This window comes from Chlamydotis macqueenii, chromosome 23, assembly GCF_036417535.1.
Source record: "Chlamydotis macqueenii isolate bChlMac1 chromosome 23, bChlMac1.mat, whole genome shotgun sequence".
NCBI lineage: Eukaryota > Metazoa > Chordata > Aves > Otidiformes > Otididae > Chlamydotis > Chlamydotis macqueenii.
In genome coordinates, this window is record NC_141578.1 from 718985 (window position 1) to 856724 (window position 137740).

Below are 137740 nucleotides of genomic sequence, written 5' to 3' on the forward strand. Positions count from 1 at the left end.
TCCCAGCATTTTGGGCCGTTTGCACATTTCTGTGAGCAGCAGCCTTCCCACGGCAGGCAGGGATGCGAGGTCCCAGGAGGGGACACCCCCACGGCTTTGGGCCGTGCAGGGATGGAGAGCAAGGGCATTGCAAGGGCTGCCTGGCCCGGCTCTGCGGTACAAATTCTCCTCCGACCTTCCTCCCTGCTCTGGCTGGGGGCCAGGCAGGTAACATTAGCTGCCCTGCACCACAGCCCTGGACATGCGGCTGCGAGCTTGGGCTCCGGGCGCCTGGGCCCGTCCCGCGTCGGGCCGAGCAGCCTCCGTGGGCATGGAGGGGCGGCTGAGGGTGAGCTGGCCTCGTGCGCCGGCTCGGTGAAAATCCTGCTTTGAAAACAGCAAAAGCCCAGCCCAACAGCAGCTGGTGCCTGTGCCTCATTTTTGGGGACTCTGGGTGCACTCTGAACCCACGTGAATACTCCTGGGTGCTGCTGGCATTCAGCCCGCGTTGGAAGGAGCCTGGGTTTGATGCTGGGCGGCACGCCGGTGCTGCCGGCTGTCTGCGGGGGGTTTGCGACGAGCTCAGCCTGGGCTGCACGTAGGCCCCCGCCGCGTGCAGGACTCAGGGTTTCAGTCGCCTTCCCCATCTGGCTCCTGGAAAATCTCCTCTGCGTTGGTTTGCAGGTGGGTACCCCAGCGTGCGCACACCCAGACATGTCCACCACCACAGGATGTGCCTGGATTCTCTCTCTTATGTACGGGCGTGCAAATACATCCATTAAATCCCACTGAGCACTGGTTTCAGATCCCTTCCCCTCCTTCCCCTAGTTCAGCCTTAGTGATGATGCTGTCAGGGAAAACAGCCCATGGGTTTAGCTGAGGTGGTTCCCAGGTGGGACGGTGGCACCTTGGCCATGGTGCTCCAGAAAGAGAAGCAAAGACACCTTTGACCGCAGCGCAGGCATCGCTCTGGTGCGGTGCAGGATAAATGGGATGGCGCTGGGATGGCTGGAGGGAGGGGGTTTGCTTGGGTGCCTTCTCCCTGGCAGGGCTGGGGGACAGCTCGGTTTGGCCCTGCTGCACTCTGCGGCTCCTGCGAGCTCATCTTCTCCCTCCCCACCAGCATCAGCAGAACCGCCAGCTCAGCACAAAGCTGCAGCATCGTGGCTCGAGGATTAGACATTCATTTGCCATAAATAGAAAATTGGGGAAATGTGTTTCAGTGTATTAAATATACTCCGAGAGGCTGCTGATGTGCAGGAAGATGACTGTCCTATCGATCCCTGTCCTCATCCCACTCTCCACCTTCCTCCGGGAAGAGCTGTGACCCAGCTGCCCTGTGCTGAACCCAGGGCCTGACCCTGTGGCCAGGAGCTGAGGATTTGTCAACGTGGTGGTGCTCTTTGGGAGCAAAGAGCCCTGGAGCCAGGCTCCCCATCGGGCTGGTCCCCTGGGAGATGTCTCATGCCTACGGAGGCATCCCCAGCAGAACCTCTCCATTGGGTCTCAGTGTTGGGATCCCCATTACGGTCAGCGGAGAGAAACTCCTCCGCATGATTCATCCAGCTTAATTTAGCCATTTGCCTCCGGGCCAGAAGAGGCATGCCCTAAAAAAGCCCATTTTTCTACATTCATGGTGAAAGGAGCCAGGCAACCAAGCTCAGATGAACCGTAGATGCTCACTGTTGGTGCAAGGGATGCCACTTGGATTTCCAGGGCACTGATGCCTGAAAGACTCCTAGTAAAACCTAGCTGTGAGGAGCTGCGTGGGATGGGACGGCTTTGACACGTGCCCAGGCAGAACAAGTGGTGCTGAGATGTGGGGTTCGCGTGACTGTGACTGCTTCCCATCACCAGCTCCATCTCTGGATCCATATTTTCACAGTGAAGCCGTAAGGATATGCTCTCCACTCTCTCAGCTGGTGCCTTTCATGCCTACAGAGAAGAGAGAAGACCCTTCTGGATGCTCTTTTCCGGGCCATGTGCCTCTGGCATGCTGGGGATGTGCTTTCCTGGCTGCCCGTGCTCCTGCCTTCTGCTGCAGTGGCACAATGCCCACTCACGCCTTGGCCAAATGGTTTCCCAAGGCAAGCTCTTGCCAAGTGAAGACAGGTTGAATGGCCAGCAAGCACAATGCTGCAGGTGCCATGAGCCTTGGCGATGGCATGGGAGAAGGGGTTTTGGGGGCAGTAGGGTCCTCATGTGACTCTGCTGAGTGGCATCCCTTGTACCAACAGTGGGCATCTGTGATCCATCTGGGCTTGTTTCCCTGGCTCCTTTCACCTAAAGATAGATATCTAAATTAAGCCAGATGATTGACATGGAGAAGGGCCTATTTCTCTCTGCTGACCATGACAGCACTTTTGGCAACATGACCCCATGAAGTCCTCCTGGAGTTACGTCCATGTGTGTGAGAGATGAGGAGATTAATCAATGGGGCTCCAGGTTCCTGTTGGTGCTGTCTTTTACCACACCAAATGCGAGTCATCTTCTTGTATCCTTGAGTCATCACTGCTTATAACAGGGGTTTCTGGTGCCGCAAGAGGAACCCAGAGGAGCATCAAGGTCCCATGGCAATGCAATGGTTGGTAGGGCTTTGTGGCAGCTCAGCACTGTATATTTTCTGTGCTACTGAGCTGATTCAGCCCCAGGTGCACAGCTCAGAGTGCCTGTGGCTCCCAGTGCTGCCCCAGCACCCCTCTGCCACCACTCCATGCCCTGATCCTGCACTTTGTTTATGCCATTTTTATGCCTGGTGAGGCCGAGGCCTTACATTGACAGTTAATGGACCTTAAAATGCCTAGAGATCCTGGTCCTGCTTCTCTGGCTTCATCAAGGGTGAAATTTTACAGCAGGGGGCTGATGGTGAAGGTGTAGGTGCCCAAGTCCCATGGGACCAGGGAGGCTCATCCCTTCAGGTCCCATGGGAGAGCCCAGACTCTGCCTGGTGGTGAATATTTTGCATGTGTGTCTATGCAATAAGAGCTACAAGGTGTTCTTTGTAAGAACTACAAGATGTTCTTTGTTCTCTGTTCCTTGCTCTCTTAATACTGGGTGAAGGCTATGCCCCTGGGAACTGCCTCGTGGCTACACATTCCCAAGCCAAGCAGAGGTGTCCTCTCCACCAGTTCTGTCTACAAGAGGGTTTCCATGCCCAACAGAGGAGCAAAAGATACTGCAAGGATGAGGCATCCACAGGGAGATTGGGCTGAACCCAAGTGTCTTGGGAGTGAAGAATGTCCTTCTCAGCGTGTCCTGGTGATGTTTAAGCTCTGGAGCAAAGCCACTCCTTTTTAGTGACTTTCTGCTCATTTCCTAAAAGCATTTGGAAGGATGGGGAGATTTTCAGTAGCTCTGGGAGAGACAAGAAATCTCGTATGGTTCTTCTCTCTATTGATCAGACCCACCAGAGAAGACCTTCCTCGGAAAGCTATTGCCTCAGTTGTCCATTTTTCCTCCAAAATCCTCCTGCAATGATTGTAATTGGCTGCTGCCTTCAGCAGTTCAGCTCACGCTCGCATCTGCCATTCTTATAAATAAATGATGAGTGGATTGATTAGTCACTTCCCTCTGACTCCAGGCCTCTCACCCCCAACTGTTTGTTGGCTTAAATGGAAACTCCTCCAAACTCTTCTAGATGGTACCAGAGTGCAATTCCCCTTGGGATGAGGTAGGAGTATTTAAGGATCAGGAAAATCTCTCCTTCACCTTTTTTTCCCACCTTGCTTAGACATAGGGCTGGTTTTATCCTTGCTCGCCCACTTACCGATGGGGTCCATGCAGATCCCTAGAGCGGAGGTGTTGGTGGGGTGGATGTGCCCACTCTGGGGTCCTCATTGCTGGGACTTGGCCAAGGCGGGGGGTACATTAAGGCAGGATCATGCCCACAAGCCAGCCTGCCCCATGCTTCACAGGGAAGGATGCTCTGCCTCTTTTCTCCCTCCTACCAGGTCTTTGGCAAGTTCCTTTAGCACAAACCCTCAAAAAAAAAAAAAAAAAGGGCTTGGTGTCCTATGGGTGCTTTAAAAACAAAATATAATTGCCCATGGTTATGCCCAAGGTGGTTTTATCCTGGATGGGAGGGAGGATGTATTGGGGTGTCTCCCCCTGTCAACCCCTTGCCTGCTGCTAAATGTGCGTGCTGGGGAAGAAAGGGGCCAAGGGCAGTGCTGGGCAGTCCCCACCTCTGTCCCCTGTCCCTGCGCACCTGCTTTGTGCCCTCCTGCATGTGGTACACCGGCAGCTGCATCCTCCTATTTAGAGGAAATCTATAAACCACTTAGTACAGAGCGAACCCGCCAGCCTCCCAGCAGCCTCCTGCAGAAAATTGATCAGCCAAGGGTTTAATCTTGGCATTTTCTTTTTTTGCCCCCCTTTCTCTCTCTTCCTCTGTATTTCCAAAGCCACCTGGGGCACCTTCAGTGACAGCACCCGGCACCCAATGGGGTCCTTCCTGCTCCCACCTCTCATGCAGTAGTGCGAAGCCACGGGGTGGATGCCCCTGTGCCCAGTGGGCTCCTCCCATCAGCTCTGGGGTTTGGGGGAGAGTTGGAGCCCATCCAGTGGCCAAGGTCCCATGGAGTGGGTATCTGAGCTCCCTTTAGGCTCTGCCGCACTCAATGAGGTCCCTGGGCTGAAAGAGGGTGACATGCCCCTCTGGGGTGCTTCAATCCATATATATCAGTTAAAGTCTCTCTGGTGCATGGACATTTCCTTCTCTTTTCATTTCCAGAGGTGGGGAGAGCAACTCAGAGCTGGGAAACCATGCCCAGCCCACCTGCGCATTGGTGCTTAGCTCATCTGCATTCTCTCCTTGCCCTTTGCAGGCTTCGAAATCGCTGAGGATGGACAAACTAAACCAACCAGGCAAAGCCCACAGTGCCAAAAAAGTTGCAGATCTTGCTGTCAACCTCTGAGGAAGGAGTAAACCCTGCCCAGATAACCTGAACCTGCACCTGCACCCGGAAAACCCCCACATCTGGCCAGGACCCACCACAACTGCTTCAGCCGCAGGGGCGGGTGCAGAGATCAGAGCCGTTCCCGAGCAGGGACTTGGGGAAATATTTAATTTTTTTTTCAGAGAAAAGTGATGACTCATGGAATGATTGCCTTTTGTTGTTGTTGTTGTTGTGAGAAACATATTGTTTTGGTTAATATCTTGGCTTGGGAATGTAGATGAGGGAAAAGATTTGAAGTTTTCGAAGCATCCCATTGGGAAAACAGAATCTCTTTTGTTTCAAATGTTAAGTACATTGGGAAAAGGCTTTTAAAATGTTAAAAATGAGTGAAATGCTTGCTTCAAGCAACACTCACTCAGATTTTCAAACTGCAAATTTTTTCTTGTCCCAAACTCTTCATTTACTTTAATTCTAGGGAGGAAAGGCAACCAACCCCTCAAAGAGCCTCCAGAGCTGGGAAAACTCTTTCCAGCCCAGAAATTGCCTTTAAAAGAAGGATGGTATGGTCAGGCTCTGTGGAGTTACCTTGGACCTGGTTTTTGTTAGAGGGTGGCCCCAAAGCCACCGCAGTGATGGAGCTGGAGCATAGCGGGAGCGGGAGCTGCTGGTGCTGGCTGGTCCCCGCTCCCTGGCTGATGGCTCGGTGCTGGGACATCGCGTCGGGGTGTGGAGCAAGGGCTGGAGCCAGCAGCAAAACTCATCCTGGATTTTTTCTTTTTTTTTTTTTTTTTTCCTTTTCACTGGAGGATGGTGAAGGGATTTGCAACCAGTGTCTCACCGGAAGGAGGAGGACCGACAGTACCACGAGCATGTCTTCGGACGTGAAGGCTGGTGCAGGGAGAAATGCAAAAGCAACGGGCACTTGATGCATTTAAAACCACTCTTGCAAAGCTGGACAGTCCCCATCCTCGTGGAAACCTCTTGAATCTGCAGGAAGAAAATGCCCAGGGTTTCAGCAGCTGAGTGCATCCCCAGTGGAGACTCGAAGCAGAGCCCTGGGGAGAGGCAGGCTTGCCGTGCACCAGGGAAGATGACGTGGCCGGTGAGGGACACGTCAGCAGAGCACCCAGGAGCAGCGCGTCTCTGCGGCCACGGTGGTGATGATTGCTCCAAGCCATCACCTACGGGAAGAGATGCGAAATATGAAGTGATGCTGAAGCAGGAGGAGGCTCTCGGGCACACGGCAGCTTCCCAAGGATGTGCTGGATGTGCTATTCTGCATGCTGCAAATAAAACCAAAATAAAACCAGTGTCAGGATGGGGTTTGTTCCCAGAGGGGATCCCTAATTTCTACAATGAGCTCCCAAATATTCCCAAGCCACTAGGATTGGGTAAATATCCCCAGTAGCTGCCCCTCTTGTCCTGGCTGGATGCTGCACCAGGAGCTGGGACGTGGCACAGGGCCACGCACTATTTTAATGTCAGGTGTTATTTTCTTGTTTTCCAGGAGGAGAGCAGGGCTTAGGGAGCTACAGATCAGAGCAGAGGGGACTCGCTGATCATTTTTGTGGCAATCATAAATTGGGGTAAAATTCCACCGAGGTTTTGAGCTGGGGTAAAGCAGCAGAGGAGAGAGGAGGAGAGTACCAAAAGGTGAGCCATGGCATTTGGACATTCCTTTCAATAAAATGCTCACTGCTTTCCTACGATGGAAATACATCTCTTTCTGAAATGCCCTTTTTTTTTTTGGAAAAGTAGAAAGACTTGGACATTTGCTCCTGACTGAGATATAAATCAATTTTTTTTTCCCCCTGAGGCTCCCTTCTCCCTGCCCCAGTGTACACACAACCAAGAAAATGTCCCATCCCGTCCCCATGGCATCTCCCCATGTACCATCCCCCTCTCAGTGGGGCTGCCCCCCAAGCCAGAGGCTCTGCTTAGGTTCATCCTCCCCAAGACCTAGCTCTAGAAATCTTGGTGCTTTTTAAATATTTACAGCAGATAGTGGTAAAAAAGATTGAAACATGAATTATTCACAGCTTCGCTTTTATCGTGGCAAGGGCCGTTGTATCTAGCAGGGAGAATTCCTCCGGCGGAGGGTGGGCTGGTTTGGGCTGAGCAAAGTGCTCAAGAAAGCGGGGAGGGAGGGAGCGTCTCGGGGTTGTTGGGGGAAACCGCGTGGGCATGGATGGTGCATGGTGGGATGAACCTGGCACCAATGTGAGATGGATTTTTTTCCTCCTTGCACATCTCTGAGTGGCACAGGGCTGGTGCATCGGGAGGACGCGTTGGTACCCTGACGTGCCTAGGCACGTCCAAGGTCTCTGGGCGCAGGAGATGCCGCAATGCCTGCACCGCCCCACGTCTGGATGTAAGTCCCAGCTCCAGGCTTGTCCCTGGGCCTATGTGTCCCTGTGCCCCAGCAAGGGGCTGATTTCAAAAGGGTCTGGGTCCCACTGCCGTCGCTTTCGGCATCCCTGGCACCCAGCAGTCTGGTAGCCCAGCCTGTGTGGCTTGAAAGGGAGTGATTTCATGGAGGTGACGCTGTTCACGCAAGTGGTTTCCGGTGTCTGGGGAATGTGCTGCCCTTCCCTCAGTACTCCTGCTTGCCCCTGAGCAACTTACCCCAGGGATGCTCGCAGAAAGCGTGACTCAGCCCCCTGCAAGATAGAGTCAGTTTTTGGAGGGGAGGAGTGTGGGAGAAACACACTGGGAAAAAACCACCCACGACGCTGTGTCTCTTCTCCCTGGGATTAGGGCTGGAGGTGCTGGACCAGTCTCACCAGCATGGACACGCAGAAGAACTCAGGAGCGTGCTGCCAGCCCTGCTAAATGCCCAGCACAGAGGGAGGGAAGCCAGCACTGCTCCTGCCGCGCTGGCTGCGGCTCTGCGGTGGTTTACAGGGAGCAGGACATCCCTGCCCCTCCACTCCGCTCATTCCCGCTGCGGGAGGGTCTGGCCCTCTCCACCTTTCTAGTCTGTTGCATTTTCTTTGCCGGCAGTGGGAGGTGTGGAGTGAGGCTGTTTGATTTGCGTTTCCATTTCCTTCGCCATCCCCGGTGAGAACAGAATTAAAACGGGGGTTTAGAGCCCTTGCCTCCCCGTGGAGGCTGCAAATCCTCGATGAGGGGAGCGGGCAACCGAAGCGCAACGCATGGTGCTGCTCGGAGCAGGATCAGGCCCCGTGGGGCTGCCAGGGTGGAGGAGATCCCAGTCCCTGCTGCCAGCCTGGCCCATGCCAAGCACCAGAGGCTTTTCTGAAGGGGCATTTTCCCATTATTCAACCTAAAATCTCCCCTGCTAAGTCACCGCTGACATGGGGGCCAGCCTGGTTTGCTGGGGATGCCCCAAGGTCCTGGGGTATTTGGCCCCTCGACTCCATATCTGCAGTCCCGGGGAGGGTTGCACCCTTTTGGCCCTGGGTTCAGCTCCCACAGCCCTGCTGAACACCTGCACTGGCAGAACGATCCCTCTGTGCCTCAGTTTCCCCACGCCTGAAACAGCCACCGTACAAAACTCCGGGGGACTGGGTTTGGAACTGCTGGCAACATGGGATTTTTTAGCTTTTCCTGGGAGGATGTTTCCTTGTGTGCCCTCCCAGATGGAAATTAAAGGCTGGAGAAGGGAGAATTTGGATGCCCACACCCCAAAACCTGGGTGCTTGTGGAGCAGCAGCATTTTGCGTGCACAGCTGGCGACTCGGCGTCGTCAGCCAGCAAACAGAGGATGCCCCAGGTTTTTGCAGATGGGAAAAGCTGGGTTTCTCTGTTTGTGTGTGACTGGGCTTCCCTGAGAGGGTATTCAGCCATAACGAAAAAAAAAATTGTTAAATCATCCTGCGTAATTAATGCCCTGGAGGTATCCCAGTGAGGGCTGTGTCATGCTAGTGAGGTGGAGGAGAGGGATCGTTCCTGCTTAGTGGCTGGGGAAATTAGGTGTGAGGAGCTCATCCGAGGCAGAGGGACATCCAGGAGGTTACACCGAGGGTTGCCAGCCTCGTAATTAAGGGCTGTCCCTTCCCTGGGAAAGAGTCGTAATTATTTCCTTGCTCCCAGAGGAGAATTAGTCATTGCTGGCCCCCCAAAAAAGATATTTCTTATTTTTCTTTCTCGTTGCCAGCAAGGATGAGGGGTGCAGGTAATGTTAGGATGAAAAGCAGCAATTCCCCCTAATCCCAGCAAAGAAAGCCAGCGCTGGAGAGGGGACGATCCAGGGAGCTGTTTTCCGCTTGGGAATTGCTTTGGGAGGCTCCCCCGGGTTCAGCTCTCCAAGGCGTACAGCACAACCTGCAGTTTGATGGACACGAACAGGGGCTTGTCTGTCCCAGGACCTTCCCGGAGCGATCAACCCCAGCTGCCCGCGGAGGACAGGGATGGGGACAGTGTCTGCAGCCCTTTCCCACGTCCCATCTCCAGGGATGCGTGTCCTGGGGATCTGCCTGGTTCTGCGTGAATTTGCCCCTGCGTGTGGGAGGATGGGCCAACCCTCAGCTATGGTCCAGCATCTCCCAGTGATGATCCAGCACTCCTTTTCGCCTTCTTTGTAAAGGGGGAACGGGGAGGGAGGATGCTGCGACCAGCACTGGACCTGGGACCAAACACATTGCCCAGCATCATGGGCACTGGTCACCACCAAGGTCCTTCTCCTTCCTATTCCCTGCCCAATTCCTAGATTTCTCACCAGCCCAACCAGCACATTTGGTCCTGACCGGCAGGAAAACCCGCTCACCAGCATCACCAGGGGAGCCGCAGCCTTCCACAGCTGTGGGCTGGCTGGGCACCTGAGGAAGGAGGCTGAAAATCTGGTGAGCAGCTCCACCTGCCTGAGCTTCGAAAAGGGCTCTGGCAAAGGGAAACCAGTCTGGGACCACCCCTGGGGCTGCTGGGCTTACTGGCCTCGGCCAGGTACGTTCTGCTCTTGGGTTAAAGCGGGTGAGTGAGGCCGAGCGGAGTTTAGGGAGGAGCGAGGGGGGGGGGGTGTCTAGGTCATTAGACAGCAATAAAATGTGACTAATTGAGAGCGCCGGGGGTGTCGTGACAGCTTTCCGGCAGCTCCTGTTTGCCTCATCCTCCCCTGCGGGATCCGGGGAGGGGGAAGAGGGTTTCTTAACGGACCGGACGAGGAGAGGTGGGCTTCTGTGGGTTTTCTGTTTTACACCAGTGAATTTTGCTGACTGGTTTCGGGGTGCACGCCGTCGAAGCTGAGTGGGCGGCAGCAGGGCTGGGGGTGGGTGGAGTTACCTGGAGTTACAGCAAGCACCTGACTTTTTTTTTTTTTTTTTGTTAAATGCCTGCATTTAATATTTTGCCCCAGGAAGGCTGTGGGGTGCAAAGGCCATTGGGCTGATGGATATATCAGTCTCTAAGAGCTCCCAGTGAATCTATCGGGGTTTAAGAGGGTCTGTGTGTAACCTCTCTCTGCCCAAGGCACTGCGTGAAGGTGCTGAGTGGGTGAGCTTTTCCTCTTTTTTACCTCAAAATTTTGCAGAGGGCACTTGTACCCCTTTAACTTCCAGGAGCATCACTGCACCAAGGCAGGTTGACACCAGCTACGGACCCAAGGCAGCTTTTTAAACATTGCATTGGGGTGAAAAAGGGAGAGAAAGGACGAAGGAGGGCGAAGGGGCTCCCGTCTGCCGGGCTTTTCCCATCACTTTTGCTCGATTGTGGGGGGCTGCAGCTGGGGGGCTGGCGGAGCGGGATGTGACAGGTCAGCACACCGGTTTGCCAAGCTTTGGGGGTTCTCTGAAAAGTGGGTTTTGGGTTGCAAGAGCTGAGTTTGAGGGGAGAAAACAGCTTTTAGGGAGATTGTTGGAAAGCATTGTCTCCACCAAGACCACTCCTGAACCATAACATTGCCCTTTGCGTCAGCATCTCTGCCTCCATGGCAGGAGCGACATTTCCTGATCTAACGCTTAGCTGTCACCAAGACACGTGCCTACCTTCTCCCCAGCTCTGGCGAGAGCCCAGTTGAGCTCTAAACCAGCAGAAAAGTGAGTGTCCCTGCCCTGGGGAGTGGGGCTGAGAAAATACTTGTGGGACAAACCTGGCTTTTCATCCCAGGGTGAATGACGTTTAGAGGAACATAGAGAGACCTGAGGTGCAGCATGTGGAATAGCTGTGACCCAGCCTCTTACTGCAGCTCCCGAGAGCTGGTGCCCAAATTCCCGGGACAGTTTGATCCTAGATCCCTAAATCCAGTGGCTTTCGGTAGCAGAAGGGTCCCTCCCTGGATTTCTACTCTTGCCTTCCTCCCCAGAGCGAGGAGCCTGGTGCACACGTGGGGCCTGGCAGGCTCCCAGCTCTGCTTTCACCCCAATTCCTCAGCTTTTTAATTACAAACAAGAAATGACCCCGGCAGCCGGTGCCAGCCCCTCCGCGGCAGGCAGCTCTTGCCTTCGGGGTCGGCTAGTTGTGGCTTGGGGGTTAGGAATGTATGTTGAGACAGGGGAAACAGCTGGAGTGCCCGTTCCTATGTACTTATATTGACATTTGTGTGTCTGTGTTCTCTTTTGTCTCTATATGTGTGCAGATAGAGAGAAAAAATATATATATATCTACACACACACTTTAACTCCTTCCCTAGAGAGCAATGGCACCAGCCGAAGCAGCTTCCTCAACACCTTTCTAATCAGCCCAGTAAGGCCCATTTTCATTTGACATTGAAGTTTTCCCCCAAAAAGACAGATTCTTCTTGTCTCCGGGCTCAGCCTTCACTGCAATGCATCCCTGCTCCCCGCCAGCAGCCTGAGGCTGTGGGAGCTGGGACCTCCTGCACCCGGTGTCCCCTTGAGCATCGATTAGTGCCATGGCTTCGTTCGTGCCCACGGCTGGATGGGTTCTCATCGCTGGGAACAACCTTGACCCTGGTCATACCCTGCTGTGTATGTGGAAACGAGTGGTTTTCACAGTGAGGAGTGGAACCAGAGCCCTCAAAACCCGCCTCAGTTCGTGCGTGCCCGTAGGTAAAATAAACCCTGGATAAAACCTTGCACAACTGGCCTCTTCTGCCTGTCACAGGCGCTTGCCAAGACCTGCAGAACCCTTTTTTGGGGGTAGATTTGCCACATGCCATCCCTCCCAGCCGCAGAGAATGTGATCTGGGCAGCAGTGCATCCCTGGGTTTGGGCAGCGAGGGCTCTGGATGCAGCCACCGGCTCCTGGGGACTGCAGGGCGCTGCAGCGGGTTGCTCCCCATCCTGAAGAGATTTAAATAAATGTGGTGTGCTACCAAAATAATCTTGGATTAAGCTGCTATCTTTCCATCCCCCAGACAGGGGCACTGTTGGATTTAATTCCTGGTACAAGATATTTTGTTCATTTTTGGTTTACGGTCCACTAACGCTTCTCAGTGAGGGGCACAAATTCCCCTGCAAGGTGAATTTAAGATTACTGACAGTAACTTTAATTCTTTTGGTCATTTTTTTCAGATCCACCCTTAGCCAGCAAGACCTGATAAGCGCAGAGCAGACAGAAGCTGCTGCTTTGGAGACACGAGCAAGCGCTTTCTGACATTCCCAAGCTTTAGCTGCTGCAGGGACTCGGGCTGGAGGTTCGGACACGGTGACCTGGGCGGGCAGCGCTGCTCCCTCACGCTGCTGCCGCATTTTGAAGGAGGAATGGGGGGAGCAGACCTGCACCCCCCTCACCCCCCGCAAAGGGCTGGAGGGATGCTCCGGCAGCTCAGCTCTCTTGTGTGCTCTGTGCCTCAGTTTCCCTGTCTAGACCCTCGCCTTGGGCAGGGGTTTGAGATGATGGAGGAAAGCCGTGCTTGGTCATATGGCTCTGTAAAGCAGGAATATCCGCTCGGGATGGATGTTGCCTTATGCTTGCCTCCTGCACCCTGCGGGAGGGAGCTTTCCCCTCCAATGAGGCCGATTATGACCAGGGCTCCAGAGCCACCTCCTCACCTTCCTCCTGGCTGTCCCCAGCATGTGCAGCAAGAAGAAAGGACCTAGCAGGTCCTGATTTCAGACCTTCCCCCTTGCTCCTCCATCTTCCCTCGTTATCAGGGGCACCGAAGGAGAAGGGTTCCATCACCACCTGCTGCAGCCTTTTGTTTTCCATCTGTGTCTCTTTTCTTCTCTGAGTGAAAAGAAATTGTCTCCCTCTCCTTTGCTTCACTGCTCACCACAAAATGTGGCGCAGCCCCATCTACATCCCTGCACTGGTCCAGCGGCAGAGGCGAGGTGGACGGGTGCATCTCCCCCTCCCTTTACTGTCGATTCAAGGGAGGGGATTCACCCCCTCTGCTCTGGTGAGAACCCCCTGCAGCGCTGCGTCCAGCTCTGGAGCCCCCAGCATCAGAAGGCCGTGGAGCTGTTGGAGAGGGTCCAGAGGAGGCCACGCAGATGCTGAGAGGGCTGGAGCAGCTCTGCTGTGAGGCCGGGCTGGGAGAGCTGGGGCTGTTCAGCCTGGAGAAGAGGAGGCTCCGGGGAGACCTGAGAGCAGCTCCCAGTGCCTAAAGGGAGCTGCAGGAAAGGTGGGGAGAGACTCTTCAGCAGGGCCTGGTGTGACAGGACGAGGGGTGATGGTTTTAAAATAGAGGGAGGTAGATTTAGATTGGAAATTAGGAAAAAATATTTTACACTGAGGGTGGTACAACACTGTCCCAGGTTGCCCAGAGAGGCAGTCGATGCCCCATCCCTGGAAACATTCCAGGCCAGGTTGGCCGGGGCTGTGAGCAACCTGATCTGGTTGGAGATGTCCCTGCTTCTGGCAGGGGGGTTGGACTGGGTGGGCTTTAATGGTCCCTTCCCACCCAAACCATGCTATGATTCCTCATCCTTTGGCTGACAGAAAATGGACAAGCAATGGTGCCTTCATGGAGGACGCTGTTGTGGGGGTTAAACAAGGGCTGGAGATGGATGCTTTGATGTCATCCTTCATGGATGCTGGGGTGAGATGCTGCTCTCCCCAGAGAGGAAGCAGCAGTGTGAGCAGATATGTGCTCTGGTCAGAGGTGGTGGTGAGAGTTTCTTATTACTGATACAGAATAGCCCGATTTCAGTGACCAGGAGCTGCCATGACGTGGGTTGGGGTTATGCAAACACGCCGAGAAGGTGACAGCCGTGGAATAGGAGCCTGCCCGTTGATGGGGCAGCATCAAGTTGGTCAATGAAGACCCACGGGGTGGAACTTCATTGGGGTCAGCGTGGGGTCCGGGGTGATTAGTGACAGCGTTTATAGGCAGCCTGATGAGGGAGTGGGGATCACATTGCCCAACACCACCCCAGCGTGAGGGATAGCATAGCCCGGTGAAATCAGAGTGGGCAGAGAAAGTGATCAGAAAGATTAGAGAAGGGGGGAACACTGGGCAAACAGGGCCTTGGGACCTAGGGACAGCAATGGTGGGGTCATTGTCCTTCAGTTACAGAGCTGGTCCAGGGACCGGGATGCTGCTCCTGGCTCTGCCCAAAATGTTCTTCACGCCCTCTGTGTGTTGGGGACGGGGCTGTAGCGCAGACCTGCCGCTCAGAGCAACAGTGGAGGGTGAGCCTGTGTGAGCATCCCTTATTGTCCGTGCTCTGCCTGCTGACGGGAGCCAGCCCCAAAGCTCAGGGGTGGGCTCCGAGGTGCTTAATAAAACACCCTGCTGTGTCCCGTGGTGTTCGGAACAGGCTGAGCATGCTGAGCCGGCAGACGGGCTCCACCAGACCACGGCTGCCCCTGGAAGTGTTGCACGTGGGCTCCCAAACAGTGTTCAGAGCTCGCGGAGGAAGCGTCCGATGGGAAGGATCCCACTGCATGGTCCATCAGGCAGCTGCCAGAGTGCTGCCCGCAAACCAGATGGGAAACGGGGCTGGGGAGGGCGAGAGGGGAAATTGCTGCTCCTCCTGAAACACGAACGGGTGGCGGTCCCGGCCTGCCTGCGACCCATGCGGGTGCTCAAACCTGCTGCCGTGTTATCCCAGCCAGGGACGCACTGACGAGGTGGATCCGTGCCCTCCATGGGCCTTGCAGACCTGGGGACCAGTGGCCAAGTCATGCAGAGAACAGGGAGATCCCCAAACCTCCTTTCACCGAGTTAGTCTCAGCTTTCCCTTTTCCCAGTGTGGGTTTTTGGGGTGCTGGGGAACCCAACTCCCAACTGCAGGAGCAACCCCCCTTTTTCTCCCCCTGTACCTTTGCCCAGCCTTCCCCTCCCCTCCCTGCTTGCCAGGGACCCGCTGGAGCGTGGCCGGTGCAGAGCTGCTGGCGCTCGGCTGCCTGCGCCACCGGCTGCTCCGGGCCGGGCAGATGGCAGGCAGGACACGTCTCATGCCGCAAAGCACCCCGGCGAAAGCCACCGCGAGAAGCTTTTGTTGTGCTGCCTGGAGCTTCTCTTTCAGGTTTGGCGTTGGCAGGGCATGGAGGGGTGTCTGGGAGTGGGGCAGCCCTGGTGTGATGGGGAGGTGTCTGACCTTCCTCAGAGAGGTCTCGGGGCAGCTGGTGGGCCCCTGTCCTGCTCTGGATGGATGTGGGCAGCTGGTGGTCCCTCATCGTGCTCTGGATGGATGTGGGTGGCCAAGACCCTGGGGGGAGGTGGGGTCAGCACTATAGCTTTGAAGCTTTTCAGTGATGCGCAAATGCACCGAAGTCCCACAAAGAAGGAAAATAAAGGAGAAAGAGCCAAGTGGGACAGAAACCAGGGAGAAAGGAGGTGATGGAGACAGCAGGGTGCACTGAGGAGGGAGAAACTCGATCCTCCCAAGTGGGTACATAATTTATTTGTCCATTAGCTATTAATAAGCCGGCCTTTTGTATCAAGTCTCCCGACGTCCTTGTAACAACTTCAGGCCTTTCTGCGGAGCATCACCCTTTCTGGGTGTTCCTGTGCCACTTGCCATGCTAACATGATTCTTGATATGTCCCGTGCCTTCGTTACCACCATTCAGCTGAACGAGTAATTAATGAGATTCCCCATTACTGCAGTGTAACTGTAACCTCTGGGAAATACCCATAAGGCAGTACCATCTCCTAGGGACACTGGGCATGCATGGCCTTGGGTGGTGCTTAGAGGATGAGGTAAGTCTTTGGGGCTTCCTTGTGAGTTGGGTTAAAACAAAATGGCCAAGCTGATGACTTGGGTAAGCCATGGTCCTTTCCTTCCACCACCTGCTGTGCATGGTTACCCCAGGACTGAACGTGGTACCTGATACCAAGATGCGGATCAGCTCAACATGGCAAGGAGAGATGGAGAAGACCCATCCATCCTGGTCAACAAACTCATGGTTACCATGCAGCCTCCAGCATGTACCTTCCTCCCATCATCCTGACCAAGCACAAGACAGATGGGCTTAATCCATTGCATGTATTCTTGGGATAAAGATGACCAGGACACCATACCACAGGCTTGGAAGGACCCATCAGAGCAGCCAAAGGCTCCTACAGCTGGTTCTTGGTGGCTCAGGGAACGAGGCGGGTCTTTGCTAGTGGGAAGACCCTTCTGTGACCTTGGGGTACATCACCTCTTCCTTGGCATTGCCTGCTGCTGCTGCTCTGAGCTGAATGCAGGGCTGCTTTTTGAGTTTGCCCATAGTGCGGGATGCTCAGTGCCTCCTGGTAAACCTCTTGAAAGGCTCCCAGGGCCTACCTGGGACATGGAAGGGCTACAAGTCAACCAGTCCCCAAAGTATTGGCCTCATGTCCCTTAGGCATTGCACAGGGAAGAGTGGTGAGGCCAGGACCCAAGGTTGAAGCCACACAGCTCCCATTCAGGCAGCAACGTGCCCTGGAGGGACCAAGAGACTGGGCTACAGCCCGCGTCCAGGCACGTAAAAGCTGTTGAACTCTTTGGTGCCTTTTAGTCTTAAAATGTGAATGGTGCTTCTTGAAACAGGTGTTGCTGCCAGGTGGGAAGCTCTTAATGTCACAGGGAATCCCCACCCCATGTGTATGTTGCTCGTGGAGTGATGATGGGGACAAATCTGCTCCCACGTAATGAAGCTGTCACTTGGGGGGGTTCATCTCAGGAGCTGAGCTTTTTGGGGTGCAACCCTCTCTTGGGGCTGGCTGCCGAAGAGTTTGGGTTTGTCTGGGGCAGTTGTTACCCCCGCGTGTGAAGATGCCCCACAGCTCTGCTTGCAGCACCACGTTCCTTCCCCGTCTTTCCTTTAAAGCCAAGGACAGCAGGGCAAGGTAGGGTTTCACCAGGGTGTAGGATTTCCGAATCCGAGTCTTTCCTGAGACAAACTCTTTCGAATCCTTACCTGCGTGTCAGAGACGCGCAGGCACCGGCCACGTCTGTGACCACTCGGATGCTCCTATTGCTCCGGGAAGGGCTGTAATTTAGGCCGGTTGAACGGGGCTGCAGGTGAGTGACTGGTTTTAATTCTATTCACTGCGCTTATAGAATTCCGTATGGCTCTGATGATATCATGGAAATGTAACTCATCCCAGCACCCATGGGAAGTGCCCACCTATATTAAGCCACTCCTGTTATTATTGCTAGGATGTGGAAGAACTGCCTGGTTGAAAAGGTTTCCATTTATCTCCAGCTAAATTGGTGCTTGGCTCCTGGTTTTACACCGGGTTGTGCTGATGCAGGACTTTTGGACGCTCTTGGGTTTGTGCCTGAACCCAGACAGATACGCTCCACGCTTTGAGCGTTTACAGCCTTTGTTTCCCTTCCAAGACTTAAATAAAGCAGTTCCTCTTGGCTGCGGTCTCTCTAATGGCTCTGAGCGCGTTGCAAATCTGCCATTAGGAAATCATCGGCTGTTGCAATCTGCTTGATTGGAGCAGACGCAAGGAGTGTTGAAGATGTTGAACCACGGGCAAGGAAATATTAGTTGTCTTCAGCCTGCTCAGATTAAACCGTCAGGACGTGGGGTGAGATAATTCATCAGTCCTTCTGACAGGCTGCAACCGATGGCTGCCAAGTAGTCACTTAAAACCTGAAACTGCGGCGGGAGCGTCCGCTTTATCGGGATGAGTTCAATGGAGAGGGGATGAGACGCCGAAGCGGACAACATCAGACGCAGGCTGCAATAACAATAGTTAATGGGATCTTGCTTTTCAGGTTGGCTTGGGCTGGCCTGGCAACAAAAGAGATGATGTAGGTGATCCCGGGGGACTGAGCGTGAGAATCCCCACCGCACAAAGCTGCGCAGCACTTATGCCGGTGACGCGGAGCGGGATGTGAGGAGGGTTAATGGAAATACTGGGTCAAAATTGCTTCTGGTTCCAGTGGATTCGGTACAATTTGCATTTTGTGGTGAAGAGTAACATACGATTTTCAGAGTCTGATTTTAGACCGTATTCCCTGGTCTTATGGGTCCATGCAGGAGTGCAGACAGAGCTGATCCCAGCACTGGCTCAGTGCTCGCTGTGGCGCTCGCACGAACGAACACTTCCATTCTCCAAGCACTAATGAAAAAGCCCGTTGGAAACCAGTCACGGGGGTTCAGGCTGGGTGGAAAGACTCAGGAGGGGCCAGTACTTGGTTAGGACTGGGTTTGGGTTCAAGCAAGCATCACCCCAGAGTTATTCCATAAAAGTTGTTTTGTGTTTGATGTGTGATGGGTTTCACAGTCTCAGGGGGAGGCAATCTCTGTAGAGATTGTAGAAATTTCCATGCAAGGGAAGCCTCAACCAAATAAAGCCTAATTTTTAACGGGGAAATAATTATTGTCTTGCTGATTCCTGGAGCAATGCAATTTGTCTCCCTCAGCTGAGCCATTCCCTTTGCATCTCCCCCAACCCCAAAGTGGCTTAGAACCACAGCTTTTACCACCGAGCTCGTGTCCATGCCCCCAGTGCCTCCCGGGCTGAAATGCGCCTTACGGCATGCATTGGGAAAAGCACGGCTTTGCCGTGGCCGCTGAAGTGCTGCCCTGGACGTGGAGCGGGCACCAGGACACCCCACCTTGGGGCAGCTGTGCACCCCTTTGGGCTTGGCCGTATCCCTTTTCCAAGGTCATGGGAAGGAGATCGGGAAACTGCTCCGAGGCAAAATCAGCTCCAGCTTCTCACGAGGAGCCTGGGGCTGCCAGGGGAGGGTGACCCCGAGGGGCAGCTTTTTGCTTTGTCTGAGTTTTGAGATCTCCTGTTCCCCACAGCTGGGGGCAGATTTTCCAGACCTGATTTTCCAGGATGTTGTTTGCTTTTTATTTCTTTTTATTTCCTTGGGGTTTTTCTTGAGCAGCACCTCTGGAAGACCCCGGCTTTGCACACCCCGTGGCTGGGATGCTGCTGAAAAGGCTCCGTGCAGGCTGATCTGGATATTTTCCTTTCCCAGTTTAGCGACACAGCGTGGAAACCTGCCCCAGTTACACAGGCTGGAACAAAGCTTGAGGGAAAGGCTCAGCATGCCAAGCTGCTGGCAGGAGGATTCGGGATGCAGCCGAGGGCTGGGGACAGCTTTCGAAGGTCGGTCGGGAAATGCCCTGGATGGCACTCGCCCTGCTCCTGTGTGCTGGGTCCCTTTTGGGGTGATGCTCTTGTGTTTGCTTTTTCTTGTGAAATTTTGGGGCAGGGAAGGCAGGCAATGCTCGCTGCAGAGATTGGGGAAGGAAATGGAAAGGGGAAGAGCTGCAGTTCCATCGGATCCCGCTGGCAAAGCAGCCGGGGCTTGCAACAGCCGCGCAGACGCCTTCGCTGAAGGCAGTGGGTGATGCTCACGGCCCTGCCGGCTCCTTGGGCTGATGGAGGGGTTACGGCCACATCTGCAACCTCTGCTCTGCGCCCGCCTGGGCACCACAGCACGTCCAGGACCCTGCGTTGTATGGGCAAGGTGTGACCCCCCTCTGCCCCAAAGAGGTTCATGGAGGAATGGGCACCTTGGCTGTGTTAAAATGGGATGGAAAAGCACCTGGGGTGCCATTACTGCTCCCGAAGCTTTGGCAGTTAGGGAAGCTCCTCTCTGTGGCTAATGGCAATCGAGCTCCCGGGATAGGAGGATTTTCCCATGCGCCAGGACAAAGTCAGGCTCAGATGTCAGCAGCAGTTGAGGGGACCCACAACCAGAGGAGCCCTAGATGCCTGCACCCAGCCGGTACCTCAGCACGCAGCCACGCCGGTGGGAGCAGCGGAGGGTCCTGCTTCTCTGACTTCTTCATCTCGAGTGGGTGCAACAGAGTCCCTGGGAAATCAGCATCGTCCTGGCTGAACGTGCCAGAGCATCCCAGCGAGCAGCTCAGTGTGGAGGGGACAGAAAGGGCCACATCTGACCATCACCTCCTCTTCCTCCGCTCTGGGCAGCTCCTTCCTCACCCTCACTCGCAAAGCAGAGGCCGCGCACACATTTGCAGTGAGGAGTTGAGGCCCCAGATGCCGCTGCTACTGGCGGGCAGGACCCAGCGAGGGAGCAAAAACCCATTTGAGGAACAAGGAGAATGAGGACAAGGAATCCCACTGGGCTCACGTGGGCACTGGCATTGCCTCTCCGCTCGGCGTGGGAGAGGTACGAGCGTCCCTGCGCTGCCACGGCCATGCGCCTGCGAGAGGCGAAGGGGCAGCACCGCCCAGCAGCCCCTGGCCATCGGAGCTGAAGGAGAAAGAGGAGGATGGAGGCAGGGGGACCGGGCGCCCTGCGCGCTGGAGGAGGATGAGGATGATGCAAAAGGCAGGTTTGTTGCTCCCTTCTTTGACGCAGTCTTTGTGGCGAGGTGAAGTTGGGGGTGGAGGAGAGGGGAGTTTGACAGGTTGATTTGAGACAATTGGGTGTTGCACTCTTTTTTTTTTTTGGTGGGTATTTTTTGGGTGGTGGTGGCCAGGGGCAAAGTTTAGTTTGTCCTTGGAGGAAACATGAGGGTGAAGTGCTCCTGATTGTCCTGCATGTGCTGCGAGTAACCCCAGCTTTGCCGGGGGAGCCAGAGGGTCCCACTGCCATCATCTCAATTGATTTAGGTCTTAATTATTTCTTGCTGCTCCGTCCAAATTGTAACGTCCTCGCCTGGCCAGGGCCGTGAGGTGACGGGTCGCTGTGGTGCGCTCAGGGGAGCTGCGCTGATCTCCACAGCGGCTCTGGCTCAGCGTGCGATGCCGGACCCCCAGCCCTGCCACTGGCTCTATTTAGCTGCCGTTGTTGCAAGAATCAGGATCAATGCAGCTATCCATCTGACCCGATTAGCCGCTTCCTATTGCTTTCCATTTACACATCCATCCATTTTTGGCTCTGGCCAACAACCTCCTGGCCGGGATTGCTGCCGGTGCAGATTCTGGGAGGGGGACAAGGTCACTTATTTGTCCCTAGGAGCAGACTGAGGATACAGCGCTGAGCTCTGGACGTTGGGATGGGAGTGGAGTGGGGGTTCTGCCTTTATCCCAGCGCTTTGGGACAGACTGGGAAAGTTCCCCATCGATTCGGGATCGAGTTGTCTTTATTGCGTTACAGCTGCAGTAAGCAGGAGGGCGAGAGCTGCCTCCCCCGTCCCCATCCTGGCGCCGGGATGCTCCAGGGGAAAGAGGTCACTCCATGCACCCACACTCTCTTGCATTTCTTCTGGTGCAGGCTGATCACAGCACTTTAAAAGCACTTGGTGTCCGTCTGCCAGCCACTTCCTAAAGCTCGTCAGCCACTTTCAGTGGCAGTTGCATTGCAAATCCCAGCGGAGAGCAGACCACCAGCCCCCAAAAAGCCCATTCAGCATCCCCAAGAGCCACCACAGCACCCTCAGAGTCACAAAACCCATTTAAATCTTTCCCTGAAGCAGGGAAAGGCTGAAACCTGACCCCGAGCGAGGGGAGGATGAGGAGGGCTCAGCTGTGGCAAAGCCTGGCCCCGTCCCAGGCTATCGCCAGCTCCCTTCGGCGAGCAGCCCGCGTCGCCGCAGAGCGCGTTTCACCCCAGCTGGCTTTTCCTGCTACCTGCACTGGGCTGCGGCAGCTTTTATGGAGTACCTGGTGCGGGACTGCATTGGCTCCTTCCTAGCAGGGACTCGCCCTAGCTTGTTATTAAATTACATCCTGACCCGGTTAATCCGCAGCTGATTAATTTTGAACTGTACGGCTGGATATCAGAAAGGTTTCATCTGTCTCATGGCGTGTACTGTATGTACCGGGCTCTCTGTTAATCTGATTTTTTTTTTAATATATAAAAAATAGGAGTGGAAAAATCAGAATGAGGTATGAAAACTGGGGAGGATTAAAGGGGTCCGGCTGGGAACGGTTCTCTGCCTGCCACAAGGGTCAGTGGTGAGGGACCAGCACCAGGAATCCAGTTTGGGATCTTCCTGCTGCACATCTTTAACCACAGGGCTTCTGCTTGGCTCTACAGCTCTGGGGAAACTGAGGCACGGAGCTGGAAGCAGCCCGTAGGAGTTGGTGGCCACTTGTTCAGGCCAATTGTTTCTTTGCTGGTGCAATGTGGGGGTTACATGCTGGGGCTCACCTTGCCTCAGACCTGTTCTGACCTCTCCTTTTATAAGCACAGCTCTCGCGCAGCGGTCTCGGGCTGGGCTGCTGCTGAGCTCTGGGCTCCCTTGGTGCCTTGGGGCAGGAGGAACCCTGGGCTCGCTCTGAGCCACTGTGTTATTTCGAGAGATTTTGGCCCCTTTTCTATTTCTCCACTGTTCCCACACCAAGGACTTGAAAGAGGAGGCAGCTTTTGCCAGACCCCTATCATCCCTCAAAGGTTTGAATTATTTTTTCCTATTTTTTAATCATTCATAAACTGCCAGCATCTCCCCTTTTGCTTATTCCTTTGCAGCTGCACATATTTGCCTTGAATTTAAAGAGCTCGATTTGCAAATATGTCTCCTGAGGAGGGGCATGAGCCGCAAACTTTTGCAGGATCTTCCCTGGCAGCAAACCCAGGATTTCCAGGATTTCCTAGATTTCCTAGAATTTCCTCGGTCTTCTTCCAGGGTTTTCTCGGATTTCTTCCTGCCCCATTCCCAGCAGCAGCAGACACCCTGTCCACCTCACCAAGCCTCCAAGGATGCTCCCTGCCTGACCCAGAGCTCAAATACTCCCTGATTTATCCCCATCCCTTGTTCCATTGCCCTCCGTGCCGGGCAGCCCATCCCACTGGAACTGGTCCACAAACCCAGACCTAAATCGAGCGGGTTGAAGGGTTGGGGTTGTGCTCTACATATCACAACCCTTATGTGTCCCCCAAAATCCAGCCCTCCCTGATGCTGGGGGTGTTTGTTAATTTAAGGGCATTTCATGCAGCCCTGGGAAACCAGAAAAATTCCCCCCAGTATTTCCAAGAACTGCAGAGGTCCCATGGAGCCAACCCGGCTCCATCCAGGAGCTGCGCAGCTGAAATAGTAGCTAATTAGTTCTGCTAAGAAAACGGAAAATTAGCAGGGGGTCATTACTGCGGTAAATTGCTCTGCGGACTGAAGCACGTGCCTGGTGCGGAGTGGAGCCCGGCAGGCGCTGCTGTGCAGGAGTCTCGGCGGGCATGTCTTGGCTTGGGAATCAGGGAAAAATCCAATGAGGTGCCATTGCCTCGATGCACAGCAGCGGCGACGGGGTCTGCAGGGATCCCTCCTGCCTTCTCCATGTTCCCACCCTGCTCCAGTTCACCCCGTGTCAGATCACAGGGGAAGTGAGCGTGATGAGCTGGTCCATTCTCTGCCCCTTTCCCCACAGAGAAAATTAAGCTCCCTGTGTAAACATGGGTCTGTGCAGGAATTCAGAGACCTGCCAGGGAAAAAAAAAAACCAAAAAGCCTTTACCAACTAATCTCTCTTTGCAGCGGGGCAGGCTGCGGGTGTGCTCATCTCCACTCCCACGGCCGAGCTGTGCTTGCGGAGCTGCCGGGCAGCGATCCCGTACCAGCGCTTACTGGGTGCCCGTCCGTCCCAGACGTGGGGCACCCTCGAGGGCCGAATTTGTCCGTGGGATAAATCCTGGCAGAGGCGGCGATGCCAGGAGCGCGGAGCAGAGGATTAGAGGGAAAGACGTGCAGGAGGAGGACGGGGTGGCCGGGGCAGCTCGCTTAGGAGGGGATATTTAAATCCTTGGGGCCGAAGGGGTGTTGAAAGTCACCTTGGTTGAACACAAAGGCAGAACGGTCCTGAGAGTGTCCAGGAGCCAAAATCTCTGGAGACGAGTGAGTTGTATAACCGTCCTGTTTCTGGAAGGCAACGATGTTATTCCGGACATCTCCCCCTGCACCCGTCTCCCCTGCACCGTAACCCTGCTGCGATTTCAGGGATGTTCCTGTGAACAGCATGGTTTTGCTAGACCTGACTTCTCAGCCCCAGCCCAAGATCCTCGGCTCCCATGGATGTTTTTCACACTCTAGGTTCCCTCTGCCACAGATGCTCTTTGCCCAGGTGCAGGATGTGACCCTGGTGAGTGCCAGGAAGATTTTTTTTTTGGGAAAAAAAACCTAAAAGAGGTCAAATCTGTCCAACAAACCCCGTCACCCTGTGGTCAAAGGCCTCCTGAAGCTGGATTTGGAGGGGAGATGGGCGCAGGCTGAATTTTGCCGCCATGAATATCGATTTAATGACTTTCTGTTAGTACATCTCCAGCTGCCTCACTGAGGAGGGTGAATACAAGCACCGTAGTCTGTAGGGGTGCAGAGGCGGGTATGTAAAATGATATCCAACCCCGAAGGGCCTGATCAAAGGTCTGGATCATGTTGTGTCCCGTTTCTATCACAGACAGCCGGAGATGGGTGTAAGATGCTCCAAACCAGCAGGCTCCGGGCTCTCCTCCGGGACGGGGCCGTTTAATGCACTCATTAACGTCACGGAGGGGAGAAGTAGCTCAGAGGACAGAAAAGGATGCCAGAGAGAGGGAAATCGAGGTGAGCGGGGCCCTGAAGAGCAAAGGAGCGTCACCGTGGAGGAATTCAGGCTGCAGCACGTGGGTAGAAATGGGCCACCCCCTCCTCTGCTTTCCCCAAATGTGGGGTCTGGGGGGAGATGGAGGAGGAAGAGGAGGAGGAGGAGGGTGGGGAGGTCACATGGGTGAAGGTAGAGGTGGGACCCAGCCCTGTGTGAGGCCACCCGACAAGGATGAATCCACCCTGGAGCACCCATGGCGAGGATGCCTCTGAGTGTAGCGAGCTCTGGAAAGGAGAGAAAGAAAAAATGGGGAAAGAAAAAAAAAAGTATAAATAAATCCCTGTTACTTCAGAGAATTGTGCCAACCTGCCTGGTTCCATCCACTCGGGGCATTTATTTATTTATTTATCACTGGAAGTTATAAGCCCAGCAGTGCTGGAGCCGGAGCCAAAGGCCGGCCGGCGTGAGGAAGCAACACGTCCCCGCTCCCTCCTCCCCCGCTGATGCCGTCCGCAGGGCTATGCCGTACCGGCTGCTGCAGCCTGTCCCAGCCGCCCCGGGGAGGGGACGGAGATGTCCCACGTGGCGGTGGCACCGTGGCCGTCCCCTCCTGGAAGGGAGCCCGCTGTTCCTGCGGCCACGGGCACGAGGTAGGTGGGTGGCGGGAGATGCTCCAACCTCTGAGCTTTCCCTTCCCCTCCTCTTTTTAATACATTTATCATAAATTAATAACGAAACGAGCCCTGTCGCCTGCTGTAAACCTCTCTTGCGGTGTCAGTGGTGTGCGGGTCCCTGTCCCCCCTCTCCATCTCCCTCCTGGGGACCAGCTCAGACCCTGCCACGTCACAGACAAGACGTGTCCGTGCGGGAGCATCCGGAGCATTATTGGGGATTAAAGGTGGCATCCGCCAGAAGGACGCGTCCTCCTCTCCCGTCTCGCTCGCCATCGAGCGGGTGGGGACGGGAGGTGGGTGGCCAGGTCCCCCCTCCCCAGGCGCGCGGGGCATGGGGATAAGATGTCCTCTGCGCCACACCAGCCTCCTTCCCTGATGGATCCCCAGCTCGGTTTAGGGCTCCCAGGGCGATGGCAGGGCCGAGGCCCCGAACTGCGCCGGATCCTGCTGCTGCGCTGGGCTGCCAATTATACGGTGAACCAAATAGAGACGAGCCTTTTAAATGACATTGCCGGCATTATCCCAACGGGACCTTTCAAGGGTATGGCTGGACTTTTTTTTTTTTTTTTTGTTTCCTCCCCTCCGCTTCCCTCCACGTCCCTGTGTGTGTTCAATAACTCTCTTCCCAGATGCAGAGAGCGTTGGCACTTCCATGCCCTGTGCGGGTAAGTCCCCGTAGGTGACGGTGCCGGGGGGCTACGGGAGGAATCACCTCATCCCAGCACAGGGGCGGTGGGGATGAGGGGGAGAGAAGGGCTCAGCATCTCCAATTTTCTGGAAAAACCTTGGAAATGGCTGTTGTTCGCCCCAGGAGTGCGGGGGGTTGCTGGGGATGAAAACACGACCGGTGGGAAGCAGAAGGGAATCACAGGTGGGGAGGTCTCGATGGTTGCGGAGGGGCTGGTGGAACCCATGGCGCCGATTTACTGGGATGTGATGGGCAAAACGCAAACTCCCTCGCTAACAATGACCTTTCTCTTTTGCTGTCTCTCTCCCTCGCTTGTGATTTTATTTTATTATTTTCCCCTGCCAGGGATTTCAACCGAAGCGTATTAGTTAATCAGATTCTGAGAAGCAGATGTTAGGTGATTTAGGAAGAAAAAATGAGGCAACTTTCTGGTTCAAGCCTCCACTGGAGCCCGGACCGTGCGTGGCAGAGCCAGCGGCTCCCTTCTCACTTTGGGAGGATGCTGTGAGGCTTCAGGCAGCACCATGAATTTTAGTTTAAATTAAAAATGAGACAGATGGGGTGGTCCAGGGCTTTGGGGACAGATGGGGCCCCTACCTCTGGTGATGGGGACAGGCAAATATCAGCACATTTTGGGGCTTTGAAGGCAAGAAGAGGAAAGTTAGAGCCCTTCATCTCTTGAGCTGCTCTGAGGGCTTGAAACAGACCTTAAAAGCACCTTTCCATGTCCCAGTGGGGAGGATGAGCGCAACTTTCCACTCTGTCATGACCATGACGTGCAAATTGTCCCTTCCCAGCTCCGTGCCTCAGTTTCCCTATGAACGATGCTGCCGGAGTGGGATGGGGGCTCAGTTTGATGTGCACGGAGGCTCCAGAGCAAAGCCAGGTTTCAAGATATCCTGATCTCTTCTGGGACCAGAAGTCTCGGGCTGAAGCAGTCCTACCAAGGAAAAGCCAGGGGATGTTCTTGCCGGCGGTGCCAGCCTGCGGTATTAAGAGTTAAGCACACTTAATGCTTAAAATACCAAGATCATCTCACAGCGCTAACTTAGTATGCGATTTCCCTGTCAGCTTTAGCTGCTCTAACTCTGACTAGAGACATTCCCGACACGTGGTCCCCGTCGGGCTCTCCCACCACAGCCAGGTGTGCCGGGGCGTGCGGTGGGTCGGGTCAGCTCACCCATCCCTCTGACACATGGGCTATCTGCTGTTCTCAGCTGCCGTCTCCCCACGGAGGCTGTGTCACACTTCTGGCACCTGACATGGCTCCGGGTGACTTCTAGCTCTGCCTACAACAGCTCTTCAGCAGAGCCACCAAAACATCCAGCCCGAGCTGAATTCGCATGGAGAGCCTTGGGAATGCCCAAGCAGGACACGCGGCCGTAGCTGAGGCTGGAGGACTTGGCTTTGGAGTCACTGGGGCTCCTCAGCTTTGCAGCAGGTTGCTTTGAGGAGCAAAACCGAGCTGCTGCTGCTTCCTCTGGGCATCGTTTCTGCCCCGTTGCCCTGAGTGCTCCTCTCTGCATGTCCCCAGGTGGGAAAATGGGGGGGCCAGAAGCAGCTCTACAGAGATGGATGCCTAAGAAAAGCCACGCTGCATGGTTTTGTTTTGTTTGTTTGTTTTTAGGCAAAGAAACATGGTGTTTAAGTGTCTTTGCCTTGGTTTATGACACATTGTGGGATATGTCCCCAAAATCCAGACTCTCATGACGCTGCTGAGGATGAACACTCATCTGGGATATGGATGCTGGCTCCTGTATGGAGTTTTGCTTTCAGGGTTGTGATGCTGAGAGCAGAAAAGGGAGGATTTGTAGGATGGTAACACCTACTTCTGCAAAAGATTTGGGTTTCTAGCTCATCCTACCCAGCTTCACCAGCAGTGCATCAGCATGGATGGATGGATGAGTCTGCTCCTGGGAAACAGAGGAGGAAAAACTTCAGAGCCCCAAACGGCTTCCATTAAACAGAGATGGTGAGGCAGTGGGTGCCGCTCGGTCCCCGTGGACAGGATGGATCCCTTCCCAGTGCCTGGGAAGCAAAACCTGCGGTGGAGAGCGTCCCCATGGCAGGACCGGCCCCAGCACTGCTGCTGCTCCATGCGGACGTGGCCCAAATTGCGTTGCTATTCTTGGCAGCCAAAGGCATTGGGTTTTTTAGCTCCTTCTCTCTGAACTTCGCAGGCTGGGAAAGCCAGCGTGCCCTTGCTGATTAGCGGTCTCACGGAGCAGCTCTGTCTGTCCTTCTGTGGTTTCTCATGTCCAGAAAATAGATCTGTGGAGGAAAGAGCCAGAGGGGAAATAAATCAGGAGGTTGAATTTAGTTGGAAAGTGTATTTTTGGGCAAATCTCCCCAGAACCATTTCCCGCTAACATCTGGTTTCTGTTCGTGCCTGTCGCTGAAGGCAGGACAGGTAATTTCCCAGCTCTGTAACTTGGCCTGGTCCCTGGGCTCCTCTTTGACTTTGCCTCCAAGTTCAGTACAACAGCAGTGGAGTGTCAGGGAGGCATGCACCCAGGGGCATTTTGGGGACAGGACTTGCAGGACCCCATGGCCTGCAAGATGCGCTCCAGCCTCTCCAAGTGACCTGAGAGCTTAGCCCCACCTTCTTGCAGCTGGGAATATCAAGTCTACCATGAAGGAGGAGCTCTGGAGGACGTCACCTCGTCCGCTGCCCGCCCCAGTGTCTGGATCAAGAGCAAAGGGGTTCTCCAAGGCTGGTGGACAACTCCTCCTCCTCCTGATCTGCTTTCCTGCTGGGCTGCACTCCCCAAATCCCATTGTGGCCCCAGTTTGGGAATTCCCAAATGTTGGTGGACCCAGCTACAGCTGGAAATGTCTGAAATGACCCCTTGCTCTGCAGGGCTGGGATTGCTGGGGAAGGGCTGGGTGGGACACCTGGGTTTGCTCCCACCCTCTGCCACTGCCTGACCTTTTATCCTTGGGTGCTGTAAATGGTTTTGGGAGGTTTAATGATGATAATGAACCACACCGAAAGGGCTGTCAGGACCGGGAGATGAATGACTTACTGGAAGCACAAGGCTTTTGCCAGTCAATGAAATTAATGTTTGCATTAAAAAAACCCACCAAGTTTTCTGGCCTCAGGTTTGGTTTATTCCTTTGAGTCGAACCGAGTGATGCATGCACACAATTCAGCTCTCTCTCCCTGTCCATTCGCTTTCAGATCCTCATAGCGTGGGAAAGACGCAAGCTGCCGGCATCCGACCTGGGGATTTACGCTGCTAATCTGATTAGTGTATGATGGACGTGTCCAGTTGGAAGGAGATGGAGGTGGCACTGGTCAGTTTTGACAACGCTGATCAGATCGTGGAGGATCCCTGTTATTCAAACGACCTCAGCCCCGCCAGCCAGTCACGGAAAAGCCATTCCAGCTGCGCCAACCTTCTCTCCAACTTGAGAATCCTCATCAACAGCGAAAATGCCAACAATGAGACCATTTTCTCCAGGTTCTCTGCTGAGTTCAGTGAGCACCTGATGGGGGAGAGGGTGGGCTTGGATGAGGGGGACCAAAGAGTCATCATCAACATCGCTGGGCTGAGGTTTGAGACACGGCTCAAAACCCTTAACCAATTTCCCGAGACCTTGCTTGGGGACCCAGAAAAGAGGATGCGTTACTTTGACTCCATGAGGAATGAATATTTCTTTGATAGGAACCGGCCTAGTTTTGATGGGATCCTGTACTATTACCAGTCTGGTGGGAAAATACGGCGCCCAGCCAATGTCCCCATCGATGTCTTTGCTGATGAAATCACCTTCTACGAGCTGGGTGATGAAGCCATGGACCAGTTCAGGGAGGATGAAGGGTTCATCAAGGACCCTGAGACTCTCTTACCAACCAATGACTTTCATAGGCAATTCTGGCTGCTCTTCGAGTACCCTGAAAGCTCCAGTGCGGCCAGGGGTGTAGCTTTGGTCTCCGTCCTGGTCATTGTTATCTCCATCATCATCTTCTGCATGGAGACCTTGCCAGAGTTCAGGGAGGAAAGGGAGTTTAAATCCACCCAGGAGCTTTCTAAGAATCTGACAGACACCTTGCTGGGCCACAGCACCTTCACGGACCCTTTCTTCGTCATAGAGACTGCCTGCATCATCTGGTTCTCCTTTGAGCTGTTTGTCCGCTTCGTCGTGTGTCCCAGCAAGACTGAGTTCTTCAGGAACATCATGAACATTATCGACATTGTGTCCATCATTCCCTACTTTGTGACGCTCACCACTGAACTTATCCAGCAGAGTGAACTCAACGGGCAGCAGAACATGTCCTTGGCCATCCTGCGGATCATCCGGCTGGTCAGAGTCTTCCGCATCTTCAAGCTTTCCCGGCATTCCAAGGGGCTACAGATCCTGGGGCAGACCCTCAAGGCCAGCATGCGGGAGCTAGGGTTGCTCATCTTCTTCCTCTTCATAGGCGTCATCCTCTTCTCCAGCGCCGTCTACTTTGCAGAAGTGGATGAGCCGCAGTCCCATTTCTCCAGCATCCCCGATGGCTTCTGGTGGGCCGTGGTCACAATGACGACCGTTGGCTACGGAGACATGTGTCCCACCACCTTGGGTGGGAAGATTGTGGGGACTCTGTGTGCCATCGCAGGGGTGTTGACCATTGCGCTGCCTGTCCCCGTTATCGTCTCGAACTTCAACTATTTCTACCACAGGGAGACAGAGAACGAAGAGAAGCAGATTCTGCCCGGGGAGGTGGAGCGAATACTCACCAGCGTGGTGACGGGAAATGGCAGCATGGAGTCACTTAATAAGACCAATGGGGGTTACCCTCGAGACAAGGCCAAAAAATGATAGTCAAGGCCGTGACGGGACTGGGTACTGTCAGGTGGGACTCACTGGATAAGGTATCAAACATCTGCACGCTCTGATTGTTTTCAAACCAATATGCTGCTGCTTTTTTTTTTTTTCTAGACATTTTTCAATCTTTGATTTCCTGTGGCTGTTCAAATAAACACCATCTTTCTTATCTCTCTGCCCTGCCCATCAGTCTGGTTTTTATTATTTGATGCTCATCTGCTTGACATTTACCTTCCCTGTCCACAGCATCAGAACGGAGTTTCCTGTGTACAGAGATTTCCCCCATTTACCAAAGGGGAAAAAGGGTGAAATGAGAGGAAGTGCTTTCCTCGGTGGCACCCAGCGGCCTAGGGATGAGGATGGGTTCAGCTCCCTGCTTTTCTTAATGCATTTTAAATAATCCCACCTCACCTACCGCTCAGGATCTGAGGGTCTCAACAATTCCCAGATCTGGGACTGAAAAATAAGCTGGCAAAAAATGTAGAAGTTATGTTTTTAGCTGGATGAGCTCCCTGGTCTGCCTGCCTGAATAGTTTTGTGGGCACAGCAGGGTGGGTGATGCTGGGTGGGACCATGCCACCACCATGGGGGTTAGGAGGAGCGGGATGATGACCGGTCACAGTCACTGAGAAAGGTCCGGGGCACTGCGGCTCAACACCCACTGGGGTTTCTGGTGGAAAACTGAGCTCTGAGAGAGGGAAGGGCATTTCTCCCTCAACAAATGCTCCACTCGAGTTATGTGGTGTGCAGAGGCCCTTGGGGACCTCCGTGACCTTGTATTGTCCCTTATGTTGGTGCAGATGGGGCGCAGGGTAATGACGGCTGGTGTTTCCCAACAGCTGGCTTCACATGGTGAAGAGGAACTTCTATGTTTCTAAAACATTTACATTTCCATCGGCGCTTTCGATGGGAGAAAACAGCAACACATCACTTTGCCGCTCTCTCTAATGCCAGCAGGTTTTCTTCCGACTAAAACATTTTGTTCCAACTTCACTGTTTCACTTGCCTTTTTTTGATGTTTCTGCCTACATTAAATCACAGCTTCTCATGCAGTGTCTACACATTCGCTTTTATATCCCACATCTGCTGTACTCGATATCTCATCTCCTCAAGGTTCGACACGATCACCACACAACGTGCCAGAAGCTCTGGTTTGCCATTTTGTTCAGAAAGGAGTGGTGAAAGATGGATTTTAAATTTTTTTTTATCCCTGTTCTGATGGAAAACGGGAGTTTGGGCTTGCTGAGCTTTTCCCTGTGGCAGAAATCCTGCAGCCCTTGTCTGAGGGCATTGTTATTTTGATTTGAGTGGTTTTTTTTTTAGTGGACTGTCTTTCTGCACCCCAGGGAGATGGATCTGGGACATGACCAGCACAACTCCTTCAGGAGAGGTTTTTTCCCTCTGGGACAAATCCCCCTTTTTGCCTGCTCTCCATGTTTTTTCCCATCCCTCCGCCATCCTCTTCCTCACCCCGTCACTCGCAATGCCCAGACCATCATCCCAGACAGAAGGAGGAGCTGTGAGAGCTATTTAATCTCCTTCTCACCATGTTCAAGTTCTCATCATCTGTGGGAATGGCTGGAGGACTGGAGGAGGCACAGCTGGGCACAGCTGGAGAGCAGCACTCTGAGATGTCCCCAGCTGCTCTCCATTCACCCCTCAGTTCTCTCCAGCAGCTCTGCCACATCAGTATCTTTATTTCATAGCAGGTTCTTTCTCCTTCTCCTCTCGAAAGCTTGACCTGTTTACATTCTTTTATTTTTTTAGCGCTCCCCTCCCCAAACTTCATCCCCAGCCTGGCAAAACTGAAGCACTTCTGGTGTTTATTCCTTGGGAAGTCATCACAAGAAGCCCTGGTGGGAAAATCTGGTTGGGAAAGAGTCAACCTGCTGGCTATGAGCACATCTCCACTGCTCCTGCTCCCTCAGCAAACAGAGAGCTGGGATCCCTCACCAAAATGGTGCTGGGATGGATGGATGGATGGATGGATGAACAACCTGATTCTTATTAACTTGTAAACTTTATTCTCAAATAAAAGAATAGATGCTTCAAAGCGTGGCATGCAGAAAATACTGTTTCTTTGGACTCAACTTTTTGTTCTTGGCTTTGTGCTGCTCTGTGGGAACTGGTCCCCGCTGGGAATTGTGCGTGGGGGTTGAGACATGGGCCATTACAGACCTGAAATCTCCAGGTCTCTGAGCTGCGGACAGACTCTGCGGGGCTTTCCCCAGCAGCTCGCCTGACGCTGTTCATAGCGGGAGGCCGAGGCCAAGTGGATTCCCTGATTTATGCCATGAGGCTGGAGTCAGAGGCACCCAGCCTCTCCACACAATAGCTTATTTCCGATTTGTTCTAAAGGGAAGAGCAGGAAAAGCAGGCTATGAATAGCCAGTGTCAACACTCAGCTGGTGCTTGGTAAAAACCTGCCAGAAAACCCATTTTCCTGTACAATTTGCAGCTCAGTGCCTACCCAAACACAGGCCCACAGCTCAAATCCATGAACGGCTGTTATTAACTGTGCTGTTCTGGAGTCAGGCACTAACGAGCCAATTCATCATGTCCTCTGGCACACCGGCTGAATTCCCACTTGAAATTTTATCCTGCCACAGCAAATGCTAAAAAAGACGAGAAGAAACCTCTCTGCCGTATCAGAAAGATGGCCTGGCTGCTTTTTCTCCCTGGAACAAGTTGGAGTCTGTGGCCGCGTGTGAAATATCCGTCAAGTAGAAGCATCTCCTTCCTCCTCTGAGCTGAAATTTCCACGCAAGCCCTGGAGCGGGCGCAGGTATCAGCACCAGGCAGATGTTCCTGCGCTTCCCCTGTGCACAGGAGTGCGGTTTTGGCATCGCAGCCACGAGATGGCACTCCAGGATAGACATCTCCCTGGACATAGCCCCAACATGTGTGTCCCCCTCTCTGACCCATGTTTGGAAGCTCTTAGCTGGGTCGTTTCTCTGTTGCATGTGTGGGTGCGGATGTGGGATGCGATGCGTTGGCCGTGGGGATGCTCTCAGGGAGGAAGCCCCCTTGCAGGACGGTGTTTGCCAAGGACTCTTGGCTCCGGTGCAGAGCAGCCATGCCGGGAGGGTGTAGGAGCTGCCTCCTAGCACAGCATTTGGGGTGTTGGTCCTGCCCAGGACGAGGACACAGCGTCCCTCTCCCACCCCACTCACCCGGAGCACAGCCACGGCCCCTGGGTGCTCCCGCGGGGTCTGGTCCAGCCTGGCAGGGGCTGCTCCATGGGCTGCTGATCCCCAGAGCCGTGGCTCCTGCTGCATCAGGCTCATGTCTTATTGCTCAGTACAATGAGAAAATTCCTGTGGTGGAGCCAAGGTAAAGCCCCCGCTGCCCAAAATCCAGGCTCGGATCCACCTTGGGCACAGGGGGTTCCCACCTGCTGGGGCTGAGTGACCCCAGGCTGCGTGAGCGCGCGAGCTCGGCGCGATAAATTACAGTTACACCACCCCACAGCATAGGCTCCTCGCTCATCAGCGTGAAGAGAAGGCAATTTCTGCGTGGTGAGAGGAGAGAAAAATTAACTTCCAACCCTGATCGCCTGGATCTATCCCTCCGCATCCCTGTTCCCACCAGGTGAGCAATCTCCGGGGCCGTCGGCAATGGATCCCCATTTATCAATAACAGCCCCTTACCCCCCCAGTGCAGCGGAAATGCAGCAGCAGGGCCTCGCGGGTCTCGCCCAGCTGCCCGCTGAGTGTTGTCGCTGCAGCTGCTCGGGAGGAACCAGGCAGCCTCCATTTTTAACAGGATTTTATATGGATGGAGGTAATTTCCCTTTCAAAAATGGGAACTGCTACTTTAATGAAATGAAACAAAATTTGAGAAGGAACTGTCCTGACCATTGCAAGGCAAAATGATCCTAAAATATATATACATATACTGGGTTTTGGTGGGGTTTTGTACAGTAATAGACTGTAACTGAGGACTAACTGGTATTTCCAGGCGCTTGGTAACCATCTTGGTGCAAGCAGGGACTGTGAGGATGAAGAACCGCCCATTGTACTTGAAGAGCAGGTTCGGGATCATCTGAGGAACCTAAAGGTGCACAAGTCCATGGGACCTGATGAGATCCATCCGCAGGTCCTGAGGGAACTGGTGGATGAAGTTGCCAAGCCACTGGCTATCGTATTTGAGAAGTTGTGGCGGTCTGGTGAGGTCCCCGATGACTGGAAGAGAGGGAACATAACCCCAGTTTTTAAAAAGGGGAATAAGGAAGACCCGGGTAACTACAGGCCGGTCAGCCTCACCTCTGTGCCTGACAAGGTCATGGAGCAGATTCTCCTGGAAACCATGCTAAGGCACATGGAGAGCAAGGAGGTGGTTGGTGACAGCCAACATGGCTTCACCAAGGGCAGATCGTGCCTGACCAATTTGGTGGCCTTCTATGACGGGGTGACGGCATCGATGGACAAGGGACGAGCAACTGACATCATCTACCTGGACTTGTGCAAAGCTTTTGACACTGTCCCGCACAACGTCCTTCTCTCTAAACTAGAGAGACATGGGTTTGATGGACAGACCACTCGGTGGATAAGAAGTTGGCTGGATGGCCGCACTCAGAGAGTGGTGGTCAATGGCTCAATGTCCATGTGGAGACCGGTCACGAGTGGCGTCCCTCAGGGGTCCGTGCTGGGCCCGGCCCTGTTCAACATCTTTGTCAGCGACATGGACAGTGGGATAGAGTGCACCCTCAGCAAGTTCTCCAATGACACCAAGTTGTGTGGTGCCGTCGACATGCTGGAAGGGAGGGATGCCATCCAGAGGGACCTGGACAGGCTGGAGAGGTGGGCCCGTGCCAACCTCATGAAGTTCAACCAGGCCAAGTGCAAGGTCCTGCACCTGGGTCACGGCAATCCCAGGCACAAATACAGGCTGGGCGGGGAATGGATTGAGAGCAGCCCTGAGGAGAAGGACTTGGGAGTGCTGGTGGATGAGAAGCTTAACATGAGTGGGCAATGCGCCCTTGCAGCCCAGAAGGCCAACCGCATCCTGGGCTGCATCAAGAGGAGCGTGGCCAGCAGGTCGAGGGAGGTGATTGTCCCCCTCTACTCTGCCCTGGTGAGACCCCACCTGGAGTACTGTGTCCAGTTCTGGAGCCCCCAACACAAGAAGGACATGGACCAGTTGGAGAAGGTCCAGAGGAGGGCCACAAAGATGATCAGAGGGCTGGAGCACCTCTCCTGTGAGGACAGGCTGAGAGAGTTGGGGCTGTTCAGCCTGGAGAAGAGGAGGCTCCGGGGAGACCTGATAGCGGTCTTCCAGTACCTCAAGGGGGCCTACAAGAAAGATGGGGAGAGGCTGTTCAGCAGGGCCTGTTGCAATAGGACGAGGGGTAATGGTTTTAAAATAGAGGGGGGTAGATTTAGATTGGAAATTAGGAAAAATTTTTTTACGATGCGAGTTATAGAACACTGGAACAGGTTGCCCAGAAAGGTGGTGGAGGCCCCATCCCTGGAAACGTTCAAGGCCAGGCTGGATGAGGCTCTGAGCAACCTGATCTGGTTGGAGATGTCCCTGCTCCTTGCAGGGGGGTTGGACTAGATGACCTTTGAAGGTCCCTTCCAACTCTAACCATTCTATGATTCTATGATCTCACAGTATGGACTGGTTTGTTACTGGGAAAGGGACATTAAGTTCAGATTCTTTATGGGGAAACAACTAAGTGGATTGTGCTAACCTGTGGAAACTGAAATAAGACTTGACCTCTACACATGCGCAGCTGTGGATATGCTTCTGTTAAAGCATAAATGGGAGGGTGCGCATTGCACAAGGGTGGTCCAAGGGACATTTCCAGCCAAGCCACATACTTCTGTGGGACTCACTGCCCTGAGACGTCTTTGGGCTGCTGGACACCGTGCAGGGGACACGAGGGGAAAATCTTGAGCCAAGGGACAGGGAGCTACTGGGACAGCTCCTGGTGGGACCTGACTGTGGGTGTGCAGGGATCTGCTCTGGTATGGGCTGTGTCTGGGATGGTGAGTTAATCTTCCCTGGATGGAAATTTGGGGTTTCCAGAATCACCCACTTGCTGTAGTGCCAACACAAGAGCCAACCTTGACTTCCTAGAGACCCACCCCTCAGGCCTGCAGGCCATGACCGCAGCTCCCAAAGGCTCAAGTCTTGCTGCGTTGACCAAACGCTCCATAGCCACTACGAAGCAGCAAATGTATGACAGCTCTTTCCTAATTCCTGCCATTTTATGACAAATAGAAGTGCAGCCACCAACTCTGAACCATCAACATTTTATTTGTATTTGAGCAAGAGATTCCTCTTGCTATGCCAAAAAAACATGGTTGTGATCTGGTTGCGTGATGAAACCACAGCACCACTGGCATCACAGTGAATCTAAATAGCCTTGGCCAGTCCAACACGGTTGTTGGCCCGGTCAAAGATGCTGTAGTATACCCTGATGAAGACGTCTCCCAAGATCCAGAGGTCCCCAGCAGTGTCCTGGAAGTTGCTCCTGCAAGGTCCTAGGTCATTCTGCATTTGAACAAGAAAAGGCAAACAGGGGCAATGTGGGTTAATAGCTTTTCTTGCGTTCCTCTGGAGGATCATGGCCATCCATCCTCCATCTCCCTTGGGGATGGAAGAAGCCAAGGTGACCAGAGCGGTTGGAGGAAGTAGACCTTGACAGAAACTTCTGGAACCGGGACTACCTGGTGCCCCTTACCTGCTCAGTGTAAGCCGAGGCGGGGACAGGATACTGAACCCCGTTGATGACAAAGATGACATCAGGCATGGCAGAAATGGAGCTGCAGTTCACGTTGTACTGCAGGGGCAGAGGAAAGAGGCTCTTAGATGAGGAGGAACATGTTCACGGGGCGAGGAGGGAAGAGTTCTGATTTCACTGGGAAAACCCAGAGACTGCGAGTTCTCATGGTGATCTCTATTGGAGGTACCGGGGCTGCAGGGCTGGTTTGCCGTGAGCAGAGATGCAGTTTGCCCATGCGTGGAAGCAGGCTTGGTTGCCTCCAGGGCGAGCAGAGCAAGCCGTGGGTGTTCTTACCTCCCCATGCACATCCTGCCTGGCCCCGACTGCACTCTGGATGCCACCGATGCTGGAGGGTGGCCCAGCCACGAGGGAAGTGCCAGTGTCGATGACGGCTTGGCAGCCACCAATGCACGTGATCTCCTGGCAGTTCACAATGATGCTGGAGGGACAGATGAAGCACAGCGCCGTTAAATAACCTGCTGGCTCTTAGTGATCCTTTCAAACTTCTTTAACAAGAGCTAAAGCTGGGTAAGCCAACGTGCTGGTGCTTTCCTGCTCTTGAACCTTTTGTTTCTTGGGGTTTGTAACACTGACTGCTACCAGGGCCCCGTTGCCAAATGGAGACTGAGGCACTAAGCACAGCCCAGCAGCTGGAACCCAACTGAGCCCAACAAAAGTAGGTTTTGGACTGTAGTTTTGCTCTACTCATCAGCAGAGACATCCCCAAGAGCACAGGCTTTGTGGAAGAGAAGAACCAGGCTGTGTCCCAGGCCCAAAGAATCACCATTTTGGGTGGCATTTATCGAAGTACTATGGATTTTGGCCCCTGGACCCTCTGCCTCCCACAGCTATGGGGTATTAGGTGCCTGTGGAAGGCATTTGATTGATGCTGATGGGTCTCAGGTCTCTTCAGAAATGAGCATAGAACACCAGAGCTGTTCTGTTACCTGTCCATGGAGATCTGCCAGTAACCTTGGTGAGAGATGGAGACCCAGTTGATGGAGCCGGTGAAGTAAGATTCATCGATTCCCTCAAAGATGACCACACTCCCTGTTGTCTCACTGGATGATGCAGAAAAGAAAAACAATGGAGGGTTTGCCACATGGCTTCAGTGCAGGTAACTTCCAGCAGTGGGGCTGTGTGTCCCGTGGGGCGAGATGCTGCTTGTGATGCCACGGTCGCATCTGCTCTCCTCATTACAGAGCAGTGGAACAGCAGCAGCGTGTGCCAGGTCCTTTGGACCCAGAAAAAGGGAAAACAGGAACTATGGTGGAAGCATGTGGCTGGAAATTCCAGAGGTTTCCTCACAAGCCATAAGCTCCCCAGTGAGTCTGGTGGCCACCAGCTATGAGCCTCCCAGCCTTTGCATGTCATGGCACACAAACAACTGGGTAGCTATGGTGACAGTGGAGGACCTGGAGCCACCAGCAAATGCAACAATGTGCATGAGATGCATCTGCTACCTCCCCCAGCCCTTGGGACCCACGTGTCTTACCGGGACAGATAGACTGAAAACAGGTTCTCCTCCAGCAAGCTCTCATTCACCATTTTATCAAAGACCAGCGTGATCCCATCAGCAGCCAGATTTGGGTAGCCCAAGCCCAAGACCCCATCAAATGTGACATAGACAAAGAATTGGCCGAGCTCAGTGGTGCTCAAGCCGAAGAGCTGGTCGGTGTCCACCAGAGATGCAACCTAGGGATGAGGAAGATGCCGTAAGATTTGGACTAATGTTGATGTTAATCAAGCGGACAAGGCACAACAGACTCGCACTGGAAATGCCATCTTGACACTCACGGTGACGGTGTCGGAGCCCACGATGCCCTCCATGTTGCCAGTGCCATAAAAAATAGACAAGTTCCGCCCTGTGCTTTTGTAGGTGGAGGACTGCGACGGGTTAAACGTCTGGTGGTTCTCTAGAAGGTAAGTGGAAAAACCCGAAATGAAGACTTTCAGCAAGGCTGAGCTGAAAGGGAAGCGTGGGAGGAGGAACCCTGCTGAATTGCTCTTTAGACCTGCCATTAATTATCCTGCTTTCAGGGAACAATTGAGCTGTGAGTATTCGCTGTGCCTCCCTGCCCCTCCTCCAGCAATGAGGGATCTGCCATCACCCCTTCTGAAAAGACGGGGACACTGAGGCACCAAGCACTATCAGCATATCACGCTGTGGAGTACAGCACTGAGTAGGTCCTACACCCCAAATACTCACCTCTCCAGCGCATTGCACAGGCGTTATGGACCCAGCACCATGGGGGCTTTGTGTTGCACTGGCTAGGTGACCCCCCGGTCCCCGGGCAATACCACTCCAGTTTTGAGGCTTGGTCGCTGCTGGACCCAGCTCTTCCAAAATGGGGAGCCCTGCCCCACTGCTACTTACGGCAAGCCAGGCTGGTGCAGAAGACGGAGGGAACCCAGAGGTTGGAGGAGCCGGTGTCAAAGACCACAGTGAAGTCCTGTGGTGGAGTGCCGATGGAGATGATCCCGTAGTACTCCATCTGTGGGGCAGCAGGAGCAAGGGTTGCCTTTAAGGCATGAAACCAAACCTGGAGCTTCCAACCTTCGTGGTTCCCTTCTTTATGGGGACACCCTGCTTCTAGCAGAGCTGCCGGTGGTGGGCAGGGGAGGAATTTCAGTGTCCCGGCTCTGTCCAGGGCCACCAGCAAAGGATCTGAGCTGAAGGCTTCGGGGTGAAAGGATTTGGGTTTGGTCCATGCATGGCACAGACATGGGGATGGGTGTCCCACCCCAGGGCGGCATCGCCGGGGATCGAAGCCAACACTCACGTCCAGGGTGTTCAGCAGAGGCTCGGTGGCCACTTCGGTCCTGTTAGGAAAAGCATGCGGGAATTTGGTGCCGACGTCGTAGCGGTGCTGCTGGAGGAAGGCCTGCAGCAAACCCTTCTCCCTCAGGGCGTCTCTCAGCTTTCTCCCCCTTTCCAAGGGCAGCCTGGCACAACCACCAAGGAAAAAACCCATGAGACAGGATTTTGCTGCCTGCAGCTCCCGTAAGCGGTGGGTGACACCTTCGACAGCCACGCTGATCCAGCAGCAGCAGCACAGCGCATTCCCCCAAAACGCTGAGTCAGGGGGATTTCTGCAAAACCCCAAACCAGACCCCTCCCAGGCACCACTGTTACATGACATAAACGTTGAAAATTAAATATCAGTATGAGGTGATTCTTGCTAACTGTAGAACTGTAGTCACATAGGTTAAATTTTATACGAAATCTATTTGTCCTTAGAGGGAGTGGGACCCTAGAGATCTTATAATACGCATTTGTTAGAAGCTAGCCTAGCATATCTTTAATACAATGGTAAGTCCCAAACACCCCCAAACACCACCTGCAGAAATAGGCCCTGAGCCATCACTTTGGAGCCAGGAAAATCAAGCAGCACCGCGACCTGTTCTCAAGACCAGATATGGAGATTTCAAGGAGGAGTTTGACCAGCAAATTCGAGGAGGGGGCGTTTTGACGACCACCAAGACCACCAAAAGACCCTCGACTCAAAAGACTGGGCATGCGCGAGTGGGTAGGGAAATGATGTAATGGTTTCTCAGAAAATTTATGTTTATGCATATTATTTCTTGGAATTTAATGAATATGTATAATTAATGTGTATTTAACCCGTGCTGTTGATCAAATGGGTGCGCACGCTAGGTGGAGCGATCCCCCGTGTGCCCAGCGCTGCAGTAAAGAAGTGCCTGCTTCTTAACTTCTCATTGCTGTTAAGGAGTTTTATTCCGGATTTCGGTAACAGTTTTGGCGACCCAGGTGGGACCTTGCGAGTGAGACTGAACGAGATCGAGTGTTGATCGAACTCCAGCCGGCACCGAGGTATTCTCGTGGAGACCCATCGCTCTCGACTCACAAAGCTCCTCGCAACGTTCCCTGGAGAAAAGGGTAAGGCACTTCTTCTTTGAAATCTGTCTGCTCTGGATAGCCTGCCCGTAAGGCGCGGCGAAAGCTTCGCAGGGTTGGGGCTTAGAGGGTACCCGTTTGGTTTGGAAGCCTAGGCGTCTGCCCGTAAGTCATAAGCGAAAGCTATTGCTGGGTTGGACATTTGTGTATTTGGGACAATTGTCATTTGCATTTGTTTGGTTTTTGTATTTGGGACAATTGTCATTTGCATTTATCTGGTATTTGGCATTTAGTCTAAATTGTTTAAGAGTAAGAGTATGGGGAGTATTGGTAAGATTTGTACATAGCTTGGAAAGGGGCCCCAGGGTGTTTTAGAAGTGATTTACAAGCTGGTAATTGTTGCTTCAGTGCGTTTTGTTTTGTTTTGTTTTGTTTTGTTTTTAAGTCTGTATGCATGTGTTGCAGTGTACGGGACTTGAATGATATATAGTATTGCATTTGGGGTTTTAAACTTTTCTTGGTGACGGGATTGACTTTGTTTGTAGAACAGTGTTACTGTCTTTTTGGTACCAAAAACTCCTTTGTAAAATATGGGAAAACACATATCTTCTATGTCTACCTCAATGGTAGGGGAAATATTAATGAAGTCTCCACTGGGATGTGTTCTTAAACATTGGGAGGATATAAGGGGAGACCCAGTAACTAGAAAAAAAAATTGATCCAATATTTTACAGTTGATGTTATCTTGTAGAAGGGAAGGAAAGTGAGATGTGGTCCCCGATGTTGATTTGTTCTTTACTTTGGGAAATCATCCCAAGTGGCAGAAAGATTGCAGATACGTCCCCAAGGATCCGATGGTTTTGGCATTAAAAAAAAAAAAAAAAAAAAAAAAAAAAAGGAAAAAGGTTGAAAAGATCCTGGCTTGTAGTATAGAAAGTGATGTTTAAAATGTGGAACTGAAGAGGAAAACATAGAATTCATGTGTTAAATTTCTGTGTTAAATTTCTGTATTATCTTTATGTGTTGTCTGGAAGTGTTGATGCAGGTTTAACAAATGAAACAGTAGAAAAAGGGGCCAGAACACCGAACCCCTGGTGGGAGCTGTAGAGTGGGACAGTTGAATTATGAGGGTTTCACTCCTATTGCAGGGAGAACTGGAAGCCGACAAGACCAGATAGAACAAGGAGCGGCTCAAGCCTTGCCCCCCTACCACTTTGACAAGCAGTAGGGGAACAAACCGGGGATGAGATCGGGGTGTGGTAGAGGAATGGATAAAATAACTGCAGTAGGAGAGAGATTGGGAATATCAGTGTGCAAAGTGTGAAGCATGGTGGCACTGGAAAAATGAATGTCCTTATTCTGAAAAAGAAAAAAAAAAAAAAAAAAAACTGGCAGCACAGCAGATGCCTGTGTCAGAGGTGCAAAGAGGACTGGGGGAGAATTCCCCAGCAGAACCCCTGGTTACAATCCAGCTGGGGACCCAAACCATGGATTTTCTATTTTGATACTGGAGCTATTCATTTTAAGTACTGGTAGAAGAAAATTGAGTAAAAAGCATGTAGACAAAATTGGTGCCACAGGGAAAGCTGAAAATAAATTTTTCATTCAATCCTTAACTTTAAGGTGGGTAAAAATGGGGAACTGGCCAATTTTTATATATACCAGAGTGTCCTGTTGCCTTATTGGGGAGAGATTTATTGAGCAAATTGAAAGCACAAATTAATTTTTAAAACTGTGACATTCAATTAAATATACCCTAATCAAAAGCCAGAGAGGCAAGAATTTTTATGTTGCAGACAACTTCAGAGCCATATGAAATCCCTCAAGAAGTGGACAATGCAGTAACCCTTTGGTGTGGGCTGGCGAAGTTCCCGGACATTCAAAAGCAGCAGAACCGGTAAAGATTTTTCTAAAGGAGAGCACCAAACTGGTAAGACAAAACCAGTACCCTTTAAAATTAGAAGCTAGAAGAGGCCTTGAGAAAATGATTGAAAATTTTTTAAAAAAATATCGACTATTAGTCAAATGTGAATCAGAATTCAATACTCCCATTTTACCTGTGAAAAAGCCAGAAAGTGAGGAATATAGGTTAGTACAAGATTTTAATAGCAATAAATTTAATAGTTCAAGATATTCACCCCTTAGTGGCAAACCTGTATCCTTGTTGACAGCTTTAAAAGAAAATCACAAGTGGTTCACTGTATTGAACTTATAGGATGCCTTTTTCTGTATTCTTCTTGACAAAAATAGTCAGGCATATTTTGCCTTTGAACTGGAAAATCCCACAACTGGGCAGAAGACTCAGCTCACCTGGGCAGTGCTACCTCAAGGATTTAAAAATAGCCCAATGATCTTTGGAAATCAATTGGCTAAGGAATTAGAAACATGCAAAATAATTTATCCTGAAAGACTGGTGTTGCAATATGTAGATGATATTTTAATAGCCACAGAAACCAGAGAAGAATATTTCAACTTGACTACTAACCTGCTAAATTTCTTGGGCCAAAGTGATAACAGATTTTCCAAGAAGAAAGCACAGATTGGAAAAGAGACTGTCATGTATTTGGGATTTGAAATCACACAGGGACAAAGACAACTTGGAAATGAGAGAAAAGAGGCAATTTGCCAAATGCCGGAGCCAAAAGGAGCTAAGGAGCTGCAAACATTTCTGGGAATGGCTGGCTGGTGTCACCTGTGGATTAAAGGAATTGAAGGAGGGACCCCTTGTGTGAGAACCTGAAGCTCGAAAGGCATTCCAGAATGTAAAGGTAGTTCTGATGTTCACTCCTGCTCTAGGGTTGCCCGATTTAACCAAACCCTTTGAACTGTTTGTTCATGAAAGACAACATTCGGCCCTCAGAAGAATGCTTTCTCAGAAAAATGGAGAATGAAGAAGACCGGTTGGTTATTTCTCCAAACAATTGGACAATGTTAGCTAAGGATGACCAGGTTGTCTATGGGCTGTAGCAGCAACTGTCCTCCTGACTTAAGAAGCTTGTAAGCTGACAACGGGACACCCAAGAACAGCTTATGTACCGCATATGGTACTTTCTGTTCTGGAACAGAAAGGAGGACACTGGTTATCCCCAAGCAGGATGCTCAAACATCACATTGTCCTGTTGGAACAAGATGATGTCAAATCAAAAACAACTACAACAATAAATCCTGCCATCTTTTTAAGTTCAATAGAAGAAGAAGTTCTAAGTCATGACTGTCTACAGACCATCAAACAAGTTTATTCCAGCAGAAGTAACAGAAGAGTGAACATACCTGACCCAGAATTCGAGATATGTACTGATGGAAGCAGCCTCATGAGAAATGGAAGAAGATTGGCTGGATATGCAATAACAACAACAAACTCTGTTATTGACGCAAAGCCGCTCTCAGTGAACACCTCAGCACAAAAGGCGGAATTGATAACTAGCCCTCATAAAAGCCCTAAAATGGACAGAACATAAAAAGTGAATATATGGACTGATTTAAAGTATGCTTTTGGAGTAGTACATGCCCATGGAGCCACATGGAAAGAAAGAGGAATGCTGACAGCACAAGGAACATCCATTAAACACCAAGAAGAAATTCTGCAATTGCTCCAAGTGGTGCAGAAACACAAAGAAGTTGCAATAATGCACTGCAAAGCCCACCAATTTGGGAATTTCCCAGTGAATATTGGAAATAAATTAGTCAATAAAAAGGCAAAGAAGAGAGCAGAAAAAGGCATCATGACAATAATACTAGTTAAAGAAGTGAAATTTGAGCAACAAACCCCAAATTACAGTAAGGTTGATTTGGAATTAGCTAAATCAATTCAAATAAATATGAAAAATGATCATTAGTCCTAAAAATCAAGTTGTGGTCTCACCACAATCAAAGCTAAAAGCATAGAAAAATTCATTGGGAAACAGAGGCAATGATCAGTGATTTAAGAAGACAGGTGATTAGTGTTAGGATGATAAAGCTAATAAAATCAGTAACAAAAAGTGTGAAACTTGTTTAAAGAATAACCCGAGAAATATTAAATAACCACCCCCAGGAACCATATATATGGGAAACTTGCCTGAAAATTATTGGCAGATTGATTTTTCAGAATTGCCACAACAAAATGGATATAGATATCTATTGGTATTAGTAAATATGGCCAAAAGATTTTTTTCCTGTCGCACCAATAGGCAAGAGAAGTGGCTAAAAATATGTTAAAAGAAATAATATCATGGTTTGGAATCCCCAAAAGAATATAATCAAATAGAGGTCCTCATTTTGTGTCTGAAATTATTCAAATATTGAGGAAAATTCTGGGAATCAAATTGAATTTACACACTCCTTGAAGGCCACAATCTAATAGACAAGTAAAATTTGTCAGAAAATATCTTTAAAATGGCCTCATGCTCTTCCTTAAGCACTTCCGAGAATCAAGATTCAATCCAGATCTAGGACTAAAATTAGTCCATATGTTAATGTATGGAAAATCTTATCAGACTCTAACGCTTGTTCAAAATGTGACTGCTACTGGGGATAATGAAATGGAATTGTATTTGATATCCCTTGGAAGAACTCTGATATGGATATGGAACTGCCACAGAGCCTCTTTCTTTAGATTCCCCAGTTCATCATTTTAACCAGGAGATTATGTGTACCTGAAAATTTGGGAATCAGAAACTCTTCAATAAAAATGGAAAGAACCATATCAGGTGCTTCTAGCAATATATACAGCCCCTAAATTTGAAGATATTGATTCTTGGATTCATTATTTGAGAGTCAAGAAGCACAGCCTCCAAAACAGAAACAATGGATTTCTAAAGAAACATGTAATTTAAAATTAACAGTCTCTCATTTTTAATGAATTAGACAAAATCATATCAAAAATAATGAAATCTATCAAAGGAATTTTATTAGTAATGTTAATAATACTTTTTGGTTTACTGATTATGGAGATTAGTTATAAGTAAATGAGACTTATTGAAAAAAATTAAATAAGTCTCAAAGGGGGGAAATGTTACATGACATAAACGTTGAAAATTAAATATCAGTATGAGGTGATTCTTGCTAACTGTAGAACTGTAGTCACATAGGTTAAATTTTATACGAAATCTATTTGTCCTTAGAGGGAGTGGGACCCTAGAGATCTTATAATACGCATTTGTTAGAAGCTAGCCTAGCATATCTTTAATACAATGGTAAGTCCCAAACACCCCCAAACACCACCTGCAGAAATAGGCCCTGAGCCATCACTTTGGAGCCAGGAAAATCAAGCAGCACCGCGACCTGTTCTCAAGACCAGATATGGAGATTTCAAGGAGGAGTTTGACCAGCAAATTCGAGGAGGGGGCGTTTTGACGACCACCAAGACCACCAAAAGACCCTCGACTCAAAAGACTGGGCATGCGCGAGTGGGTAGGGAAATGATGTAATGGTTTCTCAGAAAATTTATGTTTATGCATATTATTTCTTGGAATTTAATGAATATGTATAATTAATGTGTATTTAACCCGTGCTGTTGATCAAATGGGTGCGCACGCTAGGTGGAGCGATCCCCCGTGTGCCCAGCGCTGCAGTAAAGAAGTGCCTGCTTCTTAACTTCTCATTGCTGTTAAGGAGTTTTATTCCGGATTTCGGTAACACCACCACCTCCTCCACCTCCCTGCAGCAGCTTTCCCATCTTTCCCATCGCCTCTGCTCCCCGAAGCCATTAACCGGCTCTGGGCGCTCATTTCCTGCCTCACCAAGCGATGCGGCGGTGACTCACCTGGTGACACCCTGGGAGAGGGCAGAGGCAGCACAGAGGAGCAGAAGGAACCGCATCGTGCCGGGCCTGCCAGGCCAAGCGCCCGGCCGGTTTATATAGCCCCCCGCACCCCACCGGCACAGCCAAGAGCGGCTGGGACCGCCGGCTGCCCGGCCCCCTCAGTGGGCACCCAGCCAATGCGGTGACACCCAGGGACCGAGGGACACGGCAAACATCAGCTAACGGCAATATGTCACCCAGCAAGGCGGGGGGGGGGACGATTGCACCATTCTGCCCATCACACCCTAACATGGACCTCATGCTCCCCCCAGTATCCCCCCACTCCAAACCCTCCATCCTTTTGCACCCCCAAATCCTCCCTCATGGCCAGGCACTGCTTCTCATTTCAGCTTGTCATTTTGGTGTCCAAAGCCATCGCAAGCAGCAGCGGGACCGCTCCGTTTATGGCAGTCTCTCCCCAGTTGGGATGGGGGAAGGGGCCCAGCCGGGTGCCGACGTGCGTGTACACCCCGGGGAGGTGGGCGCGTTGGGTATGCGCACGTTTTGACCCTCTGGTGCCCCCCGTTATCGGCAATAAAACCCAATTAGTAAAGCGGGACGCAAACAGGCTGCGCAAAAGGTGACCCTGCAGCAGGCTGACCCCTCTCCGTGCAGTTTGCCCAGCGATATGGGGACCATTAAAACCGGATTGAAACTCCTAATGAGTGTCTTGGTATCTCTGGCAGCGATAACGGCTCCGGGCATCTGCTTGCCTTTCATGGCGTGCAGAGAGGAGAGCGTGAGTGGCGGCTGGCGAAGGACACGGGGTGATGCTGAGCGGCACGGGATGAGGATGCTGGTACCCGCTTTCACTTGAGCAGTGTGTCCCAAAACACTACACCCCCCCCAGATCCCCTGAAATGCGGTGGCAGCTGCTGGTGTCTCAGCAGGAGACGGGTTTTCTCTGATGACAGTGTGGAAAAGCCAACGGGTCCTTTTTTTTGGTCTTTCTCGTTTGAATTTCCTATGGGCGTTGCCGTCAGTTAGAAAAGACACTGGGCAGAGCCACTCCATCCCCGTGCCGCTGGGACAGTCCCCTCGGCTGCGGGGGGAAAGTGGGTTTCTGGGATGTGACAGGCTCTTGTAATGGGGTAAAGCTGGAATTAACAACGATCTCTTCAGCAGAAGGAGGGGAACCAGCCGAAATTGTCTGGTTGATTTCTACTGGGGTGGGAAGGGGCCGGGGCTGGGCTGTGGTGGCCAGAAAGGCACCAAGGCACCAAGGTGCAGCCGTTTGATCTCAGACCATGAAAGCCATCGCGACGAAGCGCAGAAACCCCTTGAGACCAAAACCCTCTCTCCAAGTAAAAAAACCCATATACATATAAATACATATAAATAACAAAAGTAATAAAATAATAAAAATTAAGAATATTATATAGTAATATATAATAAAGATGATAGAATCACGGAACGGTTTGGGTGGGAAGGGACCTTTAAAGCCCACCCAGTCCAACCCCCCTGCCAGGAGCAGGGACATCTCCAACCAGATCAGGTTGCTCAGAGCCCCGGCCAACCTGGCCTGGGATGTTTCCAGGGATGGGGCACCTACAAGATTTAAGATATAGTAGTAATATTATTGTGATAATATTGGTCTAGTATTTATTATATATGATAGACGAGGTGTAGGATAACAACAAATAAAATAATGAAAATAAATATAAATTGTGTATTTTATATGTTAATGTAGATTATAAATATATGAAGCTCACAAAGTCTGGTCTTAGCCCTGCCATTATCTAAGCAGCTTTTCAAAGGCTGCTCTCTCTGTTCCGATGGGGGGGGGCAAGAGGTGCAAAAGCGGGGATGGGCTGACGCGTATTTTAGCGGGAGGCATTGCACGAGGCTACATGGAAACCATCGATGCCATCAGCTGGAGCATTGAATATTCAGCCCTGGGAGCATCACCGGGATGCGGCGCTGGGTTTGTGACACCTCAGCCGCGGCCCGGCCAGGTCCCAGCTGTGTCCCAGTTGGGTCCCAGCACATGCTGACTTCTGCAGCCGGGCACAGTTCACCTTGGAGCCAGAACATCAAACAGCGAGCAGTGAAACGCACGTGCGGGAAGACGAGGGGGCTCTTGGCACCGTGGCGTGGGGGCCACCGCTCACGGGAAGGAAACAGCCCCGATGCTCCTGATTATGAGGTGCTGTTGACTTTTCCCCGTCCTGCGGGAGGATGTGAGCTTTTGCTTTACTGCTTGTGCTTTTTCCATTGCTCGGAGGTTTCCACCTCTGGGGCGGGCAGGGGGAAGGAGATTTGCTGGGTTTTGCTCTGCTAAATGTACTTTGAAAGCAGCTTTAAAATGGTTTGTTTGGTTGGTTGGTTTTTTTTGCTAAACTGCAGGTGAAACCATGCAAGGACACATCCCTGGTGAGAGGGGAGCAGAGGCAGGGACCAGCTTGAGCTGCGCATCCCTCATCTGGACTACTGACTTTCTCAGTTTACAATTTTAAATCAAGACGGAGAGCCTGCTCTTGCAATCAGGGTGTCCCCTTATATAAGTTTATGCCAAAATCGAGTGATTTCCCACTAAATTTTCACCCCCTGCAGTTCAAAGCCACCAGGAAACACGTAATTCCCAGTGGCAGCGCTGCCCCGGGGTCTGGGGATTCCCCTGAGGATGGTAAGAAGCTGTTTGGTTGTTTTATTTCTTTTTGTTGTGGTTTTTTTTTTTTCTGCTGGGAGAAAATAAGCTGCAATATTTTTCACTAGGAGAGGTCTAAAAATTAACTAAAAAAAAAAAAAAAAATCATAAATCCCAGTCCTTTCTGCACATTTCCAAGTTTGTGGGAAGCAGCTAATAAAAAAGACTAAAACCACGAAACTATGTATTTTTTAACACTCTTATGAAATATTGTGCTTTTTTCCCAACTTTTTCCCCCTCTCTGTATTGCTATGGAACCCCTTTCTATGCTGCAGCCCTCGGTCTCCCCCGCGCCCCGCTGCCGCGGTCCCCAGTGCCCTGCACCTGCCCCGGGCAGATGCAGCATCCCCGCTGCAGGACTGCTCTTTTGAAATAAAAAGCAAAACTTCTCATGTGTAAAAAAAACCCAGCTAAATAAAATCAACCTAGTCATTGCAGTGTTTTATTTTATTTTCACCAAATTTACAATAATTTTAGGGAGGAGAAACAAGTGTGGGAAAGTTTTGACCAAGCATCAAACGCCAAATCTCCATTACTTTACTCTCCACGACAACACAGCGTCTGCCACAGCCGTACACATGGTGTCCTTTGGGGTCTTCAGAAATAGAAACCGTCGCTGCTACAGCACCAAAATCCACCAAAAGCACCAAACCCCCGGGCCCCACACGCTTCCCGGGAGCAGATCAGCATGTGTGTGCATTCAAACCCAGAATAAGCCTTGTGTTTAAGCACCGCTTCTGCGTGAAACGAAACCAATCAGGGTTTGGTTGTTTGATTTGGTTTTTTTTTTCTCCTATAAATAATGATTATTATTTTTTATTTCTTTTTTTTAAATTTATTTTTATTTATTATTGCCAGGAGTTGCAGTAGGAAGCAGGAGGAAAGCTCAAGTAACACAGGATTTTTCCATAATACATTTTTAAGAGGGGAACAGAAAGCACATGTCCAATAGAACGTTTAGCTCATTTAATTAACTTCAATGTCCCGTTCTCCTCTCAAATTCGACTAACACAAAGAAAGGCTCCCAAACTTCATATGCTGCCTGCACCTCAGGCAGATGCTGAGGCTGGAGAACATTTTCCTATGGCCCAAAGACCCACAGCTGGCACGACACGGCTTCAGCCAGCCCTGCTTTTCTTATCTTTGGGGAAATCCATTCCTTAATTCCCCACAGCTACTTGATATCAATTTATTTTAATTGAAGGCTAGATTAGATCATCCATCACCAGCTTGAAGGAAAACTACGCTGGTAAGACCCAATTGGACAGTATCACGATGGGAATTATCACTAACAGAAATGGTTTATCCAGTAGGAATTGCAGGGAAACCACTCAAACTCCCCACAAAAGGAAGTTTCTGCCCCTCTGATTTTTGCCTTTCCTAGTGCCCAACTGAAAAGCGTAAAAGTAATTAAAGTCAGATCTCCATCACCAGCTTCGTGTCCAGCACGCTCTCCTTCGACCCACCCCTCCCCCGCCACAGAGGAGGCTGGAGCCAGTCCTGCTCCGGGCTTGGGCAGAGCTTTGCAAAGCCGCACGTCAGAGCAGCTTGGCCTGAGCATGCCTCTGTTTCCCCATACAACATACAGCTTCTAACAACACTATCTACCTGGGAAAAGCGTTTTTAAGGATGCTTGGCACTATGTGGGCGCCTGGCAGCCATGGCAGAGGGCAAGAAATGGGTGCTGGGGGCTCATGGATGGAGCACCGGGAGCATCACCCTAAAAATCCATGTTCTTGAAGTCGATGGAGCAGCGGTAGCGGCCGTCGAGGAACCTGGAGCATATGAAGTTGGGCAAACATGGGCAGGTGTGGTGCTGGCGCTTCCCGAAAAAAGGGACCTGCAGAGAGACACAAGAGAGATGAGGGCATCAGGGCTCTGCCGCAACTGAAAAATTATCAAATGGGATCAAAGCCCTAAGGAAAATCTCGGGCTCTTCTCAGCGGTTTAATGGAGATACACCTGAAATTAATTTTTGATCCCTCTGAAGCCCTTCACTCCTTCCTGGTGCGAGCAGAAGGTGCAGCATCATTAAATCTTGCTCCCACTGTGCAAAATCAATACTGGAGCAGGGGGCGGGACGCTCGCCCCGAGGCCGGGATGCCGCTGGTAAATCCTCGCAGAAGAGGGATTGCAGCAGTGTCGCGCTCCGGGCTAATCCCAGCGTGCTGGGGTTTCTTACCAGACAGAGATCGCGGCGCTGGGGCGGCTCTGCGGCATTAACTCGGCTTCGCCTCGCTCGGCGCAGCGTTTCCGACTCAATTTGGAGCAGCGTGGCGCGCGCATGGGGCAGGCGGCTCGGTCTCAGCTCTGACTCGAGATCCGCAGCTCCCATGGGGTGTCCCGAGGATTGAGGATGGCAAGGACAGGCGAGGAAATTGGTCAAAATACTTTCGAGGCTGAAACCAGCCGCATTGCGCCAGCTTGGGGACCACCACGATGCTGCCTGGACCCTCATCCCAAATCCACCCCAGCCCCCAGACACCGACCCCCTTCTCCATCCAGGGCTCTAATGGAGCTCTTCTCCCACGCGAGGCGCTTACTGCCCTTTGTCCCCCCCCACCCCACCCCCTCTGGGCATCCCCAGGCTGGTACCTTGTGACTGAAGGGGTGGCACTCGTCCCCCTCCCGCCCCAGGGGGGTGCACATCCGCAGCCCCCGCAGCCAGAGGCTGACGGCGCAGCAGGTCCCGCTGCCGCACTGAGAGTCCCGCTCACAGGCCTGGGGAGAGGGAGGGCGGTGGGTTAGCGGGACCGAGCCCAGGAAGGAATCGCTATCCCTCTTCTGAGGGAGCCCATCAGAGAAATCGTCCCACGCCAAGCTGTCGGGTGCAACGCCTTCACAGGGATTTAGGGGAGAGGGGTTTGAGTTCCTCGCTCTCCCGTTTTGGGTTTAGCTGGGCAGGTTTTGGGGCAGAGCATGGGTTGGACTGGGGGTGATGGAGTTTGCAGGTCAAAGGGGGAAATCCCTGGGGCACGCAGCGAGGAGAGGGACAGAGGAAAAGTTTGCAGCTGCCCAACTGAAAAGCAGCATTGGTGCCAAGTTAGAGCAGCGGCGCTGGGGATAAACCCGCTGCCCGGATCCCCCAGCGCGTACATGCACCGCCGGTCGGAGCCTGTGAAACCTGATAAACAGTGCAAGTGCCCAGTGTTGTGGGTTTTGTTTTCTTGTTTTTTTTTTTTTTTTTTTTGTTAGTAGGGAGCAGAATAATGCCAACTCAGCCTTTTCGTGTAAAATGGAAAAGGGTCACTTCTCCCAGGACGGGGAAACCAAGGCACGGGTGCAGCTGCCGCCCCAGCTCACCAGCACCCTGGGAGCCCACGAGGATGCTGAGAAGAGGTGGACAAGGGCCCCTCTAGCACCAAGCCAGTCCCATTTTGTCCCCCCCAGGCTGTTGATCATCATTAGAACAGCTCATCACACCCCCGACCCCTTCCCCAACGTCGGTGGGTAGCACAGGCAGCACCCATCGGTCTCACCCAAACCCACCCTGGAGTCACCCCCGCTTAGGGCACCTCCAGGCATCCTACAAGCCGGGAGAAACCTAAACAAGGCCCTGTCCCTTTGGCCACCAGCATATTTAAAAGCCACCAAGTAAGGTTTTGAAGCACTGAGCCTGTCGTTGCCCAGTGCCAGTGGGGATGGAGAGGAAAAACGGAGCAAATTCCCCCCCTAGCCCAAGCGCTGAGCCTCAAGTCCCGCTCCCAGCACCTCCCAGCCACGAGCACGTCGCTGGTGCAGAGGAAGAGCTATGGGAATTGCAACTGGGGAAAAAACCACAAGGGTGATGGACACAGCAGGGTAATTTTGGGGTACAGCTCTCTTGCAGGGTGGGCAATAAGGGGATTTTGCAGAATTTTTCCCTTTTCTGAATGGAACCTGATTATCTCTGAACATCCAAGCACCTTGCAACACCCAGGTGCTCTTAAAAAATCAGATCTCAGGAGCGACGGACCCTCGCCTGCAAACTCAGGGGGGCTGAGGGGGGCTGCAGGGAACCGAGTGCACGCAGGGGTTGGGGAGATCCAGCCGAAGAAAAATCACAGCCTTGAAATAAATAGTTTTGACTATAAGGGGTGTCTGGGAAAGAGGAGCCAAGAGCTGGCTGAAGGCAATCGTAAAATTCGCATTGTTTGGGAAAAGCAGAGAAGCAGCCAGGATGCCAACGCTCCATCTTAGTTTTAAACAGATTTTTTGCTTCCAGCGGAAAAAGGTCGGGGGTCGGGGGTGGGGGGGTGTTCAGCCAAACCTGGCTGTGCTGAAACCAGCATCTGGACCCCTGAAGCACCACAGAAGTCTGGATTCTGTCCGCAAAACTTGCTGCTCCTCTTGCTTTTAGCATCACCGGCTCTTGCTCAGCAGCACCGAGCTCTCGCTGAGTCCCAGAAGCCCATGAATGCAGCAGGGTGAGCATCGTACCTCTCCTTTGCATCCCGACATTTCCCCCCTCTTTCAGTAATTTCTCTTCATTTGGGAGGGAGAAAGGCAATCTTGAGTGCTCCTGCCACTGTCCCAGGTAGGAACATGATCTGGAGGATGCCCATAAAGTGATATTATGTTTTTTCCCTGCTGGAAAACTTCCTAAAATCTCCCATTTCCCCACATGCCGGGTCTGACACAGTGCTGAGAAGAGAAGCAAAAGGAGCAGCTCACTGGAGTGGCTTTACACTCACGCGGGCTGGGGCTGGCTGCGGGAACAGCATCCACGCGTCAGAAAAATGAGTAATGAATTGGGAAAAAGCACCAAAGCAAACGGCAAAAGGCACTGGGCGAGCATGATTCCTGAAATAATAACAAGAAAATCTCCCAGGCTGGGGACGGGACTGGCACTTACCCCGGTGATGACGGCGCAGGGGCAGGGGGTGAGCAGCAGCAGCAGGCAGAGGGTTTGCAGGAGCCGGCCCATGGTGCCAGGGCAGAAGCCGTCTCCCCTGCGCCACTGCCTGTGGCAGCCCTGCACCTCGCGCCCTATATATCCCCTTCCAGCTCCGCCACCATCAGCTTTCCCCCCCCCCGATGATCTCAGAAGAAGCAGATGAGACCTGAATCTCCAATGGTAGAAAGGAATACTAGTAAACTATGGAGGAAGGGAGAAAACCCCACCTCTCCCACCCGCACCCAGGTCCCAGCGTTATTTTTCAGCTAAACAAACACAGCTGGATTTTCCAAGTATCCATATCCATATTTATCCCCGACGGGTGTACTTAAGAATCGAATTAAGAGACTGTGATTTTTTAGCTAAAAGAAAACAGGAATAAAGTTAGCCTGCTACTTCCTGGCCTGTAAGAGCACAGTGTAATAATGTGATCAATATCTGTAGAAACAGACACTCAGCTGCCTTTATTTGTGAGAATAAAGGAGGTGGAGAGGGAATAATATCTTTTTCAGTAATGAGGGTGTGTTTGTGTCTGAATACAATCTGTAAATATGTTGATTTATGGTTTGAAGTATATCCCCTATATCTCAAACTGCATTTGGTGCATCTCCTGGGAGCACAAGGGAATAAGATTGAAGATCGCTAACGTGGCTGAAAAGGTGGGAAAAGATGGAATTATTGGTTTCTTTTTAAATTTGTACATCCTGGGAGAGTGCAAGGGACAACACCCCAGCATGCTTGGGATGAGCTGAAAATACCCACCAGCCCCCACAATCACATCCATCAGGTGAGAGGAGCAAAAAAAAAATCTCTGCAGCCTCTGCGACACGCAGTCGCCACGGAGCTGGGGCATTCTTCACCCGCCGCCCCGTCCCATGGACCCTTTTGGAGTCCAGCAATTAAAAAAAAAAATAAATAAATTTAAAATTGGAATACTCTTCCATGGCCAATGCACAGTCCTGGGCTCCTATGGTCCAGTCTGGATTTGGCCGAGGACCCCAAGACCAAGCTCCCAGTACCCGCAGCCATGCTAGCCAGGGCCCTGCAAGCAGAGACTGTGGCTAAGATCCTCTGCACAAGGGCAGGAAATAAAACTTTTTTTTTTTTTCCCCAAATAAAGCCGAGTGTGCAATTCTGACGCAGCAAGATGGATTTTTCCAGCCCTGGACTCCTAGGCACCACCCCCATGGCATCACGGCTCCCCACCAGCATTATGAATTTAGTCCCTTCTGGCTTTTCCCACTGAGGAACAAACACTCCTGAGCCCAATTTTGGAGCTGCTCCCTGCCAGGAGGAGCTGCAGCCCCAGCCCTGCTGAGCAGACGGAGCATCCTCAGCAGATCTGGTCCATAGGGACAAATTAGGGACTGGGAGCAACCGGGGGGGGCTCAGCTCCAGGAGGAAACGTGGCTCAAAGTGATGGGCTGGGATTTGAAATATGGGTTTGGTCAGAGCCATGTGGTTTAATCAGGCTTTTCTGTTGAATTTCTTCTGTAGGGTATCAGCCCGGTGCTAAATTGTCTGTTTAATTAGTTAAAAATAGCCCAAGCATTTCCCGGCCTGGAGACCAGCACTTCTTCTGATGTGGCAGCTGTTCTGCTGCTTTGCTAAAGTCTCCTCCACCTGGGCTTGAATTAATTAATCCCAACTCTGCCCAAAAATCCTCCTCTCCAGAAATCTTGCAGCCAGGAATGGCTTGGGAGAGGTTGTTTCTGGGTTTCCATGAGAAGGTGCTGACAGGATGGGGAGGATGCAGCCCCCAGCCTCTGTAGGGTATATTTGTATTTTTGTCCTGCGTCGCTTCCTGGGGATGAGAAACAAAAAAAAGAAAACTCAGAAACAGGCAGTGGAAGTTCAAGCCATGCCAGAAGGGTGGGATGCAGTGAGGAGCCCCTGGCCAGGCGGGATCGGGGCGCTCGATGCTGCCCAAGAGAGCTCCAGCTCAACCAAGGGGAAAGAAAACAAAAATAAATAAATAAAATAAAATAAAAAAACCAACCCGCTGCACTTCACTTCCCCCATCAATAACATTTTAATTTTCCAACCTGACAAGCCAAGATCTATCACCAGGCGCAGCCGGGAACGGCTTCAGCCGCACCTCATTAGCGTCGCGGAGTGTCGCAATGCGCCCACCGTAGATCACGTCCTACTCTCTGCTGGCGGCGGGGCTCTCTTTTTTCGGGGGTGTGGGGGGGTCCTTGCAGGGCAGAAGGGCTCAGCATCGCCTTTAACACCTCCCTGCGCTGTGGGAACGGGTCAGGGGTCCCGACCACCCCGACACCGCACGCGCCAGCGTGGGCCGTCCTGCTGCACACACTGGGCTCCCAGCTGTGAGAGGATGCCCTGGCCGGAGCACCGCCATTAAAACACCGCTTGAATTTCATTTTGTCATGCAAATCCTGCGTCAAGGGAGGGAAACACACATAAATCACACTCAGGTGGAGAAAAGAGGGGGAAAAAAACCCCAAGATCTGCAACTGTGCCACCCGCTCTGCAGGAAAATGGTTGCCCAGGGTGGGCTGGTTTGGGGAGCAAGGGGGTGCAGGGCCTGGATTTAAAATTAGCCCCAAAACTTCGTCCATGTGAGAGTCTGCGACGGCTGCTGCATTGCACGGAGACCCGGGAAGCTCCCGGGGACGGAGAGCACGGGCAGAGGGGCGGGAAAGATTTGGGTCGCTCCCCGGGTTAGCCAGGCTTTCGCGCAGCGAGGCCTTTTGGCCCAGCGCAGCCGCCGTCCCCGCGCGTCACGTAGGCGACGCCGCTGCCAGGAGCGGCCGGTTAGGGCGGAAGTCGGGGGGAGGCGCGGCGCCTGGCGACATGGAGGGGACGCTGGAGCAGCACCTGGAGGACACGTAGGGGCCGGGGGGGGGGACACGGGGGACAGGGGCAGGGCTGGCCGTGCCCCGCCGGGGCCGTGGGGTGCGCGAGTAGGGGGGGAGTTGGGCCTAGGCCGGCCTGAGGCCTGGCGAGGGGGCGCGCGGGGCCGCCCCGGCGCTGACCGCCGCTGTTTCCCCCCCGCAGCATGAAGAGCCCGTCTGTGGTGGGCGTCCTCTGCACCGACTCGCAGGGTCTCAACCTGGGCTGTAAGTAACCGAGCACCGCGGGAGGGAAGCGGGGCCTGCCCCACCGTAGGCCCCGGGTCGGGGGGCACCGGGCCCAGCCCTGCTGGAGCCCTCCCCGTTTGGGTGCACCGGGCCCTGCCGTGCAGGGGCCTCCCCCACGCGGTGTTGAGGCACCAGGCCCTGCTCTGCTGCAGCTTTCCTGCCCTGCTCCGCTTCACTAGGGTCCCCAAGGTCCCTCGAGCACCCGCCTACACCATGGTACTGTGCTTCCCTCACACACGGGAGAACGGAGCCAGCTCTTCCAGCCACTGACGTTCAGGCTTTTCAGTGGTTTGAGGGCAACAATTTGGGGAGACGTGGCATCAGCCCACGCGGGAGGCAAATGGCCCCGGGGGGAGGCAGCTTCACACACAGCGCTCTCATGGCATGCGTGGCCTTAAGTAAAATCTCCCACGTCTCGCAGGCCGAGGAACCCTCTCGGATGAGCACGCCGGCGTCATCTCTGTCCTCGCCCAGCAAGCAGCCAAGCTCACCTCCGACCCCACCGATACGCCTGTGGTGTGCCTGGAATCGGACAGCGGGTGAGTGTCCGGCCTGGGGGTGCCACTTTTCCCCTCTGTTTACCTTCGTGGGCCCTCCCCAGAGTCAGATCCTTAGTGCAGCTCTCCTCATCCTGAGCTAAACTGGCAGATGTAGAGGAAGCTCCATCTCTGCAGCCATGGCGGGGAAGGCAGTCGCTGCCCTAGGCACGTAAATTCATTAGATTAATGGCCCCTCAAGGAGCAGGAACTGTAAAAGCAGTAAGAAACCTTCAGGAGGTGGTGGTTACTGCAGCTCTGTGCTTCTTCCACACTTGAGATCCCCATGGATAACGAAGCCCATGCTGTAGCCAGCCGCTGTGGTAGGCAAAGACCTCCAGCACCCTTCATGGGAGTGGGCAGCAGAGATAGGGCGACCAACAGGTCTGGCGCAGAGCTGGAAACTGCTACAGCCACTGAATGATACCCCTGCCCAGTGTCCCACCCACGTCAGCTCCTCCTCCTCACAGCTCAACTGCCTCAGCACTTTTCTGTTCTAGGACTATCATGATCCAGAAGCATGACAGCATCACCGTCGCAGTGCACAAGCTGGCATCCTGACCCCGGGGAACCTGCCAGCGCTCCACTCTCTCCTCTGGCTCAGCTCCTCCTCGCTGGACAACCACTCTCCTCCGCTGCTCCAGCACAGAACATGCTTGTAGTACCAAAACCTGGGCTGAAGGCTCTCCCCCTCCACTTAACAGCTCCTACGCAGCAATCGGGGTCTCCAGCTCACCTTTTAGCACTTGTGCTGCTGAGGATGAAATGTGGATCCCTCGCCAAGCTCCTGTAGGGATCAGATCCTACCGGGGGGGTGGGGGTGTGTGTGTGTGTGTGTGTGTGTGTGGCCTTATTGGAGAAATCAATAAATCACCTGCAAAAACCAGCCTTTGCTTCTCTTTGCTGCTGCTCTGAAAACTGTTGCCCATGGCTTTGCCTTGTTTCCCAGCCTCTCCCAGTCTCTTCTTCATTAGCGTTTTTCTAGGGCGGAGGAGCGCACAAAGACTTTAATTAACAGAGGCTCCTCCAGTGGAAAATGTACAGGCACTTTCCGAGGAATTTCTCCTAGGAAATGTTTAGCCTCCTTTAGTTAAACGTTCCGAGCGAGAGTTACTTGCTCACTGTGCCTTGGGCTGAAGTTCAGACCTCAGTGTCCTGGCGCTGCCCGGCCCCTGTGTGACCTGTACGTGGATGTGGACAAGACCCTCGCTGGTCCAGGCCTTCCTCCTCCTGACAGATCCAAGCACTTGGAATGGTGCAGAGAAACAGTCCTGCCTTGAACGTCTGCTGCACTCAAGTGTTTTGTGTGTGAGGGAGCGAAAAGGAGCGGGCGTGCAGCTGTCTGCGCATGAAGCGGAAGGGAAGCTTCCCAGCAGAGCGTGAGCTAACAAACTGGACTGGATCAGAGCTGAAACAACATTCACGCTGCTTTGGCTTTACTACAAGGAGCAGCTTTGCTTGTCAGCGACATTCACAGTCTCGCAGCCATCACGGTGTACGAAACGGGCGGCAGGGACGAGCCCGCCCTGCACGGCTGCGCTCCCTGCCCCCACTGAGGTCAGGGTTAATTCTGCGTAATGACCCAGCCTCGGCAGCAGCAGCTGGTGCATCTAGGTTCTGCAGCAGTGCTGACGCGTCCCTGTTCTCCCATCTCCCTGACGGCCCACGGAGCTGGGAGCAGCTCAAGCCGGAGCGTTTCCTCCGGGATATCCGACAGCTCCGAGTGCAGATGCTGCACCAGATGCTGCCGCTGCCGCCTTCTCCCCAGCACCCCACCTGCCAAGCCCTTAAACCATACTCATCACACAAACCATTCCACTTCAAGAAAAGCTTTATGCACATATTAAAAGTCCTGCTGTAGGGAAAGCCCCTCCATAGGCTCTGAAATATCCGGGGCTCTCCAGCAAGACAGAGCATTGCCTCCTCTGCCAAGGGAGGGGAGCAGAGATCAGTGTCACAATCCTGCAATTTTATCTGACCTCAGGAACGTCAATTGGAGCGACAGGTCAACCGAAACGGGGGGAGGAAGCGTGAGGGCTGTATTTACCCGGGAGTTTGTGCGTATTTACAATACAGGCACGGAGCCAACTCAAATCCTGCTGAACTACCAGCTCTGCTCCAGGGCTGCAGCAGCACAGCTGCTCTGCTCCAGCAGCCGAGCATCAAAGCTGGAAAACTTAAAGCTTTCCAGGCTTATCCCCTCCCAAACGACGCGGTTTCCTGGGCCAAGGGTCGTGCAGCAGAGGCAGGGCAGCTGCCAGCAGCCCCAGGCTTGGCTTCAGTCCACCATTGCCACCTACTGCGCTGCTCATCCGGCACGACCCGGGGCTTTGCCTCGAGCTACAGCCCTTGCAGGCTTCCCCTCCTCTCTCCTCCCAACAGGATTTCTGCTCCAAAAGGCCTGAGTTTCCTGCTCCCAGCTGGGGAAGGGGAGGGACTCCTGGCCTTGGGGCCCCGCAAGCCAGGCTCTGCCTCCGGAGAGGAGGAGGACGGGCTCCGTCCACGCAGCCCCAGCGCTTGCCGGGCTCCATGTCCCACTTCGGGGCTCAGCAGGAAGGACGGACACCGTCGTCCTCACCAGAGGTGAATGAAGGACCAGACTTGGGGATGCCAAGTCAGGAAGAGGGGATTTAGTCTCTGGAACAGATGAAGAGATGATTCCTCTTTGCAACCAACTGTATCGGGGACGATTTTCCAGCATGCAGCAGCAAGGCGGTAAGGAAACTTTTCAGGTTCATCAGCCCCAACTGCTCTAAGGTCCAGCTGCTCGCTCAAGGAGCAGCCTGCTGCTGCCAGAGGTGCAGGATGGGTGAGAGGATGGAAGGGAGATGAGCAGAGGAGGATGGGGGAGAGCTTCCCAGGAGAGCTCAAAGACGGATACAGCCAGATAGCGACCCCCCAGCTTCTGGCACAAACCAGAAAAGCAGCAGTAAGGATCTTGTCACTTAAAAAACCTTAAAGAATAAGTAGTGATGGTAATTTGGTGGGAAAGACAAAGGATATTAAACTGTTTGCAGGCAACTTCACATCCGTTGGCACAAAGCTTGGGAAAAGCTTCACCCGCCTTCAAAAGCTTTTACAAGCTGAACGCGAAACACTGCTGCCTCCCCCATTACCAGCAAAGCTAAAGGGTTCGAAGGCAGCTGGCGCTTCCACAGGAGCAGTTGTTGCAGGTAAACTGAAACAGCCATCGAGCAAGGTATCAATGCGTCCTGAAATTCTCATTTCCAGGGGAAGGGAAGGAGGAAGAGCCGGAGGCTCCGGCAGCCAGGAAGAGGCCAGGCGCTGAGGCTGCGGACGGAGGGTGGGCACTGGGAGTGGTGTTTCACTTCTTCCTGGTAAGCAGAGAACAATTCACCTAAACCCCCCTGGAGCTGGGGCAGAGAGAAAGCCTCGAGTCTCACTCACACAGGGCAGAGGACAGGGCAGGCTTATCCCACCGAGCCAAGGGCAAAAATCCGCGGTGCTTCGCCACACCGAGGGCCGTCCCCATTTCACTGCAGGCTGAGCAGACGCACACCTTCCCCTAGGAAACGCCCCCGAGAGCATCCCAGCTGAGTGAACGAAGGTGCCCAACCTGAAGCCCAGGGCCAAAAGGCAGCTTGCAACCATAAGATGACTTTTCCCTCCTCACACACACCATCGCTGGGGTGTCTGACCGCCAAGGCGTGCCTCGTACCTTCCGTAGGGGTGAGATCCCACCTTGGGGCTGCGGAGGATTGGATCCGAGATGGGTCCCAGGGACTGACTGCAGGAACAGCACGGGGCGCAGGCAGCACACACACACACTCGGCCGTGCTCTCCCAGCAGGACCGCGCATCTCCACACCACCTAAAGGCACCAATTCTCCCTGCTGCAGGCTTTAACACCACACACTATCTTCCCAGCATCGGTGAAGACAAATGCCATCCCCCAGCTGGGAAAGCTGGGAAGCCCAGGAAAGCTTTAACCACTTCCACTCCATCCAAAGTAGCCCACTGCCAATCATTAACCACCCGCTCCCGGGGAGGGGGGAGAGTTACAATTAAGGACGCAAACCGTCCTTTGCTTGCCTGGCAGGGCCAGCCTGGGAACCTGCGCTGGCTAACAGCCATCCCCACACCGCTCAACACCTCCTCTACTGCTGGTGACCTTCTAGAGTGCCGAGAGCCATTTAGATTTTTTTTTTTTTTAAAATAACTTAGAGAGCAAAAAAAAGCACTACAAGAGTCAGGCTCTACTGTTACTTTGTTCCTTTGCTTCAGAAAAGCCAGTTTGCACAGAAGATTTTTTTTTTTAGGGTCTGTTAATAAATTGCAGTGTGGCCACCACCAGTCCACCCCGCTGATATTCCCCAACACATGCTACACCAGTTAACATGGTCCAGTTTGTTTCTCCCCGAACACAACAAATTATCCAGGCAAGAAAAGCAGAAGGAAAAGCTTTCCCTCCCGCCCGACCCCTGTGGCATCTCACCTCCGACTGCTTCCAATTCAGGTCAACGTATTCGTGATCGGGATGCTCAAGACCTTTGGGATTTTCTTCGTGGCTTTCCAAGAGGAGGTGGGCGGCTCCTCCGAGCAAGTCAGCTGGATCGGCTCCATCATGTCCTCCCTGCGCTTCTTAGGAGGTGAGCCGGCATCTGCAGGGATGGGGGGCAGCGCTTCCAGCCCAAGCCTGTTTGCTTTGCTGCAGGGGCACCAAGGGTGCCCTGCAGATCCGATGTCCGTCACACTGCTGCAAGCCGGCCACAGCTGGTACCCACGCACGTCCTGGCAGGACAGTGCAAGGACAGGGATCGCGTGTGCCACGCCGCCTCGCCATAGCGGGTTTATTACATCCATTCCGAGCAAAGCCTCACCCCTAACACCAGTATTGATGCCTCTGAGCAAACCCGTTGCTGAATAATTCACGGCAACTGAGCGTGGTGTGCATCAGGAAGCAGGCTCAGGACATCTGAAAAGTCTGAGCTTTGGTTCCTTCCCCTGCCCTGTCCCCTGAGCTCCCAGCTGCTGTCCCAAATACAACCCCATCCCAAATTTCTTGTGTCCCTCTCCTCCCTCCCTGCGTGGCACACAGGCCGCTCACCGGGGCACCAGATGCAGACACCCCAGTAACAGTCCCCAAGCCCTGCCAAGCATCATTTATCATCTTCAGCCTGAGATTTCTCCATCTTTCCCTTCCAGCCCCGCTCGTGGCCGTGATCTGCAGGAGGCTGGGCGAGCGGCCGACCTCCGTCATCGGGGCCAGCTTGGTGGCAGGGGGCTGCCTTCTGAGCACGCAGGCCACCAGCGTCCCCTTCCTCTGCGTCTCCATGGGACTCCTCCTGGGTGAGCAGCCTGCGACTGGCAGTTGGGCAGAGATTCTGCTGCGCACGATGAGTAAAAGCAGCTCCTTCAACGTTAAACCAGGCAGTTCCTTGAATAGTACAGCATCCCCAGCTCCGTTCTGTGAGATGGTGTATGAAACCCCAAAGCTTCATGCTTACCAACACAGAATACCAGTTCCAACACGCTAGACCCAACTAACCTTGCTTTTTTCCAGACCTAACGTGAATCCTGGCCTTTTAAAGCCCTTACTAAAAGTGCACAGCCTCAAAAACCCCAGATACTAAACAGCACGCGTGACATCTTATTCTCCGCTGACCACAACAGTGGAAGTCCCCGGGCCTTCAGTCCATGAACCCTGCAGAGCAGCTCTACTATGGGGATGGCACGACTTGGAATCCCCAAAGCTCAGAGGAAGGAGTCACTTTTTGGGCACAGACACCTTCCTTCTCCCCTTCCTGTAGGCATGGGCTTCGCCTGCCTTTATCAGGCAGCTGCGGTGATGACGGCCAAGCGCTGCAGGACACGGCTGGCTTTCTCCAATGCCATCGCCCGCTCTGGGATGGGGCTGACATTTCTGATTGCGCCGTTCACTCAGCTTCTCATCGATTTTTACGGCTGGCAAGGTGAGCGCATCGCCCGTTTATCCAAATTCAGCAGCATTAAGAGGGCGTTTGAGGATATCCCAGAGGGATAAGAGGATCTTTTTAAGGATTAAAATTGCATGCATTGAGGAACAGCTCTGCCTCTTCTAGGATAGCTGGGGGACATCTTGTTAATGATTAAACACTTAATCAGTCATTACAGTCAAGTCAGAGTCAAAACAGATCTCAGAAACCAAAACTGAAATCTCACTTTCACTACACTGTTTCAGGCCATGGTGAAGGTCCGTCACGTGTAACGGACTTCTAATGAGGGAAAACCAAACAAACTCCCAAATCCCAGAGGCAGCTCTGGATTTGTTGTGTGCATTACAGCAAAAGGGACTTCCAGCTAGAAAAACAGGAATAAAAGCTGCTGTAAGATACCTCCTCCTTATGGCAGAGCTTTCTCCACGTTCAGTACAAACTAAACCCTGTTCTAGAAAGATCGTTTCCTCCTGCTCCTCCCTTCCCACGCCAAGAAAAAAGCATCTTCTCTCTTCCCTCAGGTACCCTCCTGATTTTTGGAGGCATCACGTTAAACCTCGTGCCTTCCAGCATGCTGCTGCGGCCCGTCAGCACCCAGCCACCTCGGCACTCCCCTGCTAAAAATCAAGACCGTGGGTCTATAACGGCACAGCAGGAGTCAGGAACCCCTGATGGACGCTTAGACAAAAACGCAGGCCGGGAAATACAGCTTCGCAGTGCACAGGACCTTCCCACCACGGAGGGAGACAGGATGGCCCGTGGCAGAGATGCCTCTGGCCCAGCTTTGGAAGGGCTTGAGAAACCCCCTTTGGACAGCTGCTCACCAGAAATAGCCACTGAGGCCAAGAGAAGCTACAAATCCCTTCCACCGACTGAAAAAGAAAATTCACAGCCTCTCCTCGACTTCTCCCCACTGAAGGATCCCGTCTTCTGCATTTTCACGTGGTCTTTTGTGTTCAGCCACTTGGCCTACTTCGTGCCCATCTTCCACCTGGTAACAAGAGCCCGGACGCTGGGGATAAGCAGCATGGATGCCTCTTACCTCATCTCGGTGGCTGGTAGGCAAAAGAATCTTTTAAACCCATTTAAAATCACAATGATACCGAGACAGGAAAGAAACACAACACAAATCTTGCCAAGAAATAGTCCCAAATATGTCCTAGAATAAATCTTCATGGAAGAGCTTGAGCTGGCAGCCCTCACCCCTTCCGTGTCCATAGCGTTGCCATCTGAACGTGCACAAAGTCACTCTCACATGGTGGGTGGTTCTCTCAGCCTAAGCTAGATGATCCCCCATCCTCACTGCACCGAACACACTCAAGTTTCCGGTTACGTAGGTGCTGTCTGTCCTCCTAAAGCCTTCCCACCACAGCCCCGGCTTTGCTTAAACCCATGAGCCACAGAAATCCAGAGTCACTCAGCATTCAAAGGCCTCCAGTTTGAACCAGGAGAGTGTCCAGAGAGAGAAAAATTCCATACTGGGGGGGGAAAAAAACAACCAACCCAACATTAACTTGGATCTAGCCATTTGGATTTGGCACAATCACCTCCAAGTGGGGGAAAAAAACAACCCACAACCCCCAAAAACCAAAACCACACTTGATTATACACAGGGATTAATACTGAAGTCGCATCGAGTTAAGAAAGCAGCTCCAACTTCAGTCATCATAAAATATTTTATTTCACAAAAATAAATTTTACTTCCACAGTGCTGTATAACATTTATAAATTACGTACCCTGTCAAGGAATCTAGAAGGAGAACGCAGCAATTAATCTGACATTTTCAATTAAGAGTAGGAGGGACACAGTGTCGGCAAGACATGAGCTGACAGCGAGCGCTCCTCTGATCTTTAGTTCATCAAAACATAATCAGAAATGTAAAAACCAAGTATCAAAAGTTCCCTGAGCCTTTAAGAAAACCTGGGCTTCTGCCCTCCTTTGCTTCTTTGTAAAAATTAAAATCTCAGAAGCATATTTCTTCTCAATATTCTGCTTTTTCTCTATCTTGAAAAAGAGTCAGAATAGCAAGCTTATCTTCCCAGTGTTTACTGAAGGGCACTTCAGAGTTTCCTGCTGAGTGCACAGCCCTTAATTGCATTTTTTACAGACCACTTTGGTGTGCCCACAGGCACTTGGCAATAGCAGGCACCAAGGTAAAAAAAAAAAAAAAAAAAAAAAAAAAGCATGAATTTTAGAACAGCTTAAAAACACCTTCCTGTAACTTCCCAGCATTTCAGCCCTTTGCGGTCACGTTTGTGCCGCGAGCAGCAGGTGGAACTGGGATGCGTTTCAGAGCAATGCAGTGCAAAATAGCAAAGAAAAAAAAAAAGAAAAGTCTTCTCTGAGGCTCCGGTGAACTCTTCTTCCCCCAGGCATCACGGAGATGGTCAGCCAGTTGCTCTCAGGCTGGGTTGCCGACCAGAACTGGACCAAGAAGTATCACTACCACGTGGCTTACCTCGTCCTCAGCGGCATCACCAACCTGCTCTGTCCTCTGGCCACCACCTTCCCGCTGCTCATGACCTACGCGGTGGCCTTCGCAATTTTCTGCGGTGGGTTCATGGCTCTGGTCCTCCCTGTGCTGGTGAGTAGGACATTTCATTTAAAAATGTTGTACGTGGCATTTCCAACAGTATTCCAAACCTATCTGAGAACCCTTCATAAAGCTGCATTACCCCAGGCTGTTGCAGAGCAGCATGAAACTGCTCTTCCCCTCCAGCCTTCCCAGTCTGAGCCACTGGAGAGCCCCAGATCTTCTCTCCCACTTACTGGTACCCACAGCCCAGATGCAACAGGAGCACTGGGAGTTTATTGCTGATTTTTAACGACTTTACCCTGCTAACTGCCTTCCACGTCCTCCTGTCTGAAGGAGAGACTGCTCCAAGCTCACAGGAATCAGGATGAATCCATCTGTTTCCTAATACTAAAACACTGCTCCCAATCCCAGAATTATCCATAACACGCACGGACCAGTTATGACAGGATCTAGACAGGGAGGCATCATCACAATTCGGCATTTCTTTCTGGGAAGGAATGAAGACTTTAACACACCTTCCTCAAAGTCTTAGCAGCGTTACCAATTTCAGTAGATGCCCAAGCAGCTGGAAGGCAGAAAAGCATCTCGCATCCCAGTAATTTCCGTGCTGGCCTTCAGGAGGCGAGCAGATTCCAGACTGGATCAGACCTCTAGGTGCAAAGTCCTTTCAAAACTGCAGCTGAAGAGGAAACTCCTCCTCAGGGAGGGCGGGGGGGTGTGGGGGGGAATATATATATCCTATGCTTGCACATTCACATCAATAATTATACCCATCTGATTTCACAAACAGGTAGATCTAGTGGGTGTGCAGAAACTCCACAGCTACTTGGGGTTTGCTGCCTTCTTTGCTGGGATAGCAGCCATAGGCGGGCCTCCTCTAGCAGGTAACTCTTATGTTATGTATAATGTACACCCACCGCAGGCATCCAGCGATAAAACACGCTGCTGCTTCACTCTCCTACCCATACGGTAGGAAAGTTTTTTCTGTTCAAGTGGGGGAAAAAAAAAAACCAAAACAAAACAGATTTTGGAAATCTATCTTTATACACAGGCAATATTTTGCTCATGAATTTGCAAAACCCGACTAGCAGTTTGGAAAAAAGCTGCATGGGAAAAAGGCGGCCAAACCGCACGTGCACGTTTTAACCCTGAGCACAGCAGAAGAGTAAGGACCACGTGTCCATGGATTTCACCCCCGCGGAGCACTGAAACGCTGAACTTGGGACAGAGGGACTGGAGGGGAGGCGAGGGGAGGCAAGTAAAGCAAGGACGGGCTCAGCAGCAGCCTACCAAGCAGAGGCACTGAAACACAAGGAGAAGCCTCAGTAACCTCTTGTTTTGAAGGAGATTATGCGGCTCAGTCACAAGAGCTCCTGGGCCCAAAGACAAGGAGGATGACAAGCCTTTCCTCTTCTCCCCCTGCCAGAAAACCAAGGCAGTTTGGACTATCTGGCAGATTTCAAGCGCTTTAGAAGCGAGTCTCCAGTCTCTGCTTACGAGCAAGGGACTTGTTTTCTTCCAAACATCTTGGCCACGACAAAGTTCTTCCTTTCCCTGATGACACTTTAGCCATACCTCGTAGCTGGAAACAGTATCTGAGCTCTTCCTAGGTCTGCAAATGAACTAGAAAAAGCTGCAAGGTCAAATATTAGTATGACTGATGCCCCATTCCTCACCTAGCAAAAGGATCCTGAATAAAACCCAGACACTTGTTCTTCACTCATTGCTTCCTGCCCGCCGCTATCAGCTGCCCCACGCCTGCAGAGGCACTTTGCTCAAAGCTGCCAAGGATTCTGTAAACACCTGCTCCTTGCAAAGTTTTAGCACTGCGGCTGTACCGCGAGCATGTGAAAAAATTGATTTCCCTAATCAGTATTTCTAGGTTGGCAAAACTCTGTATACAGATGCAATTTTGAGCAAGTAAAGCATTTCATTGACAGCGTGCTTTACGCTGTCACGGTGATACATGGCCCATACCGTGTACGATCTCTTCTGCTGATACAAGATGTATATCCACCAGAAAGCAATCCCTGTACAACCATCGCAGTAAATTTCCCAACAGAGTAACATATGCTGTGAAAAGAGCTAAATAATCTGGCTCACTCTTATCCATGCATCATACGTGCTAAGATAGCGTTACGCTTTCATCTGCTTCCAATGCATTTTCGCTGATTGGAAGCCTTTTGCTTTCTGAAAGCGCTAACCACTCACCATGGGAACACTTTTGGATTTTGTAAAGCAAGCAGGTTTCTTGCAAAAACCCTTCCACAGAAATCAGTCTTCTTAATACCGGTGGGATAAATAAAGGCCAAATGAAGCCAAGAAGCAAAACTCGCTGATCTGTCTCACTGTGGGCAGAGTGAGAGGGAAACAATTCAGAGTTCAGGATCCAAGTTTGTGATCCAATATAAATTCTGCAGTTTTCTCTTCCAATACAGCTGTATTAAGCGTGAAAACCCAATACAACCAGCAGCTGCTGATTAACTCTAAGTGTCCAAAAGCTCCTTGCAGAACACAGAACAAGATTTTAATGCTATGTGAGAGCCTGGGGTTTAGTGTCTCTGACTGCTGCTGACCTCCCTAAAACCCTGACTTTAGAATTACAGTTTTTTATAAAACTCAAGTATCTTTATGCAGTGAAACCTGAGGCATAATGAGAACCGCGAAGGTTAAAACGCTTATTTTGCATACTAGGACAGAGCCTAATTGCAATGCAATGAAAAGGTGACTTACCCTGCAAATCTGTTTAACTCAGAGCCCTTAAATCCAGAGGCAGCCAGCCCAACCGAAAGCCTGGGGTGAAAAGTTTGAAGGCTCCTTCACAGCTCCCAGTCTGCTGGGTGCTCCTGCCACGCTGAAAAAACACAAACCAAAACAGAACAAGACAGAACAAACGTTATATTGGCAAACCACAAGGAAGCTAAGGAGAGACAAGTATATTTTATTTCCACAAGCAGTACAAATCAGTAACTCACACTGGAAAATAAATAAAACAAGCCATGTAATCCAAAATTACAAAACAGACTCCAGCACCCAGCACACACATGCCAGCCCCAGCAGATCTGGGTGGTGAAAGGCAAGGGGATGGAGTCACTCGGAAGCCGTGCTGGCACATGCATTTGGATGCTCTCATCTAAAACATACCTGCACCTCCACACCAGGTATTGCTTCTCAGGGCACCAGGAACAAACCCAACTTCTGGGTACAGATCGGCAGCACAACTTCAACAGCCTGACCGCAGCCTGCGGCATGAGTACGTGCCGCGGGTGTTTATCTTGGATCATTAGGTGCCAGGGATTTACCGGCACTGCTTACAAAACTGCTGCTTTGCTGAGGTTTGCACACCATGAGCTTCTAACTCAGCTTTCTGAGGCAGGGATGATTTTTTTTTTTTTTTTCAGATGGGGAGAGGGGGCACAGACACTGCAGGTGCTTTAAAAGGCTGGGGTGTCACGCAGCGGAAGGCAACCACTGTGCTGCCAGCGAGGAGGCAATGCTTTTCTTTCAGCACCAAGTAGAGCTTATAGAAAAAAACAAAAATATTTAAAAAAAACCCTGAAGGATATTTTTAAAATAATTTAAATAAATCAGAGCTCCACAACCAGAGCACTCTGTCCTGTACATCTTGCAAACAACTACGTTAGCATCCTGTCTCCTATCCAAATCCCACAGACTTCCAGACAGCAAAAACAGATCCCACCTTTGAGAATAAACCATTCTGCAAAAACATGAGGGTCACAGGAGAGCCACCCACGCCACCAAGTCCAGCGCCACGGGATCCTCCTTTCCAACAGCAAGCTCCGTCTTTGCCTGTGCTATGGCTCGCAAGATAACCCTGAGGAAAAAAAAAAAAAAAAAAAGAAGAAAAAAGAAAAAGAACTGAAACTCTCCCTGAGAAAGGCAGAAGCCAAGAGAAACTGAAACTAGGGTAGAGCAGCCTGCAGCCTTTCCTCTGCTTCATAAAACCCTTCTGCGGCTGTGTAAATCTACAGTGAGGAAAACGTTAGCACCTCTGGTTTGTCACAGATCTCCACATTTTACCGGCACTGCTTCCTTCCCTGCTCAGAGCCACGGCACTCGTAGATAACAGCAGCAGCAACACTCCTGCGTGGCTGAGACTGGGGTCTCTTGGGGATTATATTATTTCCCTTCCTAACCAGAGCTGGTTTCAAGAATCCCAAATTTAGCCCAGCTCTACCGTTTATGTAAATCACGCGAGTCCATGGACGTCACCGGAGGAACTGCATTTTACACCAGCGGTAGATGTGTCTCAGCTGCTAACCCACCTTGGACATCCAACCATCCCGTGCCAGATTTAGGAGCATATGAAGGTTTTTATTCCATGCAGCAGCAACTCCCATCGCTTTGGATATTTCAGATTCAGACGGAGGAATGACCCACCTTTAAAAGGATGGTCTAGACATGAGATGATACGCTGTAACTAAACAAAACACTTTGAGGTCATTTTAAAAGGCGACCTGCCCCCTCGCAGATTCCTCAGTCTTTCTGGAATTTACTTTTTCCTTTTAAGTGCTCACAAAGCTACTTTTAAGCAAGTTCACTTCAAGCTCCTGGCCTGGGATCTCTCATATCAGACAGGTTGCACCAAATTGGGTCTGCTCACAAGAAGGCAAGGCTGGAAAATCTGGAGTTTGCAGCCCAGATGTTGCAAGCACCAACACATGCAAGGCATGTGATGAGTCCAAGGGGACCTTCCATCTGCTGCAGCAGCTACTTTTGGCCCATATATTTAAACAGGAAAAAAAAGTCAGGGATTAAATTCAATCAAATTAAAATCCACGTCCACTACAAGGATCAGGAGAAGTTAGCTCTGGGAAGAATGACATGCCAGTTCGCCTGCCGCACCAACGACAATAGTGCTGTCCGTGTAAGTGCTGCACAGCAGCAGGCACACAAAGAGTTAAGGTAACTTAAAGAAAATATGTGAGGAATTCTTAAATGAGAACACACATCCTTTGATTCCCACCCACCTCCCAAAATGATTTTTTTCTGTGAGAAAATTTCAACAGCTTTAATAACAATCTTTTCTCCTGCAGGGTGGCTGTATGACTACACCCAGACATATGTCTGCTCCTTCCTCTTTGCTGGAGCCTGCGCTCTCATCTCACCTATTTCTTTCTTCTTTGAGCCTTCGGCCCAGAAATGGAAGCTAAAAAAAGCCAAGCTGAACAACGGCCCCAGGTGTGGCTGAAGCGATTCTGCCATGGAAATTTGGAAGGATGGTCTTTGATTACATCCATGATCAAAAAGCAATCGGCTGGTGCAGATCTTCTGCACTGGGAAATATAAATGGCAGCAAAAATGAAAATAGGAATTTTTAGATGACATTCACAGTTTGTATATCTAGGTATTTGTCCTGCATGTGTGATTAAAGCCCTCTGAGAAATCCATAGTGTAAAGCATTATTTTACAGGACAAAATAAGGCCCACAGCCTGGCTGGGCACGGGCTTCACTTTGACTTCGCTCCTGAGCCGCGTCGTTCTGTACCTCAGATTTACCCCCTCTGGTCAGTCCGACAGCTCGGTATCAGAGACAGAGCCACTCCGAGAGCAAAGCTGACTCACCTTTTGGGATGAGGCAGCCAAGGACTCAAAGGAGCCAAAGCACAGCAGGAGATTTTAGCTTATTCTATCCAGATATGAATAATTATCCCCAGCGAGGCAGGCAAAGACAGACTGAGAGATAAGGATTAAGCTTCCACGAGGATATGGGGACCAGCCGTTCCACAAAAACCTCTTTTTCTTGGAGAAGGATGCTGCACTGTGGCCGCTCATCCTCCCGGGCACGGTGTTATTTGTCACAGCACAGAGGACCTGGAAGCAAAACCAATTCTAATTAAAGCCAGTACCACAATACAGCAAATTTAAAGACCGTACCCATCTCTCAGACCCCTCTCCCCTTCCCCCCACCCTTCCAATCATCCAGCAATTCCCTGGGATTTGATGAACGCGTGAAGGCAGCTCCCAGAGCCAGGCAGCAATGCTGGGCCGATATCTGACCAGCATCTTACAGATTTAATTTGGACGGGCAAGATGTAACACAGCTGCTTTGACTTTCCTTCCGGTAGCGAGGTTGCAATTTTTTGCATTATGAGCAGATGTTTGAAATTTGAAATTATGACACAGATCTGGGATATCGTATACACACGCCCATCCCAGCCACTGGCATTATCCTTTTTTATATTAAGCCAACAAGAGAGTTGTTTCCTCTATAGAAACACTCCTGTAAATTGTCAAATGGGTTATTTCAAGCACAAAATTAAGCAGTCCATATAAATAAAAACCTACAGAACATCACAGCAGCACCAAGGAGCTAAAACATTGCTGCAGGCAAAAAAGTTCCCTCGCAGATAATGGGACAAATTCAGCAGTTACACAACCACACAGTGCCAGAGAAACTAGGCGTGCTTAAATAGGGGAAATATTCAGCTCGAATTTGCAGTAGATGGGGAACATCAGTGCTACAAAGGGGTTAATTTTTCATATGCTGATTCACAGCTTCTCTGAATTCCTGCAGGGATCCGCAGGCAGCAAGCGCTTCAGGAATTGTCCTCTTACACCTTCACCACTGCATCAAATGCAGTATGCAATTCGGTTGCACCCGTTCGTATCTGGATTCACAAGAGGATCTCTAGTGGGTCATCTTCCGAGCAATCGGGGTTTAAGGATAAGCCGACTACTTAAGCAGCGCTTAAGGCACTGGGAGTCTGAGAGGGGTGAGCGGTACGGTATAATTTGGCTTAGGCCAGTCCTGCGCTAAGCCCTAAGCCGAGACCTTCTGCAGCAAGGCCAAATGTGAGTTTTCACCTCTTGAAATGTTATAGTTCATCACTCTGCTACTGAACACGTTAAAGACTACCCGGAGCACTGTATTAGGAACACTCAGCTTCAGATTTTCCAATCCAGAAGCTTCAAACCCCCCCTTATTCTGCACCTCTCGTGTATTCGAGCTCAGTAGCGCTTTTCACTATTAACAGCGTGAGTCCCAGCAATCAAAGCCACGCAGGGATGAAGAAGAGCCAACGCACCAAATCCTCACCCCGCTGCTCTCGCTCTCCACAGTTTATAGCACCTATCCCCATGCTCCAGTCTCTTCCTCTCCCCATGCATAAAGCCACTCTGCTCAACACCATCCTCCTTTCAACACAAGCCCTGCGACATTTTCACTTCTCTTCCCACCAAGAAACAACTTGGAGTGGGATGCGGTGTCCACACCTCCAGGTTTTTAAGGAGAGTCCTCCCCTGTCCTCTCCAGAGGAACACGTGCCACCAGTTCCTTACCCTTGTTTAGAAAAACGAGCCTCCCAAGTGCTTGTAGCCTCTCTTGCCTTCTGCGAAGGAGCAAACAGCTCAGGAGCTCCCATTGCCCACAGCATCGTACCCCACAGATGGGCACCACCAGCCTTTATTTGCCCCAAAAATAATTCTGCAGAGGCCAAGAATCTCTCTCTAGCCGCCATCGCCTCTTATCTATCAAAAGAGGTTGACGAAGCCAGTCCCCGTAATAAGGAAACTCCTCCCAGGTGCCCTGCGCAGTCCTACCATCAGGCTGGGAGGCGGGATGAGTCTTCAAGCCTTTGTCTCTGCATCCGAGCAGGCCCAGGATAACATCTGGGGGTCAGGGACGCTGCTCTCCTCTCACACCTTTTGCTGAGAAGGGAAGCACAGAACAGCTGTTTCAGTTCTCCTCGCAGCTCTGAGAACTGAAGGCATTTATTTACTCGTAAAATACACACAACGCGCATTAGAGAAACAAACAGCAAGGAGGATGGGAACATCTGCCCAGAGGAAGATTATTCCATCCCATTGAAGTCATCTTGCAAGTAACCTCACAAAGGCAGTTGTGCAGAGCAAAGAGCATCACATGCTGTCTGGATAAACACCAAAGCTGGGTTTGCTGGGACACAAACAAGTTGAAGAGCTGTAATCTCTCAGGCTCAGCAGCAAATCCCCCTCGCGCCTGCTCCCTTACTCCACGGCAGAATCCAGGGTAGAGAAAACGAGCATGGCTTCATCTGATCTTCAGCATGGGAAAGGCTTTGCTTACATGCGGTGCCCTCCCGGTCCTCCCTCCCAGTCCCGGGAAAGCGGCTGCCCAGCAGCAGAGCACTGGGTTCCCTCGTGCTTTCCAACCCGCCTGCACCTCTCGAGCATCATCTCTGCACTTTCTACGGGAGAGAAATTGCTAACAACCTCCCAGAGATCTTTCTAAGAAAACAATTTAAATTCCAAGAAATAAAAAAAAAAAAAAAACAAACCTAACAACAAACTCAGCACTTTGTCCCAAGTCACTCGGCGTAACGTTTTATGGCCCCAAGCTCATCTTTTGCGTGTGCTATGCTGGGGGTAATGTGCTACTGCACTTTCAATTTGATGAGAAATCAGATTTGGAAGCATTTTACCAAAGATTCCTCGGTTTGAAAACCTTCCTAAAACTCACACCAGGAACACAACAAAGAAAAACCAAACGCTAAAGATCTCTCCAAAAGACACGGTGACATGCAGGCTACCAGAGCTTGCCAGCGAAGCATCCGAGTGACAAAAGGCTTTTATGAGAAGCTGAAGGAAACAGCCTCCAGTTTTCACTGGACTCCAACAGAAACCCACTGCAACACCCCCAAACGCCTTCAAACAAACCCCTATTTTCTTCAGTGTCCACGACATTTAGATAAAGTGTTTGAGTACCGACAGACAGGGACTGTTACCCTGCATCCCGATTAATTTTAGCACCACGAGATTCAAAAAGGAAGAAGAAAACCCAGATTTGGCTTCTCCCACGAGACATCGCAGCACGTGCTGCGGCAGCTGAGGATTCGTTACTCCGGGTTTGTTTCATCCAAACAACTTGGCTGCAAGGTTACTGTCCTTCCAGGGAGTTACAGGAGGAAATGCTTTTCCATCGTTATCCAGTGATTTATTCCCAGGTATAATCCCGCGAGGCAGGCTCCAGGAGCCGGAGCTCCGGCCAAAAAAGGAGCGAGCGGTAACACAAGAGCTCCGGGACATCGCTGCCATCTCAGCCCTGCCCAGAAGAGCCCGTCACCCGCTATCACCCATGGGGACCCGCTTCCAGCGCCCGTGCCAGGTATTTCGGCAGGACTGATTTATGGTGGGAGCTTAATCCCCGCTCCAACTGGTTTTACAGAAGCTGGGATAAAAAGCTGCTAAGACTCAGCTCAGGTCTATCAAAGCTACGGAAGCCGGTGCAATTGGAGATGCATCAAGAATAAGTTTGTAACTCAGGCTGAAATGATATTGTTATTTTATACAGCCATTGTACGCCCCGGCTGTAGGTTCCCCTTCCTCGTTCTGTATTTGCAGAAACCTGCTCTGCGTCATTGAAAGTCAGGGCAGATATTTTAAAACACAGATTTACAGAGATTTTAAAACACGGATTTAGCCATTCCTCAGCACACAACATCACCTCTCTCCCTGCTCACGCTCTCCACTGTCAGCCTCTCTTCTCGATAAAAAAAAAATAGTCTAGCACTAACCAGGCTGGGACTTTCCCACCGCTCCTCTCAGACACTGACGGCTGATCATCCCAGGCACTAACCACAGAGAAATATGACACTGACGTTTATGGCATAAGCAACAATCTTTATCACGCAATAAAATCCCCTCCAAGGGCTGGGCTGGAAACGTTTCAGTCCGTTCTCTGATGTCCAGGAGCTCTGGGGAAGCTCGGGGAGCCAAACGGGAGTCCCTCGGAGGCTGGAGGCCAGGGTGAGGGGCAAGAAGTTTTGGGTTTAACCCATCACCTGGGATCTCACGTTGACCCCTTCTTGGCGCCTCAGTTGCCTGACACACAAAACCACTGCAAGGCTCTCACCTACAGCGATACCGTGAGAAACACCAGCTCTGCAGGACGCTCGTCAGCCGTGGAGAGGGGGAAAAAAAAATAATCTACAAAATTCAGATTTTAAAGGAGAACAAGAAGCTTTGTCATGGCTGTGGCAGGCACAGGCCTGGTTTTTGGGGGGCGATGCGCAACACACCCAAACGAGGTGCTCCACCTACCAACGCTCCTCAGGTTTCTGATTTACCTTAACCCACAGGAAGAAAGCAAAAAGCAATTTAAAATAAATTGGGTAAGGATGTGACAACATGGCCTTCCAGCAACAGGAAACCAGGCTGTTCTTCCCTGCCCACCTGTTTGGCAGACACCACGTGCGGTTTGGGCTGTTTACTTGCCCTCGCGCACGCCGATAACGGGAACGCTCAGCTTTTTTTTTTGCGGTGCTTGTTCCCCCCCGCGCCTGGAACACATCCCGCCACCGCAGCTGCCACACAGAGCATTGTTAGGCTGAAACTCAGCAAAGCCTGAATTAAGTTTCACTTCCAGGAAGATGAAAGCCTCCACAGGAGATGGGGAGCTGGTTGGCTTTTGATTTTGGTGGGGTTTTTTTAAAATCTTTAAATGTAGCATAACCATTTCCATTGAAGTTGATGGGAATTTATCAGCTACTCTAATGAAAAAAAACAAAAAAACAAAACCACCAAAACCAAACAGATGTTTGAAAAGCTAGAAGTTGTAGCTTTAGCTAAGAGGTATTATGGAAATCTCTTTAGCTAAGAGATTTTTATGGAAAAGCTTCCAAGACTGCAGAAACCGCAAAGGAGATGGGAGCTCCTGCTCACGGCCACGGACAATTTCAGAAGTAACTCGCGGGTCAAAGTCTCCATTTCCGAAGCGATACAGACTTTGCCTCTTAAGTCACCTGAGCTTTGCAAAACTTTCCCCTCCAGATATTTCTCACGTGGGCAAAGACACGGCAAGGATTGCACTCTGGCTCGGAGAGGCAAAAGGTGTCTTTACCACAACCCAGTGACTAACAAAACGCCAATATTTCCAACCCCTCAAGCCTTTGGTCAAGCAGGGAACGGGAGCTACGGCCCGGCCGGCTGAGGTAAGGGCGGTCGCAGGGATGGGGGATCCAGGACCAGGCTCTCCCAGCCCCAACGTGCTGCTGGGATGCAAGTCAGCACGCGACGAGAAGGAGCAAAGGAGCTTGTTAAAAGACATCTGACAGCCAGGAACATGTCTATGTCGATGCACCTTAGTGCAAGAGAAAACAAGCTGGGCTGGCAGATGTGAAACACGGAGTCTTGGACTCATCCACCCAAGAGAAGCAGCACGAGAAACAACGATGTCCCCTTCCTCGCCGTGCCCTCCCCACAAGCCTCAATGACCGCAGCTCAGGTGGTTCAAGAGCTCATCCTGCACCGACCCTCTGCCCAGGCTGGCAATGGCACTGGGTTCGGAGCCGAAGCACCCCAGGCCAGCCTGCCGACGCTGCAGGCAGCGACCAAACACAACCCGTTGGCCAAGTGGGCTGCAGCCACCATGGTCCGCAGGACAAATCCTCTCGAAAGGCAACACAAACTTAACAGCAACCCTCAGGAGACCTCACTGGCTTCCCTTAACTCAAAATCCTTCTGCACCTCACATGTGTTCTGAGGCACGCCCAAAATGTCTAGTTTTACAGGCTTGAAATGCAGCACTTGCACAGGAAAGGAGACGCAGACTGAAGGATCTAAGTGCTCACTTGCTACAAATGGCAGAAATTACAGGGAAAACTGCCAGTTCAGGGCAGGGCGCTGGATTGAGCCGCATGCCTTGCTCCACATCAGCCTGACCTATCACTGGATCTGGGGACAGGAAATACTGAAGATAGCTAAAGATCTCCAGACTGATCCCTGGAGCAGTGTACGAAGGACCGACAAAGCAGCAGACCCTTGTGCCACCACGTACACATCCTCGGCTCCTACTAGAAGCGCCTCAACCCCACCCGCACACCAACAGACAGGATGAACACCAGCAGGCTCTCGTTAATCGGCCCCCAGTAAGCCATCGCTCTGAGTGCGGCTGGCCGAGCCCTCCAGCAGCTTACTCTGCCCTAAGAGTTTTCTTCCCCTAGTTCTCAAGCCAGCTATAATTAAACTCAGGCACACAGCTGTGAGACAGTAACCCAAGGAGGGACAATAGGAATCACAGAGACATCAGCCCAAGATGTTTCCCCCTTCCATCCCTAGCCTTTCTGCAGACGCCTTGCCCGATGGACTCGCACCAAGACACCCAAGAGAGACAGCAAGAGTGTATCCTCAAAGAGCATTTGCCATTTGATAGTAAACCAGCAGCACGAGGCGAACATAAGCTCGTTATTAGCGAAGAGCAGAATCTGGGCCATCTGATGTTTTAAACTTATTAATTCAGCTGTGGCTGGTAAAAGCACAATTCTAAAAAACCTTGTGAATTCAAATAACCCGTTCCCTGTCTAATCCACTTGCATCGCTTTCTACTGCAGTGCAGTTAATTAAATGGTTCTCTTTATAAATCCACTTTCCCCAGAAGTCTCGTTAGCCAAATTAATGTGATGCATATAGAGCACTTAACCCTTCAAAGGGACCACATCTAACAAAGCCTGGCTTCACCTGGCAGCTGTAACCAAGTCAGAAGGTAGAGGGGCAGACCCAGCACAAAAACCACTCGCTATTGCAAAGCAACCACAGGAGAACCATCCCACACCACATCCCACGGTACCTCCAGGTCTCTGGAATAAATATGCAATGTAGAGGAGACAGGGAGCAATCTCTTGGTTAAACACACAGTGAAATCTGAGTCAGAGAGGCAGACCTCTTCTGGAACAGCCAGCGACGGCCCCGTTTGCAGTAACACCAGCATACCCAAAAAGTGGGAGAGCGCCCAAGCCCTGAACCACGTGCCCGGTTACCCGAGCGGCCAGCCAGCTTGTCAAAAATAACCTCCTTTCTGTGGGTCACGCTAGCACATCACTCATCTCCCGCTGGCATCACCCACCCAGCCGAATCGGAGGTTCAAACATGCCTCCCGTTATCACTACCAGCCCCAAACTCCTTATACAATGCTTCAAATTATACCAGATTCAGAGGTCACATCTCGACAGAACATGAACACTGCAGAAATATGAACTTTAACTACAAACACTAACTTCTGGAAGAAAAGGCATCTCACAAGTGTCCCCACTTCCCTCCCCTCATTACCAGCAATATCTACAATTGCTCTCATTTACAATTAACATCTTAATTTAAATGCTTACACTAGCATCCCATAAACACATACAACGCTTCGCCTAATCATTGGCTTTCCATATCAACATACACAAGTTATAAACAGTATTCCGGGTTAAAGCAGTGTTAATTCAAGCAGCTCACGAAATCAAAATAACAGCTCTAGGTCACCAAGCTGAAAACCTGTAGTTTTATCCGCATGGCTTCTTGCCCCAGGTAGGGAGAGAAACCTTGTGTTCATTAATGGGAAGCCCCCAAAAAACCCACAGAAGATACATCAAAGAGTTCATTCCTCCGCTCCTATCCCCAGAGCGGATGGAGCTGCACATTGACCGAAGTAAACACATTAGTAAAAGTTAGTAGACTGTAGAATTAAAAAAAAAAAAAAAACCTACAAAAAAGCAAACAACAAAACAATCTTCTTTCACATTACAATTCAGTTGAACCTCGTAAGCCTCCTTACCTGTCTCAGGATTTACACAGCTCTCTGCCCCAGGAACAGACACCTTGCAGAGCACAACCACGGCATCCTTTGGTTGAAAGGCTCCTGCAGCCTAGCAAGGATCCTGCAGGGCTGCAGGTTCGTTATCCGCAGGAGGTTAAAGTATGTCAAGGCAATCAGGGCAGGCTTGCATTTCAAGGTGTCTTCGTCTGCATGTCACATTAATTCTAAGAGACCGGCAAGCACAACACGAGAGGTCTCTGAAGCCAACGATGCAGCAGTGTTAGCTTCCTCTTGACGTCTGCGGTTGTCAAACACGCCCCGAAGTCTCCTGCGGCAAACATGGAGTTGTGCTCCTGCACTGAAACAGCCTTCCACAGCTCAGGAGCCCCCAGTACAGGAGAACGCAGCGCACACAACATTTTCCGGCCGCCTCTGTTTTATCCTCTCACCATCTGTACTACACAGTGAGGCGACTGCAAGCAAACATGCAGCCGTACCTGGGACGCGATCAGGGTGCATGCACATCCGAGGCGTGTGGAACCATTTGCTTCAAAACCGGTCAAAATAAGGCACTGGGACACCAACGCAATGGTTTTAAATTACCAACTCTAGCTCTCAGGAACTCTTCATCCATTCAGCACTAAACCCGTAACTGCTGCAAAGCCCCTGGAGATGGAGGAGCGCCTCACGTGTGTCAGGAAAGGTTTTATTAACATCATTTAAACACTTTTAAGGACTCATTTCTCTTTTTCTTTTGGCAATTTGCTGCAAAGGTTTACGTGCAAGATTCAAAGTAATTTCAAACTTTTTTCTTCAAAATTAAAAAAAAAAATCAGAACTAAAGGCAAACGTGTTGGGTGAACAAAATAAATCAGAAACTTAAAATTCAGGAACTCCAGCTCTTCAAACCAGCGAAGCCCCAGACTTGTACACCGTTCTGAGACGCAGGGTGCTTCTTGCATGCCAGCATCAGCACCGCTTCCTCGTCAAGGTGAGGAGTAAAGCAGCAAGTCACCCCCTTTTTCACTGCAAACAAAGGGGGAGCCACAGGAAAACAATCAACTAGATTTCTTCAGATTTGGTACAACAGGCCGGTCAACACGAACGTGTCGGTTCTCCCTGCTTCTTGCTCAAGACCCACAACTATCAGATCAAACATCGAGCAGCAGCAGCAGCAACCCCTCCGCTGCAAACAAAGGGGTCAAACGTTTGTCGTCAATTCACTTCCAGGCAGAAAAACCATTTTCCTCAAAAGAAACAATTTATTTAGAATGAAACAAAATCAGCTCAACTGTGAGCGCATGTTTGAGTGACAGCTACTTTCAAGCTGTGTGAGCCATAAAAAGGGTATTCTTTTACTTTTCCAGCAATCTTGTGTACACAGCACAAAGCAAAGAGGTCATTTTTTTTTTTCCACTTAAAACACGGGCATTGGCATCACAATAGCAGATACACAACTTTTTTTTTTTTTTTAAAGCTGCCATTTTAGTAAAATGCACAAATACTAAACAGATAAGCTTTCTTCCGTCAAGAGGCCCATGTAAATTCCACACAAGCCACAGCTTCTCTTCCCAAAGGTCCATTAGAGCTTGGTATTCCATGCGGTTGTCTTCTGCAGTCCACCAGCTTTGCTTGCAGGAGGAAAGGAAATGTTATTTCAATACAAATGCATACAACAGATTTTCCTCTCCCTACATCATACAGATGAACATAAAGAGCTACAAGGCCTTTCTGAATATTCTACTTGGACTTCAAAAAGCACCAATACCACCTGCGTGCACGAAACCTTGAAATGAAGTCACCTTCTATGTATAGATGCATAACAAGTAGTGCAGGGCTTCTTTTTGGACCAAGGTTAAACCAGGCTTACAGTACTGACAGTTATTCAGCTTTCAGTAATAGTTAATGGGACATGGCAAAATAATTAACCAGGAGAAAAACCAACCGCATTATCGCTAATTCGGTTGACTTTCCTCAAAGAATATTTCCTGAAGGCAACTTATCAACAAAAATCTGAAATGTAGTGTTACACATTTCTCTTTTGTTCTCATTTTGCTGCATAATTCTAACAGCAGACAGCTCCAATATTAAAGAAAAGGTCAAATCAAAGACACACCTAATATAATTTAAAATTGTTACCGTTCAAGTAGTATTTCTCATCCATCATTTTCACACAATCAAAACTGCATGACGTTGAGTATTCAAATAACCATTTTCTGAACCATATGGTCTGCTTTAAGCCTAACACAAAAACCATCTCATCATTCAGTTTACAAATCATTGGAATATCTGTCCTTCGGTGCTATCTGCAGAAAGGAGAGGGAGAAAACAGGGGAGACAAACAGGAAAGAACCCCAAAAGCTCTACAGTCACATGGCAATGATTTCTTCCACTCTTGTATCTGTTCAACAGCTGTACTGCAGACTCCCCAGGAGTACTGCCCTCAACACTGTTTTTCTTAAAGCCAGGAACTATGATTTTCCAAGCCATTTTCCCTGAGTCCTCAGAGTTTTTGAGCCTGCCTTCACAATTTTGATTCACTCCTCCTCCCCATTAATACTTAAGGCCTTTCACCTCAGTTACCACCAACCAGATGGTTCCCCAGCCAATGCAAGAAATCTAAAACTCTCTTCTCTGCCCTCCACAGGGGGCTGAGCAAGTTGTCAAACATTTCAATCCTTTAACATCCTCATTAAAAAAATAAATTAAAAAAAAGAAAAAAAAAGGGGGGGTGTGGTAAGATTTGTCTGCCTGGCACATAACACACTTTGTTCTCTACGATGCTTACACGGATGCCTCGGTATTTGTAACCCAGGAGCCTGAAAGCTCGGGAGCTGGGGATACCCTCAGCATTCGTGCCCCAGTCCCAGTGAGCAGCAGACTGGTCACTACACGGGAGCAAACAAAGCCACTGGCCGGCGGCCAAGGAAGTTGCATAAAGTTTCCAAATAAAAAAAAAAACCAAAACAAAACAAAAACACCACCAACAAAAAAATCTCTAAACTAAACTAGAATTTTAAACAGAAGTATGAGTCATTTGAGGTTCTTTCCCCAAAGCATAAAGCACAACTATGAAATGATTCAGGAAAAGGACATCCTTTTTCCAGGCTAATTCAACAAACTGATGAAATACAGGAACATCGGCTGCACACACGAGAAACACTGAGCTCTCACTAGAGCAACGTCACGCCAAACACGAGAGAGCTCCAGTCTGCTACATCTGGTTTGCTCTATACAGAAGTGGTATTACACATGGACTTCTCGCGCTCAGCCCTGGCCAAGACGACTTTGAGTGGACAGTTACTCCAACGGTGCACATTTCAGAGCCTAAGAGAGAAGCACAGCCAACCAAGCTGTACCAGCCTTGATGGCAGCACGTGAACTTAACTGCTGGCAAAAAAAAATGTTGCAAATCAACTATGTTTTGACATTAAGAACCCTCAAAGGGTGTTAAAATCCTTGCTTACAAAACAAGAGCAGCAACCACAAATAAACCAGATTTAAAGAAGCAGGTACTCCATCAAACACAACCAGAAAACCTGGAGTCAAACACAGCCTCGCCTGTTCCTTATTGCCCTCCAGTGCAGCACAGGTTTGACTCATAAAAGCCCGCGGTAGGTGCAACTACCACTAATTTCACAAGGACAGAATTGAAGTGCACCTAGGATGCACCTTCCAAAAGGGTTCCCACACAGAGTTTGCTTTGACAAGCTATGTTGACCCCAAGTTTTACGGGTTTTAAAAACAGGTGCCTACTGCGTACCAGCATAACAAACACTGTTCTCAGCAAGTTTAAGTGTTGAACACAAACGTTAGTGCTTCTTTTTTTTTTTTTTTGTTTAGGGCAGATTTGAATTCCCAGCGGTTCAAGTTCCTTTCCTTTAAAACTCAGTGCTTGCGAGCCACTCATGTCGCAACAAGAAAACTCACTCTAAAGGCAAGCAGCACTTCAAGTGAGTTAGCAGCAGTGTTGATGACCTGCTGGCACACAACAGACACCTGCGAGAATTAAAACATTCTTTGCAATAAGTGGTAAATATGCTGTATCCTCTAAAACATAGTTATTTGCATTATCGGTGTCATTTAAAAAAAAAACCTCTCGTTGTTAATAGTAAGATGAACAGCTGAATTCTGCCATCTAAGTCCGTTACATTCACTCTGAAGGACAACAACCCAGAGATTCTGGATTTTACCCTCAAACATTTAAGAGCATTAAATGAGGCTTGTACGTTTCCATTTAGAAAGAAAAGCAGCTGTAAAACCAAAGTTTGTTTTCAAGATACGCTGCCACATTCAAGTTCTCAGTTCACCGCGATGCTTGGGATACTACATCTCCTCATCCCGGCCAGATAAAGGAAATCAAAGCCACTACAAACCAAAGCACTCTCTGACGAGTGGTTCAGTAAAGCGGTATTACAGAAAGCCATATTTTTGTGACAGTGAATCTCAAGCAAGTACAGTCACACTCCAGAACCACTGTGCCCATAAAATACATTCAAGACATTTCCTCCTTCATGTACTATTCCGCATTTTGAACTTGATTTTTGGGTTGTGCAAGCTGAAACAGAAATCAACCTTTCCCTGTATCAATTGCTCCAGGAACATAGTGGAGGATCAACTGAGTGAAGCAGCATCGCGTTTACACTGCCCAGGTCTCTGAAAACGTGGCTAAGTGCAAGACTACATTCTGAGTTTAAGTGCAAGATTACAAATTTCGGGCCTGTAAATGGATACAGTCAGATTTACAGTTCCGTTTAGAAGCTAGCTGCAGCATCCTTTCAGCTGTTAAACAAAACAACGGGGATTTAGACCCCTTCTCCCCTCCTGAACACCTGTATTGGTAAGGCGGCCAAGACAGCTGGAGAAAAGTGCCCAAGGAGTGGGGAAAAAAAGCACAAGAGAAAATGAACTAAGTTATCTGAAAAAAAGCAAAATTGCTTCCTCCTAGAATCACAGGAAGAAGAGCTCAAACCTCAGCACCTCGGAGTACTTTTCATACCTCTCCAAGATGCTAAAAACACTTTACTCCGGATGCCTACAAAATGATAAACCTCATGTAATGCCCACTGTGCTGTACCTGAAAAGTCCCTAGCAGACAGCAGTTTCTTGCTATTAACAAAGAGGTAAAATGTTAATGAGAACTTTTATGTAATTAAATTATCACAGAATTAAAACCATCTCTGGAGAGAAGCACACTTGCTCAGAGTTTGCACTGTGGAACCAGACCCCACTGTACCTGCAACTCTTGGAAAAAAAGGCAGTAAAAACAAAAAACCACAACAGAACTGAAGTTATTCTTAAAGCACCTCCTTGTTTCCTGCATACCAGAGTAAGCACAAGACATTCACGGTTTGTAACAAAGTCCTCAGCTAGTTACCAAACACGGTCACTGCTACAAACCCAAAGTGCATATAAGGGATACAACAGAACTCGGAGACGGGAGAAATACACCTGGTAAAAAAGCATACTTTCAGTGCATGCATTTTGAGGGGCTGTATGAAGTTATCAAACACCCAATCAAGGAACTAAATGTTCTGCAGTGTACCCGAGAGCAGGTGCTGGCCACCTGAAGGACATCAACCTTGAGCCATGCGACTCGAAGGGAAACCATTCAGGCTCCTGAGGAAGGGATCCCGCGCGCCAAAGGGCCACTGGCCTGAGGCCGTCACAGAATTTCAAGGACTCAGAAAACGAGCTGACACCAGTCCGCTAGTGCGTGGTTTTCCATTTAAACTAGAGTGCTTTAAATCTGGTCTGGTTCGTAACTCTATCGAGGATGAGCTATGGAACTTGCTTTAAAATACATGAAATGAAAAAAGGACACGAATCAAAATTAAGAAGACGGGAGTTTGTTCTCCCTTCCCCCCTCCCTCCCCACCCCTCTTTTTGCTTTTTCTCTTTTCTTTTTTTTTTTTTGTGAATCAAAGCAGGCCTAGCCTCCCTGCTATCCCCACTGGCAGGGGATTCTCAAAATATCCTATTCACGCTAACGGCTAACCGACCTCTCTGGCTTCTAACTTTATAGAAAAATGTAGTAACAGAATAAACAGGCAGGAAAGTCAGCTACAAACAAAGATCTAATTTAAAATAACGACAGGGCTGGCTAAGGCTGTATCCCATAGCACCTGGCACACGCTGGAGGGGCTGTGTGGAAGAGGAGGCAGGGTTGGGTACAGAGAACACGAGGGCCTTAGGACGCCCCACGGACAATGACCATGACCAGATAGTCGTCCTCTGATTTGGCCAGCGCCTTGGCCGTGGAGTCCAGGAACTGCTGGGAGAAATCGCAGGGCGGAAAGGCGTGCAGGACCCCGCTGTTCTCCTTGTCTTTGTTACCCCCCACAGGCAGGCTGATCACCCCAGCAGCCTGCTTTTGCTTTAGATAGGACACCAGATTCCTGAGTGGCCTCTGGGTGGAGGTGGTGGCGGCCTCGCCAGCTCCGGCTGCGGAGCGGTTGTCTGACGCGCCAGGCACAGCCAAAAGGATGGCGTAGCCGTTGGGACCCGCCACTTTGATGCGACGATTGACCTCGTCCAGCTTGGGCTGGTCCAGACGAAGACGTTGGGTGATCTTGAGCTGAGCTACTTTCCCACCAGTCGATCCCTCCACGAGGAGGCTGCTGGCGACACCGAGGTCCCCCTGCAGCAGGTGCATATTGGACGGGAAGTTGCTGTTCTTCAGCAGAAGCATCCCCTGCCAAGCCAAGCACAGCTTGGGGGCTCCCCCGGCCTGTGATGCTCCATCCTGCTGCTGTTTCTGAGGAGGAGGTTTGAGGCGGGAGCCTGCGCCGCCTCCTTCCGGAGCGCGCTCGTCCTTTTTGGCTGGACTTTTGCACTCCTGCGCGGCGACTGCCACAGAAGCGCGATGCTTCCGCTCCCGTTCGGCAGAATTCTTGTGGTCGCGCTTTTCGTTCTGACCCCGCTCTAGGCTACCCCTGCGTGATTCCCGGACAGGCGAGGGTCGCTCCAAGAGGAGCAAGCGGGAGGACGAGCGCTCGGGGTCACTACTGTAACGCTCCCTCCCTCCGAGGAGCTCGGGGCTGCGGTCCGGTGGAGAGGTCGTGGCTAAACAGTGACGCTTCCGGGAGGAAGAAGAGCGCTCACTGTCTGGAGAGCGGTCCAAGTGCCGGCCGCCATCCTCCGCCAGTCTCCGTTTCCTAGGCTGATCCCTGCTACTACCGCCCAATTCCCTCTCCCCTCGGTCCCGCTCCAAGGACCAACCATCCCGGCGGCGCTCGAGGCTTTCCAGTGGGTCATAGGCAGCTGCCCGATTACTCCTATCCCGTACAGGGGGTGGGGGGGTCACCCACTCTGTCTCAGGATAAAGGTCTCTGTCGCGGTCTCTATATAGTAACGGTGGCGTCCTGTCCCGGGCCCCCCGAAGAGGATCAGGTGGGGCTCCCCGGTGAGCCCCGAAAGCAGCCGCCTCTGCCACGAGCTCATAGTGAGCAGGGGGTGGCAAAGGCAGAGGCTGCAGGTAGGGCTGCTGGTACCGATGCTCAGTGTCAGCAAAGTCTACGCGAAGCCGGCGATCTGGCCCACCCAAGGGAAAACCACGCATGTGGGTGCACGCCGCCTGTGCCGCGTCCAAGCTCTCATACTGGATATAGGCCCAGGAATCACCTTTGCGGTAATCGATAGTGCGAATGGTGCCAAACCGATCAAACTCCCTGGCCAGGGCAGCAAGGGGCACCCAGGGCCCAAGGCCACCCACCCAGAGCCTGGTAGTCGGAGTGGCTTTACCATACCCAATCTTGATGGGGTTGCGCAGAAGCACCTTTCCTGACATGGCCAATTTGGCCCGGTGTGCCATGTCCAGATTTTCAAATTTAAGAAAACCATACGTGCTGGTCTGCCCGCGCCCCGGCCTTTTGATGTCCACCTCAGTGATGACCCCAAAACGGTCAAAAGCTCGGCGTAAATCTGACTCGCTCACGGTGATGTCCAGGTTGCCCAGGAACAACGTGCGGTTGGCTCTCTGGTCATCCTCGGGGCTGATCTCCTCCTCGCCGGCAGCTCCAGCACCCCCACCTCCTCCACGAAAACCCCCGGCAGCCGCCACACTGGCCACCCGTTCCAGCCCATAGGCCGGCCGCACTCGCGCTTCGTAAAAACCCCCGTAGTCCCTCTCCCTCTCCAACTCCCTGGGGAGAGGGGGCGGAGGCGGCAAGCGGCCCAGGGCGAGCTGCTGCAGCCGGTAGTCTCGATAACCCAGAGCCCCGCCGCTCCCGGCAGGTGACAAGGCCCGCTGCGTCGCCCCAGCTGGAGGGTGCCGCACGGCCGCTGCCGCCGCGGCTGCCACTCCTACAGCCACCGTGCCATACGAAGACTCCTTATCCAGAAGCGCCGGGGAACGGCTGCTGCGTCGCCGGCTGCTCCCTCCGCCACCCCCGACGTAGACGGCCTCGATTTTCAGTGGGCGGTCGTAGAGCACGAGGCGGCCGCGGGCATGCTTGGCAGCACGGGCGTCCTCGGGCCGACGGAAGTTGACAAAAGCCACGCGCTCATCAGCGGCGCCGGTGCCGGGCGCGAGGCGGCTGATTTTGACGCTCACGTCACCGAAGCGCTTGAATTCGTGGAAAAGCCCGTCCTCCACCGCCTCGTCGCTCAGCACCGAGCCCAGCTCGCTGATCTTCAGCGTCTTGTACTCCCCGCCGCCGCCCGACTCGGAAGAAGAGGAGGACGGGGCCGCCGCCGGAGCCCGGGACTCACCCCCACCGCCGCGGCTGCTGCTGCTCCGCGACGCCTCCACGGTTTTGCCGCTGCCGCCGCCGTAGCCGTGCCGGCTGCCCCCGCCGCCCGCCGCCGCCGCCGCAGCCCCGGCCTCGTACTCTCGGCTGCCGGCCCGGCCGGCCTTGTCCGGGTGCGGAGCGCGCCGGCTGCTCCCGCTGTTGCTCTCGTTGGAGGCCGCCGCTGCCGCCGCTTTCCCGCCGCTGCCGTTGGAGCCGCCGGAGCCGCTCGGTTTCTTGCTGCCCCGCTCGCCCCGCGCCGACGAGGAGGAGGACGCCGAGTCCTCGCCGCCCCCGCCGCCCCGCGAACGCTTGGCTTTGGCCGGCGAACGCTCCTTGCCCTTCATGGCGGCGGGCGGCGGGGCCCCCTCCTGCCCCGGGCCCTGCTCCCGCCGGCGGCCTCACCGACTGACTGACCGCCGCGCTCACGCACCCGCCGCCATCTTGGAAGCCGCGGCGGTAACGGGTCCCGCCCCCTCGGCGCCCATTGGGCGCTCGGCTCCGGCCCGCCGCCCTCGTTGGCCGCCGAGCGCGTCACCTCCACCCCCTCGCCCCCGCCGGGCGGAAGGCCCGCCCGTTTCCCCCTTCTCTGCCATTTTCGATTGGCTCAGCGGGCTGTCCTTCCGCCGGCGGCCTCGCGCGCCCGCGAGGAGGGGGCGGGAAGAGCCGCTCCTCCCACTCCTCCCCGCCCCGCTCGCTTATTGGGTCGTTAGAAAGGGCGCCGCCTTCTGATTGGATACAGTCCCCTGTCAATCGTAGCAGTTCAACCATGGGAGGCCTTCCCCTGCTCATTGGCCATTGGGGCGAACTTACTTCCTCCTTCTGATTAGCTCACTTAGCTGCCAGTTATGATGGTTCTGCTGCGGCCCCGCCCCGCCTTTCCCCATTGGCCCGCTCGCCCAGACGCGGGTTCCCATCGTCCCTCTCAAATTCTCGCGAGCTGCTCTTTCCCTGCCCACTTTCCTCATTGGTCACCGGTAACGTTTCCTGCTCTTTTGTGATTGGCTGAAGTCTACGCCTCTCCTGAGGAACCGCGGGCTGCCGCCCAAGTTCCCCTCTTCGTTTATCACTGGGCGAGAAAAATCTCCCCGGGCATCTGATTGGGTGCAGTCAGATAGGTTGCGGATAGGCTAAAGCGGAGATCAGTCATTCTTCCTCTGACTCTGATTGGTCTGAGCGGTGAAGAAGGCGGTTCCCCGGCGGAGTTTGCCGTGCGGCCGCCGTTGCGGGCTCAGAGTGCGCCGGGCTGCGGGGAGGGCGGCGGGGCGGGGTTTGCAGTCTCCGCTCGCGTCCGCAGCCTGCAGGGACGGGCGAGCGGCCGGGGGGGTCAACGCCGCCGGGGTGGGCTGGGGCTCGCCTCCGCCAGAGGGAAGGGCGGAGGGGGAAAGGGAGGAGCGTTCAGGCGGGCTGTGAGAGCTCGGCCTCCAACCGGTGCCTCTCCTGCCCCGCGCCTGTAACGCGGTGCGTGTGGCCGTGCGGGCGTGTGCGCGTGCACCGCGAAATGACCGAAACACGTCCCGCCGCGGGAGCCCCGCGGGTCACCGGGCCGGCAGCGTGCGGCGGTCAGAGCAGGGCCGGGGCCTGTCCGCCTGGCACGGGCACCCCTTGCCCCGGTACAGCCTCAGTTTACGATATTCCCCATTTAAAGCGCCACAGAAAACCTCACTCGTGCTGATACCTCTTGGCGTTTGCCGGCGTTCTCGTCTTTCGCTGGGGAGCTGCAGCTCGAGCGGCGGTTGGGGATGGGGAGGAGCAGCTTTGGCCCGGGCCTTCCTCTGAGGCCAAGGGTTCGGAGCCGCTGCCGCCTCCGGGTCAGGGAGACGCAGTCCCCGTGGCACAGGAGCGGCTCTGATCCGTGTGTCTCAAGGGGATCCTGCTTCACTTTGCCCTCCCTGCTCTGCCTGTGCGTAGTGTACAAGGGAAAAAAGAAAGATTCAAAGGGCGAGAGGGCTGTGGCAGGGCTGGACCCCACCATCCCCGGTGGAAGTGCTGCCCCTAAATCCTACTGTCCCATAAATCAGCCCCCCAACCCTAATTTCACACCCCCAGGGATGCGATGGAGAATTATCCCTTCATTTTCTCCTCGACTGCCCTCAAAATGCATCAAAACCCAGCAGTACCCAAGGACAAAAAAAAACCCCACAAACTGCAACCACACTGCAGCAGGAAGAACTTCATTTAACCCAGCGATGCTATGGCCCCCCCGAGCCGTGCTGGATAGTCACAGCCTGAGTGGTTTGAGAGGAGAGCAGAAAGCACAATGTTCCCTCGCTCTGCCTCCGAGTGAAACGTCCCCGTGTCTCTGTGTCACCCCATGGAAATAAGATCTCTCCCCAGAAATGTCTTAATCCAACAAAGGGAGAATTGAATCAGATTTTTTAATAGCCGTCCATTAGCCTCCATTTCTCCCCGTCGTATCATCTCCTGACAGAGACGGTACGCAGAGGCTCCTGAAACTGTGGGTGGGTTTTCAGCGGTGGGTAAATAACTTATGGCTAAATATAGACCTAGGAGCGATGGAAACTGTGTTTGAAATATACATCGAGCTGCTGAAAATGAGATCCTCCTATCTGCCAACACTGAGTTAACCTCGCAGGCGCATCGGAGACAGACCTGCAGTGACAGGGGAGCTCGGCTCACGTGGATATAATTATCGTAAAGTATATGGAAGACAGATACAATTAGGTGGACGCGGATCATCCAGATGAAGTGATACAAAGGTATGTGAGGGAGGGGCAGCATCACCGGCGTGGAGGAGCGAGACACGGAGTCTGTCAGACGGGCTTATCGCAACCGCTGCTCTTGTCTGGGTCAAGCTGCTTTCCTGGGGAGACCCGGCAGAAGGATAAAGCTCAGGCGCTGTTTCCCTCTAGAAAAATGGGTATTTTGTCAAGATGTTACCATTTCACAGCAGTATCTCACTGCCAGGGCCAGGGTTGCTAGAAGGGTTTCTGGAGGCTGGGATGGGATTGATTGAGGAAGGAGACCCAGCCCTCAGTGTGCTTTGGGAACCAGAATATCCCAGTTTACAATAAAAAGTGTCACTTCAGTCTGGATCAGATGCACCCACATCCCATGCAGATAGCCTCCCGCCAGCTCCCCTCCTGTGTGTCCCATGGCATCTGTCCGAGCATCGCAAAGGACCTGAGGAGTCCTATTAGCTAGGCAAGATAAAACTGTGGGGAAAAGCCTATTTTGCCATATTTCAGCTTCATCTTTGAGGTTACATCTGGTAAAACCTGGCACAGCTCCACTGGCTTGAAAGGAAATGCATCACTTTAAACAGCTAGTGTAGAGACTTCTATCTGCCACGGTCCTAACCGCTTCCTCCTGGTGCCTTGGGTTGAGAGAGAAACACAGAAATTAAAATTCCTCAGCTGATGAGTCACAGCGTAAAAGACACCTTGGGGGAGCGCTGGGCCACATCACCGCAGGGATGGGCATTTAATCTGACTTTGGTCCTCCTGACCTGCTCCTTCCAAGGGGGAACCCTTCTCTTCCTGGATTTTTCCACCTCCACATCAGTCGCCATCGACGAGGATCTCTGCAGCGCCCGGTTCAGTGGCACTGGTGTGGTTTTGGAGCGGGTTTTGGCACCGGAAAAAGACAAGGCAGCACTTGAAACCAGCCCTGGAGAAGAGCAGGCTGTGTCAGGCCATGAGAAACGACCCGGTGTAAGCAGGAATCTCCCCCCAGGCCCAGGCTAGATAAAGAGCGTTCTGTCTGAGCTTATATATGTGTGTATGAATAATTAAGGTGCCAGATGGCCCTTGAGCCCCTGGCCTAGATATAAATGTCTAATTACATTTAGTGTCCGTGGGAGCTGGGCATCCAGGTCCCTCTGTGGAGCTGCGCTCATCCCAGAGGATTCTTGGGTGTTGCAGATCCAAAGAAACTTGCTGTTTCCTGCAAAACCCCTTCTCCAGGGGTTTAATGGTGCGTCTCCTTTTCAAACCCTGGATGGAGACAATCGCAGAGCTCAGTCTGACGGTGGAGGAGAAGTAAAGAGGGCTCCCCGGTGAGACCCCCAGGACCCCTGCTCTGAGCCCCGCTGAGCGACACGGGCACAAAACTTGCAAGTGTCTCGACTGGGGAGGCATTTGCTTGTTTGCAGTTTTGTATTCAGCTAAGCTGCCTTTCTTCCTGGAGACGCACTCGTATCCCAGCTGGCCGTTACAGACATGGAAATACATTAGCCTCTCTTAGGCAAGGCCACGCGAGCCCTCCCGGGACCTGAGCTGCCAGCCCAGAAGTGAGCTGTCACGTACTCTGACCCGGAGAGGAGGTGAAAGCTTCCCCTGAACGGTCGCGGCAATCCTCGCGATGAGCTCTGCAGCAGCCCAGCCCTCACTTTTGCCAGCAGAAAAAAAAAAAAAAAAAAAACCCAAACAGAGAACATCTACCCAGATGCCAGTGAGGTTTGGCAACACACTGCAAGGCAGCTCCCAGCACCTCGAGGAAAGCCAGGACAGAGCGGATTTCTTCCTGCAGCTGGGAAAGCGGCGTCTGGCGCTCACGGGGAAGCAGCATGGAGATGGGTCGAGTTCAAGACTCCTCAGCCCCCCCTGCGCCTCCCCTCGAGTTACACGCTGCCTAAAGCCCGGCTCCCTTCGCCCTGGTTCGGCTCTGCTCAGCACCATCCGTGAGGGTTTTGGGGACAGTTTTGCAGCCGTTCCCCAAGCAGGATGGTCCCTGCGCCCCATCCCACCCATCGACCTCCATCAGAGCATCCTCGCACGGAGCAGCCCCAGGCACCCCAGTGCTCCCCAGCCTCCTGTCCCCCCCATCCTGGGGACCCCCGCCCCACGCCCCGGGGCTCGGTCCCCTCCCGCCTGTCCCGCTGCCGGCAGATGGCAACGGCAGCCCAGGAATTACCGGGGGCCCGATCCGGCCCCGCTGCCACAGCCCTGCCCGGGGCTGGCCGCAGGAGCCGGGGTCCTCCGCCCTGGCTCAGCCCCTCCTAACCCCCCCTCCACTCCCTTTTCTTCCCCATTTCATCTCTTTTCCTCCGCTGTGTGGGGACCGTTGGAGTTTAATAAGTAATGAAGGAATTTATGAAGCCATTAGCACAGTAATTGTTCGCTTTCCACCTAATATTCAGAGATTAATGGAGAGGGAAAAATAAACCCCCAAAGTACAGAGAAGATTAAGGCAGGATCGGGGATCCAGGGTCACATTCTGGGGCCACATCCTTCACCGAAGCCCTGTGTCTTGGGGATGGCTGACGCACGGACCTGAATCTGTAGTTACAAAGATTTGGGCACCCAGGGACTCTGTACTCATGGCCTCCTGCCCTTTCTAGTCCCCAACTTTTCTCCACAGGGCTCGCCAAGAATGGCCCTGCTCAGGACAGCGATGTCCGTACGGGATGGAGGCACCTGATTTTGGGTGCCCAGCCCAGTCCCTCCTGGTGGAACCCCGTGGCTTGTCCCGCAGGGATACGACCCGAGGAAGCCAAACAGTGCCCTGGGAAGCTGCCTGCATCCACGGCCTTCAGGCGGTTTGGCTCATGTCCATCTCCGGTCCATCTGCCCCCTGCAAGCTGGCGCCTTCGCCTGCCAGTCACTACCTGTGCTCGGAGAAGCCCAATTTTACATCCTGCTCAGCTCAGAGACCCTGGCACCAAGAGGCAGCAGTCTGGTCCAGCATCACTCCGTGCCTCGGTTCCCCTCTCTGAGGGAGGAGGAAAATGAAGCCGTCCCCCCCGGGCTGCCCAGAAGGACTCAGCACACCTTTGCTCAGGCCAAGCAGATACGAGACTCGCCGTGACCCTGGAAAGCTTCCTTTAAATGCTGGAGCCATTGCCATGTCACCGCACGGTGACACACAGTGACACTCTGCCACGGCCAGGATACAACAAATGAGCGCTGCAGCGGCCTCGCATGAGCTGGGTCTTCCTGGGCAGATGACAAACAGGTGGCAAGGGGGACCTCACGTAACCACAGGGCCCCAAAATGACCCAGACACCCGAGGCGTGGCTTGGTCTCAGCCAGGCCTCTTGAGTGGCTGTGACGGAGGAGGATTCTTCTTGGACAGGGAGAGAGAGGGAACATGGCGGGGGAGACTCCCCCAACCCTGGCTTCGAGCTGTCACGTCACTCCCGAGTGTAACGCGCTTGCAGGGTGAGTGGCGCTTGCTCCGGGAGCGAGAGGCAGTGCTGAGGGATGCTGTGAAAAGCCAGCCGGTGGCACTGGTGGCTCCCAGCAGCTGAGGCCCACGCCCTGTCCCCGCGACCCGGCGGGGAGGAAAGCGAGCACATGAGCCTGCGGCAAAAGTTGTTTTTCAACCCTTTGCACAAGGAGCCGGGAAGGGAGAAGCAGAGCAGGAGCCTGCGGGGAGCCCAGCACCCACACGGGGGGACAAAGGAGATGCCCCTGCGCGCCAGCCAGGTCCCAGGCACCTTGCACCTCCCTTCCACCCCACCAGGGATCAGCACCTTGCTCCCGCTGTGCCAACCGCTGTCACAAACGCACTGCAGTCCCCCACCTCCCTTTAGTCTTCAGGGTGGCGCGTGTCACGTCTGGCAGCTCTTCCCCGTGACACGCTCCAGCCGCCGTGGGAGCCGAGCGCCATGCCGAGCAGCACGTCCTCTCCTGTCCCATCAGGGCGTCTTTGCCTGCAGCCCCAGAGGAGAAAAGACCAAATCTTCACAACATCTGCCCTCCCTCCCATCACCTTGCCAAGCGAAAAAGGTGTCGTGCTGAAATGCACCGCCCCGTGCGGCAGGCAAAGAGCCCAGAAGGTGCCAGGGACCCCTCTGCTCAGAGGGGACACGTGCTGACCACAGAACTCCAGGATTTTTTCCTAGTTATCCCCCTTCCTCGCCATACCACCCCCTGCCATGCACAGCCAGCCCAACATTGTTTTCTCCTCCCTGTCACCCATGCCCAGATTCCCACCTCATGCCAACCAGCCCCAGTGCCTCAGTTTCCCCACGCTGCGGGTTTTCAGAGAGGGGTTTCCGTGCCAGGCAAGTGGGGATGGACAATGCCCCCACTGAGCACCAAACATCCCCCAGCATCTCCCAGCTTGGGTACTCCAGCACTCGTTTGTCACGTCTTTGTGTCGCTGGTGGGAGGGAAAGACAGCAATTAAATAAATCAGAGGCTGGCATCTCCATTTGTCATCTGGAGGGAAGCAGTTACAATCTGGACAGAGAGGGAATTGGGGCAGGAGATAATCAATAAAGCCCACGGGTCTGTAAGGAGACACCCACCAACCTTCAGTTGAGGCCTTAAAGTCAAAACCTCGCCTGACTCTGCTGTCGGAGCACCACTGGGATCAAGGAAGGAGTGTGCAAGTTAAATTCCCTCAAGCTGTTGGGTTTCCAAGCCGACAGCCCCGGGCAGGGCTTCGCTGCTCACGGAGACCCTTCTCCAGGGCGTAACGGGATCCTCCGCCCCACGGAGGAGTGGTGAATGGGCTCTGGCTGATCACGCAGCTCCTGGGGCAGGTCTGGGAGCTGGGCAACGAGGGCTGCTCTCCGGGCGGGGTCCTCAGCCCAGGATGCTCCTAGGAACAAGAGGATCTTCTTATTTCTAAAGGACTGGGAGGTGAAAAACGCCAACGGGCCAGCCAGTGCGAGGGACGTAGTGCCACTTCTGGCCATCCTGGTGCTTCACACCCACCAAGCATTGTCCCCATGGTGGCTTCATACTCTTCCAAACCTGCCAGTCACGTCTCCTCGTGGGCACTGCGTTATGGATTTAATGCCATATGGATTTAACGCCATGCTTTTCCATCCTTTTAGCTGGCCCACCAGCAGTTCCCTTCTCCAGAAGGGCTGGGCTCAGCCCAACATCTCCTCATTATCTCCCAGCCTTCATGAGGACAAGGACCCCAGCCAGGCTGTCCTCACTCAACCAGAAAACCGTGATGGACGAGGTGGTGGCGCTGCAAACCTGCCACACACAGGCTCGGTGGGAGCCCTGAAAGGCCGCGAGGTCTCCAAGGATTGCGTTGCCAGCCCTACTCCATCAGCAGGAGCCCTGGAATTGGCCTGCTGGTAGACCTCCGTGAAAAATCACCTTGATTTTAGAAACCCAAAAGGCTCAACAGGCAGGTTTATGTGGCTTGGGGGCAGTTCACGGGCGTGGGAGGGTGGCTGAGAACAACCCTGCAGCCTGCTGCCCCGGGCACACTGTGGGATCTCCTGACCTCCATCCCACGACCCTCCTTCCCCTTGGAGCTGTGCTGGATCCCATGGGTCTTTATCAAAAACCACTCCGTACATTTGGTGCCTGGAGCTCCCTCAGCCATGGACTATGAATCCTTGCTAAATATATATTTAAGGGAGTCGTGGGGATATTTTTAAATGACCCCTGAAGCTATTTCTGCTTAATTTCCCTCACTTTTCCTCCGTGTCTCTCCCTGATCTTCTCCTCCGCAGAGGACGAGAGCTCATTTTCATCTCTCCTGTCTGGGAGATGGGGTGCCTGGCTGGCTGAAGACAAAAAATGGCCCAAAAAAGAGCAGACCCAGCAGCGTCTGTCCCTCCTCCTGCGTCAGGGTGCTGCTAATCACCAGCCAAGAGCAACCAGGGTAAAATGCTCCCCTCTGCAGCCCTGCCCAGGCACCCAACAGGGCTTTTAGCCCCTTTGTGGTCTTAAATTAAATTAAAACTGCGCAGTCAGGACAAGACCTGCTCACAGCCCTGGTGCTTTGAGCCAATCTTTAGTCCCTGCTTAAAAGCGAAGGCACATCACCGCTGCAAGCAAACAGCGGGTCCATGCACAGCCCCCAAGCTGTCTTACTTCGGTAAGATGGGCCAAGCCGTTTCACTGCTTTACAGCTCAATTTTTCCATCTGGTACCTGTGGACGATCACCCAACCCTGGAGCTCAGGTGTGCGCACACACACGTGGGTTTGTGGCACCTAAACTCTGCCAGGAGAGAAATACCAACGAGCGCAAACCCCCAGTCTTTGCTGCTGATGAGAAAGTGGTCCGTTACGTTGACTCTTATCTCCGCCGCAGTCTCTGCCCCATCCCCTTCCCACTGGTGCCCTTGAGAAGCCACCATTGTCCATCTTGGCTGATCGGCTCATCCCTCTTCCCTGCAGGTGTGATTTGCCCTTCAGGCTCTGCCCCTCGCCCTCACCATCCGTTCCTTACACAGGCGATTAACTCCCAGCACTAACTCCATCCTGCCCGCCAGCAGCTGTCTTCTCCACCTCATGCCCACTGCTTCGTCTCAGGTGTTTCTTTGGTGGTCCTGGGGATTTTGGGGTGAGGTGAGTGGGAAGCAGCAGGATCGCCTGCTGGCTTCCAGCAGAAAAGGGGGAGATGCTCCTTGCTTATCCTTCGTGGCTTTCCATCCCTGCCTTCCCTCCCAAATTTCATCACCTGAAGCCCACCTCTAGCTTTTTTTTTTGGCACTTCCCTGGCTGCTCAGACACCTCCAACCCGTGCGAAGTGCTGACTCACTGGGATCCCTCAGAAAATATGGACAAGAGCTCATAGTAAACCAGAAAATGGAGATCCTGGGGAGGGAATGGATCCCTGCTGAGGTCCCGCTCCCCAGGGAGCTCCCCCAGCCCCTCTGCCTCAGGGCAGGGTTTTAACCTGTGGCTGCACTGTCCTGGTGAGCAGCCCTAGTGTTTCACCAGTGAGATGTAATCATCAGGTCCAGCCTGGATTTCCCACCTGCGCTCCTCCAAACTGTCCCATGAGGCGGTTGGATGAGCACTGACACAGGAGCAAACATCTCAGAGCCTGAGGGCACTCAGAGCTTTAATTTGGGTCCAAATCTCTCCAGAAAGCTTTAAGAGACCACAGTTGCTTTTTCCTGGTGCTTAGTGACCCCAAGGTAAAGGCTGCCCATAACCAGGTTTCCCTCGCTCCGCTGAGGTGCGGTAACCATCGCCAGCGCTCTCGGTGCCTTCACAATAGACTGAATTGCATGAGCTGGTGCAGCCCATTCCTCCCCGGACATTTGGGGTTTGGCACTGGGGTCGTTTCTCACACCTCAAACATAGGCTGGAGCAATGAATTTTTGTGTGCTTGTTGGTGAAAATCTCCCCAGATTCTGGCTGGAAGATGGAGCAGAGGAGCTGAGGAGAATGAAAACTGTGTGGCTCACTGTAAAACTCCTTCTCACTCAAGGTCCTTTGAAAGTCCTGTCACGCATCCAGTCCTGGAGATGCCCCATCAACTCCTGCTGCGTATTTCAGCATGGGACGGATCTGGGATCCCTCTCTGTTCAGAGCTCAGCAGCACCCATGCGCTATAGCCTGACAAACACACCGAGACCAAGTGTAGATGGGGCGAGATGCCCCAAAATGCCTCTGACAACGAAACACCAAATGGGAAGAGTTGAGTGCCACAACCTGCACACAGGATCTGAGAACCTTCCTCACCATCCCCAAGAGCTGTGGATAGCCACAAAGCCCTCGGTGCTCCTGCTGGGGCCAGGACAGCCCCAAACCATGCCCTCAGACCAGCCAAGCCAGCTGCCAAGAGCTTCCGTGAAGGCGAATTGCTTGCAGATGCTCTTGGTGCAGATCCAGGCCACCCTGAGCTGCTGCAAGCCAGCCCCGGGCACACGGTGCAGAGCCAGACCCACGCTGCCCGCTCCCGCTGCGCTTGGAGCGATGTGGCTGCAAGAGGGACGTGAGAGGCCGCGCAACGGAGAGGCTGAGGAGCCCAAGCACACGGGCTGGGGTTTTGCCAGTGACCAGACAATCAGGTGGTTTGGAGCCCCTACTGCCCCCTCTGCCTCCCGTTACATTTTCTTCTCACCTGCTTCTTCCACCCCAGCCCTTTCCCCTGGCACCTACGGCCTCCCATCCTTTCCCCCAGCGACCCACAGCCCCCAGCCATTCCCTTCCAGTGCTCCCCGCTCCTGCCCAGGGCCCCTGAAGTGCGCTGGTGGCCGTGGGTGGCTTACGACAAGCTGTGTCCAGCCACCCAGCATGTCCCTGGCACAGCCCTGGGGACCCAACCCAAACAGAGACTGCACAGCTCATTGCAGCGATGCCAAGAGCCAGGTCTCAGCAAGGGGCTGGCAGCGAGCACCAAAAGCCCGTGGCCAAGAGCTGTATAGAGAGGGTGGCTATTGTTGGGGTGCTGTCACAGCAGTGGGTGCTGTGTGGCAGGCGAGGTGGCGGTTGTGTGCGCTCCTAAGTGCTGACACTGCCACAGGAGACCAGCCAATGTGGCAGGAGTGGAGGGGACCAAGTGAAGCTGCTGCCAGAGGCCAGCAGCCCACGATGAGGGTCTCTGGCTGGGACCCCGCAGCAGGGCGTTAGACTGGCTCCCAGCTGCCCAAAGGGAGGAGGGACCCCCACCTGGAGCATGGGTGCTCACTTCTGAAGACATCCCTGGAGGACCAGGAAGGACTTTCCAAGCTAAACAACATGGGGAAGAGGTCCCCTCTAGCCATCAGACCAGTGCACGTCTCCCCTCTTTGCCTGCACCACCTGCAAAGACAGAAATCGACCAAAATCCCACCCTCAGCTCATCTGGGTCCCACCTCAGCCCCGGGTTGCCATTCCCCATGGCAGCTCCGGACCCTCCGTCCCGGTACACTGCATCCCTGCCTTTCTCCAAGCCATGGCATCACGGCCAGAGCTCTTATCACTCGAGCAGGTGCTGCCACCTGGAAAAGGACTCCCAAGGACGCGAGCCAAGGGAGGTCGCACCACGCTCGGCTTGATGAGAGGGACTGAAGACCAGTCCCTAACCCTCCTCCACGGCCAGCGGAGCAGGGCTGCGACCTTCCCAGGGGACCAGCTCCAGTTTGCCCTAGGACTGACGTCCAGGAAGCAGAAGGGGACATGACACCCACCTCCATGGGAGCCACGTTTGCCCCAGGTCCAAGCCAGGACAGCGCTCACCCTCTCCCCCCACACCTCTGACCACTGTCCCCACAGGGAGACAGGCAGCAGCTGAGATAATTTACCATTTACTGTGGGCAGATGGCTTAACTTAAACAAAATCAGAGAGAAGGGAAGCCAGCCTGTGAATGCCTTGATGAGTTCAGGCTGTTCTCCCTTCTCTCCCCCTCCCGGCACTGCCCTTCTCCAGCAGCAGGTAGGGTCCCCGCGCTGCCCCAGGGCACAGCAGCACCCCGCCTCTGGGCTGGATCCAGCCCCAAAGCCACCTCGGCTCCTTTCATCCATTCTCCTCCCCAAGCCTCACTATGCAGGAGAGGGGAAAAAAAAATAAAATCCGAGTGCAGCAAAAGATACCAGCCTCCTCCAAGCCCATTTGCAACTCAGCTTGGTCTACAGAAACTCTTGAGATCTTTACCTCGGGGAGCTGGGTTGACAAGTGACACATACTGGCATGGTTGGGGGCAGTGGCATGGTCACCCAGCGGTGCTGTGACCCCAGGACCGCAGGGGCTGTGGCTCCTGCGCTGTAGCAAGATAAATCGCTTCCTTCTCCTGTCCTGCTCCTTGGGGACGTCCCAGAGATCACGGTGCCCGTTAATCCCTTCCTAAACTCCCCTCTGTGCTCCCCAGACTCAGATTCAGATTAGATTAGATATTAGGCAAAGTTTTTTTTACGCTGAGAGTGGTGGAACACTGACCCAGGTCGCCCAGAGAGGCAGTGGATGCCCCATCCCTGGAAACATTCCAGGCCAGGTTGGCCGGGGCTCTGAGCAACCTGATCTGGTTGGAGATGTCCCTGCTGCTGGCAGGGGGGTTGGACTGGGTGGGCTTTAAAGGTCCCTTCCCACCCAAACCGTTCTGTGATTCTCTGACTCTGCACCTCCACCTGAGCCTTCATCACACTTCCAGCCCTTCCCCATCCTGAGGTCTTCCCCCATCTCAGAACACCTCCTGGCTCTTGCCTTCCACCCCACACCAAGGGCTGCTCAGGCTTTAGCCACCCAATTTCCACTTTATGCCCATCAAGCCCATCAACACAGCAAGGTCCTGCCCAGGCTGGAGCTTCCAGTGCTAAAAAAAGAAAAAAAACCCAGCACTCACTTGACCACGCTGGTCAGCGTGGGTGGAGGAGGCAGACCTGAGCCGAAAACATCACCAGAGCCTGGCGGCAAACGCAGAGGGTGATGGGGCAAAGGTGTGATCAAGCATTCAGCGCTGCAGTTTCCTACCCAGGAATTAACCCAGCACAGCTCCCCGTGCTCACGAGGCGAGCCCGGCTGCCAGCCCCGGTCCGTGCAGGAGCAAACACGGCACCTCGGGTTGCCACCCACCACCGTCCCCGCCTGCACGGGCAAAGCAACCCTGAGACGGGGCGAAACACTACCACAACCGCGCCGACCCCCCCTAATTTCCAGAACGAACACGGGAGGCTGGTGTCTGTCAAAAGAGGGTGATTTTCCTGTAATTACCCACATCCCCTGTGCACGTAACGAACCCATCCTGGTTGTGCAGAGTTTTCATAACAGGTTGTGCGGCTGTAGGTGATTACTTTAAAAAGCTCCCCACCCGTGGAGCCGCGCTTTCCGTGCCTGTTCCCTGCGCAGTAATGAACGCTAATAAGGCTCCATGCCATGCAGCGTTTTATGGCCTGTCTAATGCAGGAAGGCAAAGTTACGGAACAAAATGGTTTCTTCTAGCCACAAAAATAAGCATAATCCAACAAAAAAAAATGACAAAAGCAGCCTTTTGGAAGCGGCAGAGCATTCTGGCAGCCTTGATCTGGGATAGCGAAGCTGAGTCTGGGAGTTAAGCGATGTGCCCAAGGCTAAAAACACGCATCGGTGGCAGAACCCACAATGGGTTTATGCCAAATGTGGCTGGATTATTCCCATCTCCTCTCAGCAAATTTCTCCCCCATTAGAGTAATTAACCCCAGCCCCACATTCCCAGCCCAATTGCCTGGCTCTGTGGAAGCCGGGGGGTCTCGCGGAGCTGCGCGGTGCCGTATCAGCGCGAAGCAGCCATGCTGCGGCAGCTCGGGGTGGTGATTAGCAGGGCTGATAGCCAGCCGGGATGCGCTGATCCGCATTTCAATCAGGCCTGGCAAAAGCCATCCGTCTGCATCCTCCACGGGGGGAATCTGCGGGGAAAAACCCGGAAAATGCTTCTTCATGCTTCTCAGGAGGATGCTGGTCCCATGGGAATGGGGTGTCGAGGCGGGATGGGGCGTGAGGGGCCTGTGGGGTGGAGGGCAGCTGCCGAGGGATGGTTTTGTCCTGCAGGCTGGAATCCCGGAGGGTAAAAGCAGCAAGGAAACACGGAGAGAGGAGCCGGGAGCAAAGGGGAGGGGGCTTACTAAGAAACTTCTCTTTTTTCGCTCCCTCCTGGTGAGGTTTTGAGGAGGACAGGCACGGGCTGTGGCCACGGGAGTCAGGAGGCCTTCCCTCAGCAGCGCGGGCAGCCCCTTCCCCGCTGCGGAAGCTGAGGATCCCCCATTGCCTCTCTTTTAGGATCGCCCAGCAGTGAGGGACCCAAGCGCCTCAGAGACACATGAGCCATCCTGATTTACGCCTGCCCTTCGGCTCCCTCCTGCCCGGCCCGTCATGTCTCTGCAGGAGAGACAACGGGATTAGCATCGATTTGCCGAGAGCAGCATCCTCGGCGCAGGCTCCGCACTCTTCCTGGAGCGGCCGAGAGCGCCCACCGTCCCCTTGGCTCCCTCCCAGCCTCCACATCCACACCTCCTCCCCCTCCAGCCACCAGCAGATCCTTTTCCCGGGGTCTTGGCCCTGTATTGCCCCAAACACTGCCCAGGGGTTAGAAAAGTGGGTCCTGACCCAAATACACCATGCCGCTTTGGGAGCTGAGCCCCGACGTGTGCATCACCTCCCTCCTGCTGTCTTGGCTTTTTGGGTACGGCTGTTGTGGGACAAAGCTGTTTTCTTATGTAAGAGAGAGAAAAAAACATTCCTGGGCCCAAAGCGGGCTGTTTTATCCCCAAATGGGTCGCTGGCTCTGGTAACATCTGTGCAACTCCAGAGGGAAACGGGGAGAGGAGGTGAACGCGCTAACACCACAATTCCTAGCACGCTTGCCGCGTTTTGGGACAGGGAGATGCCCACAGCCCTGAGAGCTCCCGCATTTAAACTGCTTCTCATAGAAGCCTGGTCCCGGTTGCGGTACCCTGGGACTGGCACGGAAGCAGCGGCACGGCTGCCGGGAGCGGCACGACGTGGCTCTGCCATGCAGCCGGCGGTTCCTCCCTGCCACACCGAGGCCGCGCAGTCACCGGCGATTTCAAAGAGGTGCTGGGGAATGAGGCACTCAAACGTTTTTAATGATGCGTGTTCCTCGCCGGCTTCGCATCGAACGGAAAGCCTTTAAAGTTGAGCTCCCTTTGATCAGACAATGGGCCCGGAGAGAGAAATGCTTCCCCTCCTCCTTCTCCTTCATCCACCTTTCTCTATCCCCCTCCTGCCCCAAAAAGGCGAAAATTAAAAGCAAAAAAAACCACCACGAATTGCAAGTGAGGGGCAGCGGATGCTGCCTGAGAGCGGAGCAGCAGCCCCACAGCCAGGCACGTTCGGCCCACGGCGTCACCTGATGGGTTTTAGCAGAGGATGGGGGACACCGAGGGGGCTAACCATCCATCCCCAATTTACACCCATCATTGTCCGAGGTACCGGAGCCCTTGTTCTGCCGCACAGAGCCCTTCCCATCACGGCCACAGCCAAGAGCGGAGAGGAGAACCCGCACCTCTCCCGGCTTCTTCCTCGTCACCTCCCGGCTGCTGCTCGGGAGGGGCTGTTTGGGTTCAGCCCCAGCCTCTTAAAGGCCATTCCTCCCCACAAACCCCAGCCCTGCTGAGCTCCTCAGCTCACGCTGGCTTTCAACATGCCCGTCAGCACCCGGCATGCGTTTAAACGAGTTACGGGAATGTGACGTCCTTCTCCGAGAGGGACGAGTGCTCGGGAGGCACGGGGAGCCTCCAGCTCCAGCTAACTCCCAGTTATTCTGCTCAGAAATTGCTCTCTGGTGGTGTTTTGAGGTGTTTTTTTTTTTTTAGTCATTAACGTCCCATTGAAAGCATCCCGTTAAGCAGAGCTGGCTGGCAGGGCGCTGGGCAGACGCAAGGCTGGGAGGAACCGCAGCTCTCCCCTTATGGCAAGTTTTCCAAAACCCACTGGTTGTGTCCCTAAATAGTTTCCTTCCACGAACAGCGCGATGGTGTCAGCTGCTTTTTTTAAACACACAGCAGAAAATAACAAAAGAGCTGCAAGTGGCAGCTATAAATGCAAAGCAGGGGCTGCAATGTGAGGGTCCCAACAGAGAGGGACCGGGGAGTTTGACAGGAAAAGGGGAACATGTTCAAAAGCGACGATGGCAGCGTTGACCCTGCAAGGTGCTGTCGCAGCTCAGACGCACTCGACCTTCCCATTCCTTGCAAACCAGAGGGAAACGGTATTTCCTCCAGCTGGAAGCAACCCAGGCACCCTTACGGCGAGCTGCTCTGAGGGCTTCTCCCCTCCAGCCCCGGCCAAGCCTTCGCTCCCCGCACACGAGGGAGGGCGCGATGCTGCGGCAACCCGGGCGCCGTTTCCCACCGGGGCATAAACACAACCGGTTTACGATGCATCTGCCCCCATCGCCACGCACCGCCTGCCCCTGCTTCCCATCGCTGCTGGGAACGAAACCGCACAGGTCGTCCTCTCCCAACGCAGGGCCAGAGTCCCGCGGAGAATTTAGCCAGGTTACGGAAACGAAGGTGATAGATGCCTGGGGTGCTGAAATTTGGTTTGGGTTTTGGGTTGTTTGGTTTGTTGTTTGTTGGTGGTTTTTGTTGGGTTGGTTTGTTTTTTTTTTTACTGCAGGCTGTTCCACAAATATCATTTTCTGTGAGCAGAAAGCAAAAATGAAGACTAGCTCACCCCGGGAGAAAACAAAAGGCTGGTGATGGAGCAGCCTGGGCGGCTGGCGGTAATAAGAGACAATCCATTTGCATGTGTTTCATGCAGCCTCTGAGACACACGCGAAAAAAGCCCCTTGTTACCACCAAACGCCTGGCAGGGTCCAGAGTATGGCCTCAGCACGTGGTCCCTAAGCCCAGGGACACAGGGGACTCCCTGGGACACTCCTGCCGTGGTGGGACACCATGCATCTTGCACCCCAGCTGAATGGGTGCCCCAAATCCAGCAGCATCGCAGCTGCTGGGGTGCTCGTCCTCTCCTAACCCATGCCCAGTGTTGGCCAAAGCCAAAATCCAAGAGCTGAACCATGGACTTCAGACACCGAAGTCCCTCGTCTCCATGGGGAGAGAGACAATTCCCAAGACTGCATGAAATCAAGAAGCTGGGCTGAAATAGGACCTTTTTTTCCATTTTATTACCCAGAAGGAGGAAAACAGACCCTTTTCTGAATGCAGCCTGAATAGGAATGAGTCTGCCTAAATTTGCCGTGAACACGATAAAAGCCCATCGCATCGGCTGTTCCCAGTCCTGGAGGGCGACCCGTTGGGCAGGAGCTGTGTCAGGCATGCTGAGCACAGGCTGGGGATGGGAGAACAGCTCTTACTGAAAGTGGAAGTGGTTTTCAATTAAAAAAAAAAAGCCGATGACAACAGTTTTTAGATCAAAGGAAGCCTTTTCACAGAGAGTATTGTGCTTGGGCAAAAATATTAATCAGTCAGGCTGAAAAATGCTGCAGCAAAAAAAAAAAAATCATTGTTTGGTACAAGTTCTCAACTTGGATTTTGCTCAGAGGACATGGGGTTTTAAACACCCATTTCTCTTCTAATGAAAAAGCCTTTGAGAAACTAAAAAAGTTTTTCTGCAGATGGAATTTCATTTTGTTTTCCTAGATGAAGGATGGGAAAGCACAAACTCTGCTTTGAAAACCAAGTAGATTTGTTCAACCGTGGCTGCTCTCAACTGGTTTGAAAAAAATCGAAATACCAAACCCTGTTGCAGAGAATGCGGTCTCGAGGTGCCCGATTGCACCGAGGGTTTGGTGGCTCGTGTCTATCTGTAGCTTCTTGCAAATCTCCACTCCATCTCTCCAAAGCCCACCTGCCCTCAGATCCTGCTGTAGGATGAGCTCACCAGGAGCTCTGAATGTGGGGACGCCCTTCCGCTCCCAGAAGTGGCTCATCCCTCCGGAGATGATCCATCCCAACCCTGCCCAGAAGTTTCACCCTGTTACCCATCACCCATGGATCCATCCCTGTGGATCCGGCAGCCCCAAGCAAGGAGGTGGTGACGCGGCTGGCCGCTCCAAGAGCTGGCCTTTGCTTTGTGCTTTCTGTCTTCGCTTCACTGCTTGGTTTTGGGGCAGCTACAAATGGCTGGGTTTTCTGAGTTTCTGCGTGTTGGGTCACCACATGGAAAAGTCCCATCATAGCAAAGGGAAAGCAACTGGGAGGGAATGCCTCAGCTCCAGCTTGGTGGGGCCAAGGATGAGGCTTGCTTGGAAAACCCATGGCGAGGGCAGGACTCTGCTACTGCGGGCCATACGAACAGACACCGTTTCCTGGGATTCAACACGCAACCCACATCCGTGTCCTCATCAAAACAATATCTCCAAGCGTGCCACGGAATGAGGCCGCAGACCAGCCGTCTTGCGGTTATTGGGACAAGCGAATGATCGTCTCATTGCTGCACACCAGCCAGCCCCAGGTGTCTCTCACCAAGTCTTCTCCAGTGCCAAACTGGGAGCACTGAGCTTTCTGCACCCTGACCAGCTTTGCCACTCAACATCATCACCACACCACCTGAGATGAGCCCCAGACACAGTACTGGGGACACGCAGGAGAAATTATACAAATGTCTATGAAGAACGAATATTTTTCTTTTTTTTTCCTCCAAATTTCCAAGATAGGTACAGCAGGAAGGGGAGAAGGGGAGATTTGCTGAGCTAGAATGTAAAGAACAGCAGAAATGTTTTGGTCTCTTCTCCATGGGAAACTCCTGTGGCTCACATCTCTCCGTTGGCCAACAGGCAAACCAAGACAGGAGGGTTCTGCAGCCCGGTCCTAAGCAATCAACCTCATCCTCACGTTCGCTTAGAGTGTTTCTGCTCCCACGCTGTGGACTGGAGACAACCTACCCATGGCATCAGAGGTGCCTCAAAGCAGAAGAGGACCTAGTCCCAACATGGGTAAGAGGATCTTTAATTTAACTCATTTAATTTCTGGAGGTGGGGGACAAATTCCTGGTTCCACCATGTCAGGAGAACAAACCCAAACCCATCTTCCCCTCGGTAGCACCTCGCTCCCTTTCTGTACAGCGAGGCACCAAGATGTCCCACCGGCCTCCACCACCAAATTAGCAAACCCACCACTCAGAAAACACATCCAGCCCCCCCAAAAACCCACCCAAGGGGTACAGGATGGGACGAGCAACTCCACTTGCACCCAACGGCCTTCTAACAGCGTTCTGCAACCCAACAGCCACATCTCTGCTTCCACTCCTGCATCCCAGGGAAGGGAGGACCATTCTTCTTCTGGAGCCAGAGTTTGGCCATCCGTTGCGCTCGCTCCCTACCTGCTGCTTTTTATTTTTTTTGCAAGGAAAACGGGTTGCCCTGGAGCTGGGTCTCCATGGAAACTTGGGTTTTTCAGACACTCAATGGAAAACGCTGGCACGGAGAGGCTTGTGCAGGAATACTGATTCAGCCCCAGCGTCTGTAACACTGACTGCATTTTAATCCCGCTCCGCTACCCGGCGAGCTAAAAATACCCCGCGCCCCGTCGCCTCCTGAACTCGCGTAAACAGCTTAAAGCAACACAGCATTGCCGGAGCAGAAATTTCATGAATCAGCTAAAAAAAAAAAAATTTAAAAAGGGATGGGGGAGGTAACGGTGGGGTCTCGGCCCTCGTTGTGGTGTGAGGAGCTTGGTAGGGAGGAGCATGTCCCCACTCCGAGGGGGGAGGAGACGGAGCAGTTGAAGGTGTGCACCACGCGGGTCCCTGGGTTTTTGTTGTGCCTCTCCAAGGTGCCCTTTTCCAGGTGTAAAAGCAAGAAACCAAGGTTCCTCTCGGTCCCCAGCCGTCTGGGAGGAGCACTGCATTCATCGGCATGCCGAGCTCAACACGTAGCACTAACGCGGGCCGGGGGCCAGAGCCAACTGTCCCCAGCAGGGAGTTTGGGGACGACCTGGGGAAGGGGCGACCTTGGCTGCCCGCTGGTGAGTCCTGACCTGGCACGGTGCTTTCCCTTCTCGCTCCTATGGTCTCTTTCGGAAAAAAAGACGTAGAGGTCCAGCAAATGGGCTGCGGGACGTCGGGGCTGTTGATGCTGCCAGCACCTCGCTGTGCTCGCAGCCGCATGTCAGCCCGGCGTTACTGGGACCATAATAGGCAAATGGGATGGTGCTCTCCAATTAGCCAAGACTGTCCTCGGCTGACTCCCAGAGCTGCTCTTTGCAGAATACACAAATATCTCCTTTTTTTTTAATTTTTAAAGCCTTTCTCCCAGCAGCACGCTCTTCCTTGGGAAGGAACACCCAGAAGGGGAAACTGAGGCACAAGCCTGCTGGCTCAGGGCCTGTTTTCAAGCTGGGAGTGAATCCAGGTTTCCCAGCACCCCAGCCATGCCGGGAGCCGGGGCTCAGGCGTTGCCCTTCGCCTCCAAAGCGCTGCAGCCCTGCACCCATCACAGACACCCTCCTGCCCCCAATTAGCCCTGCTGCCTAATTAAAAGGCTCTCAGCAGCCCAGGGCAGGGGGGTGAACCCACATCCCGGTGGCTCTGTGGCGGCTCACCCAGCCCAGCAGCTGGCTGGAGAGCTGGGGTTGCCTTTTCTGGGGAAAATTCTGCATTTGCACGTTTGCTTTCAGCCTGCGGGTGCAGGGAACAGCCAGGATTCCCGGGATGCTGCTTTAAACCTCTGCTTCCATCAGGAACCAGCGGAGCAGGAGGAACGGCACCCCCAGCTCACAGTCAGAGGGTTTAGGGTGGGTGACGAATGGGGTTTGCAGTGGAAAATTCCCTCTTCCCTGCCCAAAGCAGCAAAAGCCAATTTCTCAGTTAAAAAAAAAAAAACATTTCAGGTGAATTTTTCTAGGCTGAGGACTGGAGAACTCGCTACAGGGTTTCTCTTGCTGCCTCAGGGAGGGGGGAATGTGCACCCTGAACCATCGCCAGCCCCCCAGGCACCCCCTCCCAAGGCTCTGCCCCCGCTCACCTGGCTTCCTCATCGCAGCTTACAGTACTGCAAAGCAGGGAGAGGGGAAAAAAAATAAAACATTACATTTTGGGTCAATTTTTGTGGGTTCGGAGAGCTTCCTCCAGCAGCGGCAGGATTAAGGCCGTTGGCTCTGGAGAAGCAGGGCGGTAAAATAAATCCACGCAAGGCTCGCGTGGCGCAGCCAAGAACGGGCTGCATCTCGTTCCTTGATAGTAAAGAAATGTTCTGGGCGTGAGTTATTTATCAGATCTCATCACATTAACTGAGCGGGAACTGGACACCGCCAACGCTGCCGTCCCAGCCCCCCATGCCAAACCCCATTAACCTAAGAGCCCGAAGCGTCCCCGATGGGGAGGGGACGCACGGCCGGGCCCGCTGCTGAGCGCAGCGGCTGTAAATCTCTGTGGGGATGGGAGCGGGGGGGTTCATCCACCCCAGCCCCGGCGTTTGGCTCGGCACCCCCTGCCTACGGCAGCGGTTTGCCAGGCAGAGCCAAGCTGGAGGGCTGGGATGGACCCCGGCAGGCACCGAAACGCCTCTGAACCCCGCTTCCCAGCAGCAAACTGGTTTCCATTGCTTTTGGAGGGGGGCAGTGCTCTGGGAGAAATGGGGATGGTGGGAATAGAGCTGACAGAAAGCTGGAAGGAGACTGGGCTGCAGAGGGTTTCTGGAGAAATTGCCCTGAGCTGGGGGCTGTGCCGTGCCACGGCGGGGGCTCAGCAGGAGGAAGGGGCGTCATAGGGTCCCACCGACCCCAACCGGAGCCAGGCAGCCCCTCGCTTCGCTTCCCTTACCTCCACCATCCCCGCTGCAGGGCCATGACCAGCAACGCCAACAGCACCAGCAACCCAGGTGGCCCCAGAGCTGCTCTGGGGTGGGTTTGTCACCTCTCCAGTGCTCCCAGCTCCACCTCCTGCAGCCCACAGGCTCCTCCGGCCCAGGGGTCCTCAACTGAGAGCTGGGATTAGGGCGTTGCACAGGTGCTCAGGGGGAAAGAGGAGTTACACCTGGCTCCCCCCTTCCAAAACACCCCTGGGTGATGCCACAGCCCTGGAGATGAGCGTGGTGTGGGGCCGGGTCAGCCAGAGCACGGCGCGGGGGCTTCCAGAGGGGGAGCGCGGCGAGCGTCGCTGCTGGGCTTGTATGCACCCAATGGGGACGTAGTTTGGTCCCAGCGCGTTGGCGTTTCACAAATCCCGGTGCCTGCGCGGCCTTCGAACCCCCTCGCTGGCCCGCAGTGGTTGCCTGGTTCGGGCGGGCCGGACAGGATGGAGACACAGCGCAAAGCTCTGGAAGCCCATCCTCGCCCTGAGCTGGCTCAGGGCTGGCGATCCGCTCCCGGCAGGGATGCTCGGCTCCCACCGCTCTGCTCCGGGGCTTTGCTCCTGGCCTGGCCCACAGCCCCTTGCAATCCCTCTTTTCATCTGCCTGCCTTAAAGGGCTGGCTAAGCATCTTCATTTGGCAAGGGGAAACTGAGGCACGGCAGAACGCCGTCCCTCTCCCCACCATTTCCCCCACCCCGAAGGGCGGCCTGGCTCCGGGTGGGAAGCCCCTCTCCCAGCCCGGATCCAGCCCCTCCGTTATCCCTGGCGTGGATGCAGCTCCCCGTGGGCTGTTCCCCTCCCGGCGGCTACTTTCCTAGATTAAAAATCATGCGCTCATCGCCTTGGCACGGCGCCGCAGAACCTCTCGCTTGTTTGTATTGACAGCACCATCTTCCGCTGATTAAAATTCCTTTACCTGTGTCCGACGGCTGATCCCAGCCCCGAGGCCAGGGATGCTGTCCTTGTCCCCCTCCCCATATCTGGTATCTCCGCTGCACGTTCCTGGGCGCCGTGTGTGCCTCCCTCCCCGCTTGGTCTTTCCTTGGCTTCAAAAATAAAGGAAAAGAGTAAAAAATGCTCCTGGAGATGGGAGAAAGGGGGATTTTTATTTGGGAAAAGAATTAGCAGAGTGTAAGGGGGTGCCAGGCTCCATTCCTGTCCCTCGTCCCTTCCTCCTGCTCAGCTGGTGCTGGATTGACACCGGGAGGGACGGTGAGCCACAGAACGCGGGCCGGGAGGGGAATTGAGCCAAAAGCACCCAAATCCAACCCTCACAGCTCTGAACGAGCAGCGGCCCTAACGAAATCCCCACCGGCCCTGGGCTGGGGCTGCCGGAGTTGGGCTGGGCTGGGATCGCCCACCGGCGGGGACGGGCTGCTCCATGGGGGTATGGGGAATGCCGGGAGCATCCCACTGGGGAGCCGGATGCCTGGGTCCAAAAATGGTTTGAGTTCCTCATGGGGACAGCTGAAGCGTCAATAAACTGACCTTTCTACTCCCCTTTGGGCTTCCTGCTCCCTCCGAGAGCTGTTGCTCCTCCGCGCCTGGTCCCAGTGCTCCCCCAGGAGGTTTTGCTCCTGCCAGGGGTCCAACCTCTCCCATCTCCATCCCCCCCACCCTCCATGCCCCCGCTGCGTCTCCGTGATCCATCGGGAAGTCGGGGTGCCCACAGCCATGCCCCATCTCCCTGCTCCAAATCCAGGCTGGGGGCACAGCTCGCTCATCCCGCAGCCCCCAGTTGGGTGTGGAGGGAGCCCCCTCACCTCTCCTCGAGCCAAAGAGGGAGGAGGGAGGTGAGGAGCACCCTGGAGAGCTGGGGGGGTCCCTGGGGACACCCTTGGTGCCTGAGCCACCGGGGTCAGTGGGGACCCAGACCCTGTCCTCACCCCGGGTGTCCCTGGCAGCGGGGACGGTGATTTCAGCAGTGGCGTTGCCTGGATGTTGTGGCCAAGCTCCTTGCTTTCTCGCACGGCTTGGATGGGAGCCCACTGGAAAGCCCCCGGCAGACTGGTTTCAGCGTGCACGCGATATTCATTTGTTGAAGGAAAAGCACTGCAGAGCTGACAAATGCATTGGCTCTGCCTGCTCTCACTATCAAAGATGGAATAATCAGCATCATGGCCGTAGCCGTGCCATCCTTAGGCTTCAGAGTGAACGCCGCATTGAGGCGAACGGGCTGACCATCCTGGAGCTGCCTGGGCAGCCTGGTCGCAGAGCCAAGCAGGTGGCACTAAGCTGATTCACGGGTTGAAGGCTGAGTATTTCACAGCCTTTTGGGGCTGGAGTGCTCCCGGCGCTGCTTTTTGACCAAATCTGAAGGAGATTTAAACCTCCTGCACTCCCGGAGGCACAGTGTGAGCCCCCGGGGAGCTGAAGAGCTCTCACCTGGCACGACTCCGATCACTGCTGCAGTGAGTTGGAGGGGCCTCAGCCGACATCTCCAGGATGGAGATTTTGGGGCTCTACCAGTTGACAACCCACCCCGGGAACATGAGACTGTTTGTGCAGGGAGAGGCCAGAACGGTTAAAACCGAGGGGGGAACCGAAAAGCTGCCATGAAACTGAAAAGAAAGCAGTCACGAGTGTGAGCAACTGGTGGCCGTGGGCCAAAGAGGGATTAAAGCGAGAGCCTTCCTCCGAGGCCGGGAGCGAGATGCTCGGCTTCCTGCTGCGGCTGCCGAGAGCCCTTGCGAGAGCCCCGCAGCACTGCCGAATGTGCCAGGGACCCTCTGTGACACGGATTGATCCTCGGAACGATGCCCAGGGCCCGGGCTGGCCGCGCAGGGACGCTCGGTTAGGTGTCGCTGGGCACCTGCATCCCCCCGGGATCCTGCAGCATTTGGGGACCGGGAGCACTCAGAGGGTCTCGGCAAAGCTCAGGACCTGCCAGGCTGCTTGAGGGTGACCTCAAGGGGAGCGGGACAGCTGGAATGTTTGGGAGGTGGGTTTAGGGACAGGGTGGTTGGCACAAAGCTGGCTGGAGATGTCCCCCAGCAGCAGGACAAAGTCCCCTCTCCAGTCTGGACAAAGCATCGCTGTTCTGCACCACGTCAGCCGTGTGCAACCTGTTCCCCCTGACCCCTGTGAGCACCCAGGGAGCTGGTGGCGAGGAAATCAGGAGGCAGGAGCGGTACGGGAGCTGACTCAGCTCATGGATGTCTTTATTCGAACTCTAGTAGGGCTGGACAGGTAAAGGCATGCGAACAGGACAGACGGAAATGGGAGTAGTATTGCCTTGGTCACGGAGATATGGAACAGCGTCAGACACCGGCCCTGCCAGGCCGGCCGGCTTCACCCCGCCTCCCTCACCTATTGCTTCCCGTCCCCGTCCCCGCGCCCAAACTGACCTGCTCATCCCCCCCCGTCTTCCTGGGGTCTGCACCCCCGGGGTGAGCACCCATGAGAGGGGGGCGATGGCGCACCCGTGCGCGGCACCTCAAACAGAGCCTTCGAAACTCCGGAGGAGGGTCCGCAGCAGTGTCTGGTGATGGAGGGGTGAGAGCACGGGCGGTGACGTCTTGGTGAGCAGCTGGCGAGTCTCCGGAGGTGAGGGGGTGAGGTGCGTCCGAAAGCGGGGGCGAGGGGAGAGGGGCAGCCCGGGGGTGCGCTGGGGAGCCGGGCAGCGTCTACGTGGCAGGGCTGGCAGCAGGCAGGGGAGCGGGGCTGCCCCCCGCACCCCAACTTCCCTTCCTGGCCCCCGCTGCCCCGCGGCATCGCTCTGGGGAGGACCTGGCTGCCACCCCCACCCCAGCCACAGAGGTGGCAGCCGGAGCTTTGGGCTGCTGCGGTGGGCAAGCAAAGCTCCTGGGGAGAGCATCCCTTGGCCTCCGGGAGAGCGTCCCTCGAGGAATGCGTGTCCCAGCCTCGGGGAGAGCAGCTCCTTTGGGGAGAGCATCCCTGGGGGAATGCATCCCTTGGCCACGGGGAAAGCATCCCTTGGCCACGGGGAGAGCATCCCTTGGCCTCAGGGACAGCATCTCCCTTGAGGAGAGCATCCCTTGGCCTCGGGGAAGCCTCCTGGTGCTTTGGGGAGAATGCATTGCTCAGCCTTAGGAAGAGCATCCCTTGGCCTCGGGAAGAGCATCCCTCAGCGCTGGGGAGCACATCCCTTGGGGAAAGCATCCCTCAGCCTCAGGGACAGCATCCCTCCACCTCGGGCAAAGCATTCCTCGGGGCACACATCCTTCCGCCACGGGGAAAGCATCCCTTGGGGTACACGTCCCTCCACCTCGGAGAAGGCATCCCCTGGGGAGAGAATCCCTCAGGGAGAGCATCCCTCGGGGAGAGCATCCCTCGCCGGGGCGCTGCCTGCGTCCAGCTGGGGCTCAGGAGAAAGTGACCACCTCACCCTGGGGGTAACTGGAAGAGAGGACGTCTTGGCAGGTGTCTGCAATTAAAGACAGAAGTATTAAACACGCCGTTAGACACTGCTTTCATCGGCTGTTGGTGGAGAAATGGGAAAGGGAGAGCTTCCAGGGGATGCAAACTTTGCAGGATGCAGAAAACAACAGTACCTACAAAGTGAAACGGCCTCTCCAAAGGGATAAAATGCTGCTGTTCCATCAGTAAATCAGGAAAAAAATGTTTTTTAAAAAAACACCTCAGAATGGACACAGAGATGGAGACATGGGAAACAGTTCTCCAAGAGAAAGCAGAGGTGGAGTCAGGGTGATTTCGAGGGTGAAAATGAAGAGCAGAGGAAAGCAGCCATCCCCGCTGAGCCCTCTCCCCCCAGAAAGCTGCTCGTCACCAGAACCTCCCCAGCCAGCCCCGAGCCAGATGTCCCAAAGCCAAGCCCGCTGTATTAATATCCCACAGTGTTTTTTCTTGTCTCGCTCTCTCGCTCCCCCTCATTCGTTATCATTGAATTAATTAACATTGATTGGAGCTCTGAGTCACAACGCCGCCTCTGCCCGTGTGCCAGGACCCGGTTTGCAGGCGAGGGGCCGTCAGACGGGGAGACAGCGCCCAATTCCCCAATAAGCCACGCAGCTGCCCTCACCGCCCGGGGATTTTGCTGCCAAACCCCACGCCAGCTCCCGACCGTGGGTTTGACCCGGCTTTCGCCACTGCAGACTGAACACGGCTCCAAAGCCATCTCGTTTTCCACCAAAATAAGTCTCATCCTCCATCGAGCATCGCTGCACAGCTTGGGCGAGCAGTGCCCGGACGCAGAGGTTTTTCAAAACCCCTCATCCCAGAAAAACCCTTGGGATTAAAGTCCCTAAACCGCAGGGCTCGCAGGAGGGGTCTCCACCTCCCGAGCCCCCGCGATGGACCGGTTCAGGGGACCCAGCATCATCCCCCAGAAGCAACTGGGGGACCAGCAGCTGCCGAAAAACACCACCATGCCCGGTTCAGTCACTGCTGCAGGCAGCTAAAAGCTCTGGGCAGGCTCGCGGCCTGCTAGAGCCGTTCCCCGTTAGGGCGATCAATTTACCGGGGGCACGGTGCAGCTTTTACCTCCCCTCTCCTCCCCACTCAAAGCCATTTCGTGCGCTAGCATGAGACCTGCTGCCTGCATCCTCCTGGGACCTGCCTTGGAAAGCAGCTTTCCAGCCTCGGAAAAAATTAGCATGACTAAAAATAAATAACAACAGCTGAGATTTTTTTTTTTTTTTTTTTTTCTTTTAGTCGCTGTCCCCTAGACAAAGCCACCACAGGAAAACCTCCCTCCTGTCTCAGCGTGTTGTTACTGGCTCAGTTCTGTGCCACTGGCAGGTCCCAGCCCCTCCGCGGCGTGTGGCCTTTTTTTTGGGGTGCAGAACTGCCACCCAACAACACTGGGGTGATGCCCCACCACCCCCTCCCTCGATGAGGCAGGAAGCTGGACTCAGCCCCCACCATCCCCAGGGGTTGCTGCCGTGCTGCCAGGGCCACCCCCGCCCGAATTTCCGGGGCTGGTGAGTTCACACAGTCCCACTTTCCCCCTACGATCATCTCCCCAAACACCCTTAACCGCCGGGCTGCCAGCCTCCACCTGCTCCAGCGGGGCGTTTGGGTAGGTCCTACACTAACTCCACTTCGGTCTGCCAGTGTTCTTGCTTGGTTTTGGGTTTTTTTTTCCCCCTTCTTATTTATTTTTTCTCCATTGAAAGATCTGTTTACAGACAAGAGGCTCAGGAGGTGCTGACCGAGAAATCACCAAAAACCAAAACCGATGGGGTTTGGCCTCCGGGCCGCCCCCGAAGGCTTCCCTCAGCCGCCCCAGGTCGCTTTGTGGGTCCCTTTTCTTTTGGCCACTGCAACAAGAGGGTTTGGAAGAGCCGGTGGTGCCCCCTGGGGCACAGCGTCCCCCCGCGCTCCCCAGATGTTGGGGTTGAACTCCTCCCAGCCAACATCTGCACCTCCCGTGACGTCCATCTCCGCAGGCTGCGTAAAGAATTTCGGGGTGATGGGATGCATCTCCCATGCTGCGAGGACCAGAGGCGCTACCCGGGGAGGGTGCAAGAGGAGGAGCACGACCCACTCCCCAGCACCTTGCAAAACAATTTCTGAGCCCCACTTCACCTTTTCAGGGGGGAAAAGCGTACGGGATCGATCGCCCGGGCGGGGGTCAGGACGTAACAGGCTGGGAGGTACCTATTTATACACTCAGCTGCGTCTTATTTTGCATCTGCCTCTGCTCTCCCCGTTCCTCGTCAGCATGGGCAAGAGATGGGGTTGCTATTTTGGGGGTTTTTTTATTATTATTCATATTGTCATCAAATAAGCACTGAGGATTTTTCCCGGCAGTGCTGGGGAAGCCAGAAACAGGCTGCTTCTGGGCAGAGCAATTACTCTCCTGACATCTTCACGTCCTGCCCAGCTGCCTGACAGGCCTTTCTATTTTCTCAGCTCCTTCAGGCATCTCCCGAGAAACAGAGCGGTTGTTGCAACAACAATTAATACTTTGCACGCAACCTGGGGCGGCAGAGCAGCCTCCACGCCACACCGGATGGCAAGGCGAGCCTGCCAGGAGGGAGAAGGAAGGGGAAAGCTGCTGCTGGATGATGGAGGGGGGAAACTGCCACCAAATCCGGTCCCCGGGGCCAAAGGATGAGGCTGCTCGGATTTTGCCCCTTACACGGCTGCTTTCTGGGATTTGAACCCCGTTCTAAAGCGCTGCCAGTCTCGGCAGACGGACACACAGACAGACGGATGCAAGGACTCCCAAAAACGCCGGGGCCGCCTGACGCAACACAGCATCTCTGAGCCCATTCCCGCTGCCGGGCATTACCCTACATGTAGGCGAGGGACACGTATATACAACACGCACAGCGCTTTATCTACACGTTCCCGCTCAGTCACAGCATCCTGCTGGGAACCAAACAGCGGCTCAGACCTGGCACGCTCGCCCCATCCTATGGAAAGCTCTCCTTCCCAGGCTGGGATGCCGACAGCGAGCTCGCTGCCCTGACGGTCGCTGCACACCAGTTGATTTTTTTTTTTTCTTTCCTAGGTGCTGTTTTAGGGCTTGAGCAGAGGCAACCGGACTCCTATTGATTTATTCTGTTCATCAAGAATAAATCAAACAACCTTGCTTTCTCCTGCTGCGTTCCACCTTAGCCAGAGCGTGCGCTCCTGCCAGATCCCTAAACATCGATAAGCGGCTGGGAGGATATTCGGGGGAAGTATCGTATATTCCTGCTCTATTCTTATCCTATTCTCTAGGCGGCCAATTTTGGCCAGTGTTTGAGATAAAACCCTGGGCTACGGAGAGACTTAGCGGTCTGCTCCTCTGATCCATTACAGCTCCTCCTGTCATTTTATCCAGGGGGACTGACCCAGCTAACTCACCCCCAAAACCAACCCGGACCCTGCCTAAAAATAGCACCATGCTGTTTTCCCCCTCCCGCATCCCCCAAATCACTTGGTCAGAAGGCGGCGGGGAGGAAGAGGGAGAAGACGCGCTGGGTTTCTCACCAGTTTGGTGCCTCCCACTGAAATCCCTCCATCTCCCGTTCGGGGCCGGGTTGGTTTAGAGGAGCTTTTTGCACATTAGTCATCCCCTCTCCCGGGTTGCATAACGCCACGGCTAAAAATTGCATCCTGCCGGCTCTGTGGCAGCTCTCATACACAACCCTCGGTGCTCTGATGGGGATGAGATTTTTTTTTTGGGGGGGTCCGCCAAGGGACCACAGCGAGCAACCAGCTCCGGTGTTTGGATGAGCTGATTTGGGAGCTTGGCAGGGGGAAAGGAGAGGATGGGATCTCTTGGGGTCCGTGGCTGCATCTGCTCTGGGGTTAATCCTCTGCTTTCAAGAGCTTCAGACCCCAAAGTCTGAGTCTTGATCTGCTGTTCTGCAAGACACAGGGCAGCGGAGCCGGTTTTTCATGCCTGGCTTGTCCCCAAAGTCAACGTGTGCCCTTGGTTAAATGATTTATGATTCAGAGACCACTGACATCACGGAGAGTGACCTTCCCTCGCCTCGCGCGCGGGCTGGGGATATTTCAGCTCCTCCTGCTTCCAGAGGAGCCCGCTCCAAAGGGGAGGATGCACCTGAGAAGCCCCAGGGTTCTTGGGGGGGGACTCACAAACCTGCTGAGTTACCCCGACCCTTTGGTGCAGGAACACGCTTTAATTACGGAAATTCAAGGAATGCAGCCACACCACTGACACACGGGAAACTCGGCTGCTGCTGGCGAGGGGTGAATCAGAGAAACCACTACAGGATGTCCTGCGCAGAGGAGGGACGCAGCTCATCCTAATCTCTCCCTAAATCCCAAGAAATTCCAGCTCCAGCACTGGGTTCTCAAGCCCCAGGACCACATTTTTTCACCTCTTTTCTGCTTCCCTTCGACTGACGCCGCTCTGTGCACACGGCGGGGGCAGGGGAAGGCGGGCAGGAAAGAGAAAAAGCAAAATAAAAGGCAAAGGCTTCGTGTTGGCCCCATGTAGGACTTGGGGGGGTTTTTTGGAGATGTGGTGACTGGCTCCTCCTGGCAGCTCCTTCAGCTCAGTGGGGAGGAAAAGAAATAAGCCAGATGAGGCATTGAACGCTTCCTCCTTGCGTAGCATCTCTTCCACTGTGGCAGCGAGGAGTTTTGCTGCAGGAGGCTCTCAGTGTTAATCCTTCTCTACACTGAGGGAAACTGAGGCACAGGGAGCCTGGGAAGGGGCAGGAGGGTCCTGGCTGTGGGATTTGCCAAAATCCAGTCTGGTTTCTTCGGGGTGCGGGGACCAGCCTGGCACCGAGGGGATGCTCGCCCTGCATCATCCTCTGAGCACCAGCTCCGGCTTGGCCGTGATGAAGGGGAACGGCCTGACCCTCAAAAAGCCCTTGGGCTCTCCCCGTCCTCCAGCTGAAAGCCCCCAGGTCCCAGCCCCACTGAGCTGGGTTCGCTCTGAGGAGAAAAGAGGCTGAGAGCGCGCCGGGGTGAGAGCCGGGACCAGGGCACCCAACAAACCAGCCCCTTCCAGCCAGCCGAGACCCCGAGGCCTCTGCGGAGGCAGAGCCAGAGCTGGAAACGAGCCAGAAGTCAGGGGACTGAAGGCTCTGTTCTAGTTGGGGAAGACACCTGAGATCATTCCAAATCCTCCCCAAAATGGATATACGTGAGCAGAACCCAGCAGTACCACAGGGAGTCCGGCTCGCCAGCCTCATCCTCCCAAGGCTCGGGGAGGGCACGGTTCAAACCCAGCTCCCACCCCCACGGGGATGCTCTGCCCCACCACCCTGCGTCCGTCCCGAAAGAGGATTCACCCTCCCATCCACTTAGGTGTCATTTTGTCTCACATCTCTCCTTCCCCCACGATTTGACAGCAGCAGCACCTTTCCCAACAGCTCCCAGGGACCCCCATTCCCATCCCCCACCACCTCCCAGCTCCTCAGGGGAGCATCCATCCATATGGATCCATCCAGCCATCTGTAGATTTGCAAAGCTGTATCCCAACCTCTGCGCTCTCCCCGCACCCAGCCTGGGACCCTATAGCCTCCCGCCTCTGCGGGACGCCAGGGCTGGTTCTCAAGGCTGCCAAAGCCACCTGCCAAAGCCCTAGGACCACCCCTGAGGGTGGATGGAGAGGTAGAGATACGCGGGGAGGGAAGGAGTGTGATTTAGGCAGAAAAAGGCACAAAGGGGACCCACTGCTGGGCAGGGCATAGAGGTTTATTCATCTGCTGCCTCCCAAAACTTGAGGCTATTTGTTAAAAAAAAAAAAAAAAGGAGGAAAAAAAAAGACCTAAAATTACATGAACTGAGCCATTTCCAGCACAATGACAGATAATTTCATGAGTCAATGTCCGCGTTTCCACTGCCCTTTAGCCCACGTGCAAACGGCCCACGGGAAGGAGCGCTGGACACCAGAGGGAACCGCATGGGTTGGCCCAATTTATTCAGGATGAATAAGGTTTAAAGGGGGACAAAGAACACTGAGCAAACCCTCGGCCCGCTCCAGGGACCATCCCAAACACATGGACACGAGACAAGTTCCACAGAGACATCCCACATCCTGCAAACTGGGCAGGGGGAGCACGGCGGCAGCACTGGGCTGGAGAAGATCAGAACCCCCTTCTCAACGATGGAGATGTCCCAGCACGGTCTCCTCTGGGCACGGGCACCACCACAGAGACACGGCATTGTGGGAAGGGAGGACAGAGCGACATGACGCGACAAAGCGGGATCCGGGCGGCGTTTTAGAGGACGGAGGGGACAGGAGAGTGGGGACGCCGCAGGGGACAGGGAGAGCTGCAGTGGGACACGAGGGGAGCCAAGCCCACCGTGGATCCTGCCACACCATCTATGCTGCTTAGGCTCCGGGATTTTCCATAGCCTTGGTGAAGAAAACGGAGAGGTTAGAGCCAAGCAGCCTCCTTCCCAAGGCTCGGAAAGCAAAGGGCACAAGGGCGAGCGTCACCCAGCCCCGCATCCCGAGTCAACCCCCTAAAAAAATTCAGGAAGGGCTTTGTGAGGGCGACCAAGCTTCTGCAGATCCTCCAGACCTCCCCTCCCTTCCCCTCGGCTCTCGGTGCAGTTGAGCAGCACCAGCCGAACCCCGGGCTCGATGGTGGGAGACCAAATTGGCCCTGGAGGGTGCTGGGTTTTCCTTCCCAAATTGCGCTGAATGAGGAATGAGCCCGGGGATTGCGTGGGCTGAAGCAAACGGGGGAAAGCAGCAGAACTCAAACAAACACGGGATTTGGAAGGAGCTGTTCCCTTGGCTCTGGGTTTTAAGCCGGCTGTGGCAGCGAGCTGCTGCTGACACCTTTCCGTACAGAAAGGAGCAGGTAGACGTGCTTATTATTTTCCATAAGAAATTGTATTAAAAAGCAAATATTTCTCTTGCTTTTAACATAAGAACCCTTCACTCCCCCCCCCCCACAAAGCGCCAGAAATTGCTCCAGCTTTTACTGAAAAGCAACAGCCAGAGCAAATGCTCTTGCAGGTCAAAAGCCGCTTGCTTTCTGGAAAGAAATGAAGCATTTACACTGAAAATGGGATTTTTAGGTGAACAGCAGCTCTGTTGAAAGACAAGCCCCAGGATCTGCTCTGCAGATTGCTGCACCTTGCAGGGACAGCTCTGCTGCCAAAATGTGGAAAATCAAGGATGCTGCTGGCCATGCTGAGCCCAACCGCCCCGCGCTGCGCCGCGCTCGCAGCGTCTTCCCCGGGAACGAACAAACCCAGCCTCGCCTCTGCCTTCCCCGCTCGCACCAGCGCTCCGGAGAAGCCAGCACGTGCGAGCCAGCGCGGGTGCGTACGTGGGGGGAGGCAGCTCCCTGACAGCAGAAAAACAAGGTGATGGATGGGCCCTCGGCAGCACCGAGCTTGGAACCGGCCCGTGTCCCCGCCGGGGGGTCAATGGCGCGTCTTTGGGTTCTGCTTCGATGCGAAGGCACCGACGGCGGGTGCTGGCCCTGCCGGGCTGTTCTGGGCTTGGATTGGGGATCAACGCTCACACCGGAGCGATCACGGCATCACCCCCACACACGCCCCCGAGGAAGATGCTGAGAGGCGAGCATCGTCTGGAAAAGGCTCCAGAGCACTACTACCTCTTTCAATCTGATATTATCCCCTTTTTATACTTTTTTCCTAATCTTTTCCCAACCACAGCAGCTGGCAGGGAGGCCTGAGAGTCTCCAGCTTCTTCCCATAACTCAGCCCCCGAGGAAAGCTCCTCTGGCTTCCAAGCAGAAAACGGGCCAGGGGACAGAGGACCGGCTGCCAAAACCTGTTGCTGACCTCAGCACAGCTCTTCCAGTTCCCGCAGCGGGAAGCAAGAGCAGAATCAGGCCCCAAAGAGCCGAGCAATTTCCTTATTTATGCTTTTGGTAGGAATCCACGCAGCGAGCGAGGAGAGAAACGAGTGCAGCCCCGAGCAGAGGGGGAGCCCCAGCCCGAGCTGGGGATGTTTCCCACCGACAACAGCTGATGCAAAGATCCCCAGCTCCCCTCCCGAACCCCCCCCCCCCCAAAAAAAACCGCATCAGGCTCATCCTTCAGTAAACCTTGCTCTTTTCCTGGGCGCACTGAGGCTCCTTGAAGAGCTCACGCATTTCCCTGCCACCCTGAGCCACGCGTGGGGGAAGCAATCATGCCGAGACGCAACCAGTCCCTGGAAGCTCAGGGTTACCGACGGAGCCGGCACGCAAACAACATCAGTCTGGCAGGGAGGCATTACGGGGTCGGGGCTGGCTGGAGGCCTCCTCAGTGATGCCAAGACCCGCTGACGTGGTTCAGCACTTCATAGGGATGCTCCCTGTCCTCCTGCTTGGATTGCTGCGTGGAAAAGGATGGAAACAGGCGTAGGAGCAGGGCCAAACCATGCTGCCGGCTTTGATTGAGTCTCAGGCATCACCGTTTGGGGCAGCACTTCATAAAGATGCTGAATTGCCCCAGGGCCCCTCTGCAGCGGGACTCAGAGGGTGAACCTGCCCCCAGCCCAGCACTTCTGTTCTCCATCCGTTTATTCCCAAGCCATGCTCGCGGGAGCACCGGGGAAGGAGCTCAGGGCTCCATCCCTCAAGGCCGCCGTGGTTTTTCCACCAAGCTCAGGTGCAGGTACCACCACAAAGTCAAGCTGGAAAGCGCCGGAGGGCTGTGCTCCGCTAATTGCCACCAGTGCCGTTCGTTAAGGGAGCCGGTATCCCAGCAACTCGCATTGGTGCTAACCAAGGTCACTAGGACGGCTTTAAAAATGGCTTTGTCTCCAAGGAGCCGTATAGAGGCATCTTACAAACAGAGCAGTGGGGCGGTGGGCTCCTCCCTGGGACCCGGCGATGCCGCACGTCCCACACGTGAACGCGCGCAGCTCCCAAGCGCACGTGCATGCTTGCACACACTTGGAGCCAGCGGCAGATGGGGATGGGGTAACGCAAACAGGCAGCACTGCCCAGGAACGCCTGTGCTCGCTCATACCGACAGCCTGGTGCTCGCCTGCGTGTGGCACGCGCTCACACGCGTGTCCCCGCGCAAATACGGGCTTGCCCAGGCATCGTCAGGGGATGCTCGCGTGAGCGTCCCTGCGCTCGATCCCACGCTGCTCAAGCCGCGTGCCGGTTCACAGCCCTGCACTAACAGCAAGCTGCAGAGTAAAAATCAGCCACACGATGCTCCGGGTTCTGGTAGCCAAGCCAGAAATTGCCGCTCTGCCACGCCGGCGTGCCATAAGGAGGAGGTGCTGGAAGAGCTGACCCGCCAGGAGGGTAAATCCCCTTCCCTCCATTTAACCCCGCTGCCTGTGGCTCCTCTTGAGATCCCACTCTGCTTTCAGTCACCACCTTTTCCAACCCATCATAACCAATCTCGCTGCCGTGGGGGATGCTGGACTCCTCCTGCCTCCACATCCCTCCATCCAAGCAGAGGACGGGGTCTCACGTGCCAAGACAGACCCATGCCAGCGTGTCAGGGTCCCAGAAGGACACATTTTGGGGAGCTGCTGAGCAGGACCCAAGTGCTGAAGGGGTCTGAAGCCGTCCTCGGCAGTACGGGAGCATGGTGACACTGCTGGGAGCAGAAATAGGGACAAGAAACACATGCCACATGGGAATCCACTGCAGTCCAGCTCGGTCTTCTCCAGAGCCCAGGTCCAAGGAGTGGTGGACAGGGGTAACTCTTCTCTTTGAGCTGCCCCAACGAGATCAACTACTGGAATCAGGCTGAAACCATGGTGGATGCTGAGATCTGCAGCATATTCCTGAACCAGCTCCATCTCCTGATTTCCACAGCTTGTACAGAAACCAGTACCTGTCCCAGGATCTGACAGATGGCCATCAGCAAGTCGGGCTCGGAACCAAGCTCATCTCAATTTGCAGAGCTGCCAGCATCCCAGTACCAGAACAAACAGCCTCAGCAGGAGATAAATCAGGATCGAGGGAAGAGGCGCCTCTGCGGCGCCCAACAGCTTTCGGCTGGAGCGCAAGAGGCTGCTGTGCCCCTCTGATCATCTCTGGTCACCGCTCACCCTGACCATGCTGGAGCGTTTCAGCAGGGAAGACACCAGCCCTGGCCTCCCAGGACAGCATCCCAGCGGTCCATCCCCAACAGCCCAAGCAGGACATGGATATTGAGTTTCCCTCTTCCCAGAAGCTCTCACATGTCACTCAAGCCTGTCTGGACACCAGATCCACCTTTCCCTGGGTGCAAGATCATTTCAGCAAGGTGGGCATAAGCACGCGTCTAGTTTTGATTGCAAAAAGCACTCTGACATTTGCAGGAAAGACACCAGAACAAACCAAGAAGGATCACCGACGTGCCCTTTTGACTAGCTCTTGCTGCCGCCATGCAAGGAGAAAAACCTCCTGGTCTCCTGCAGCCAAGTAATGGGATTTGGGAGCCTCACGAAAGCAGCGCTGGATCCTCAGCTCTCAGATCTACCCCAGTTCTCCTGGCTTCAGTGGGACCAAGCTCAAATGCTTCAGTTGAAGAGGTGCCTGACTTGGGCATCTGATAAGGATGAAGATCAGCACTGGCTTTCATCCCTCTCCTTCATCCCTTCCAGTTCAGCATCCCCCCTTCCCAAGGCCTGGAGCAGGACTAGAGCCCACCACAGACATCAAGAAAAGAGACCATCTTTACAGAAAAAGGCACTTCCAGGAAAAAACATGCGGCATTTCAAGAAAATATTTATATAGTACCCTTCTGCTCAAAGATGAGCAGGGCTTTTCATTTTTTTCCTCTTTCTAAGGGATGAGGTTGGGCCAGAACGGCAAAGGGAATCTTTGATTTCCCAAGATGAAGCAACCAATTTGCTTCTACTAATGTAAGAAATGTGATTGCCCTATGTCCCAAGCCCATCCAGTCTTTACCATCCCAAGCACTACTACAGCAACAAACCCCTGAGGGCCTCTAAAGCATCAACACCATGAGCCACCAGCTCTCGGTATGCAGCTCAGAGAGTCATAGAATCACAGAATGGTTTGGTTTGGAAGGGACCGTTCAGGCCCACCCAGTCCAGGGACATCTCCAACCAGATCAGGTTGCTCACAGCCCCATCCAACCTGGCCTGGAATGTTTCCAGGGATGGGGCATCCACTGCCTCTCTGGCCAGTGCTCCACCACCATCAGCGTGAAAAATTTTTTTCCTTATGTCCAGTCTATGTCTAAGCAATCTTTTCTCCTGCCTGGTCCCAGCTCACATGCACCGTTCCCTGTGAGAAACTGGCATTAGGTGGTACCAAGGAGGTAGAGGTAGGTCAGCTCTGCAGCTACATCGTCCCATACCGCACTGGACACACAAGAAAAACTGCAGAACTAAAAGACTAAGCCATGTCCTAAAAATTATCCTGGCAATCGAGGGTGCAGCTGGATTTTGTAACTCAAAGTAGGCACTGGATTTCACCTCCCAGGCACTGGAGTGACGGGCACAGGGCAGACGGCTGGTGGAGCAGAGAAGGCTGGAGGATGGTGCAAAGGGACCAGACTGAGGAGGGATGTTGTTTTGTCACAGGAAGAAGAGTTTTGTGTTTTCCTGACTCATCTCCCCCACAGTTTCCCATCGAAAACCTCAACACTTAGCAGAGCTCGCTTTCCAAACCCCGAGGAGACAGCCTTTCTGGCAGCCCAGCGCTTTTGGCAAGGCAGCGCTTGACACATTGTGGCTCCTGATGCTCGAACCCACCAAAAGACACCAGAGGGGGAACCAAAAGGAAAAGCCTGTGGGTTTTTTGTTTTCCCTACTGAAAACCCTTTGACCACCTTCAGTCACAACCTCACCACCTCCCCAGCAGAGATGTCCCCATCACACCATCCTAAAATGGGCAATGGAAGCCCAAGGAGAAGAGCTGGAGGGACAGGAGAAGCTGGAGCGCTGGGGAGCAAAGGGACAGACCTGTCCCCAAGGAGGGCAGTGCAGCCAGCTTGGCGTCACAGAGCCCAGATGGTGGCAGTCAGGGGAGGAGGACGAGGCGGGGGGGAGAAAACCAAAAAGGTAGAGCTAGCACGGAGAGACGTGGTGGACACAGATGAAGCAGATGGAGAGGGAGGATTTGGGGAGCAGAGAACAGCCAGGCAGATGGAGATGAACCACTATCTCGGACAGATGCGATAAACCTCGACCTCACTTCTCCATCTCACCCTCCCCAGCCCATGCGCTGAGTCCCACCTCCAGTGTCAGCTGTACCTTTCTGGATGCCTCCATCCGCTGCACAGGAGAAGTCACCCGTGGCCAGCAGGAAGCACGTGGAGGATTTCTTGTTCTTATCCCGGGTGCTGGAGCGCCGTATGGGCCGCTTCTCCTCATCGGTCGGCGACAGCGGCTGCTCCTCGTCTGACAGCACCACGTTGGCCTCACCATTCTGCTTCGAGTCTGCAAGAAGGCGGCAGAGACCCATCAGCAGCCGGCAAACCCACAGAACAAGGTGCTTGGGGTGGCCCGAAGGGTTTGCTTAGACCATGCAAGGAAGCATAAGACCAGATTGCAGATGGCCCAGAGCAACATCCCCAAGTTCAGGTACCGATCCCAGCCTGGAGGAGCTGATTTAGAGGGAGCAGGGGCGCAGGACCATGCCAGATTTTAGCCCCAAGCAGCAAATAGCAACTCTTACTCCTGCTGGGGGTTACGTACCCTGCGTGAAGCCAAGGAGGGTTTGCCAAGGGAACAAACACCTTTGGTCTTTGAGACCTACCCACCTATCGGTGGGAATTAGCTCTCTGAAAATCACGCTGCTGAGATACGGGCTGCTCAGGTTAGCGTTGAAGCGCTAATTTGTGTCATTTCATTCTGTGGTTCGTTAGCTGAGAGGACGCTGCGCCAGGGGAGGGTCTGGCCGGAGCTCCTGGATCGGTGTTGGGGTGAAGGGATGGGGTTGACCTGCTCCTCCAGAGCGGGACAGCTGCTCTTACTGCTCCCCACTGCTGGGGCTCCTGGGGCAGACAGAGTACGCAGGCACATGGAAAAGGGAGATTTATAACGGAAAACACCGATTTGGGGCATTGGGAGCTCCCCGTGTCCTCACGGGTAAAGGGCCATCACCGTTACACACATGTGGCCAGATGTGCGGCTGCTCAGGGCTGACCTCAGTGAATGCCACCTTGGTGCAGGACACAACCCCACTGCGGTCCCGTGTTTCCACACCGCAAAGCCGGCTGCTCCGGAGGTGCCGCTGGCAGCAAACCAAGAAAAGGGCACAGCAGCCTCCGTGGCCGGCAGTGACACCGCAGCGGGGCTCTCGCAGTCCCCCAGGCTTAGCCCAAGCGATGCTGCCCACCACCGACTGCCCACAGCCGGGGACATGCCCTCTTCTGACCCAAAGGGAAGAAATGGCCGACCCCCAAACTCAGCTCAGCACATGAGTCCGTAAACAAACGTACAGAGCCTGATTCTGCTCCTGCCTGCGCACAGGACTCGGAGTAGCGCAGGCGTTGCTGTACAGGGATGCTACATCTAGTAGAAGATGAGTGGGGAGGTGAGGTGAAGTCCCAGGGAATATCCATGTATTTATCCGTTTTGGTGAAGCTTGCCCTGATTTACGGTGGGAGGAAGCAAAAGAAAACCTGCCCTGAGGGCGCCACCAGGCTAAGATGGGAATCTGCAAAGTCTCACCTCTGTCAAGGTGAGGAAGACATGGGCTGGGTAGACACACTTTGAGACACACCACAGTGCTTGACCTGTGCCGTTAGGAGAGCAGGACACGGCCTTTCCACCCCTGCCTGGAGAGGGGGATCTTGATCTGCAGCATCCTGCTCCACCAACACGGCACCCAACACCCAGACACCCAAGGGCCCCAGCCTTTTCTGCGTCAAGTTCTTGCCACCCCAAGAGCCAAGGGCCACATTCTGCAGCAGGGCAGTCCCCAGGGATCCTGGGACACAGGGGACCAGAAATGCTGCCTTGGGGGCTCCCAGAGGTCTCCCCCTCCCTCTGCCCCACCTTCAGGGTCTCACCTGACCGTTTCCGCTCAGCCGCCCCCTCCTCTACTGCCAAGGGGCAAGCGTCGCTCTGGGTGCTGTTACGGGGGGAGTTTTCCTCGGATTTGCAGTAGGTAGGGGAGTCCAGTGGGGCCGGACGGGGTATATGCTTTTTCTTCTTCTTTGGCAGCTTCTGCTTGGCCATGGCCAACGAATAGTACATCCCAAAGTTATTCACAATGACGGGCACGGGCATGGCGATGGTGAGCACCCCGGCCAATGCGCAGAGAGCCCCCACCACCATGCCTGACCAGGTCTTGGGGTACATGTCACCATAGCCCAGGGTCGTCATCGTGACCACAGCCCACCAGAACCCAATGGGGATGTTCTTAAAGTGAGTATGGTCGCTCCCACGGGGGTCGGACGTCTTGGCTCCAATCCGCTCGGCGTAGTAGATCATAGTGGCGAAAATCAAGACCCCCAAGGCAAGGAAGATGATGAGGAGCAGGAATTCATTGGTGCTGGCCCGGAGCGTGTGGCCCAGCACCCGGAGACCCACAAAGTGCCGTGTCAGTTTGAAGATCCGGAGGATCCGGACGAAACGGACCACCCGTAGGAAGCCCAGTACGTCCCGGGCTGCTTTGGAGGACAGGCCACTGAGACCTACCTCCAAGTAGAAGGGCAAGATGGCCACAAAGTCAATGATGTTGAGCAGGTTTTTAATGAAGAGAAGCTTATCTGGACAGCAGATGATGCGAACCAGGAACTCAAGGGTGAACCACAGGACGCAGACTCCTTCAATGTAGGTGAGGATGGGCTCCGTCTCCACTTTATGCGTCAGCAGGATCGTCGTGGTGTTGCCAACCACAAGGGTCTCTGTCACGTTGACATCAATGTTGAAGGCCTCATGCGTCTCCAGGCAGAAGGTTGTGATGGAGACCAGGATGAAGAAAAGCGAGGCAAAAGCAACTACCTGCAAAAGCAGAAATTACCTGGGCCGTTAGCTGGTTTCAGTCAACTGGTGGAGGAGAGCAGCAGTTTTATGAACCACCAGGACAACAACTTTGGGGCAGCCTGAGGCACACTTCTGGTGCCACCAACCTTTGGTACATCTCTTCTAACACCTGATAGTCAGTAGCAATAGCAGGGATGAGAGAAGTCCTCATTCAACAAAAATGACCGCAACTGGCTCAAAACACCCCAGGAGCTACGCTGCCACCACCCGTTTCCCCAAGACTAAGGATGGAGAATGGGATGGGTTCCCTGGACCTGTCCCTTGAGTTGACAGCAAACCTCATTGTCTGCAGCCATGAGTCCGGGACCTTTCTCCAAGTGGTACAATACACACAGGGCAAGGCGTGCTGGGCTCCAGCCGTGGCTGGAGATGGCCAGAGATGACAATGATGGGGATGAAGAGGGACCTGCAACAGCCTGGGTTTGAAGCGAGTCTTCCCTGGGAACACCCATGAAAAGGAACTTTAAGAGGACTAACTCAAAGAGCTGTCCCCCACACTCATCCCAAATCCCCCAGATGAGATGTTTGCACCATTCACAACTGTGAGGTTTGGGGTCTGGATGTACCAGCGATGTCCTTTTGCCCTCTCCCTGCTCCCTGAGGGTCAGCAGTGGACGATGTGCCCACAAGTGTCCCAGGAGTGAGCGGACAGGACGAGGAAGAGAGGAGCAGGCAGAGCCCGGTGTCCTGCTGGTGCTTAGACCTGGTGGCACCCAGATGCTCCCATTTCTCCCCTCCACCTGACCAGTGAGACCTTTACTCCCTCCGCGCCACCTTCGCTCTGCGGCACGCCACCGCTTCGCCTCGGATGTGAGAGGAGGGCCCGGCCGCACGCGGTGGAAAATCGCAAGCTGTGTCAGAACAAAACTGCTCTGTCGTCCCCCCATCAATCCTGCTCAGCCCTCCTCCCCGGCAGGATGAGCTCATGATGAGTCCGTTACCCAGAGCATCTGTTTCCAAGAGCCCCTAAAAAAAAAGCCTCTGAGCAGAAAAGCTCATCTTCTACCTTCCTCCAGCACAAAAGCACAGCGGGTTTGGCTCCCCGGGAGCAGCACCCTTTGCTGCTAATGCCATGCCCGCACCAAGCAGGATGCAACCTTTTGCTGTCCAAACGCCCCAGCTGATTGCATTCAGCAGGCAGCTGCACCACGAGCCCGCTCCAGGCGACAGCCCGGGCCCTTGGCTGGAGTGAATCAGCAGCGGAGACAGCCTGAGTCACGCTTGAGAAAAACCCGGCTCCCGACACCGCCGGTAACGTGCTGGCAGCCCTCAGCCTGCTGAGAGCATCCTTGAGGGGTGTCCCCAAGGGCAAACCGGTATGGGTCCAGCCCAGAGAGCAGCGGCCCTCCAGAAGTTAGGTGTGAAGTTTAAGCCAGGCTCTAACTGATGGAGAAACCTCTGGAAGATGATTCTTCCCTCCTGCTCAGGGGTGGGCTCCCCACGACAGCTGAGATGCTCCACATCCCCCAGACCAGACCAGCTGGACCGCGGGCCGTGATGTGGCTCCACTGGTGGGAGCTCCGAAGGCAGCGTTCCACAATCCAGGAAGCAAACCCAACAAATAAGTGGGATCTCAAAGCAAGGGCAGTTTAACTGGACAAGTGTGTCTACACAGCGGTGGCACGGCCAAAATAATCTGCTTTTCAGCTGGGGGCTGAGTAACATTCCTGAATTTCCCGTATGGAGAATCTCAGAAAAATGCGAAGAGTGAAAACTTAGACTCAGAGCAAAGCAGGAAGAAAAAAATTGCCAAGGAAGAGAGCAGGACCCTGCAAACACACAGCCCTGCCGCACGAGCCGTGTAGGTGAGAGCTGATGCAGCCCCAGGAGCAAAAACAGCTTCTAAAAATAGGAATCAGGTTTGCAGCCGGTGCCAGCCTTCGTCCCCTCCCAAAGTCAATAGTGCTGCTCCAGTTCGGTGTCAGCTGGAGCTCTGACCTGAGATGTCTTCTCTCAGCTGTGGCCTCTGCTCCAAACTCAAGGCTTTTTTTCCGTAAACTGTCTTAAAAATAAAATCGATGTGTGTATCCAGCGGCCACCAATACAGCACCAAAATCCCCACCAAACAAGTCCTCCAGAACCTGCCGGTGATCTACAGGATCTCAACACGTGCTCAGCAGCTTGGGATGGTGTTCCCAAAAAAACCCATGACCCTACGGGGTGTCACTGGCCTGGAAGTCCCAACGGAAACGAGGTCAGGACCCCACAAGTCGGGCTGCAAAGGGAAAAATAATGAGGAGCTATGGAGCGTGGAAGCAGAGGTAAAATCACAACCGGGGCAGAAAAAAGTTTTACACTCCAGCTGGGACAGCAGCTATGCTGGGGACCAAGTCTTCACGGAATCTGAACTAGACACAGGAGCCAAGATCCTGAGGGCATTGATGCTCCAAGGAGAAGAGGCCCAAAACTCGGGGAGGGAATTTCTAACCAGACGCTCACGCACCTGCCAGCTCAGGAGGTGGCGGGACAGAGAAGTGTTGGAAGTAGGGAAAGATGGAAATAGCCAGGAGCCAACTGAGTCAGGGCCCAAGGGGCTGCTCCGTGGGTGAGCAGGAGCAAGGACCGGAGAAACTCAGCCCTCGAGACTCAGTCACTGCCGTCGCACGGTGGAGGGAGAACACGCAAAACCTGGGACCGCTCTCCTTCCCGCTGCTGCCAAGGTTTGGTGAGATGCGCCGGACCGGCTGCTCCGGAGCACCCCCAGGCCAAACGCCACAGCCAGCAGTGCCCTTTCTGCTCCGCAAAGGAAGGGGAGACTCCAAAACGGGGCAGCGCTAAAGAAATCCCACTTCAGCCACCCCAAAATGCCAGGGCAGCACCAGGAACGGTGCACCCGCAGAGATGCTCATGGGCCCCAGAGCATCCTAGAGCTGGATGGTGGCTCCAAACCAGTAATGGTTCCCTGCATTAACTGGGTGCACTGGGCAGGTTGCTCTCACTTAGGGCGGTTGCACTGCCCCGTGCCTCAGTTTCCCTTTCTGCCAAAGCAGTTCTCCCAAGTTATTGCAAAACCAGACTGATATTTTAGAGAGGAAAATACGGCCCAGAGGAGCCTGTGATCGGTGAAGGCTGAGCCGAGCCTTTATTTTAGAGTGGTAGGAAGGAAGCGAGGAGCTCCCAGTGCAGACTGGTCCCACTCCAGTCCCATCGGGGCTCACACCACAGCCATCTCTGCTCCTCCTGCTTCTCTTTAGCGAAAGCCCTTCTGAGAGCAGCTCAGCAGGAAAAGCAGACCCAAATAACAACGCGAAAAATCCGAGCTGAATTATTGTGCTTGGGTTCATTTTTAACCTGGAGCTTTGCACCACTCTGAGCAGCCCTCAACGGTGACGAGCCCTCAGAGACGGGCACAAGGATCGGGTACCCCCTTCGAAACGAGTAAAGCTCCTGCTGCCCAGGCATCCTGCGAGGGCGTGTGTTGCTCTTCCGTCAGCTGCAACAACACCGCCCTGACAAACCGACCCCCTGCCCCGCGCGCTGCGGTGGGCGTGAAACGCCTGCAGGATTTTGTAGCACTGATGGGGATTTGACACCTCTAAATGTATCCCGAGCGCGGTTCGATCCCAAATGCCTCTACGTGTGTGTGCGGTGGATTTATAAGCTGGGCACAATGGAGTGGACAGTAGTGGGGGGATGGGACCAGATGGGTATGGAATGGCGTGGGTGGGTGTCTGGGGGTCGGGGGGCAGCGCTTTGGGGATGATCTAAGGGCAGCTGGGAGAGGAAACCCGTGCGCAGAACAGCACCCAAGGGGGACTGGGACCCAAAGGCACACCTGGTTATGGGGATACGTCCCAGGAGTGTCAGTGTCTGTGGGCAGGGATCATCTGCGTGCACGAGGGGGGGTCGTGGGGGGGGTGTCAGCACATGTATGTGCTCACGTGTGCATGTACATGGTGTACCGGGTCCCCGGGTTCGTGCGTGGATGAAGGGGGTTGGGGGGGAGTGTGTTTGTGTGTTAACCAGCTGAAAGCCTGTGCTCGCACGTGCTGACGGGGACCGTATGCTGCGCGTGGGCAGCATCGACGCGGCGACGGTGGGGGCCAGGGGTGCGGGGACAAAGGTGCTTGCGGGGCACAGGGATGGTGCTTGCGCAGATGCAGGGGGGTCCTCTGGGGCAGCTGCTGCCCTGGAAGAGGAGCACGTGCTCCTTGGGGACAACCATGAGGACCCCATTTGCTTGGGGACCCAATTTGGGTGCCAGCAGGCACCAGCCCCATCCCCATACTCTGTACCTGGGCCATTAAACATGGGGTTTGACGTGGGCACGCACGCAACCCAGCAAGAGGCACCCACACAATCCCGCCCATCCCAGAGCATCCTGAAACTCTGCGGGACTCAGCCCTGCCAAGGACTCTCCCTGAAAACCCCTCATCTCTGTGTGCCCGGGAGGTGCCCGGGGAGCACCCAAGGGTGTGAAGGGGGCAGGGAGTGGGGTGGGCTTGGCCCCAGTCTTCCCCAGGTGTGATGTGTTGGGAGGCCGGGAGATGCTGGAAGAGACTTCCTGTAGGATGGAGATGGTCAATGGGACCCATGGCAGGAGAGGGGTGGCCACAGGGTGGCCCATGTAACCCACCAGGAGAGACCATCTTGCCTACGAGGATGGGGAGGTGAAGCCACGACCCCAGCACGGCCCGTCCCACCTCCCCGCTGGCGTGTTTCGGGAGCTTACCCTTGCTGCCTTGGACGAGTAGGGATCCTCAAAGAGCGCCCACATCCTGGGCTGCCAATTCCGACAGCAGCCACCCCCTCCAGCAGCCCCCGCCGCGCCCGGCGGCCTGTCATCCATCCCCAGGCGCTGGAGGGCCATCTCCCTACCCCCCTCCTCTTCAGGCTCCTCTCCACCGGCCCCTCCACCGGGCTCAGGACTCTCGAAGATGTCCAGGGCCTCTTCCGCGTCGCGATGCTGGCGGTAGGTCATCCAGCAGCAAGGCTCCACGTCCGTCTCGTCGATGCCCCAGTAGGTGAGCTCCTCCTCAAAGAGGGGCCCGCAGATATCCGCCGGGCAGTGCAGCTTGCCGGTTCGGTAGTAGTTGAGCACGTAGGAGAAGATGCCGGGGTGACGGTCGAAGAAGAACTCATTGCTTTTACCATCAAAGTCAAAGTTGCTCTGGGCGTCGGGGTCGGCCAGCCAGGCCAGGCGGGTGCCCGGCAAAGTCCGTAGGGTGCTCTTGTAGGTCTCATGCCGGGTACCCCCTACGTTGATGGTGATCTTGTCCGACTCTTCCCCTTTGCCCATCTCTTCCTTCAGGCATGTTTTGGAGGGTGGTTTGTTCCCAGACTTGCGTCCACGGTAGGAGGAGACACACACGGAGCTGATCATAGATTTCGGTGGATGGGAGATGCACCCTATGCGCACCCTTCCTCCGGGCGAGGAGCTGGGGGTCGGTGGAGGCGGGAGAGGGGGGCAGAGATGGGACTGGGGAGGGGAAAAGCGGGGGGCTCAGGCTTGGCTCCGGCCTCAGGGGGAGCAGGCTGGAGCCCAGCTGGACACCGCTGGCTGCTGGGGGATGGCAGGGGAGGCTGCAACCCCCACTTCTTCCAAAACCACCACCTCCCCCCCCGCCCCCCCGAAATAAATCCGCCCTGTAAACCGGGAGCCAGCCCAGCCTTTGCCGGGCAGCAACAAGTGCGGGCAGGAGGGGGCTGCGGGAGGGGGGGCCCCGCCGCGGCGGGATGCGGGCCCGGCTGGGGAGGAGGATGCTGGGGACGGGGGGGAATGCGAGCCCTGAGCCCCGCCGGCCTGCGCGTGCCCCCCCCCCCCCCCCCGGTACCCGCAGCATCAAGCGCGGGGGGGGCCCGCCGCCCGCCCCTCCCGCTCCGGCGGCTCCGCGCTCCCCCCGGGCCGGAGCAGGGGGGAGCTGCTGGGGGGCTCCTCCTGGTTCCCGGCGCGGGGGGAAGATGGATGTGCCCCCTGCTCCTCCTCCTCTCCCGCTCCCACCCCCCCCCAACCCAGCAAGGGGCTGCGGCGCCGGGGGGGCCCCGCTCACGCGTGGCCAGGCCGGGGCGTGGGAGGGGGGGCCCTGTTGCGCGGGGGAGGCGGCGAGGGCCCCGCTCCGGGGTTCGGCGGGGGAAGCGAAGCCGCCGCCGCCCGCCCGGGGTTTTTATAGGGGCTGGGAAGCGAGCGGCGGGGTTACCGGAGCCGGCACCGCCCCGCCGGGGCACCGGGGACCCCCCCTACCACCTGCGCCCAGCCCCGCAGCCCCCCGCCGCCCACGCTCCTCCATCCCCGCATCCCTCCATCCCCGCATCCCTCCATCCATCCCCCCATCCCCTCCACATCCTCCCAGCCCCCTTCCCTTCATCCCAGTCCCCCGTCCCCCCCCCACACTCCCAGGGACCGGCTCACCTCCCCACGGAGCCCAACTTGCGGGCGAGGCTCTCGTGGGAGTGGGTGTCAGCGAGGAGTGGACCCCGGCCACCCCAGCTCCTCTCCGCGCCGGAGGGGAAATGCAGCCCGGAGCTGCCTGCGGATCTGGAGCCAGCTCTTGGCAGCGGCTGGAGCAGATCCCATCCCTCGCTGGCTCCCAATCCCTCGCTCGCCGAGAGGTCACGGGAGACCGACCCCCCGCGTGGGACCGCGTCCCGCAGGGAGGTGGGTGGCTGCAGGCAGACCTGGACCCCTCCTTCCCTCCCACCACCCTCCCCGAGCATCTCTGCATCTGGTTTGGCTCCCGCTTGAAAGATGTCCCCTTCCCCGCAGCTGCACCCACGGACGCCGAGGCTGGGACTCAGGGTACCAACCACCCCCCAAGGGCCCTTCCCCTAAATCCCCCTCCTTGGGGGGGGGGGGGGGGCTCTTACACCCCCGGGGTGCTGGTGATGCTCAGCCGAGGAGGAGATGATGGGCTGCGGTGGCCCAGGGGACACATCTGTCACTGAGGCGAATGCCCAAGGGACCCAGTCCCACCAGCGCTGTTGACTCCTGCTGGTGTTGGGGTGCGGGGGGGCTGCAGGCGGGTGCTTTGGGGCCACAGGTGGGGTCCAAGCCCAGCACAGGCCTGTTATTGGGGTGGGGAGGGTCAGCACTTGGCTAAGAGTGCAGGGCGAGGGGACGGCGAGTGGGGGACGGTGAGTGGGGGACCCTGCCCCACTCCAGCATCCCCCTCTGCACCTCCCTGGGCTCTGCAGAGCGTCCCCCCCCACCCAGGTCCCCTCCTCACCCCCTGCCCAGCTTTGTCCCCTTGGTGACACGTACCGGGGAGGGGGCATTGGGGGTGGCTGGGGCAAACGCTCCACCCAAAAAGCCACGAGGCGTGAGAGCCGCACTGGAAAAAAAAAAAACAACAAACATCTTACCACCAAGAAAGCCCTGCTCCAACTGTAACTGCAACTCGCCAGCTCCCAGGGCCGGATCCTGAGCAGGTGGAGGCTGGCGTAGCTCCACACCCAAACCACCCGGGGCTGCACCAGCAGGAGAGCGCCGAGCCCGAGGGAAAACCGTGCTGGAAAAATCGAGCCTTGCATCACCGGCCAGGCATCGCAGCTCGGCTCCTCATCATCGGTAATGCGAGTTTGGCCAGGAGGAAGGAATGCCGCGACCTGATGCTAATAATTTATCCAGCGACTTTCATCCCGGGGAGATCTTCGTGCACCCAAGCGCGGCCGTTCTGAGGTGGGAGGAGGTGGCCAGGC

At 53.8% G+C, this 137740-nt stretch overlaps 7 protein-coding genes and 2 long non-coding RNA genes across 14 annotated transcripts in view; 3 read left to right on the forward strand and 6 right to left on the reverse strand.

The window, feature by feature from the left end:
• The first annotated feature begins 29167 nt into the window (after nucleotides 1-29167).
• KCNA10 (potassium voltage-gated channel subfamily A member 10) lies at nucleotides 29168-30718 on the forward strand. The gene has a single exon (XM_010120856.2). The coding sequence runs from the start codon at nucleotides 29168-29170 to the stop codon at nucleotides 30716-30718; it is 1551 nt and encodes a 516-aa protein (XP_010119158.1).
• A 6369-nt stretch (nucleotides 30719-37087) lies between these two features.
• Nucleotides 37088-47115, reverse strand: LOC104483503 (embryonic pepsinogen). The gene is made up of 9 exons (XM_010125292.1): nucleotides 47060-47115; nucleotides 40241-40403; nucleotides 39835-39952; nucleotides 39255-39373; nucleotides 38953-39152; nucleotides 38405-38518; nucleotides 37752-37896; nucleotides 37416-37514; nucleotides 37088-37225 (listed from the first exon to the last, which is right to left on the reverse strand). Exons 1-9 carry the CDS (start codon nucleotides 47113-47115, stop codon nucleotides 37088-37090), a joined length of 1152 nt encoding a protein of 383 aa, XP_010123594.1.
• Nucleotides 47116-51447: 4332 nt separating this feature from the next.
• On the reverse strand, nucleotides 51448-54651 carry PROK1 (prokineticin 1). Its single transcript, XM_086765737.1, has 3 exons — nucleotides 54580-54651; nucleotides 52341-52466; nucleotides 51448-51585 (listed from the first exon to the last, which is right to left on the reverse strand). Exons 1-3 carry the CDS (start codon nucleotides 54649-54651, stop codon nucleotides 51466-51468), a joined length of 318 nt encoding a protein of 105 aa, XP_086621863.1. The 3' UTR covers nucleotides 51448-51465.
• Nucleotides 54652-57347: 2696 nt separating this feature from the next.
• LAMTOR5 (late endosomal/lysosomal adaptor, MAPK and MTOR activator 5) lies at nucleotides 57348-58966 on the forward strand. Its single transcript, XM_086765705.1, has 4 exons — nucleotides 57348-57473; nucleotides 57643-57704; nucleotides 58147-58264; nucleotides 58762-58966. The coding sequence occupies exons 1-4, from the start codon at nucleotides 57439-57441 to the stop codon at nucleotides 58820-58822; spliced, it is 276 nt and encodes a 91-aa protein (XP_086621831.1). The 5' UTR covers nucleotides 57348-57438; the 3' UTR covers nucleotides 58823-58966.
• Nucleotides 58967-60634: 1668 nt separating this feature from the next.
• On the forward strand, nucleotides 60635-72146 carry SLC16A4 (solute carrier family 16 member 4). 3 transcript variants are annotated; one of them, XM_086765505.1, is made up of 9 exons: nucleotides 60635-60976; nucleotides 61493-61599; nucleotides 62738-62870; nucleotides 63427-63570; nucleotides 64032-64193; nucleotides 64718-65254; nucleotides 66570-66781; nucleotides 67524-67617; nucleotides 70406-71764. In XM_086765505.1, exons 1-9 carry the CDS (start codon nucleotides 60916-60918, stop codon nucleotides 70564-70566), a joined length of 1611 nt encoding a protein of 536 aa, XP_086621631.1. In that variant the 5' UTR covers nucleotides 60635-60915; the 3' UTR covers nucleotides 70567-71764. The 3 variants fall into 3 exon arrangements, with proteins under 3 accessions (XP_086621631.1, XP_086621632.1, XP_010118419.2); XM_086765506.1 differs by lacking the exon at nucleotides 70406-71764 and adding an exon at nucleotides 69489-70339 and having other exon boundaries at nucleotides 60636-60976; XM_010120117.2 differs by lacking the exon at nucleotides 70406-71764 and adding an exon at nucleotides 71791-72146 and having other exon boundaries at nucleotides 60638-60976.
• Nucleotides 72147-72459: 313 nt separating this feature from the next.
• Nucleotides 72460-86097, reverse strand: LOC147597933 (uncharacterized). Its single transcript, XR_015260978.1, has 3 exons — nucleotides 80268-86097; nucleotides 74297-74404; nucleotides 72460-72568 (listed from the first exon to the last, which is right to left on the reverse strand). It is a non-coding gene; the product is annotated as an uncharacterized LOC147597933 (long non-coding RNA).
• Nucleotides 86098-86137: 40 nt separating this feature from the next.
• RBM15 (RNA binding motif protein 15) lies at nucleotides 86138-89381 on the reverse strand. The gene has a single exon (XM_010120116.2). It carries the CDS (start codon nucleotides 89323-89325, stop codon nucleotides 86440-86442), a length of 2886 nt encoding a protein of 961 aa, XP_010118418.2. The 5' UTR covers nucleotides 89326-89381; the 3' UTR covers nucleotides 86138-86439.
• Nucleotides 89382-91337: 1956 nt separating this feature from the next.
• Nucleotides 91338-92603, reverse strand: LOC147597934 (uncharacterized). Its single transcript, XR_015260997.1, has 2 exons — nucleotides 92448-92603; nucleotides 91338-92315 (listed from the first exon to the last, which is right to left on the reverse strand). It is a non-coding gene; the product is annotated as an uncharacterized LOC147597934 (long non-coding RNA).
• Nucleotides 92604-113951: 21348 nt separating this feature from the next.
• KCNC4 (potassium voltage-gated channel subfamily C member 4) overlaps nucleotides 113952-137740 on the reverse strand; it is a 24785-nt gene continuing 996 nt past the window's right edge. For 2 of the 4 annotated variants that reach the window (XM_086765763.1, XM_086765762.1), the window contains 5 exons: nucleotides 137405-137740; nucleotides 134778-135524; nucleotides 129127-130063; nucleotides 127364-127549; nucleotides 121115-121576 (listed from right to left, as the gene is read on the reverse strand). The exon at nucleotides 137405-137740 is cut by the window's right edge. In XM_086765763.1, coding sequence (XP_086621889.1) covers nucleotides 121440-121576; nucleotides 127364-127549; nucleotides 129127-130063; nucleotides 134778-135524; nucleotides 137405-137572 — 2175 coding nt within the window. In that variant the 5' untranslated portion in view covers nucleotides 137573-137740 and the 3' untranslated portion in view covers nucleotides 121115-121439. Of the gene's footprint in view, nucleotides 115208-121114; nucleotides 121577-127363; nucleotides 127550-129126; nucleotides 130064-134777; nucleotides 135525-136454; nucleotides 136605-137404 lie in introns of those variants that run through there. The other 2 variants (XM_086765764.1, XM_086765765.1) reach the window with 2 other exon arrangements.

Excerpts from the sequence above, each read along its gene's own strand:
- KCNA10 (XM_010120856.2), top strand. The coding sequence starts at position 29,168 with ATGATGGACGTGTCCAGTTGGAAGGAGATGGAGGTGGCACTGGTCAGT.
- LOC104483503 (XM_010125292.1), bottom strand. The coding sequence starts at position 47,115 with ATGCGGTTCCTTCTGCTCCTCTGTGCTGCCTCTGCCCTCTCCCAGGGT. Across the intron at positions 39,953-40,240 it reads CTCTGCTGAACACCCTGGAC|ATGGAGTACTACGGGATCAT; the intron begins GTGAGTGTTGGC and ends GCTGCCCCACAG. Across the intron at positions 37,226-37,415 it reads CCTCGGCTTACACTGAGCAG|AATGACCTAGGACCTTGCAG; the intron begins GTAAGGGGCACC and ends GTTCAAATGCAG.
- PROK1 (XM_086765737.1), bottom strand. The coding sequence starts at position 54,651 with ATGGGCCGGCTCCTGCAAACCCTCTGCCTGCTGCTGCTGCTCACCCCC. Across the intron at positions 52,467-54,579 it reads CCTGCGCCGTCATCACCGGG|GCCTGTGAGCGGGACTCTCA; the intron begins GTAAGTGCCAGT and ends CCCTCTCCCCAG. Across the intron at positions 51,586-52,340 it reads GCCACCCCTTCAGTCACAAG|GTCCCTTTTTTCGGGAAGCG; the intron begins GTACCAGCCTGG and ends GTCTCTCTGCAG.
- LAMTOR5 (XM_086765705.1), top strand. The coding sequence starts at position 57,439 with ATGGAGGGGACGCTGGAGCAGCACCTGGAGGACAC. Across the intron at positions 57,474-57,642 it reads GAGCAGCACCTGGAGGACAC|CATGAAGAGCCCGTCTGTGG; the intron begins GTAGGGGCCGGG and ends TCCCCCCCGCAG. Across the intron at positions 57,705-58,146 it reads GCAGGGTCTCAACCTGGGCT|GCCGAGGAACCCTCTCGGAT; the intron begins GTAAGTAACCGA and ends CACGTCTCGCAG.
- SLC16A4 (XM_086765505.1), top strand. The coding sequence starts at position 60,916 with ATGATTCCTCTTTGCAACCAACTGTATCGGGGACGATTTTCCAGCATG. Across the intron at positions 62,871-63,426 it reads CTCCCTGCGCTTCTTAGGAG|CCCCGCTCGTGGCCGTGATC; the intron begins GTGAGCCGGCAT and ends TTTCCCTTCCAG. Across the intron at positions 67,618-70,405 it reads AGGCGGGCCTCCTCTAGCAG|ACTTCCAGACAGCAAAAACA; the intron begins GTAACTCTTATG and ends CAAATCCCACAG.
- RBM15 (XM_010120116.2), bottom strand. The coding sequence starts at position 89,325 with ATGAAGGGCAAGGAGCGTTCGCCGGCCAAAGCCAAGCGTTCGCGGGGC.